Source organism: Carcharhinus amblyrhynchos, chromosome 24, assembly GCF_965287045.1.
Source record: "Carcharhinus amblyrhynchos chromosome 24, sCarAmb.v2.hapA, whole genome shotgun sequence".
NCBI lineage: Eukaryota > Metazoa > Chordata > Chondrichthyes > Carcharhiniformes > Carcharhinidae > Carcharhinus > Carcharhinus amblyrhynchos.
This window is the reverse complement of record NC_137347.1, coordinates 45,297,519-45,441,697: the sequence shown is the minus strand read 5'-3', so window position 1 is coordinate 45,441,697 and position 144,179 is coordinate 45,297,519. Positions and strand designations below refer to the sequence as shown.

At 43.2% G+C, this 144,179-nt stretch overlaps 2 protein-coding genes and 1 long non-coding RNA gene across 4 annotated transcripts; 2 read left to right on the top strand and 1 right to left on the bottom strand.

Annotated features, from left to right (window-relative positions):
• The first annotated feature begins 47,100 nt into the window (after positions 1–47,100).
• Positions 47,101–98,902, top strand: bsdc1 (BSD domain containing 1). Its single transcript, XM_080211382.1, has 11 exons — positions 47,101–47,326; positions 56,326–56,389; positions 59,510–59,626; positions 60,925–61,092; positions 64,737–64,791; positions 67,899–68,014; positions 68,618–68,686; positions 70,378–70,459; positions 83,103–83,642; positions 88,723–88,826; positions 97,027–98,902. The coding sequence occupies exons 1-11, from the start codon at positions 47,316–47,318 to the stop codon at positions 97,057–97,059; spliced, it is 1,359 nt and encodes a 452-aa protein (XP_080067508.1). The 5' UTR covers positions 47,101–47,315; the 3' UTR covers positions 97,060–98,902.
• An 11,052-nt stretch (positions 98,903–109,954) lies between these two features.
• Positions 109,955–112,870, bottom strand: LOC145357867 (testis-specific serine/threonine-protein kinase 3-like). The gene is made up of 2 exons (XM_080211423.1): positions 112,543–112,870; positions 109,955–110,622 (listed from the first exon to the last, which is right to left on the bottom strand). The coding sequence occupies exons 1-2, from the start codon at positions 112,685–112,687 to the stop codon at positions 109,955–109,957; spliced, it is 813 nt and encodes a 270-aa protein (XP_080067549.1). The 5' UTR covers positions 112,688–112,870.
• On the top strand, positions 110,061–124,133 carry LOC145357868 (uncharacterized). 2 transcript variants are annotated; one of them, XR_013889379.1, is made up of 4 exons: positions 110,061–110,139; positions 119,408–119,482; positions 119,590–119,710; positions 123,916–124,133. It is a non-coding gene; the product is annotated as an uncharacterized LOC145357868 (long non-coding RNA). The 2 variants fall into 2 exon arrangements; XR_013889378.1 differs by lacking the exon at positions 110,061–110,139 and having other exon boundaries at positions 119,168–119,482.
• The last annotated feature ends 20,046 nt before the right edge of the window (positions 124,134–144,179 follow it).

Below are 144,179 nucleotides of genomic sequence, written 5' to 3'. Positions count from 1 at the left end.
ATTGGTTTCTGCCAACAGCTTCTTTTGGATGGTTAGGTCATTTATGCCGCAAACCAATCTATCCCGCAGCATTTCATTAAGAGGTGATCCAAATTCACAATGCTCAGTAAGTTTGCACAGTGTAACTCAGTGATGGGTTTCCCAGAGGTTCTCCCAGCCTTGTTGGAGTGATCTCATAAGAACATAAGAAATAGGAGCAGGAGTAGGCCATCTAGCCCTTCGAGCCTGCCCCGCCATTCAATAAGATCATGGCTGATCTGTCGTGGCTCAGTTCCACATTCCTGCCCTCTTCCCATAACCCTTAATCCCCTCGCTTATCAAAAACCCATCAACCCGCGTCTTAAAAATATTTAGCGAGGCAGCCTCCACCACTTCAACGGGCAGAGAATTCCAGAGATTCACCACCCTTTGAGTGAAGAAGTTCCTCCTCAACTCCGTTCTAAACCGCCCCCCCTTTATCTTGAGGCTGTGTCCTACTAGTCCTACTGTCCTTTCTGAGCGGGAAGAGTCTCTCCACCTCTACCCTATCCATCCCATTCATCATCTTATACGTCTCAATGAGATCTCCCCTCATTCTTCTAAACTCTAACGAGTACAAGCCTAGTTTATTCAGCCTCTCCTCATAGCTCAACCCCCTCAACTCCGGTATCAGCCTAGTAAACCTCCTCTGCACTCCCTCCAAGGCCAAAATATCCTTGCGTAAGTGCGGCGACCAAAACTGCACACAGTACTCCAGCTGCGGCCTCACCAATGCCCTATACAGCTGCAGCAAGACCTCCCTACTTTTATATTCAATCCCCTTCGCTATGAAGGCCAGCATCCCATTCGCCTTCCTGACCACCTGCTGCACCTGCAAGCTGCACTGGAGAATTACTGGGAGCTACAGGTCATAGTGATTTTTCACCAGGTCTCCCAGTTCATTAAAGGTTTTTGAGTCAGGGGTATCCGGATAGGTCAGAGTTATTACACTGAAAGTCGGGTCCGGCATTCTATCAACAATATCACTTTTACTTTTTGTCTCCTTCAGTGTTGTTAGGATGGAAGAAGTGATGCTCAGTGTACTGGGCCCAGCCTGCCCACTGATGTCAAAGGGCTTAGCTTTCCCAAGAAGAGTTATCATGGTTTTTTTCTTACTGGAGAAGACCCCTGACATTCAGAGGTTTTCCAGAGGGAAAGGTGGAGGAAAAGAGAATTGTTTTCAACTTGTTGCCAATGTAGTGATTACGCCAAACTCCAACTTCCTGTCAGCAACACTGTCTATTGTGCACCAAAGGAAAAGGCTGTTTCCACGGCTTAGACAGACAGTCTTCACCTCAGAACCTACAACCACAGTGGGTGGGGGGCGTGGGTGGGGGGGGCGTGGGTGGGGGGCGTGGGTGGGGGGTGTGGGTGGGGGGTGTGGGTGGGGGGGCGTGGGTGGGGGGGGTGGGGTTGTGTGGAATAAGTTTGAAATTAATTCAGTAATTTTCGCAGAAGTGATTTGAGATTACTGATTTTATTTTGATGTGTTTTTAAAGTTATGACCTTAATTATATTTGTGAAGGAACTCTGTTCTGGCCTTCTCTTAGGCCAGTGAGTGTAGGAAATACCAGTCAGGGAAGCGATGGATGATTCACACACTAACACAGTCTGAATGTTTGTCTAACATTGATCCAAACCCAAGTTTCCTTTAGGATTGATGAGGCTGGAATGAATTTGTGTTAGTGTGAGGAATAGTGTGTGAACAGTTAATATGCTGTTTTCCTCTCTCAAAGCTTAAAGACAAGGAAGTTAACCCTTTCAGTCCCATTTTCTGATTCACAAATATAATCAGGTCATAACTTTAAAAACACGTCACAAAACTAGGTTCAGATCAGAGTCAACTTATCGTGTGTGCAACCCAAATATTAACAGCAAATTCCTTACAGCTCTGATGTTCTGACAATGATCAATCTCTATAAACAGATAATTTATTTATCTATTAGAGAATAGCACAGAGACAACATTTTAATGACTGTTCATTAACTGATAATCTGATATTACTGCCAGTCACTGCCGTTACAATCTGAAACATCAAGTGAATTTGATGCAATTTAACGTCACTCATGGACTTTCCCACACTCCCATCATTAGGAGAAGGGAACTGGCACTGCAGCCTGTTCATGAAAATCTTCTGCTTCCAACAATTAGTCCAATGTGGTTATATTACTGACTCGATCACCATGCAAACACAGCTCCGAGGCTGCAGACTGTCTTACTCTCAGATACAGGTCAATAAGCTGTATTCAAGCTGTAACACTGTCTGAATGCAAAGCAAGTGACCTCTGACAAAATTTTGCTTTTTGAAGGTGCAATCTCAAAGTGGAAGATTGGAAGCAAAGAAATGTTTATTAATCCTCCAAGAAGGAAGGGGCAACAAGACCAAATTACAGCTAACAGTTTTGTGAAGGAAATCACTAACAGGCCTGAGTCTCCATATTAACAGTTCTCTCGATTGGTGGATTAGAAAATATCGAATTCCAATTCAGTTATTGGCCATTTGTATTCGGGATGAGACAATATATAAAGAAAAACAATCATTTCAAGGAATTTGGTGATTTGGAAAGGAGAGGCTGCCGTGTTGGACTTTGTGTAAATGTGACAGAGATTAGATAAGAGGTGTCTCAGTTAGAAAACATTCAGAATGTGAATTAATTAAGACAATATTACATTTGGATTTAAATTAGTCACTTAAAACAATGACTAGAACAGAAATTGTATAAATTCTAAGTTGACATAAGATAAATTATTACTCAATATTGAAAATCAAATACTTCCTTCACAAAGCTGCGATCCGCTTTACTCAGTAAGTGACACTCACAGCCTTGTCTGAATGGCTGATTGAGACACTGTTCTGTTCCTGGCTGACCTGTCGCCAATACCCTTTTCCTATAAATACAGCAGATTGCCCTGTCCACCCTCCCCACCACACCTCCTCTCCCCCATCCCTCCCCCCTCTCCCCTCCTCCCCCACCCCATTTTTCACTTTGGAACATGAAACCATAATGAGCCACAATCCATGGTTTGAAAGAGGGGAGGTGAGAAGGTGGAGAACACATCACCATCCCATAACCATCTGCTTCAAACTCTGTCCTGTCAGGATTTGACATGGGATTCTCCCTCCAGGATTGCTCTCCTTATTAGAGACATGTCATTCGCTCTTTTGTTCTGCAAAAGGGAACTGCTGTCATAAAATTCCAAACTGCTTAATTACTGCACCATAAAATTAGCATTTGTGTGATGTGGAATTTCATTCCTGAATAGCAGCTGTTTGTGTGAACTGAAGGAGACACAAAGCAGAATCATTACATCCAAAACTGAATTCAGCCTTAAGTAATTAGTTGCTATAATTGTGACTGGTTAATACGGTTACTGAACTAGTGACACCTGAGCTTAACTAATGCTTTGTCCATTCGGAAGTTTCATTAGAGTTAGGACTCTCATTAGTACCATGGCAACAGTATGAAGCATGTTTTATATTACTAGGGATAAAATAATTAGCACAGCTCTAAGAAACTCTAAACACTTTTGTCAATTTTACTTTAACAATAAAAATTAAGAAAATTGCTGCAATTGGTGATCGGGAAGATCATTCTAAATAAGGACAAATAATGTAATTACCAACTGAATATCGATCAGTATAATTAATACTATTTATTCAATGGAATCATATGGACCATTCAAGCTGATAAAAACCTTTCCCTTATCATTGGGTCTATTCAGTATAGAACATAGAACATAGAACATTACAGCGCAGAACAGGCCCTTCGGCCCACGATGTTGCGCCGACCAGCTTTTTTGAAAAAAAACAACAACAACACTAACCCACTAATCTAAACCAATCCCATTTCGTCCATAAACCTATCCACAGATCTCTTAAACGCCCCCAAACTAGGCGCATTTACAACTGCAGCTGGCAGGGCATTCCAGTCCCTCACCACCCTCTGGGTAAAGAACCTACCCCTGACATCAGTCCTATAACTACCCCCCCTTAATTTAAAGTCATGCCCCCTCGTGCTAGCTTTCTCCATCCTAGGAAAAAGGCTATCACTATCTACCCTGTCTAAACCTCTAATCATCTTATATGTTTCAATAAGGTCCCCTCTTAGCCGCCTTCTTTCCAGCGAAAACAACCCCAAATCTCTCAGTCTCTCCTCATAGGACCTCCCCTCCATACCAGGCAACATCCTGGTAAACCTCCTCTGCACCCTCTCCAAAGCCTCTACATCCTTCCTGTAATGTGGGGACCAGAACTGCACACAATACTCCAAGTGCGGCCGCACCAGAGTTGTGTACAGTTGCAACATGACGCTGCGACTCCTAAATTCAATCCCCCTACCAATAAACGCCAAGACACCGTATCCCACTTTGTTCTTGAAATTAATGGGATTCAGCATCAACTATTTTAATGTTTAATGTCACATACAGCATCCAAATCACACACACACACACACACACACACACACACACACACATTCCTGTGTTCTAACCAATCACACACACACATTCTTGTATTCTGACCAATCACACACACACTTTCCTGTGTTCTAACCAATCACACACACACTTTCCTGTATTCTAACCAATCACACACACACTTTCCTGTATTCTAACCAATCACACACACACTTTCCTGTATTCTAACCAATCACACACACACTTTCCTGTATTCTAACCAATCACACATATTGGAAGAGTAGTTGATTTAAACTGATGACATCTGCTTAATTGAGAAGGCCAAGTTTTTGAATCTATCTCAGTTGCAGGATTTTATATCTCTATTTTGTCTTATGTTTAATGATTTTGTAGAGCATTGTGTTTGATGGTTTGTTCCGTCTATAATAGGAGCGATATCCTTCTGGAAGAAGAGGCTGGTCTGATGTGGGCAATGATCTATTAAAGCTCCTCTTGTTGCTGGATTGATATTGACAGACTGGAGTTGCTCTTCATTCTCATTTCTCGCTGTTGTTGCAGTGTCACCATTATTGTAAAGTTACTATCAGTTTTGTGGTTATTTTAAAAATGTGCACATCTTCCCTTACAATCTGTAAATTTTGAGAGTATTTTTGCAAAATGGATTTATTGGGATGCACGGAATAATGTAACATGAATTTACAGAAATCTATAAAAGTACTCAAATATGGTTTCATGATCAATTAGTTAATTAGTCATAAAGTAATGACAGATTTCTAGAAATAGTCAAAGCCACATTTCTGATGTTTCAGCCACTGGTTTATATTTGTTCTCTGAATCTCAGAAGCAGTGAGATTTCAGAAATCAGTCAGTCACTGCTGTGATCTCCAGGGAAGGATGCTCAGACACTGGGGGGACATCTTGCCCCAGTCCTCTCACTAAGTTCACTTGGTGCAAGTCGTTACACCCATGAGGTCTGAATCTTTAACCGAGAAAGGATGAAAGTGATTGGCAAATTAATTACAAAGTCAGGCCCTTTACTTTGCGGTTATTTGTTGGGTTGCTTCATGCAGGAATAAACAAATCAATTCTAATTATTAAACCTGCAGCTGAAAACCGGGAGTTTCTATGGAAAGTAATTAATTAATAAAATAATTCATATTCAAATTCATAGAATAAATAAGACACCTCAAAACTGCCGATGTTTGAGCAGAGCCAGACACATACCATCTTTCACACAGAGTCACTCCTTCCAAACACTACTCTGTGCAAATAATATCCAAAATTCCAACAGTATCTGGTTCTCCAGAAGGAGTCAATTTTGTAGATTAATCAAGCTGTGTTTTAAGATGCAGATTCCTCCAGTGAGTTTAAGGAGGGTGTCGATGTATAATCAAACATTGAAACTTTGGAAAATCCCCCCAAAAATGAGGTTGACTCTGTATCGAGTATAAACATGAACCATGAATGTGGGTGGTCCCACCTTTGTTATTCACTGCACAGCACACACATTAATATTTAATCATAGAGTCAGAGAGGTTTACAGCATGGAAACAGGTTCTTTGGCCCAACTTGTCCATGGCGCCCTTATTTTTTTTTAAAAACTCCTAAGCTAATCCCAATTGCCCACATTTGGCCCATATCTCTCTATATTCTTCGTACCCATGTAGCCATCTAAATGCTTTTTAAAAGATAAAATTGTACCCGCCTCTACTACTACCTCTGGCAGTTTGTTCCAGACACTCACCACCCTCTGTGAAAAAATTGCCCCACTGGACACTTTTGTATCTCTCCCCTCTCACCTTAAACCTATGCTCTCTAGTTTAGACACCCCTACCTTTGGGAAAAGATATTGACTATCTACCTTGTCTGTGCTCCTCATTATTTTATAGATCTCTATAAGGTCACCTCTCAGCCTCCTATGCTCCAGAGACAAAAAGGTCCCTGTCTATTGGCCGTTATAAATCGGAGTATCGAGTATAAAAGTTGGAGTGTTATGGTAAGGTTGTATAAGGCATTGGTGAGACCGAATTTAGATACTGTGTACACTTTTGGTCACCTAGTTACAGGAAGGATGTAAATAAGGTTGAAAGAGTGCAGAGAAGGTTCACAAGGATGTTGCTGGGACTTGAGAAGCTGAGTTACAGAGAGGGATTGAATAGATTAGACTTTATTCCCTGGAGTGTAGAAGAATGAGGGGAGATTTGATAGAAGTGTATAAGATTTTGATGGGTATAGATAGAGTGAATGCAAGCAGGCTTTTTCCACTGAGGCTAGGGGAGAAAAAACCCAGAGGGCATGGGTTAAGGGTGAAAGGGGAAAAGTTTAAACGGAATATTAGGAGGGCTTCTTCATACAGAGAGTGATGGGAGTGTGGAATGAGCTGCCGGATAAAGTGGTAAATGCGGGGTCACTTTTAACATTTAAGAAAAACTTGGACAGGTGCATGGATGGGAGGGGTGGGAGGGATATGGTTCAAGTGCAGGTCAGTGGGACAAGGCAAAAAATGGTTCACCACAGACAAGAAGGGCCAAAAGGCCTGTTTCTGAGCTGTAATTTTCTATGGTTTTTTCTATGGTTCTATTCAATCTCTCCTTATAACTCAATCCATCAAGTCCCGGTAGCATCCTAGCAAATCTTTTCAGCACTCTCTCTAGTTTAATAATATCCTTTCCACAATAGGGTGACCAGAATTGCACACAGTATTCCAAATGTGGCCTTACCAATGTCTTGTACAACTTCAACAAGACGTCCCAACTCCTGTATTCAGTGTTCTGACCGATGAAACCAAGCATGCTGAATGCCTTCTTCACCACTCTGTCCACCTGTGACTCCAGTTTCAAGAAGCTATGAACATGTACCCCTAGATCTCTTTGTTCTGTAACTCTCCCCAACACCCTACCATTAACTGAGTAAGTCCTGCCCTGGTTCAATCGACCAAAATGCATCACCTCACATTTGTCTAAATTTAACTCCATCTGCCATTCGTCAGCCCACTGGCCCAATTGATCAAGATCCCGTTGCAATTGGAGATAACTTTCTTCACTGTCCACTATGCCACCACTCTTGGTGTCATCTGCAAACTTACTAACCATGCCTCCGATATTCTCATCCAAATCATTAATATAAATGACAAATAACAGTGGACCCAGCACTGATCCCTGAGGCACACCGCTGGTCACAGGCCTCCAGTTTGAAAAACAACTCTCCACAACCACCCTATGGCTTCTGTCAAGAAGCCAATTCTGTATCCATTTAGACACTTCACCCTGGATCCCGTGAGATTTAACCTTATGCAACAACCTACTATGCGGAACCTTGTCAAAGGCCTTGCTAAAGTCCATGTAGACAACATCAGCTGCACTGCTCTCATCTACCTTCTTGGTTACCCCTTCAAAAAACTCAATCAAATTTGTGAGACATGATTTTTCACTCACAAAGCCATGCTGACTGTCCCTAATCAGTCCTTGTGTCTCTAAATGTCTGTAGATCCTGTCTCTCAAAGTACCTTCCAACAATTTACCCACCGCAGATGTGAGGCTCACTGGCCTGTAGTTCCCAGGCTTTTCCCTGCAGCCCTTTTTAAACAAAGGCACAACATTTGCCACTCTCCAATCTTCAGGTACCTCACCCATGACTATCGATGATTCAAATATCTTGGCTAGGGGACCCGCAATTTCCTCCCTAGCCTCCCACAACATTCTGGGATATACCTCATCAGGTTCCGCAGATTCATCTACCTTGATGAGCTTTAGGACTTCCAGCACTTCCTTCTCTGTAACACATACACTCCTCAGGACATCACTATTTAATTCCCCAAGTTCCCTAACATACATGTTTTTCTCAATGCCGATCAGTAAATACTGATGAGAAATATCCATGCAGGATCTCATCCATCTCTTATTGTGGTTCTGCGATAATCAACATGTCTAATTAATTGGATGTGAATCTATGAGAAACCTGACTGATTGGTGACTGTTTGTGACTTGGCAGAGATGTGAATCCTGGTCGAACAGCACCAGCTATAAGGGAGTCCTCGAATCCATTTCTCCTCACAGATTCTTTCACAACTTCAGGTGAGCAGAAAAATAACAATAATTTTAAAAGTAGTCACAGTTTTGATTTTGGTATTTTTGATCTTTTTAAAATTCCTTTCTTCCCTGTTGGTACCTCTGTTATTCTCCCCACTTCGAGAAATAGAATGTGCTCCAAAGAACAAAGAAAATTACAGCACAGGAACAGGCCCTTCAGCCCTCCAATCCTGCACCGACCATGCTGCCCGACTGAACTAAAACCTCCTACCCATCCGGGAACCATATCCCTCTATTCCCATTCTATTCATATCCTTATCAAGATGCCCCTTAAAAGTCACTATCGTATCCGCTTCCACTCCCTCCCCCAGCAACAAGTTCCAGGCACCCAGCACTCTCTGTGTAAAAAATCTGCTTCATACATCTCCTTTAAACCTTGCCCCTCGCACCTTAAACCTGTGCCCCCCTAGTAATTGACTCTTCCGCCTGGGAAAAGCTTCTGACTATCCAGTCTGTCCATGCCTGTCGTAATCTTGTAGACTTCTATCAGGTCTCCCCTCAACCTCCATCGTTCCAGTGAGAACAAACCAAGTTTCTCCAATCTCTCCTCATAGCTAATGCCGTCCATACCAGGCAACATCCTGGTAAATCTTTTCTGTACCCTCTCCAAAGCCTCCACATCCTTCTGGTAGTGTGATGGCCAGAATTGAACACTATATTCTAACTATTCCAGCCTGTGTCAATGCAGCTTTTGAAATTGCTCATGTATCTGGTTGTCTAAATGATCGAGGGATCAATACGCCACAATCTTCCTTGTAGAAGATGCTGAAGGAACGCTCAAAGATAATCAGCCTAGGAGCAGGGATGAGAGCTAACTGAGGGTTAGGTAATCACGAGGCTGAGTGAAGAATACAGAAACTCAAAGTACCAAGCTGTGTTATATTAGCCATTATTTCATCTGCTTCTTTAAGTGGTCAACTATGGATCTTGTTCAGTGCAGATTCCTATCTTCCTGAATTTCTACATTTTACTGATGCAATTAATCAAAAGAGTCACTGTTTGTACCAATATCAGCGCAACCTGTGGGCCGAACAGCCTGTTTGTGCTGTAGTTTTTCTATGTTCTAATGTGACACAGACTGGGTGCTGGAGTGGCAGTCTGTGTGACACTATCTGCTATTTTCTGCAAGGGAGGAATGGAAACCAGACTCCCCAAACAGAATTTCACACACGGACATATAGCTCCATCAAGCTGGGCCTGTCCAGAACTTTTCCCAAAGGCGATTGGCCATCACAGCCACCAGATTGTGATCTCCCCAAGTCTGACTGATCATTAGAAGAAGCAGTTGAAATCTGAACTCTGTCTGATTTTACTCTTTCACTGTGAAGTTATACGAATGAAGTATGGCATGATGGGAAAATTGGTCAAGTATTTGGCTCTCTGAACTCAAGTTTTTGCCAATACTGCATGCAGCGTTTTGTAAATAAAGACAAGTTATTTTGTTGGAACGAACTTTGTCGAGTCTTTCTACCACAGTCAAGAAGCAGGAAAATTTCCACTTCAACATCCACCACATTTAAAGTTACAAAGTCAGTCAAAGCTGATTCATCTCCACAATCCCATTGTGCAACAGCTTTTAGAGAACTGAGAATTGTTCTGAGCCATGGGAAAGATCTCACCGTTGCTGCTTCCTCCTATTCAGTGTCTGCCAGCTCCATTTGCCCCTTCTCCCCTCCCCTCCTCCCACCTCACAGAGTGGGATCTTATAAAGACCCCCATTCAGGAACAAAAGCAATGGAAGGAAATCCTAAACAGTTTAAAACCTCAACATTTTCAAATCATTTAAGGTCAAAAGCCCACAAACTTGGCAGGAAAATGTCTCCAAAAACAGAATTCAATTTGACTCAAGAAGAGCCAGGGGTTGTTTTCATCGTGGTTGGAATATCTGCATTAGGAATTGGAGCACCCGGAATCAGTGCGTGAGATTGAGGCCAATGACCAGCCGAGATTTGGGTTGAAGCAACTTGATGTTTTTAAGGTGAGGCTGGGGCTGAGCATTAATATTGGGCTTAATCTCTGGGTTAGGGTTGAATCCATGATATTGTAGGCTCTTTCAGTGAGAATACTCCATTGAAGTAGATTTTTCCACTGGGACAAAATGGGATGAAACTGCTGCAGTGAGTGAGGATTGATCATTGATTATCACTGGCTGCTCCCTCAGTTCAAAGGGCAGACTCAAGAGTTCTGAATGTAACTATTGGAGGAATCAAATAGTCATGGGGAGGTAATCAGCTGGAAACTAACTTGTTGTAAGTAGGAAGCAATTTATTAATTACCCACAAAAAAATCCTTTCACTCGCCTGATCTATAAAATACAGTGAATACAAACTACTCATTTTAGATTATTTCTTGCTGTTCTAGTGGTGTGTGTGGATAACTCTAGGTATGTCCCATGCTAGTAATTTACAGTAAGACATACTGTCAAGTTGCGTATATTTGATTTGATTTATTATTATCACATGTATTAATATACAATGAAAAGTATTGTTTCTTGCACAAACAAAACACACCATTCATAGAGAAGGAAACGAGAGAGTGCAAAATGTAATGTTACAGTAATAGTGAGGGTGGAGAGAAAGATCAACTTAATGCAAGGCAAGTCCATTCAGAAGTCTGACAGAAGCTGGTTTGTGTGATGGAATGGGCTACATTCACGACCCTTTTGCAGTTCCTTGCGGACCTAGGCAGAGCAGGAGCCCAGACCAAGCTGTGTTACAACCAGAAAGAATGCTTTCTATGGGGCATCTGTAAAAGTTGGTGAGAGTTGTCGCTGACATGCCAAATTTCCTTAGTCTTCTGAGAAAGTAGAGGCATTGGTGGACTTTCTTAACTATAGTGTCGGCATGGGGAGGGACCAGGACAGGTTGTTGGTGATCTGGACACCTAAATACTTGAAGCTCTCAACCCTTTCTATTTCATCCCTGTTGTTGTAAACAGGGGCATGTTCTCCTTTACGCTTCCTGAAGTCGGTGACAATCTCCTTTATTTTGTTGACATTGAGGAAGTGATTATTGTTGCCGTACCAGTTCATCAGATTCTGTATTTCATTCCTGTACTCTGTCTCATCATTGTTTGAGATCCGACCTACTACAGTGGTGTTGTCAGCAAGCTTGAAAGTTGAATTGGAGGGGAATTTCAATGGTTAATTCTGCATTAACAATTGGGCTTCTGAAGGTTGGATAATACATTTCCCGCAGTAATGAACAGTTCATTACAAAGGTGACGATTGGCAGTGATATTTTGAAGGTAAACATATACAAGAACACAATGTGACTGAGATATATGGACCATACCAGATCATATTTTGATAATGAAATGTACAAAATAGCATGCAGCTATTCTCTGAGAAATCCAAAGCCAAAACAGTGGTAGAAAATTTCAATCGGTCAGGCAGAATCAGGCTTTCATTTCAGGAAAAGTGAATCAGACAACAGTGACTCCCGGTCCTGACAGAAGGTTAAAAAGCAGGTTGACCCCAAGAGTGCAGATCACCCAGGAGTACAATATTCCCATTGAGAAGGATTTCCTGTCCCAGACACCAGCTCCTCTATCCATAGAAACTCCTTCTCTAGAAATGGTGATAAGTTTGGCCGATTCTTTCGTTTAGAGATAAGTTCTTTGAAAAGTTATGACCAATCTCCCATTTCAGCTCACAGTTGGGTTGGGAGATTTCACACTGAATGAAACAATGACCAAAACCTAATGTCGTTGAAAGTAGTTGAGTTCATTGGTTAACAATATACCAGAAGACAGAAGTGGCCACCAATATTAGACGTTTGTTCTCTGTGACCTTAGGGCAAGGATGAGTTGTTGAAAACAGTTGGAAGAGTTGGTCCAAACAATGGACAAATGCCTGGCCTGAAGAGTGAACAATCCACTCTGCTCCCAGATTGGCGTCTGGTTACTGTGGAGGGTGAAAGGATGTGGAAATAAACTCAAAACAATGAGAGTTGAATGAATGAGGCTGTGAGGAGGGAACAGAGTTCTTTCATAGTTAACATTGTAATGTGTTTTTCTGGTAGTGATTGTTCAAACAATAGGAGTGTGTGGATTGAGAGATCACACTTGAGTCAATGTCCAGATGCTCTTGTCAACATTTTATTTATAAAGATGAATGTTGAATGGCTGGAAATGATAAACACCACAAGAATAATGTTGATATTGGCATTATAAAAGAATTCTCTATCCTTGACAAATCAAACTTGATAGATTTTGGAATAAAATAATAGTTATTTTGTAATTTAAAAATGAATTACTATTGTTTCTGAGGAGTTGGAAGAATATTATTATAATTTACAAATCATTTTCTGTTAACACTGCATTTCATCAAAAACTTGTTGTGTTTTGGAACTTGGAGTACGCAGTTCTGGTCGCCTCAATACAAGAAGGATGTGGAAGCTATTGAAAGGGTGCAGAGGAGATTTACAAGGATGTTGTGTGGATTGGGAGGAATGCCTTATGAAGATAGGTTGAGGGAGCTAGGTCTCTTCTCCCTGGAGAGACGAAGGTTGAGAGGCGACCTGATAGAAGTTTATAAAATATTGAGAGGTATAGATAGGATGGATTCTCGGAGGCTATTTCCCAGGGCTGAAATGGTCGCTATGAGAGGACACAGGTTTAAGGTGCTGGGGAGTAGGTGCAGAGGAGATGTCAGGGATAAGTTTTTCACTCAGAGGGTGGTGAGTGAGTGGAATCGGCTGCCGTCAGTGGTGGTGGTGGTGAACTCGTTGGGGTCTTTTAAGAGACTTCTGGATGAGTGCATGGGATTTAATGGGATTGAGGGTTATAGATAGGCCTGGTAGGTATGGATATGATCGGCGCAACTTGTGGGCTGAAGGGCCTGTTTGTGCGGTAGTGTTCTATGTTCTATGGAAACTATAAAGTAACAGCCAATCATTGCCGGTATCTATTCTGAGTATTTTTTTAACGTAAACAATGCCTCAGGGATAGAGACACGGAACAATTTATCTCTCTTCAAGTCGCAGTATGCCAGAACGTCCAAACATTTCAGAATATTATGTTTATCACATAATCCAAAAAGATGCTTCCAATAAATAACAGAAATTCTTGAAATAAAATTGTTCAAATTTTGTAGAGTTCCGCATAACAGTCCAAAGCTTGTAGCTAATGTTCTATCCAATTAAACCTCTTTGTAACATTAATAACTGAGATAGGAAAATTGAAAGATACTAATTAGAATTTTTTTTATTCTTTCATATATTTATTAAACTTTTCTGTAAAAACACATTCGAACCAAGTTATAAAAATGACAAGAACAGAAGATGCTGAAAAACTCAGTGTGTTAGGCAGCATCGATCAGGAGAGAAACATAATTAATAATGTGAGTCCATAGGCTATTTGTCAGAACTCTGTTCTATATTCATATGTGAAATGGTTTCCTAACACACTCAGATTCAGTATGTGACGTCCCGCTTTTCTTTCAAATATCTAACAATTCCAGTTTAGGTCATGCTGACGGGATTCACCCCCATTTTCATGTCAAGAATGACACTTTTTGGAGAGATTCCGCCCCCTATATTTCATCCATGCCGCCCTATGCCAACCCATGACTCCCAACACCGCCTTTGCTCCCTTCTCTCTCCATGCCAACTCATTTTGTATCCCTGGGCACTTCCTGAACAGTCCTGACAGCCTTCATTATCCTGAAGAGGTGAACAGTTCCAATAACTTTGTGTGTAAAGAATGCAGAATCAGGTTTCACAATCTCAAAGGGGACACTATCCAAAAGAAATCCCCAACTTCTCCAACCAGGTACTCTGGATATCCACAAATCTCACCAAGTTCAGACCTCCTCCCACTTGGTCTGTGTACTGTGGGGTTAAAGCTGGGAGTCAGTGGGTACAACCAGCTGCCTCTCTATTAGTGTCTGTGTGCAGCCCTGATCTGGCTGCAGACCTGTCCCTAAATCCAGGTTCAGGAGTGTTTATGGAATTTTCACTGCAATGAAGAGCAAGTGAAGGCTGGGCCTGTGATTCAGCGAGGTGGGGATTTAGCAAAGGGAGTGAGGCGGACTCACTGCTCAGGTTGGAATGGTCAGGCAGTCGGAAGTTAGTGGGCCTTGCACTCATGGATGTCCCACCCACACAATAACCTCCCCCACCCCTCCCGTCACCGCCTCAATGCCAAGTTAAAACTTGACCCCGTTTTTCTAAATTACAAGTGGTGTAAGCCTGCTTATTCTTCTTAAATTGTTAATGATTAGATAAAATTCACTGTGAGGTAATAATTCAATCGATTTAGTCAAAGGGTTAACCACCCTTTAAAAGGCTGAAAAGTGGATGTTGTGAAATCAGATTGGATATATCCGACTTTGTTATATTTCTGTGTCACAACCAGGCCAAGGCTATAATCCAAATTTAACATTGTCAGTAAATCATTTTCTGCTGTGAAATTTACTGTATCTTCAAAGGCGCCCCTGACAAAGGTCACTGGACTGCCTTAAACCAGGTTTAATGATTACAACAGAAATAACACAAGAATAAAGAAGCCTTCAGAGTCTGTTGTAAACTTCATTGGTTTTTCCCAAAGGATTAAGAAGACCGTGTGTCCAGAAATAAACTGGAAAAGCACTGTTACTGTTTTACTTTTTAGCTCTACCCCCTACTTTCCTGACGTAGTGCGAAAATTCTTTAATCAAATGAACAATGCAGCAACTAAGATGAATGCTCAGCTCGCAGTCTCTGCATTCACTTTGACTCTATAATAGGATGAATTCTTGGTTTAGAACATAGAACATAGAAAAACTACAGCACAAACAGGCCCTTTGGCCCACAAGTTGTGCTGATGATATCCCTACCTACTGGGCTTACCTATAACCGTCAATCCCATTAAGTCCCATGTACTCATCCAGAAGTCTCTTAAAAGACCCTATCGAATTTGCCTCCACCGCCACCGACAGCAGCCGATTCCATTCACCCACCACCCTCTGAGTGAAAAACTTACCGCTGACATCTCCTCTGTACCTACTCCCCAGCACCTTAAACCTGTGTCCTCTCACAGCGACCATTTCAGCCCTGGGAAATAGCCTCTGAAAATCCACCCTATCAATACCTCTCAACATCTTATACACCTTTATCAGGTCACTTCTCATCCTTCGTCTCTCCAAGGAGAAAAGAACAAGCTCCCTCAACCTATCCTCATAAGGCATGCCACCCAATCCAGGCAACATCCTAGTAAATCTCCTCTGCACCCTTTCAATGGCTTCCACATCCTTCCTGTAGTGAGGTGACCTGAACTGCGCACAGTACTCCAAGTGAGGTCTGACTAGGGTCTTATAAAGCTGCAGCATTATCTCCTGACTCCTAAACTCAATCCCTCAATTGATGAAGGCCAGTACACCATACGCCTTCTTAACCACATCCTCTACCTGTGAGGCCGATTTGAGAGTCCTATGGACCGGACCCCAAGGTTCTTCTGATCCTCTCCACTGCTAAGAGTCCTACCCTTGATATTGTATTCCTTCATCCCATTGGTCCTGCCAAAATGGACCACTACACATCTATCCGCTTTGAAGTCCATCTACCACTTCTCCGCCCAGTCTTGCATCCTATCTATGTCTCCCTGCAACTTCTGACATCCCTCCAAACTATCCACAACACCACCAACCTTCGTGTCGTCGGCAAACTTACCAACCCATCCCTCCACTTCCTCATCCAGGTCATTTATGAAAACAACAAACAGCAAGGGTCCTAGAACAGATCCCTGGGGCACTCCCCTGGTGACCGACCCCCATGGGGATCCCTGGGGATCTGTTATGCAGACAGTTTACATCTTGGTCTATTCTGTCTTTCTGTGAGGTTGTCCTGAATTAAAGACTTTATTACCTGTTTACATGAACGCTGTTGAATGAATTGCACTAAACAAAGAGAGCATTTCAGAAAGAAAAGCCATTTAAAGGATACAGCAAGTGAAGACAGCATTGTAATGAAGGAGCTTAAACCACAGACAGAAGCGATTCAGTGATAAATCCATTTGCTTCAGCCACTAACTGGAACTAACTGGAACTAATTGGGAACTAACTGGATTTTCCCACTTTAATGTTTTTGTTGCATGAATTAACTCACATTTAAACATTATGTTACATTTCAGTCAAAGTTGTAATAAAGATTCTCTGAAACTGCATCAAGCCACCTTTTTCCATACTTTGTGCAGCCAATATTATTTGACACGCGGTGTATTTTTAAACACAAACCCACGCGCTTTGGATGATAATGAACATTGGGGCCGATCTTTAGCCCGCACTCTCCGTGTGTGAGAATACCAGCGGGGGCTCAAGATCCAGCCAAATCCTCAGGTGGAATTTTACCAGCACGTCTGCCCAAGGTTCATATGATCCTACCCGGGGCCAACGGAGAATGCTGATCTCTGAGCCGCGCCCATCCCCAGAATCGGAGCGGGTGTGCTGGTAAAATTCCAGCTTCATCTTACCAGTGAGATGGAGATCTCCAATTTCACAGCCTCTCGCCAGCCACGTAATCAGGTTTATGCCCATAACAAGCATGGAGCTGATTTTAACACATTTTAATATCATTAAAAACCCTTGGGATACACACAGCTGGAAATTCCACCCATTGATTCAGTCCCTTTTTAAAGTTCACTATGTTTTATCTTATATTAACTATAGTAACATTCTGATCTACACAAAAAATGATTAAAATGAGGAAGATTGAAGGTTTACAAATCCATAATAGCTACTCTATATAAACTCTGGATGACGTTCCACATCTATTAAAATATGAAATGTGTCCCTGAATGAAGCAGCCTCAGTGTGACACTATATTGTCTGGGAAACCCACTGCAGATTTAACACTAACCAACTGTTCTGACAGATCATTGGAACAATCGCAAGAATGTTTTCTCCTTTCCAATTAAAACTTTCAAAGCAGAAGAAGCAATTTCAGCACAACTCAGTTCATAGACTGCTTACCAAGATGAACCCAAGAGTTTTTGATTTCTGCAAGAACAGCAAACCACTTGAGATAGAAAGGAAACCTTCATTTCTTTGGATCAGTTGGGAATAAGTAAATGCACCAGGCAACTCAAATCAGAATGCGGATAGTTTTAAACTTTCAAATAACAATGGCTGGCCGAAATCAATAACTTTATTTGAAGGTTTAAAACAGGAGATGATGTTGGATAATTTAACAGCAGAGACACTTCACCACCTCATTAACTTATCTGATTATAAAGAGTTAAATTATTGCTCACACACCCAATCGATTTTACAGATCTTTCAGGGCTTTCAGTAACTTTCCCTCTTTCTCTGTTGCTGACAATGTAAAAAGAGGCAGAATTCCACAGAAAATCGAATTAAAACTGTCACCGTTAGCACGATAGAAGATGTCAAAGTTATTTTGCTTTTCCAAAAGGTTACAGATTGATTTGTTCTTATCCACATGATCTAAAGGAATCAGTGCTGAGAACAAGAATTGAAGTACAAGTAAAGTTTATTTATTTGTCACAAATAAAGCTTACATTAACACTGCAATGAAGTTACTGTGAAATTCCCCTAGTCGCCACAGTCCAGCGCCTGTTTGGGTCAACGCACCCTAACCAGCACATCTTTCAGAACGTGGGAGGAAACTGGAGCACCCGGAAGGAACCCACACAGACGGTGACCCAAGCCAGGAATTGAATCCAGGTCCCTGGCACCATGAGGCAGCAGTGCTAACCACTGTGCCACCCCACTGACAGGAATCGGATGCACTTGCAACAGAACCAGAAGATCCCGCTGGTGTGAACAGCCAGAAAATTCCATTTATAGGGGTAAATTTTCCACTCCACATTTTTTTTGGGGGGGAGGAAATGGTGAAGGGGGTGGAGATGGCGCAGAAGTTCCATGGGGGAGTAGTGGGGGGGGGCTTCCATTTTTGTTTTTTGCAATTGGAACGTCCTTTATAAACAGCACCCTGATCTGCCGTAGTTGCTGGCAATAAGCTTACCTGCCAATGTGACATTATGGGACCCATCCCATCACTTTTCTTTGTCAGTGAGTTGAAAAAAACATGAAAACCCATCAATGTCGTTGGCGGGCGACTCTCCACCTTTGACCCTACATTTTTGACCCTACACCTTTCCTGCCCAAAACAACACTTAGACAAAACGTGGGACAATTCCATCCTCAGTCTGGTGACAGAATGAGAGGGAGTGACAGCTGATCCCAGCCTTGGAAGCTCATTATTGATGCACAGGTGAGCATTTGGCTGATCATCTGGCAGGGTGGGGGCTGAATCTCTGCCTATTGGAAGAGCAAAGATCCCAGTGCCATATTTAAACACCAATCCAATATGTAGATCTGGCAATCAGAAGAACAAGGCTGGCAGCCTGCAGAAGGTAGTGCCCACTTTACCCACCTGCCTCTTGCAGCCTCAGAGGACAGAGAACATGGATCTGAATGGCCCTTAAAGAGGCATCCAAAGTTAAAATGTTAGCACTAATATTTCCCACATCACTTTAGCTAGCACCTCTTTCAGGCCCTCATAATGCTCTTATTTACATTTAAAATACCAGTCTGTGGGGAGTTTGCACATTCTTCCCATGTCTGTGTGGGTTTTCTCTGGATGTTCTGGGTTCCTTCCATAGTCCAAAGATGTGTAGGCTTGGTAGATTAGCCATGGTAAATGCCAGGGGTTACAGGGATAGAGCAGAAAGGAGGCCCTGAGTGGGATTGTGATAACAGTGGTGAAATTGATTTTTTTTTAATGTTTAAAGGGAACGTTTAAAAATTCAGCTTTATTCTACAGGTAGTTGGTATGTCTGGAAGAAATACAGCTCAAATGCTGGGAAGCAGGATAATTACTCATTTTAGTCACATACGTTTACTAAAATAGACTAAAATACTATAATGGATTTCTGTTTATAAAAAATATCCCCTGGAGTTTTTGATTAAAAGAATGGAATGTAGGTTTAGAAAGGCAGGGTCATGTGATAATGTGTTGATAGGAGGAGCTATGTGTAGCAGAAAAAAGTTTTTCAATTCTGGCTGGGTTTGTTTGAAGACAGAGGTCTGCAAATTGCTCTGACACTCATTTTCTCTCTGAAAGCTTTAAGGCTGTTTACACTCTTTATAGCAAGTATATTTATGGTTGCTAACTGTATTTAAAATGACATTTAAATCTGTAAGGGGAATGTTGCTTATTTAGAACTGGAACAGTGAAAGTTAAAAAGTAAAGTTGTTTCCTTTACTTTTTAAAATATTGTTCAATTGTTAGTAGTTCATTTGTTAAAGTTATATTTAAACTGTGTTATTAAATAAAGTTTGTTTCACAATAAGAAACCCTACTTTGTCAGTGGAATAATTTCTGAAAGAAACATCCTTTGCTCACATCTATGCCAAAATAGACTATTTGTTGGGGTCTGGTCTGGTTTTATAATTATACCAAAGGGTTCAGGTCCAGAACCCTAACAGGGTCTTTTAGATTGTTGTTGCAGACTTCATGGGCTGAATGGTTCCTTCTACATTGTACAATCACAGCATCATACAGTGCAGAAGGAGGTCATTTGGCCAATTGAGTCTGCACTGACCACAATCTCACCCAAGCCCTATCCGTATAGCCCCATGCATTTACCCTAGCCAGTCCCCCGACACTAAGGGGCAATTAAGCATGGCCCGCACATCTTTGGACTGTGGGAGACACGGAGAGAACATGCAAATTCCACAGAGTGACCTAAATCGGGAATCAAACCCAGGTCCCCAGCGCTGTGAAGCAGCAGTGCTAACCACTGTGCCACCCTGTCGCCCCCTAGGGATTCTATGGTCTTGGACACACTCACTCTCCCTCAAACAGAATATAAAATTCAATCATATTCTGATCACTATAATCCAGTTAACATTATCCAGTAAATATAACCAAGCAAAATAATCCAAATATAAATATAGTACAACCCAGTAAAAATTATCTGTTTAATATAATCCGGTAAATATAATCCAGTTAATATAATTCAATTAATCTAATGCTGGAAAATGGAATTAGGATATCTGCTTAATGGCTGGTGTGGACACAATGGGCCGAAGGGCCTCCTTCTGTACTGTGTTGACTTTATGACTCTAATATAACAAGTAAATATAATCCAGTAAATATAACGCTATATATAAAACCCAGATTACATAATCCAGTTAATATAATGCAATATAACTCAGCGGGGTGTCTTTCCTCTGCTGATTTGTTGATTGGATGTGTGGTTTCGTTTTGTGATTGGGGCAGTTATTTTGGGGAAAAAGATTCACCGTCCCCCTCGGTTTTCTATCAAACAAATAAATTAACTCAAATTAATTTCGGGACAAACTAAAAGGGGCAGCTCCCCAAAAGGAGGGGGAACGGCTCAAACTGAACCAAAGTACAAAGGAAAGTTAAAACATTAGATTATAATGTGGTTATTGGGGTTTATGATGTACTCCAGTCCCTGCGGCGCCCAGTGGGTTCGGAACTGTACCCGTGGACACCTCATTCTCCCTCCCCAGTGATTGGGGCAGTTCAGGGTTAAAGGGGCCAGTGAAAGTGCTGAGTTAGTGATTGGATGTCAGAATAACAAACTGAGTATAGATTAGCCCCTGGGTGAGTGTATAAATGAGTGCAGAGTGAGGAGGAGTCACTGAGATCCAGTCCTGAGTGTAGAGTAAGGCAGACACTTGCTGGGGAAGGTTAAGGACACACACACACACACACACACACATTCCCTCCCTCCCTCCCTCTCCCTCTGATGGATTCTGACACTGGATCATTTTGTAGCCGGGGTTCCTCTCCTTCCCCCAAACAGCAGCCACGTTTGCCGAGGAGTGAACAGGGGGATCCCAACAGGGACAGAGATCTCCAGGAAGGTTCCAGTAAGGAGTTAATCCAGGCGGGTTTTATTTGAGGGTGAGAGGCAGTAGCTGCGGTTGAGGATCTGGATGGGGCTCCGGGAGGTGATGTCCCCGTGAACACGGAGCATCCGTCAGAAAACTCTCCAAAATCACCACCTTGCTGTTCGCCAGGGATTACACCCTGACCCCTGCCCGCCGTAGCCACTCTGCCCATCGGGTTCCTGGGTATCCACAGAGCCCCCGCCGCTCCCCCCGCTTTATCCAAGGGCTCAGCGCTGAGCGGGGTTCACTGTCCCTACACTGCCGAACTGCCCCCCCAATATCCTCTGGACAATCACCCACAGCACAACCCCCCCAAATAACCTCCTCCTAAAGCACCGAAAGAAATCTCCAGGAGGGGGTTGGAGGAATTTACCGGCGGGTTTATGCAAGAAAACTTCAATTTTAAACTAAACTAATTGTCCATTATCTAATTTGAGAATCTCTGGATATAAATGCTTAATATTTCAAGAGAGACGAAATTAAGATGCTTCCTCTAAAAACATAAAATAATGCAAAAACCTGGGGAATAATATTGGAAAACTGGTGAGTTTTGTCAGGTCCAGTAACAATCTGGATTTATTCCCGGAAGCTGAACCATCTTGTTTAAAAATACAACTCGTAAACTTTCCGCCGCAATTTGGAATGTAATTGGAGTTTGCGAGAGGATAATTAAAGGTCTTTGTTACTGTGTAAATGTTGCTGTTTGTTGTTTAATGATGTAAAAGAAAACAAAGATTGTAGAATGTGAACGTGTAGAAAAGTTCAGCATTTAATTCTTACCGCGCCCGCCAGCAATGTCCACGTCTCATGAATGAGTAAAATATTCAGCCGCTTGTAACCGGTCTGTAAATCTCTCACTCGGCAGAATGAGCTGTTCACAAGGGGGTCGCTGGATGGGGACCGGGAACCAAGGAAAGCAGCGAGCTGATTCCAGTCACTGATTTCTAATTCATTTCCCAATGGCAGTCAGTGATTGGTGGGATATCACAGGGATCAGCCTGGGAACCCAGCTATTACAGGAAGAAGTCTCACAACACCAGGTTTATTTGGTAGCAAAAGCCGCTGGCTTTCCCAGCACTGCCCCTTTGTCAGGTCACTCACCTGATGAAGGAGCAGTGCTCTGAAAGCTAGTGGCTTTTGCTACCAGATAAACCTGTTAGACTTTAACCTGGTGTTGTGAGACTTCTTACTGTGTTTACTCCAGTCCAACGCTGGCATCTCCACATCATAACCCAGCTATTAGGCATATATAAATGATTTAGATGAGGGAACTAAATGTAATATCTTCAGATTTGCCGATGATACAAAGTGGGGTGAGAGGGTGTGATTTGGACAGACTGAGTGAGTGGGCAAATGCTTGGCAGATGCAGTATGATGTGGATAAATATGAGGTTATCCACTTTGGTAGCAATGAGAGGAAGGCAGATTATTATCCAAATGGCTGTAGATTATGTGCAATGAGAGCTGGGTGTCCTTGTGCACCAGTCGCTGGAGGTAAGCATACAGATGCAGTAGGCAGTTAAAAAAAGGCAAATGATATGTTGGCATTCATTGCGAGAGGATTTGAGTACAGGATCGAAGACTTACTGCCATTAAACAGGTTATTGGTGAGGCCACACCTGGAATATCGTATGCAGTTTTATGTCTCCTTATCTGAGGAACATGTTCTTGCTCCAGAAGGAGTGCAGAGATGGTTTATCAGACGGATTCCTGGGTGGCAGGACTGACATGAGAGATTGAGCAGTTAGGATTATATTTGGAGTTTAGGAGGACAAAAAACAAAACAAAGAACACAGGAACAGGCCCTTCGGCCCTCCAAGCCTGCACTGACCATGCTGCCTGACTGAACTAAAGCCCCCTACCCTTCCATGGACCATATCCCTCTATTCCCATCCTATTCATGTACTTGTCAAGATGCCCCTTAAAAGTCATTATTGTATCCACTTCCACTAATTTCCCCGGCAATGAGTTCCAGGCACCCACTGCTCTCTGTGTAAAAAATCTGCCTCGTACATCTCCTTTAAACCTTACCCTTCGCATCTTAAACCTGTGCCCCCTAGTAATTGACTCATCCACCCTGGGAAAAAGCTTCTGACTATCCACTCGGTCCATACCTCTCATATTCTTGTAAACTTCTATCAGGTCTCCCCTCAACCTCCGTCGCTCCCGTGAGAACAAGCTAAGTTCCTCCAACTTCTCCTCACAGCTAATGCCCTCCATTCCCGGCAACATCCTGGTAAATCTTTTCTGTACCCTCTCCAAAGCCTCTACATCCTTCTGGTAGTGTGGCGACCAGAATTGAACACTATATTCCAAGTGTGGCCTAACTAAAGTTTATAAAGCTGCAACATGACTTGCCAATTTTTAAACTCAATACCCTAGCCGATGAAGGCAAGCATGCCGTATGCCTCCTGACTGCCTTCTCCACCTGCATTGCCACTTTCAGTGACCTGTGTACCTGTACACCCAGATCCCTCTGCCTATCAATACTCTTAAGGGTTCTGCCATTTACCGTATATTTCCTATCTGTATTAGACCTTCCGAAATGCATTACCTCACATTTGTCCAGATTAAACTCCATCTGCCATCTCTCCGCCCAAGTCCTCTGATGGTCCTCATCGCTATCTGCAAATCCGACAATCTTTGTGTCATCTGCAAACTTACTAATCAATCCAGTTACATTTTCCTCCAAATCATTTATATATATTACAAACAGCAAAGGTCCCAGCACTGATCCCTGAGGAACACCACTTGTCACAGCCCTCCATTCAGAAACACACCCTTCCACTGCTACCCTCTGTCTTCTTGTTTTGTGTCCACCTTGCCAGCTCACCTCTGATCCCATGCGACTTCACCTTCTGTGTCAGTCTGCCATGAGGGACCTTATCAAAGGCCTTACTGAAGTCCATGTAGACAACATCCACTGCCCTACCCTCATCAATCATCTTCGTCACTTTCTCAAAAAACTCGATCAAGTTCGTGAGACATGATCTCCCCTTCACAAAACCACGTTGCCTCTCACTTATACGTCCACTTATTTCCAAGTGGGAATAAAGAATCCTCGAAGGATCCTCTCCAATAATTTCCTTACCACTGATGTAATTACCTGGATTATTCTTGCTTTCCTTTTTAAACAAAGGAACAACATTGACTATTCAATGTTGTTGAATGAGAGGGGGAATCCGAGAAATCGATAAAATTCTGACAGGGTACGTGCAGGAAGGATGTTCCTGATGGTGGGAGTGTCCAAAACCAGGGATCGTAGTATAAGGATACTGGGTAAACATTTTCGAAGTGAGATCAGGAAAAATGTCTTCACCTAGGGTGGTAGACCTGTGGAATTTGCTACCATGGATAGCAATGGTTTTTAAGAAGCAGTTAGATAAAGCTCTTGGGGTGAAGGGGGTCAAAGATATGGGGTCAAGACAGGATCAGGCTATTGAGTTGGATGATCATCTTTGAGCATGATGAATGAGGCGGACAGGACCCACTGCCACTCTGCAAGGAAAAAAAACTAGAGGGCATGGGTTAAGGGTGAAGGGGGAAAAGTTTAATGAGAATATTGTTGGGGGGGGGGCTTCTTCACACAGAGAGTGGTGGGAGTGTGGAATGAGCTGCCAGATGAAGTGGTGAGCGCGGGCTCACTTTTAACATTTAAGAAAAACTTGGAAAGGTACATGGATGAGAGGGGTGTGGAGGGATATGGTCCAGGTGCAGGTCAGTGGGGCTAGGCAGAAAAATGGTTCGGCACAGACAAGAAGGGCCAAAGGGCCTGTTTCTGTGCTGTAATTTTCTATGGTTCTATGATGGCAAAACAGGCTGGAAGGTCTGAACGGCTCCAATTTTCCATGTTCCAGTCACTGATATCTGACTCCATTTGGTGGTGTCTAACTCCAGTGCTGAATAGTGGAGCTCTGTGTGGGTCAGTGTTGGGACCACAACTTTTCATTTGATATATCAATGATCTAGATGAAAGGACTGTTTAAGAGGACTTGAATATAAAAGCAGGGAGATACTTCAGAGTCTTTATAAGGCTCTGGTCAGACCCCATCTGGAACATTGTCAGCAACTTTGGGCACTTTGGAATTGCCAACCAGACACTGGGCAATGCCAAGGGGGCAGGGCATGCTGGCAGACAGGGCATGTTGGGGGGATAATTAGGGAGGTGACTGGGGGGGACGGGACCCGCTGCCACTCTGCAAGTAGGATCGGTTGGGGAGGAAGTAAGGAGGTGGTCGAGGCTGGCCATGGGGTCGGAGATGGGAGGCTTGGTCAGGGCTGGCTATTGGGGGGCTAGGTCAGGATTGGTCATGAAGAGGGAAGGAGATTCCAGTAGGCTAGCAGTTGGGATGGGGGGAGGTTTGGGAACATTCGGGACTCTGGCAATAGGTGGGTCAGTGTGCATTCAGTGATCTCCCCATTGATTGATTGGCACATGCGCAGTGGCCCGCTTGGCACTATGCTGCCAGCCCCTCACATGGGATAAGCCACCACCACCCCCACCACCACATACACACGCGCACACACACAAACACACACATTTCAGCGTGAATCGCTCTGAAGCACTCTGCATTGCACAGAGTATCAGAGATTTGTTCAGGTAGAAACACCCAGAAAGCGGGTGGGAAATTTTCCTATTTTCCTGGGCATTTAATATTGTTTTTGGAGAATTCCAGCCCTGATTTCAGTTGCAGATATCTGAATCCCATTGTGGATATCAGATTAGTGTGGCTGCATCAAGCTGTGCATCGACTCTTGCTACACAAACACCAATATTAGGAGGTGTTGAAATTCTCTCTGTCCCCAGTGTTGTAGAGGATAGGTTTTGCCACAAACACTTCATTCAGCTGAACTGTACCAGACCCACTCTCAAACAGTTTATGCAGAAAAACAGCTTTGATCTCAGGGCAGTGGTTGGTGCATAATATGCTCAAGACTCACCAGGGAAAGGGGATGGTGAATCCTGCTGGGTGGTTTACTGATCAGATTGTTAAAGTCATTCCACACAATACCTGACCTTTGCAGCAAAGGAAGCCTCGGTTAAGAGCTAGCCACAGCTAGAGGATTAAAGCAGGAAAGACTGGCTTCATAATGAGGTGAGAAAGATGAAAGAGGAGAAGGTAGAATGTTTCATCCCCACAACTTTCAAACAAGCATCAGGATGGATCTTGGTCAGTGGTGAGAAAGGCCCACCCCCTGTCAAATCCTCCTCATGCCCACAGTCTCACTCCTCTGCCCATTGGCATCGCGGTGACTGCGGTGGAAAAGAATCAATTGTCCACCAAGCGAATGTTTTTTAACTGCTTGTTCATTGGTGAATGGTCAGCTGGGATATAAATCATAAAAACAAAGAATCCCTACAATACAGAAGGAGGCCATTCAGCCCATCGAGTCTGTACCAACCACAATCCCACCCAGACTCTATTCCTGTAATTTCACACATTTGCCCTGCTAATCCCCCTGACACGAGGGTCGTTTTAGCTTAGCCAATCAACCTAACCCACATATCTTAGGACTGGAGCCTGCTGATTTCATTGAACTCGACTCTGTCATGTCGTACTTTTTAAGAAGTTGACCCATCTCAGCTCAGGTGTCAATGTCTCAATCACATGTTTCTGTTGTGTGATGTTGAAGTTGTCTGGGCTGTACACATCTGAAATTGTTTGCTATGAACTCCAGTATTGATTAGCCTCTGTTTTGTCAACCATATCCAAAGTGAACATTGCACCAGCACGGTGGCACAGTGGTTAGCACTGCTGCCTCACAGCGCCAGGGACCTGGGGTCTCTAGCCTTGAATGACTGTGTGGAGTTTGCACATTCTCTCCATGTCTATGTGGGTTTCCTCTGGGTGCTCTGGTTTCCTCCCACAGTCTGGAAGACGCCCTGGTTAGGTGCATTAGCCATGCTAAATTCTCCCTCAGTGTACCCGAACAGATACCGGAGTGTGGCAACTGGGGGAATTTTACAGTAGCTCCACTGCAGTGTGAATGTAAGTCCACTTGTGACTAATATATAAACTTTAAACTAACTAAGTCCCTTTTAATCATTGCTTTGAAAACTGATATTGCGTTAATCACAGGAAACATTTTTTAAAAGGGTGTTACTGATAACTTCACACAGTTATTTAAACTCAGATTTCTAACCCTTGCCTACAGAGGTCAGAGGTTACTGATGTTCAGTCTGATGAACTCTGGACGCAGAATTTGTGTTTTGATGTTAGTCTTTGGTCAGGGGTTCACACCTAAGGTGATTGGAGGAGAAATGAGGAGATGTGTTTGGGTATGAGCTTGATTCAGATCAATCCTTTTTATCTGAAATAAATTAATATTTTGGTGTAATCTTTGTAAATAACCAGTGGTTGAAATGAGGATATTAGATTGAGGAAAAACAGCCCTCAGTTCAAAGCAGTTGGAATAAATCTTAATGCCTGATTCCCCCACCTAAATATTCTGATTGCTGGGTGTTGTAACCAGTGAATACAAGCCATCTGTTACACACACAATGCAGGGACCCGCTGGAACAAATACCGCTAATTAAAAAATAAATCACAAACCATTCATAACCTGCACTGTCTCTTTACCACATGGAGCCTTTAAATCATCGACTGGGACCAGGTGACGGGAGCACTTACAACCAACAAACGGATAGTTGGACTGTCTGAGCACCTGACACCCCCAGAAATCTTTCTTTAAACGTGTCACATTTAATAAGGTCCAGAAGAATACAAAGGGCTGCCCTCAAACTGACAATAAAGCTCAATAAGTTATCCTTAACTATTTTTGTAAAGTCCTGTAATCAGACAGGGGCTGTTACCAAGATAAAATGTATTTCCAATAGTATCCCTGATATTCCAGCAACGAGTCTCACATTGGAAAATCTCTGTTATTGTCAAAGGCCGGCGCAATTGTCTGAACCTTTTGTGTTTTCTGAAGCTTTGTGAACTCTCAGTAGTTCTGATAAAATCTGTGGCTTTAGACTGTTTAATTTCAACCAGTTTAACATTCCATTAAAAACAGTCCAAGCGACAAATGTTATTCCAGAGTTGATGTTGCAGCAACGTTCTATTACTCCATGAATATACCATTATTTTGAGGAAAGCAACATAAATATTTAAATTACACTCAGTTTATCCCTAAATTCCAAACTTCTCTGGAGTTTCAAAGGCAATTAGGAATCAGAACATTGGAAATGGGTAAGAAATGGCCAGTGCAGGGAAATGTGCAACATTTTACAAGATTTTAACAGTTTATGTTTCTTGCCTGTGGAGAGGTTGCTGTGTATGAGGAAGCTGTGTTTACAATCTTTATTGCTAAATCTGATTGCCAAATTACTTATTAACTCTCTCCTGTCTTTGCAAGAAACAATTCTCCCACCCTTTTTCCCAGAGTTCGTACCGATACAGAACTCACTTCTCCACCCGTTTACAGCGCTTTGCGTCCACCTGTGGGTTGATGCTGTTCAACGTGAGTCCTCTTCCTTCTTTCTCATCTTGTTAGGGCAATCTTTCCTGCCTTAGCCTTCTTGCTGCACTGAGGCTTCTTTTGCTGCCCTGGTCATTTGCAGATATCCTAAATAAAAAAAAGGTAAAGTTTATTTATTAGTCACCAATAAGGCTTACTCGAGGGCAATGAAGTTACAGTGAAATTTCCCGAGTCGCCACACTCCAGCGCCCGTTCAGGTCAATGCACCCTAACCAGCGCGTCTTTTAGACTGTGGGAGGAAACCGGAGCACCCAGAGGAAACCCACGCAGACACGGGGTGAACATGCAAACTCCACGCAGACATTGACCCAAGGTCAGAATATGAACCTAGATCCCTGGTGCTGTGAGGCAGTAGTGCAAACCACTGTGCCACTGAGCCAAACTATCGTGAGATCTGGAAGTTGTGTCTAAAGTGCACTCAGTCCCTTTCACTATTCTCGGGTACAAAGTCAACATAATTAATCCTTTTCATTTCAGATTTCCAGCATCCATGGTATTTTATTTTTCATTAAATTTATTTTCCTGCCTTTTTTTGCAAGTTGATCTGTGAAACACTGAACTATTTTGTGGTGATTGGCGAAAAATGGCTGCTTTGAATAGTTTGCCTCTGCTCATTTTGGAGAGGGATGTGAATGTGTGACCTTGTCTGTAAAATATTTCAGTTCTAACACATGCAGAACATTTTTGTTAATAATGGCTGAGAGTTGGAAAAAAATCATTCTGCAACTTTTTGCTCAGAGTTATCGCCCAGTGAATGAACAATATTCACCCGTCAAGCACTTACTTATCACAAGCTGCTTACAAATGGAAAGTCCGTCTTAGGCTATTTTTAATAACAAAAACTACCAAAAAGTATGCTGCCACTTATATTTCAAATTTGTCCAAATACCCGGCAACAATTATTCAAATTACTTACTCTCTTTGGAAGATAACACATGCTGGAGTTCATTATTGAAGATTTTACAGCAAATCCTTGGAAAACAGTGGGAGGATTGGACAGAGTCAGCATGGATTTACAAAAAGGAACCTCGCTTGACAAATCTACTGGAATTCTTTGAGGATGTAACTAGTAGAGTTCATGAGTGGATGTGATTGATTTGGACTTTCAGAAGTTTTTCGACAAAGTCCCACATTAGCATGTAAAATTAAAGCACTTGGGATTGAGGGTGGTGCATTGAGATGGATTGAAAACTGGTTGGCAGACAGCAAGCAAAGAGTAGGGATTAACAGGTCTTCCAAGTGGCAGGCAGTGACTGTTGGATACCACAGGGATCAGTGCTGGGACCCCAGCCATTCACTCTATGTATTAATGATTTAGATAAGGGAACTAAATGTAAAATCTTCAAATTTGCAAATGACACAAAGCTGGGTGGGAGGGTGAGCTGTGAGGAGGATGCAGAGATCCTTCAGTGTGATTTGGACAGGCTGAGTGTAGGGGAAAATGCATGGCAGATGCGGTATGATGTGGATAAATGTGAGGTTATCCACTTTGGCAGCAATGATAGGAAGGCAGATTACTATCTGAATGGATATAAATTGAGAGGGAAATGTGCAGCGGGACCTGGGTGTCCTTGTGCACCAGTCACTGAAGGTAAGTATGCAGGTACAGCAGGCGGTAAAGAAGGGAAATGGTATGTTGGCCTTCATTGCGAGAGGTTTTGAGTACAGGAGCAGGGATGTCTTACTGCAGTTATACAGGGCCTTTGTGAGGCCATATCTGGAATATTGTCTGTAGTTTGGTCTCCTTATCTGAGGAAGGATATTCTTGCTAAAGAGGGAGTGCAGCGAAGGCTTGCAAGGATCAAGATGAGAAGAAATCTTTTCAGCCAGAGAGTGGTAAACCTGTGGAATTTGTTACCACGAAGTAATCGAGGACAAAACATTGTATGTTTTCAATAAGTCAGATGAAGTTCTTGGGGCTAAAGGGTTTAAAGGTTATTGAATTGGGTGATCATAACGAATGTGGAGCAGACTCAAAGGGCTGAATGGCCTCCTCCAGCTCCTATTTTCAATGCTTCTCATTATTATTTTCCTGGAGTAGCTGAACGGAGTGTTATTCACATGTGGTATGAATAAAAATCATACAGCTGGGGAGAAATATTTTGGGCAAGTCCCAGATGTGACAAAATGATTCCTTTTCCTAAAACAGACAGAATCAGTGTCACAGTTAATTCCAGATGTAATGGCTGTCACTGTGGCCCAAACCTGAAGCCAAATTTTTCAGCTAACATCATTGGTAGCTATGTTTAGAAAATGATATAAATCATTGTTATTTATGTGTTCTCAGCATTGTGCCTTTGATTCACCCTCTCGCCTCTTATCCAACTCAAATTATTCTTCCCTCACTGAAAGAGTTTGAGCCCAGTTGTCTCCGATATTGGCAGACTGGGATACTGGGCTGGAAAAGTCACAATAGGCCCACCCATGGTAACGGCGGGTCTTTCTGCTTCATTCAGCAGCACCTAGAATTGGGAGGCACGGGTTCCAGGCGGCATCTGCTTCTCCCATCCTGCCATCACCTCAGCACTTTGAGGATCTGGGTGCTATATTTGAAGACTCTCACCGTGCACACAGTGGAGAACGGCGGGAATCGTTGGCAGCCAGACCCAGGAAATGTTCTGTGCCTGGTTCACCCAATCTCCTTTCCCTCGTGAAACAATCCCTGTCCCACCCTCCTGAAGGTGTTTCACAAACACTGCACTCACATCCGAGCTCCCCACCAGGCGCACACCTTTTGAAACTAATCATACGTCAAGCTGCCGTGGGGTGCATTTATCGAGGTTTTGTGCCCGCTGTATCGCTCCCAATATTAAGAGTTCCTCCCTCCAGCGCTGGTGTGGCATCATGTCAGCAAGGCTTGCAATTGATTTTTAGAAACAGGAACCAGGTAAAGGGAAGATGCTGGAGCGCACAGGTAAATATAACTCCTGGGGGAAAAGAGACAGCCCATCACAACCCCCTGACACTCCCCCTGGCACCCTGGTACTCTTCCCAGCATTTCCCCCAGAACTCTGTTGGGAAGGGGGTGGTATAAGATGATAAACATATAAGATAAACATATAAGATGATTAGAGGTTTAGATAGGGTGGATAGTGATAGCCTTTTTCCTCTGATGGAAAAATGTAGCACGAGGGGGCATGGCTTTAAACTAAGGGGGGGTAGTTATAGGACAGATGTCAGGGGTAGGTTCTTTACCCAGAGGGTGGTGAGGGATTGGAATGCCCTGCCTGCTGCAGTTGTAAATGCGCCTAGTTTGGGGGCGTTTAAGGGATCTGTGGATAGGTTTATGGACGAAAAGGGATTGGTTTAGATTAGTGGGTCATTGTTTTTTTTTAACTGGTCGGCGCAACATCGTGGGCCAAAGGGCCTGTTCTGCGCTGTAATGTTCTATGTTCTATGTTCTATGTTCTATGTATGTTCTCCTTATCGGTTGCAGTGGGTTCCGCTTGTGCATTGTGAGTGGCTGGTTCCCTGTGTCCATGAGGGGTGTCTGTACTTGCATGGGGACTTCCTGTCTTTTCTATTGGAGATAAGGGCACCATTTACAAATGGCACCCTTACCTGGGGATTCCCAGCTGCTGGTTTATCCCATTCCCCCTCCACCTCCTGCCAGTGCGCCATGTGGGCCACACCACCAGGTTTGTTCTGTAAACGTGCTGGATTATCTGGAGAGAAAGGTCAGTTGTGAAGTGGGAAACTTTAGGCAGCACTCTGTGCAGAGAATGGAAAATTCTGCACATTAGTTGACGTGAGATTATGACTCTGGCACTTGGGCCTAATAATGATATGCTAATATATTACTGGGCCTGATCATGATATGCTAATATATTATAATGAAGTTTCTGGTGTTGAACAGCAGCAAATGGTGCCCACCACCGATGGGGGAGCGGACAATCACTTCCTGCCCTCTCGTCAATGTGAAACACCACAAAGGTCGCCTCGTGATAGTTTCCACTCTCGCCTCCAAACCTGCCCAACACAAATGGGAGAAGTTTAAAGTTTATTTATTAGTGTCACAAAAAGGCTAACATTAACACCTCAATGAAGTTACTGTGAATGTAGGAAATCCCAGGCTCTTTCCAAAGTTCCTCACATCCCTGATTCCTTGCACATCTTTAATGGCTTTTAGCCAATCCCGTCCCAATTCCACACTCCAGCTGTGTATTTGTATTGTGCAATGAAGAGTCTGACAAATCAGCATTCTCTTCCAAACATTCTTCTCTCATCAGGAAAATGCTCCGATTCGGAAAGTTGCTTTTGGGAGTTTGGACACAAATGTCGAGCTTGGCAAACAATCTTCATTTTCTCTAATCAGACAGACTCCCTCCTCCTCATCATGCTGGCGAAAAATTGGACAAGAGTGCCATCTGCTGGTGGAACTATAGTGAGAGCCAATTTCCAAAAATACCTCTCTCCAACTCTACCTCACTCCAACTGTACCTCATTCTGAGAGTACCTCACTCCAACTGTAGCTCACTCCTACTGTACCTCACTCCAACTGTACCTCATTCTGAGAGTACCTCACTCCTACTGTACCTCACTCCTACTGTACCTCATTCCAGGAGTACCTCACTCCTACTGTACCTCACTCCAACTGTAGCTCACTCCAACTGTACCTCATTCCGAGAGTACCTCATTCCAACTGTACCTCACTCCAACTGTACCTCATTCCAGGAGTACCTCACTCCAACTGTACCTCACTCCAACTGTACCTCATTCCAGGAGTACCTCACTCCAACTGTACCTCATTCCAACTGTACCTCACTCCAACTGTAGCTCACTCCAATTGTACCTCACTCTAAAAACATCTCACTCGAACTGTACCTCACTCCAACTGTACTTCACTCCAAAAATATTTTACTCTAAGAGTACCTCAATCTTGTTCTGACTTATTCTCAGGTGAAGGTCAGTCAGATTAATCATTATCAGAAGGTAGTTTTTCACAAATCTCAGTGGGGTTATCTTAAGGAAGGATATTCTGAGGATCACAATATTCCAGCTTCCTGACATGTTGGTGGGGAAGGGCCTCGAAACCTTTGTTTTGGGAGAAAAGGGCCAGAGGAATAGAGAATGCAAACAATTCCTGACGGGATCAGTCTTAAAGGGATAATTTGGGAGACAGTTTTACCAGAATTTGGCACAGTGTTGGTTCTGGTGGGAGAAATGGAGTGAACTGCGCTGACAGCTGGGGTGTAGTTCCTGACTGAATCTTGAGCCTCATTGACAAACATTTTTATACCACAAGAATCACAGCACCATCCGCGACAGCCTCTTCCAACTCTCCCACTGCGGCTCCACTGAATTCAAAGAAAAACAAAGAACAAAAACAACCCGGGAAACAGGCCCTTTGGCCCAATGAGCCCACACCACCATCCTAACACCGCCAGTCCCCCCCTCCACCCATGACCCTCATCCAATGTTTTATGGCCATCCACATTGAATTACACCAATCACTGTGAAGATCTATATAAACATCTCCCAGCCGGTGATCAACAGCGACTGCTGGGGCGACAGCCAGGAAACCCACTCCGTGATTCCCAGAGCGAGCCCTGACCAGACTGGAGCAGGAGCAGGAAGCACTCTATCCCCACTCCAGGAGAAGGCTTCGCACCGAGGTCTCCACCACCCCCCCCCCCCCGGGATGCAGCAGCAGTCCCGGTGAGTGCCAACTCCCCGCAGAAGAGGACGTGGGGTAGGGGAGGGCAGTGTCACAGGAAGATGAATGATCTTCTTCGCTCAGCCAGGGTAAGTCAGCCTCACGCAGTCTTTTTCTGGACATCCTCACACACACCCTCCCACCTCCACCTTCATCTCTCACCCAGCCTCTTTGGACTTTGCCGTCACCTGTGAGGAGGCCTTCCTTCTCCTACCCCAATCACCATGTTCCCACAATAGCTGCCATGTTCCTCACACTCCAGCTCTCATGGAAGACCCATGCCTGCCACATCTCATCACCATCTTCAATCTCCTTCCTATACTCTCCCGATCTGTGTCATTGCAGCTCAAACTCAACCACAACAAGTGTGAGGACACAGATGTTTCAGGCAGGATAGAGGGAGATGTAAAAGGAATGGAAGAGTTGCACTACTGGTTTAGGAGAATATCAGAGCTAGACTGCGGGAGGACACCTCGGAGGATTCATACAGAAAGGCAATTTGGGTAGAGCTTGGGACCAGGAAAGGTGAGGTCACAGTGTTTGGGGGTTTACTATAGGCCGTTCAACAACCAGCAGCAGATAGAGGAACAGATGTGTAGGCAGATTTTGGCACGATATAAATGTAACAGAGTTATTGTAGTGGGAGATTTTAACTTCCCCTACATTTACTGGGACTCACTTAGTGCTAGGGGCGCTGATGGGGCAGAGTTTGTAAGGAGCATCCAGGAGGCTTCTTGAAGCAGTATGTAGATAGTCCAACTAGAGAAGGAGCTGTACTGGACCTGGTATTGGGGAATGAGCCCAGCCAGGTGGTTGATGTTTCAGTAGAGGAGCAGTCCAGGAACAGTGACCACAATTCAGTAACTTTTAAGGTCCTGATAGGAAGAAAGGACAAAGAAAATTACAGCACAGGAACAGGCCCTTCGGCCCTCCAAGCCTGCACCGACCATGCTGACCGACTGAACTAAAACACCCTACCCTTCTGGGGACCGTATCCCTCTATTCCCATCCTATTCATGTATTTGTCAAGACACCCCTTAAAACTCACTATTGAATTCGCTTCCACTATCTCTCCTGGCAGTGAGTTCCAGGTACCCACCACCCTCTGTGTAAAAAAACTTGCCACGTACATATCCTTTAAACCTTGCCTGTCCCACCTTAAACCTGTGCCCCCTAGTAATTGACTCTTCCAACCTGGGAAAAAGCTCCTGACTATCCACTCTGCCCGTGCCCCTCATAATCTTGTAGACATCCATCAAGTCACCCCTCAACCTCCGTGGAGGGATAAAAATAAGTGTAGTCCTCAAGTGAAAGTGCTAAATTGGGGGAAAGCTGATTACAACAATATTAGGCAGGAACTGAAGAATATAGATTTGGGGCAGATGTTTGAGGGCAAATCAACATCTGGCATGTGGGAGGCTTTCAAGTGTAAGTTGATTGGGATTCAGGACCAGCACATTCCTGTAAGGATGAAGGATAAGGATGGCAAGTTTTGGGAACCTTGGATAATGAGAGATATTGTGAACCTAGTCAAAGAGAAAAAGGAAGCATTTGTCAAAGCTAGGAGGCTGGGAACACACGAAGCAAGTGTGGAATATAAGGGAAAGTAGAAAGAAACTTGTGTAAGGAGGGCTAGAAGGACTAATGAAAAGTCATTGGCCAGTGGGATTAAGGAAAATCCCAAACCTTTTTACACATATATAAAGAGCAAGAGGGTAGCCAGGGGGAGGGTTGGCCCACTTAAGGACAAGGGAGGAAATCTATGTGTGGAGCCAGAGGAAATGGGCGAGGTATTAAATGAGTACTTTGTGTCAGTATTCACCAAAGAGAAGGCCTTGGTGGATGCTAAGTCTGAGAAAGGATGTGTAGATGGTTTCAGCCACGTTGAGATCAAAAAGGAGGTGGTATTGGGGTTCTTGAGAAACATCAAGGCAGACAAGTCTCCAGGGTCTGCTGGGATATACCCCAGAATACTGAGAGAGGCAAGGGAGGAAATTGCTGGGGCCTTGAGAGAAATCATTGTTTCCTCACTGGCTACAGGAGAGTTAAAAACAGAAAGAAATCTCACAACATCAGCTTAAAGACCAACAGGTTTATTTATAGCAAATGCCACAAGCTTTCGAAATAGACTGTCCCTTTGTCAGGTGGGTGGGAGTTTTGATCACAAACAGGGCACAAAGACACACGCTCAATTTACATGAATAGTGATTGGAATGTGAGTCTTTACAGCTAATCAAGTCTTAAAGGTACAGACAATGTGAGTGGAGAGAGCATTAAGCACAGGTTAAAGAGATGTGTATTGTCTCCAGACAGGAAAGTTAGTGAGATTTTGCAAGTCAGGCAAGTCATGGGGGTTACAGATAGTGCGACATGAACCCAAGATCCCGGTTGAGGCCGTCTTTATGTGCGCAGAACTTGGCTATCAGTTTCTGCTCAGCGATTCTGCGCTGTCGTATGTCGTGAAGGCTGCCTTGGAGAACGTTTACCCGAAGGTTACATAAGAACATAAGAAATAGGAGCAGGAGTAGGCCATCTAGCCCTTCGAGCCTGCCCCGCCATTCAATAAGATCATGGCTGATCTGTTGTGGCTCAGTTCCACTTTCCCGCCCTCTCCCCATAACCCTTAATCCGCTCTCTTATCAAGAACCCATCAACCCGCTTCTTAAAAATATTTAGCGAGGTAGCCTCCACCACTTCAACGGGCAGAGAATTCCAGAGATTCATCACCCTTTGAGTGAAGAAGTTCCTCCTCAACTCCGTTCTAAACCGCACCCCCCTTTATCTTGAGGCTGTGCCCCCTAGTCCTACTGTCTTTTTTGAGTGGGAAGAGCCTCTCCACCTCTATCCTATCCATCCCATTCATCATCTTATACGTCTCAATGAGATCTCCCCTCATTCTTCTAAACTCTAACGAGTACAAGCCTAGTTTATTCAGCCTCTCCTCATAGCTCAACCCCCTCAACTCCGGTATCAGCCTAGTAAACCTCCTCTGCACTCCGTCCAAGGCCAAAATATCCTTGCGCAGGTGCGGCGCCCAAAACTGCACACAGTACTCCAGCTGCGGCCTCACCAATGCCCTATACAGCTGCAGCAAGACCTCCCTACTTTTATATTCAATCCCCCTCGCTATGAAGGCCAGCATCCCATTCGCCTTCCTGACCACCTGCTGCACCTGCAAGCTGGGTTTTTGCGACTCATGCACAAGGACCCCGAGGTCCCTCTGCACCGTCGCCTGCTGCAGTTTTTCGCCACGTAAGTAATAGTCCTTCCTACCATTCTTCCTACCAAAGTGGACCACCTCGCACTTGCCAACATTAAATTCCATTTGCCATTTCCTGGCCCATTCGCCCAGCCTATCTAGATCCTTCTGCAGACTCTCCACACCCTCCGCACAATTTGCCTTTCCCCCAATCTTGGTGTCATCAGCAAATTTCGACACCCTACACTCGGTTCCCTCCTCCAGATCATCTATATAAATGGTAAATAGCTGAGGCCCCAGCACCGACCCCTGGGGCACCCCACTAGTCACCAACCGCCAATCCGAATAGCACCCATTGACCCCCACTCTCTGTCTCCTATTTGACAACCAATCCTCTATCCACGCTAACACCCTACCCCCAACTCCCAAATGCCCGTAACCGCTGAAGTGTTTGCCAACAGGAAGAGAACAGTCTTGCCTGGTGATTCTCCAGTGGTGTCTTCAAGATTATGAGAGGCACGGACAGAATGGATAGTCAGAAGCTTTTTTCCAGGGTGGAAGAGTCAATTATTCGGGGGCATAAGTTTAAGGTGCGAGGGATAAGGTTTAAAGGAGATATACGAGGCAAGTATTTTACACAGAGGGTGAAGGGTGACTGGAACTCACTGTTGAGGAAGGTAGTGGAAGCAGATACAATAGTGAGTTTTAAGGGGTGTCTTGACAAACACGTTAATAGGATGGGAATAGAGGGATATTATCCCTGGAATGGTAGGAAGTTTTAGTTCAGTCAGGTAGCATGATTGGTGCAGGTTTGGAGGACTGAAGGGTCTGTTCCTGTGCTAAATGTTCTTTGTTCTTTGTGAGCAAGCATGCGCAGCCACAGTGATGCCAGGGCTCAGAGCCCTCACACCATTTGAAGAATGAGCCCTTGTGCTGGCCAGGGAGGAGGAAAACAGTGTATACGCTGTTGGGTAAATGGGAGCAGCAGACAACCATGAAACTCCTCAAGAAATGCTGTAATTCTTCAAGTATCGATGAGTAACCAATGTTCCCTCCTTTATTCCCTGTAATGGATTCATGCCATCTCCGTTCTCTTGCAGGCAAAGCAGCCAAACAGGCTGGATCTCACTGGGGAGGACCTTACAACTGAAGGTCCACAACAGCTGGAGGCAGGGATGTTCCAGTGAACTGGCACTCAGAGGGATCCTTGCCAGGTGTTCGCCATTTATATAGAGTGTCAGGAAATAGATCATTTTAATCAGCTGGTGGTGGACACTGAATTTGGAGGGTGAGTGTTATTCTGGTGAGTTAGCCTCAGGTGAAGATGAATATAAATGAGATTGCAGACATTAATCAGTGGGGAATTCCAGTGGCCTTTATCCCACCATCACTGATCGATTCATTCATTTATTATTGTCACCGATTGGGATACAGTGAAAAGTAATGTTTCTTGCATGCTATACAAACAAAACATACTGTTCATGGAGTACACAGGGGAGAAGGAAAGGAGAGAGTGCAGAATATTGTGTTACAGTTACAGATAGGGGAAGAGAAAGATCAGCTTAATATATGATGGATCCAATCAGAGTTTGATGGCGGCAGGGAAGAAACTGTTCTTGAATCGACTGGTACATGTTCTCAGACATTTGTATCTGTCTTCCAAGAAAGTGGAAGAGAGAATGTCCTGGATGCATGGGGTCCTTCATCATGCCAGCTGCTTTTCTGAGGCAGTGGGAAGTGTAGACGGAGTCAATGGATGGGAGGCTGGTTTGTGTGATAGACTGAGTTTCATTCACGATCTTTTGTAATTTCTTGCAGTCTTGGACCGCATCAAGTCTTGGAGCGATACCATGTTGTGATATATCTAGAAAGAATGTTTGCTATAATGCATCTGTAAAAGTTGGGTGAGAGTCATAGTGGACATGCTGAATTTCCTTAGCCTCCTGAGAAAGAGGCTTTGGTGGGTTTTTTTAACTGTAGCGTCAGCATGGGGGGAATAGGACAGGTTGTTTGGTGATCTGGACACCTAAGAACTTGAAGCTCTCAATCATCTCCACTTCATCAAAATCAGAAGAATAAAATTCCAATGAATTTCCCACCTTTATAGGCTTAATTCTCTAAAGTTGGTAGAGATTCTAAAGGAGATTGAAAATGACATAATTGCAATGATTTGCAGTGAGTGAGCTCATGCATAGTGCTAGTACTAAAACCAGACTGTAGCCAGTGACGGTGTGTGGTGTCCTTTATTGCTACTGAGGTGGTATAATTGACATCATGTTTATTTTTAATGTGAACTAATGCAGTGTTCTGTGGTTTTAATAGTCCTTTGGGGATTGCTGAATGGATCTTGACTGAGGATAATTGAAAGAGTTAAAAATCACATAAGCTGCGAGCTGAACATTGGTCACACAGAGAAAGCTATGTGCAAATGATTAAAGTAACTTTATAGGACCCTTGTCAGACCCCACTTGGAGTACTGTGCGCAGTTCTGGTTCCCTCACTATAGGAAGGACATGGAAGCTATTGAAAGGGTGCAGAGGAGATTTACAAGGATGTTGCCTGGATTGGGAGGCATGCCTTATGAAGATAGGTTGAGGGAGCTGGGACTCTTCTCCCTGGAGAGACGAAGGTTGAGAGGCGACCTGATAGAGGTTTATAAGATGTTGAGAGGTATAGATAGGGTGGATTCTCAGAGGCTATTTCCCAGGGCTGAAATGGTCACTACGAGAGGATACAGGTTTAAGGTGCAGGGAAGCAAGTACAGAGGAGATGTTAGGGGTAAGTTTTTCACTCAGAGGGTGGTGAGTGAATGGAATCGGCTGCCGTCGGTGGTGGTGGAGGCGAACTCGCTGGGATCTTTTAAAAGACTTCTGGATGAGTATATGGGATGTAATGGAATTGGGGGTTATAGATAGGTCTATGGCTCAGTAGGTATAGAAGTGATTGGTGCAACTAGTGGGCTGAAGGGCCTGTTTGTGCTGTAGTGTTCTATGTTCTATGTTCTAAGCTCGAATAAGGCTTTGCAGCTGCAAATTTCTATTAGAATAAGGAACAGTGGAAAGAGAGATTAAGATACCATTGGTCAGAGATATAGCTACCATTTCTTGACGATATAACATGCACAAGTTTTAATTGGCCGTTACACCCTTACGTATGCATGATGTAACCATAACTATGATTGGATAGAGATAACTCCTATATATCTTTTGGTTTATGCTAATTACTTGTAATCGATGCTGAGAGTTTAATTCTCTTTGTATTTCTGAATTTTTCACTCTGAATGGTATGAATGGCAATTCAGGGTCCTGTAGCTATAGCAAAGTTCACCTTGAAACCACTCTGTTACTTTGTTTGGCTACTTGAGGGGAACAATAGTTTTTTAAATACAACAAGAAAACCATCAGAACAGCCCCATCAATAATTGACAGGTCAGATGAGGTGTCTGGGCAGCTGTTTTTTTGATGTGGAGTTGCCAACGTTGGACTGGGGTAAACACAATAAGAAGTCTGACAACACCAGGTTTAAGTCCAACTGATTTATTTGATAGTGTAGGTTTAAGTCCAACCGATTTATTTGATAGTTTATTTGATGCCAAATAAATCGGTTGGACTTAAACCTCGTGTTGTCGGACAGCTATTTTTTTCACAGAGCATTCCAAGGTTTTAGTTTTGTTTCTCAGCGTGCACCCGTAAGCTGGTGGCATTGGTGAGGCCGCAGCTGGAGTACTGTGTGCAGTTTTGGGCGCCGCACCTGTGCAAGGATATTTTGGCCCTGGAGGGAGTGCAGAGGAGGTTTACTAGGCTGATACCGGAGTTGAGGGGGTTGAGCTATGAGGAGAGGCTGAATAAACTAGGCTTGTACTCGCTAGAGTTTAGAAGAATGAGGGGAGATCTCATTGAGACGTATAAGATGATGAATGAGATGGATAGGATAGAGGTGGAGAGACTCTTCCCGCTCAAAAAAGACAGTAGGACTAGGGGGCACAGCCTCAAGATAAAGGGGAGGCGGTTTAGAACGGAGTTGAGGAGGAACTTCTTCACTCAAAGGGTGGTGAATCTCTGGAATTCTCTGCCCGTTGAAGTGGTGGAGGCTGCCTCGCTAAATATTTTTAAGAAGCGGGTTGATGGGTTTTTGATAAGAGAGGGGATTAAGGGTTATGGGGAGAGGGCGGGAAAGTGGAACTGAGCCACAACAGATCAGCCATGATCTTATTGAATGGCGGGGCAGGCTCGAAGGGCTAGATGGCCTTCTCCTGCTCCTATTTCTTATGTTCTTATGTTCCCCTGTATTAACTGGGACTCATTTAGTGCAAGGGGCATGGATGGGGCAGAGTTAGTAAGGAGCATCCAGGAGGGCTTCTTGAAGCAGTATGTACATAGTCCAACGAGGAAGGGGCCGTTCTGGACCTGGTATTGGGGAATGAACCCAACCAGGCGGTCAACATTTCAGAAGGGAAGCAGTTGGGGAACAGTGACCATGATTCAATAAGCTTTAAGGTACTGATGGATAAAGATAAGTGTATTCCTCAAGTGAAGGAGCTAAATTGGGGGAAGGCCCATTACAAAAATATTCGGCAGGAACTGAAGAATGTAGATTGGGGACAGATGTTTGAGGGCAAATCAACATCTGGCATGTGAGAAGATTTCAAGTGTAAGTTGATAGGGATTCAGGACCAGCACATTCCTGTAAGGATGAAGGATAAGGATGGCAAGTTTGGGAACCTTGGATAACGAGAGATATTGTGAAGCTAGTCAAAGAGAAAAAGGAAGCATTTGTCAAAGCTAGGAGGCTGGGGACACACGAAGCAAGTGTGGAATATAAGGGAAGTAGAAAGAAACTTAAGCAAGGAGTAAGGAGGGCTAAAAGGGGCTCACAAAAAAGCATTACCAATCAGGATTAAGGAAAATCCCAAGGCTTTTTATACATATAAAAAGATCAAAAAGGTAGCCAGGGAGAGGGTTGGGACACTCAAGGACAGGGGAGGTAATCTATGCAAGGAGCTAGAGGAAATGGGTGAGGTATTAAATGAGTACTTGGCGTCATTATTCACCAGAGAGAAGGACTTGGTGGATGATGATTCCGGGACAGGGTGTGTAGATAGTTTGAGTCATGTTGAGATCAAAAATGAGGACATACTGGGGTTCTTGACAAACATTAAGGTAGACAAGTCCCCAGGGCCTGATGGAATATAGGCCAGAATACTGAGAGAGGCAAGGGGGGGAAATTGCTGGGGCCTTGAGAGAAATCTTTGTATCCTCATTGGCTACATGAAAGTTTCCAGAGGATTGGAGAATAGCCAATGTTGTTCCTTTGTTTAAGAAGGGTAGCAAGAATAATCCAGGTAATTACAGGCCAGTGAACCTTACATCAGTGGTAGGGAAATTATTGGAGAGGATTCTTCGCGACATAATTTATTCCCACCTGAAAATAAATGGACGTATTAGTGAGAGGCAACATGGTTTTTCAAAGGGGAGGTTGTGTCTCACTAACTTAATCGAGTTTTTTGAGGAAATGGCGAAGATGATGGGTGAGGGTAGGGCAGTGGATGTTGTTTACATGGACTTCAGTAAGGATTTTGACAAAATCCCTCATGGCAGACTAGTGCAGAAGGTGAAGTTGCATGGGATCAGAGGTTAACTGGCAAGATGCGTACAAAATTGACTCAGTCATAGAAAGAAGTCTCACAACACCAGGTTAAAGTCCAACAGGTTTATGTGGTAGCAAATGCCACTCGCTTTCGAAGCGCTGCTCCTTTGTCAGGTGAGTAGCGATCCAAAAACTAGTGGCCTTTGCTACCAAATAAACCTGTTGGACTTCAACCTGGTGTTGTGAGACTTCTTACTGTGTTTACCCCAGTCCAACGCCGGCATCTCCGCATCATGTCGGTCATAGAAGACAGAGGGTAGCAGTGGAAGGGTGTGTTTCTGCATGGAGGGCTGTGACAAGCGGTGTTCCTCAGGGATCAGTGCTGGGACCTTTACTGCTCATAACATATATAAATGATTTGGAGGAAAATATCACTGGTTTGATTAGTAAGTTTGTGGATGACACGAAGGTTTGGTGGATTTGCAGATGGTGATGAGGACCGTCAGAGGATACAGTAGGATATAGATCGGTTGGAGAATTGGGCGGAGGGATGGCAGATGGAGTTCAATCAGACAAATGTGAGGTAATGCATTTTGGAAGGTCTAATACAGATAGGAAATATACAGTAAATGGCAGAACTCTTAAGAGTATTGATAGGCAGAGGGATCTGGGTGTACAGGTACACAGGTCACTGAAAGTGGCAATGCAGGTGGAGAAGGTAGTCAAGAAGGCTTACGGCATGCTTTACTTCATCGGCCGGGGTATTGAGTTTAAAAATTGGCAAGTCATGTTGCAGCTTTATAGAACCTTAGTTAGGCCACACTTGGAATATAGTGTTCAATTCCAGTCGCCACACTACCAGAAGGATGTGGAAGCTTTGGAGAGGGCACAGAAAAGATTTACCAGGATGTTGCCTGGTATGGAGGGCATTAGCTATGAGGAGAGTTTGAAGAAACTTGGTTTGTTCTCACTGGAATGACAGATGTTGAGAGGCAAGCCGATAGAAGGGCATGGACAGAGTGAACATTCAGAAGCTTTTTCCCAGGGTGGAAGAGGCTTAAGGTGCAAGATTTAAAGGAGATGTACGAGGGAAATCTTTCACACAGGGGGTGATAGGTGCCTGGAACTTGCTGCCAGGGGAGGTAGTGGAAGCAGATACAATAGTGACTTGTAAGAGGCGTCTTGAAGAATACATGAAGTGGATGGGAATAGAGGGATATGGTCCCCAGGAGGGTAGGGGGTTTTAGTTAAGTTGGGCAGCATGGTCGGTGCAGGTTTGGAGGGCCGAAGGGCCTGTTCCTGTGCTGTGATTTTCTTTGTTCTTTGAATAAGGCAGTGTCTCTCTGTCTCTCTTTCTTGCTCTGCATAGGCTTTTGCAAGTTCTAAGACTGGGAAGTCTTGGAGATTTGATCCAACATTCAAAGGGCCAATTCACAGCAGCTGTTAAAAAGCTGCCAATCCAGCATCACACTGTGAGCATTCTTGTTTCTGTGCCAAGTCTGGAGAAAAGTGTGTGTCTGTCAGATGGAGCTTAACTTAGTAGCTGTCAGATTTATATTATGACAAGTTTAAATCCTGTAACTGGTAAAAATTATGCCATGTTTTTGTTATATTCCAGCTGTGCTCTTAAATAAACTTTTTTGATAAAAGCTTCCAAGTGGGTCACTGGAATCATACCGGGAGTGAAACATCTTATACTCACCCTAATCCAAAATCAATTGTAAAAACTTGGGGTCCAGGCTGTCTTCACAAAATACATTGGAGTTTCTGGTCTGTGTCTTAAAAAAACACAATAATAATATTCCAATTGACACAGTAATAATATTCCCATTGACACAGTAATAATATTCCCACTGACACAATAATAATATTTCCACTGAAACAGTAATAATATTCCCTATTATAACCTAGGTCTGAAACTCCAAGGTATTTTATTAAATCAACCTAGACCATAAGTTTTGCAATTTGAATTTGGCACAGGTAAGTATGAGACATTTCACTTCAGGTATGGTTCAAGCTCCCAGTAGGGAGCTTTTATCAAACAAAGCTTATGAAAGAGAACAGTTAACACTTAGAAAGAGAATTAGCTATAGCTTGTAGCAATTACAAACAAGAAGAAAAACATGATATTGTGTAAACCTTAATAACCCAATATACTGTTCCAACCAAACAAACCTACTTACAAACATACACCCGTCCCAGGTTTAGCACAATAAATATGAATGCTCATGTGATGCTAGATTTTCTAGATCTGCAACACCTACTGTGAATTAGTCCTTTGAATAGAGAATTGAAACTCTGACCTTCTAGTAGTTCCCAGCACCTTGAGGTTGAGGAAGAGTCACTGCTGACCTCTAGGTAACAAACTACCAACAACAAAACTTTCATTCCAGAAAAGTAAAAAAAGACAAAACACCACATCCAGCCTGGAGCCCAAACACCTTCTAACTAGCCAACAAATAAAACTGAAAGTAGACGAACTTTTGGGAGGAAAAACCTGGCCCATCTGAGCTGTCAATCATCCTCCCAGCTTCCCCAACAATTCCAAAAAAGTCATAAAATTCGAGAGAGTGCATTATTGCCAGATTAAAAATAAAAACCTCAGTTAAATCATTTAAGCAGCAATAAAAGGACATCTAGTCAGACAGGTTGGAAACAAGCATATACAGTAATGATATTCCCACAAACACAGTATTAATATTTGGGTGCTCCGGTTTCCTCCCACAATCCAAAAGATATGTTGCTTAGATCCATTGGCCGTGCTAAATTCTCCCTCAGTGTACCCAAACAGGGGCAAGGGTGTGGCGACTAGGGGATTTTCACAGAACTTCATTCCAGTGTTAATGTGACACTACATATTAACACATCTCATAATTTGTGACACTAATAAATAAACTTAAACTTAATATTCCACACCTAGTAATAATATTCCCACACACACTCAAAAACAATATTCACACACAATATTTTCACATACGCACACACTATTAATATTCCCCAAATGCAGTAATAATAGTCCCACACACTCAGTTACAATATTACCAGATTACTGTGTGGGGGAATACCAAAAACAATGAGTGGCACGGACAAGTTGGGCTGAAGGGCCTGTTTCCAGGAGCGGCACGGTGGCGCAGTGGTTAGTGCTGCTGCCTCTCATTGCCAGGGACCCCGGTTTGATTCCCAGCTTGGGTCACTGTCTGTGTGGAATTTGCGTGTTTTCCCATGTCTGTGTGGGTTTCTTCCGGGTGCTCCGGTTTCCTCCCACAGTCCGAAATGTGTGGATTAGGTGGACTGGCCATGCCAAATTGACCCCGGTGTCAGGGGAACTCCAGTAAAAAGTCTCACAACACCAGGTTCGAGTCCAACCAGTTTATTTGATAGTAATCCCACAGCTTTTGGAAATGGTGTCCCTTTGTCAGGTGTGTGGAAAGTTCTGTGTGGAAGGGTGGATGAACCTTCCACACACCTGATGAAGGGACACCATTTCTGAAAGCTTTACTACCAAATAAACCTGTTGGACTTTAACCTGGTGTTGTGAGACTTCTTACTGTGTTTACCGCAGTCCAACGCCGGCAGATCTACATCAGGGGAACTAACAGAGTGAATGCATGAGGACACGGGGATAGGGTCTGGGTGGTATTATGGTTGCTGCAGACTCGATGGGCTGAATGGCCTCTTCCTGCAGGGATGCTGTGTTCCAATCTGATTGTGACTGGCTCTCAGCCTCATTTACATATTCAGCCTGATTTGCATACATTGGCATGACGCAAGACGCACGCACGACAAACGCGGTGACGTCAGCGCGCAGCCTCCCACAGCCACAGCGGCCGCAGGAACAGAGCGGGTGGAAAATAAACAGAATCCTGAATAAACAAAGCAAATAAACAAACTCGCGGAGACCGGGAATACCGAGCGGGAAAACCGGGAATTCCCAGCGGAGGCATCCCGGAGCACCGAGCGGAGCCCCAGCGCCCCGGGAGCCGTCAACCTCCATGACCCGGGGAAATGGCGGCCGGGTGAGTGCGGGGGGGGAGGGGGCACCACAGGGCCAGCCCGGGGGGAGAGGGGTGGGGGAGGGGGATAGTGGGGAGGGTTAATGGGTAATGGGGGGGCTTGGGGGGAATGGGGCTCTGGGGAGGCAGGGGTGGGGGAGGGGAGGGGGAGGGGGTGGGGGAGGCGGGGGGGGAAGGGGGAGGGGGAGGAGGCGGGGGGAGGCGGGGGGGGAAGGGGGAGGGGGAGGGGGTGGGGGAGGCGGGGGGAGGGGGTGGGGTAGTGGGGCTCTCGGGGGAGGGGTAGTGGGGCTCCGGGGGGAGGGGTAATGGGTGGGCAACTCCTGGTGGGAGGGCAAGATCTGAGTGGCAGTGGGGAAAGAGCCAGTAGTAGGAGGGGTAGTTGTGAGGGGACAGTAAAGGGATATTTGGGGTGCTAGAGCCAGGGGCATTGGCACGGAGCCAGGGGAGGGGACAGCTGTCCAGCCTGTGTAACAAGGTGGAGATGGCGCTATACTGGATATCTGAAATTACAGAAATGCTCAATAGGCTAGGACTGTTTAGAAAATACTGTTTGTGTTCTTTGTTTATATTCACAATAAAATCTTCTGTTGGAGAAAATATAAAGGTACAAGAATACCGCCTCTTACCCACCTGGCAGTCGTGTGGTGAGCTGGGAAAATAATATGCTATTTGGTTTATTATCTTCCCAGCCCCTTTTTAATGGTGCAGACCACTTTACACCCAGAAAGAGCCCAAATCATCTTAGCATCAATTTGACTGGGTCTTGTATCGCGAGCAAGTCCTGCACACATGTCGGGTGTCATGATGAGGGAGTATATTGGGGGTCAGCCAGAGACCCATTGGGAAGGTCCAAATACTCTAGTGCGGGCTTCCCCTGGTTGGGATGGACGGGGGAGTAAATGCCACCGACGAAGAGTGGGGAGTGTGTCCCAAAAAAAGAGTGGCTGAGTGTTAAAGGTTGCGACACAGAGTACACCTGAAAGACTGGCATGGCTTAGCCCCTGTTTCACACTGTTATGACAGTAAATTTCTTAGGAAGATTCCACTCTATATTTTCTTGCCTTTTGCTATTTATGTTGCTGGGCATTTGCATGAAAATATTTTTGATTTAAGTCCTGATTGTTCAGGCAGGAAGATTTCTGGATTTGTACAAATTCTAAAAAAATACATTGAAGTAAATAATTGCTCCTGCGCAAGTGAACAAATGATGTCATAACAAACTGAATACTGCCCTGTCTGTTAAAATCTGTTTCCTGATCTCCATTAAATCTCCACTTCACTTCTCTTTATGGAGGACAATCCCAGGTTTTTCTCTAATCCAGCCACATAACTCATTCCTGGTATCATGCTCACTTCTGTAAATTCCAGACCCTCTTCTGCATCCTAGTTAAAATTCAACATCTGGCTGGTGGGCTGTGACTAGTGGTGTTCCACAGGGATCTGTATTGGGATGTCTGCAGTTTGAGATCTATATAATTGAGTTGGGTGAAAACGTAGATGAGCGGATTAGTAAGCTTGCAGACAACACAAAGATGGGGTTGTGGATAGTGTAGAAGGTTGTCAAATGATACAGAAGTTCACCAGGATGCTGCCTGGATTAGAGGGTTTGAGCTATAAGAAGAGGCTGGACAAATTAGGGTTGTTTTCTTTGGTGTGGTGGAGGCTAGGGGGAGACCTGAATAAGTTTATAAAATTAAGAGAAGCATAAATAGGGTGGATTGGATATAGGTAGCACAGTGGTTAGCACTGCTGCCTCACAGCATCAGGGACTGTGTTTCAATTCTGGCCTCGGGTTACTGTCTGTGTGGAGTTTGCACACTGTCCCTGTGTCTGCATGATTTTCCACTTGGCTCTTGCCACACTTCAAAGATGTGTGGGTTAGATTGATTGTTCGTGCTAAAATTGATCCTTGGTGTCAGGGGGATTAGCAGGGTAAATATATGGGGTTACGGGCATGGGTCCTGGGTCAGATTGTTGTTGGTGCAGGCTTGATGGGCTGAATGGCCTCTTTCTGCACTGTAGGAATTCTTTTCTAATTCTATATAGATCAGCTGCAGATATGGATGGGAAAATGGCAGATGGAGTTTAATTGGGCAAGTGTAAGATGCTGCACTTTGGGAGAGCAAATGTTAAGGATACGTATAGAGTTAATGGCAGGACCCTGAACATCAATGATGTACAGAGGGATCTTGGCGTTGAAGTCCATAGCTCCCTTGAAGTGGCCACACAAGTTGATAGGATGGTAAAGATGGCGCATGGCATGCTTGCCTTTATTGGTTGGGACATTGAGAACATGAGTCAGGATGTCAGCTTTGGTGCGGCCTAACTTTGGTTAGGCCGCACTTAGAGTATTACATTCAATTCTGGTTTACACATTACAGGAAGGATGTAGAGATTTTGGAGAGGATGCGGAAGAGGTTTACCAGGATGCTGCCTGGATTAGAGGGTATGAGCTATAAGGAGAGGCTGGACAAACTAGGGCTGTTTTCTCTGGAGTGGTTGGAGGTTGAGGGGAGACCTGAAAGAAGGTTATAAAATTATGAGAGGCACAGAAAGGGATGACAGTCAGTCTTTTTCCCAGCGTTGAAATGTTTAATATTATGGATTTTTTTTACACATTGGAAGGTATCTGGAATGCGCTGCGTGGGGGCGTTTAAGGGTCTTTTAGATAAGTACGTGAATATGCCAGGAATAGAGGGATATAGACCAAGGGCAGACAGAAGGGATTAGTTTAGTTTGGCGTCATGTTTGGCACAACATCGTGGACCGAAGAGCCTGTTCCCGTGCTGTACTGTTGGATGTTCTGTCGTTGTGAATTGTATCACTTCACAGCATGAAATTTCACCCACTGTGTGTCTGCCCATTTCACTAACCCGACTGTTCTGAAGTTTGCTGCTATCGCCGCCCTGTGATGTGTTTTTGTAAAATTCATTCTAGTTTCCATGGAACCATAGAAAAATTCTAGTGCCAAAGAGGCCATTCAGCCCATCGTGCCCGCTCTGGCCATTGGTGTGTATGGATCATTTCAGGAAGTAGCTTTGTTCAATCTCAAAATGCAATGCTTAAACTTGAGTCCATGAGACATAGAAACAGAAGTAGGCCATTCAGCCCATCGAGTACGCTCCACCATTCAACGGGATCACAACTGATCTGATATTATAATCCTCAACTCTACTTTCCCGCCTTATTCTCATAAACATTGATTCCCTTACTGATGAGAAATTAGTATATTTCAGCTTTCTCATTTTTTAAAAAATTTCAAAAATGATTCCATAATTCTTGGTTGGGTGTAATCATAAACTAAACTGAGGACCCTGTTTCAGCAAATGTAAAATATTTTATGACACTATTTTGTATTTGAGCAGAGAATTATGCTAGTGCCTCCGTCAGCATTCCTGCTTCACCAACTGCATCAGAAATGCAGTTTCTGGTTAGTTATTCACTGGCTATTTAAGACATTGTGTAGCTTGGCTGCCATATTGTAGCTGCCTCATGAATGATGCCAACACTTCTAAAGTACATTTATTGGTGGCAAACAATTTGGGACATTGTGAGAATGTGACAGTGTTGCTTTTAAATGAGCATATTATTGCTAGGGTTGAATTGCTGTTGTATAACGGGCAGTGTTAGTACGTTGGACTTCCGTTGGGGAAAAGAGCTGTGTCAGGTTAACAAGTGAAAGTTTTTAGCCTTTGACAGGAGTGAATGGGTCTTTTTAAATTTTGATAAATGAAATAATACAATATCTGTTTTGTGTCTCTACTGGCTTCGTGATCCTGATTTTCTTTTTCTGCTCCTGTGCACTTTACATGTGAACTTGTTTGTCTCCTGTTTTCTTCTGTGTTTTTATTTGCCTATTATTGGGCTTGCTCCGTGGGGTGAAAGTATGGGTGGGGGTTGAAGGGGTCTATTCAGAGGCACAGACTGACTTTGGGATGAATGTTTGGAGGCTGATAATGAACAAAACGGGAAGATTCCAACGCATGATTCCAGTTGCTCCTCTATCTTTCTCCTTCTCACAAATCTGTCTTTTCCTCTCTCCATCTGTTGAAGTTTAATGATTTTGTATCTGCCCAACTGCAATCTGCATTCACCCCCAAATTTCCTGTCCCCTCATTCACCTTTAATTTGTACTTCAGCAGCCTTTACCTTCTGTTTTCCCATACGCTCTGTAACTCTTCTCCATTTCTTACTCTGTAAAAACAAATCCTTCTTTCATCTCCACTGCCAATACCTTGTCTTCAGTTCTTATTCTGTTCTCTTTTGTCTGTCCCAGTTTTACTTTGCTGCATTTGGCTTGGCACCACATTCTCAGTAGCCTTAGGCCACTTACCATTTTCCTGTGCCCACTTCTACTGGTCCAGACCTGATTCAGTAAGAAGCCTCACAACACCAGGTTAAAGTCCAACAGGTTTATTTGGTAAGAAATGTCACTAGCTTTTGGAGCACTGCTCCTTTGTCAGGTGAGTGAGGAGGTTCTGATCACAAACAGGGCATATAAAGGCACATACTCAGTTTACAGAATACTGATTAGAATGCACATCTTTACAGCTAATTAAAGGTGCAGGCAATGTGAGTGGAGATAGCATAGGTTAAAGAGATGTTTATTGTCTCCAGACAGGACAGTAAGTGAGATGTTGCAAGCCCAGGCAAGTCATGACTTAAAAGTCTTGCCCAGCATCTTAAAGTCTCACTCATGTCTGCACCTTTAAGACTTGATTAGCTGTAAAGACTCACATTCTAATCAGTATTCTGTAAACTGAGCGTGTGCCTTTATATGCCCCGTTTGTGATCAAAACTCCCTACTCATCTGACGAAAGGACAGAGCTCTGAAAGCTAGTGGTGTTTCCTACCAAATAAACCTGTTGGACTTTAACCTGGCATTGTGAGACTTCTTACTGTGTTTGGCCCAGTCCAATGCTGGCATCTCCACATCATGATGTGGATGTGCCAGCGTTGGACTGGGGTAAACACAGTAAAAAGTCTGACAGCACCAGGTTTTAGTCCAACCGATTTATTTGATAGTAAACTCACAAGCTTTCGAGGGGACTCCCTCTTTGTCAGGTGAATGGAGAGTTCTGGCCTCGGACAGAGCATATAAAGCACAGACAGTTTAGAGATTACTGATTAGAATGCGAATCTTTACAGTGCTCCTTCCACACACATTGTCGGCCACTTTAAGACTGGAACAGCAGGTTAGGTGTAAAGATTCGCATTCTAATCAGTAATCTCTAAACTGTCTGTGCTTTATATGCTCTGTCCGAGGCCAGAACTCTCCATTCACCTGACGAAGAGGCAGTCCCCTTGAAAACTTGTGAGTTTACTATCAAATAAATCAGTTGGACTAAAACCTGGTGTTGTCAGACTTTTTACTGTATCTCCACATGCCAGACCTGATTGCCAGTAAACTAGTCAACTAAGACTTAAAGTGCTTTACACTTGAAAAATAATTCAATATTTGAGAATTGCTGTGGGATGTTTCTCTCTGATAAGATGCTGTTGACTGCTATGGGATTATCTCTGTTTAACCTTGTGGTTTACAGTGGTGTTTTGAAGTTGTGTGCTTCTTTAGATAAGCAACATGTCAACTGATTTGAGACAGCTGAGGAAAATTTTGGTCCAAAATACCATCAGTTAATTCAGCTAATAACTGTTGCATAATTGGTGATTGTGAATTGAAATTCCTATGTAACCAATTACGTATTATTGTATATTGTCACAAAGTGTAACATTTCTCATGACAACAGGAGTTGTGGGTTGCAGACAGACAAGGCACATGTTTTGTGTGGAATATTTCTGTTGTGGATATTGATTAACTGGATTCATAAGCCTTTATTAGGATATAGAATCTGAACTGGACTTGTCATATAAAGACTGTGGCTACAAGAGCAGGTTAGAGGCTGGGAATTCTGTGGCGAATAACTCACCCACCTGACTCCCCCAAAGCGCAGAACTACAAAGCACTAGTCAAGAACGTGGTGGACTAGAGCTGTAGAGCGCTACAACACAGAAACAGACCTTTTGGCCCTTCTTGGCTGTGCTGAACCATTTTTCTGCCTCGTCCCACTGACCTGCACCTGGACTATATCCTTCCACACCCCTCTCATCCATATACTTGTCCAAGTTTTTCTTAAATGTTGAAAGTGACCCCGCATTTACCACTTCATCTGACAGCTCATTCCACACTCCCACCACTCTTGGTGTGAAGAAGCATCCCCCCCAATATTCCCTTTAAACTTTTCCCCCTTCACTCTTAATCCATGTCCCCTAGTCGTTTTCTCCCCTAACCTCAGTGTCAAAAGCCTGCTTGCATTCGCTCTATCTATACCCATCATAATTTTATACGCTTCTATCAAATCTCCCCTCATTCTTCTACGCCCCAGGGAATAAAGTCCTAACCTATTCAACCATTCTCTGTAACTCGGTTTCTCAAGTCCCAGCAACATCCTTGTTAACTTTCTCTGCACTCTTTCAATCTTATTAATATCTTTCCTGTAATTAGGAGACCAAAACTGCACACAATATTCCAAATTTGGCCTCACCAATGTCTTATACAACCTCACCATAACATTCCAACGCTTATGCTTAATACTTTGATTTATAAAGGCCAGTGTGTCAAAAGCACTCTTTACAACCCTAATACTTTCCACTTGCCTGGATGAGTGTAGCTCCAACAACACTCAAGTTCAGCACCACCCCGGACAAAGCAGCCTGTAGATTGTTACCCCTTCTACAAACGTTCAATCCTGCTATCATTGACGTACAGTGACAGCCTTGTATATCATCTGCACTGCAGGAGCTCAGTAAGAAGTCTCATAACACCAGGTTGAAGTCCAACAGGTTTATTTGGTAGCAAAATTTATTTTCCAGGCTACATCCTGGTAAATCTTCTCTGCACCCTTTCCAATGCTTCCACATCCTTCCTATAATGTGACAAGCAGAACTGTACGCAATACTCTTAAGTGCAGCTGCACCAGAGTTTTGTGCAGATACAACATGACCTCATGACTCCTACACTCAATCCCTCTACCAGTAATAGCTAACACACTGTATGCCCTCTTAACAACCCTATCAACCTGGGTGCCAACTTTCAGGGATCTATGCACATGGACACCGAGATCTCTCTGCTCAACCACACTACCAAGTAACTTACTATTAGCCCATTACTATGTATTCCTGTTATTTCTTTCAAAGTGAATCACTTCACACTTTTCCACATTAAACTCCATTTGCCATCTCTCAGCCCAGCTCTGCAGCTTATCTATGTCCCTCTGTAACCTGCAACATCCTTCCGCACTGTCCACAACTCCACCGACTTTTGTGTCATCTGCAAATTTACTAATCCATCCTTCTACGCCGTCATCCAGGTCATTTATAAAAATGACAAACAGCAGTGGCCCCAAAACGGATTCCTGCGGTACACCACTAGTAACTGAACTCCAGGATGAACATTTCCCATCAACTGCCACGCTCTGAAAGTGGCAATGCAGTTGGCGAAGATAGTCAAGAAGGCCTGTGGCATGCTTGCCTTCATCAGCTGGGGCATTGAATTTAAAAATTGGCAAGTCATGTTGCTGCTTTATAGAATCTTAGTTAATCCGCATTTGGAATATCGTGTTCTATTCTGGTTGCCACACTACCAGAAGGATGTGGAGGCTTTGGAGAGGGCACAGAAAAGATTTACCAGGATGTTGCATGGTATGGAGGGCATTAGTGATGAGGAGAGGGTGGCAAAACTTGTTTTCTCACTGAAACAATGGAGATTGAGGGGTAACCTGATTGAAGTCTACGAGATTATGAGGAGCATGGGCAGAATGGATAATCAGAAGTTTTTTCCCAGGCTGAGGTACTCCCGAATGGAGTACCTCACTCATAGAGCAGACAGTTTCTCAGATCCAATCAGTCCCTGTGCTAAGAGACCAGTGGTACTCTGTTCGTTATCATCTTAACACTGAAAACTCCATTGATGGCATAGACGCTTCTACATCCAACTTTTGCTTGGCCCATTATGTGCTTTAAATCAAGGCAAGCTGAAACTTCTTATCGGGAAGTTAGGATATTTGTGAGGCTTCACCAATAGGAGCTTTTTTAATAAAGGAAAGCAAATGTGACTCCAGTTCTGTTGTGCTACTGGCAATTTTAACCAATTGGGATAATTTCTTAAAAATCAAATGAATATTTTATTGTAAATGTGTATCATATTTTTCAGTTCTCAATTATGTTTGAGCTAAACCTCTAAAACCATGCAAATTTTTAGGTAGATATTTTTGTACTGAGTCTGGCATCCATTTGACCATGACTTTTGTAAGGTTCTCAAAGGAAGCTTTTTGTCATTGCTGCCTCTGGATTGATGAGTTTCTAAATGTGATATTCTTCTTGCAGTGGACTTTAATAACCTTGTGGCCTAATTCCATGTCAACTCTTGGACGCAAGGATAGTTGATTTGTATTTAGATTTCTTTTGTTACCTGAATGTTTTTGGAATGCCTGAGTGATTTGTGCCCTTGTTAACTTGAACATTTTGTTGTGAATGGGCATTCTAGTTGTAAGTCGCTGTGCTTATAAGCTGGCACATTTTGTAAGTATCATAGAACTCTTACAGCGTAGAAGGAGACTGTTTGGCCTACCAAGTCTGCACCGACTCCGACAAAGCCCTATTCTTGTAACCCCATGTGTATTACCCCACTGATCCTCCTTACCTACACATCCTGGGACACTAAGGGGTCAATCCACCTAACCTGCACAACTTTGAACTGTGGCAGAGACGGGGGAAAATGGGTAAACTCCAAACAGACAGCCACCCAGGGCTGGAATTGAACCAGGGTCCCTGACGCTGTGAGGCAGCAATGCTGGGCATTGTGCTGCCCACCCTGAGCTTGCTAACAATCAACTGTACATCAAAACAGAAAATGAATGGGATGCAAATTAAAAACTGTAGATCAGTGAAAATATGTTTTAGTAAATCTGTTTGAATTCAGATTAATAGAATATTTTGCCCTGCAGGGAATCTGGTGGGAGTTGGTGGGGGAGCTGGATACAAGAAGGTTTCCAATCAGTGAAAGAAAAGGTAAGAACGGAGCTTGCCTTTGAAAAATTCATATACTTTGGTCTCGAATCTAACAATTTACAAACATTATTTTGCTCAATAACATTGCATGATTGGGAATTCTACTAAAATTTACTAGCGTGTGCTGCTCTACTTTATAATATCACAACATTAACTTCAAGCCTTGATCTGAAACTGCTGACTTATGGAATGTTAGAACAATAGAAAAGTATAGCTCAGAAACAGGCCTTTTGGCCCTTCTTGTCTGTGCCGAACCATTTTTTGCCTCGACCCACTGACCTGCACTTGGACCATATCCCTCCACACCCCTCTCATCCATGAACCTGTCCAAGTTTTTCTTAAATGTTAAAAGTGACCCCGCATTTACCACTTTATCCGGCAGCTCATTCCACACTCCCACCACTCTGTGTGAAGAAGCCCCCCCCTAACATTCCTTTTAAACTTTTCTCCTTTCACCCTTATCCCATGCCCTCTGGTTTTTTTCTCCCCTAGCCTCAGTGGAAAAAGCCTGCTTGCGTTCACTCTATCTATACCCATCAAAATCTTATACATCTCTATCAAATCTCCCCTCATTCTTCTACGCTCCAGGGAATAAAGTCCTAACCTATTCAATCTCTGTCTGTAACTCAGCATTTGAAATTGGTGTACTACCACATTGTGTCCTAAATCATTGCAGTGGAATCTAACTAAAACATCCCTGGGAATGATTGTTAGATTGTTTAAAGATGGAGCAAATGGAGCAGATTGCTGCTTTACTGCAAATAAAGTCACATTCAACAGCCAGTTGACTTAGATTGCATTTTTATTTTTTTCTAACATTCAGCGTGCCATTATCAGATAATAAATAGATGCATGCCAACTGCTTGTCTAGAAATAAGTTCATAAGATATAGGAGCAGAATTAACGCCAATCAGCCTATTGAGTCCGCTCCGTCATTCGATCATGGCTGATATGCTTCTCATTCCCATTATCCTGCCTTCAACCCATTACCAATTAAAAATCTGTCTAGCTCCTCAAATTTACTCACTGTCCCAGCATCCACCGCATTTTGGGGTAGCGAATTCCAGATTCACAAACCCTTAGGAGAAGTAGTTTCTCTTCAACTCCGTTTTACCCCTTATCCTAAGGCTATGACCTCTCGTCCTAGAATGCCCCACAAGAGGAAATATCTGCTCCACGTCTACTTTATCCATACCTTTTATTATCCTGAACACCTCAATTTGATCTCCCCTCATTCATCTAAATTCCGGAGAGTATAGGCCTAAACTGTTTAATTTCTCTTCATACGACAAACCCCTCTGGAATCTCTGGAATCAATCTAGTGAACCTCCTCTGAACTGCCTCCAGTGCCACTATGCCTTTCCTCAAATTAGAGGATCAAAACTGTGCACAATACTCCAGGTGCAGTCTTATCAATACCTTGTATAGTTGCAACAATACTTCCTTACCTTTATATTCTATTCCTTTAGCTATAAATACCAACATTTCAGTCGCATTATTATGTGCTGTACCTGCATACTAGTTTTCTGTGATTCATGAACGAGAACATGCAGATCCCTCTGGTGATTAGTTTAACGTCTGTTGTTGGAAAAATGCTAGAATCTGTCATCAAAGAAGAAATAGCGAGGCACCTAGAAAAGAATGGTTTGATAGAGCAGACGCAGCACGGATTCGTTAAGGGGAAGTCGTGTTTGACGAATTTATTGGATTTCTATGAGGATGTGACTAGTGCGGTAGACAGAAGAGAACTGGTGGATGTGGTGTTTTTAGATTTCCAAAAGGCGTTTGATAAGGTGTCTCATAAAAGGTTGCTACAGAAGGTTAGGGTGCATGGAGTTGGGGGTAAGGTGTTAGCGTGGATAGAGGATTGGCTGTCTAATAGGAAGTAGAGAGTTGGTATCAATGGGTGCTATTCTGATTGGCGGTTGGTGACTAGTGGAGTGCTGCAGGGATCGGTGCTGGGGCCTCAACTATTTACCATTTACATAGATGATCTGGAGGAGGGGGCTGAGTGTAGGGTGACGAAATTTGCTGATGATACAAAGATGAGTGGAAAAGCAAATTGCGTGGAGGGTGTGGAAAGTCCGCAGAGGAATCTGGATAGGCTGAGCGAGTGGGCGAGGACCTGGCAGATGGAGTATAATGTTAGCAAGTGCGAGGTTATCCACTTTGGCAGAAATAATAGAAGGAGGGATTATTATTTAAAAGGCGAAAAGCTGCAGCATGCTACAGTGCAGAGGGACCTGGGGGTCCTTGTGCATGAGTCGCAAAAACCCAGTCTGCAGGTGCAGCAGGTGATAAAGAAGGCGAATGGAATGTTGGCCTTTATATCGAGGGGGATAGAATATAAAAGTAGGGAGGTCTCGCTGCAACTGTATAGGGCACTGGTGAGGCCGCAGCTGGAGTACTGTGTGTGGTTTTGGTCACTGCACTTGCAGAAAGATATATTGGCCTTGGAGGTAGTGCAGAGGAGGTTCACGAAGCTGATACTGGAGATGAGGGGGTTGGACTATGAAGAGAGATGAAATAGACTGGGCCTGTACTTGTTGGAGTTTAGAAGGATGAGGGGGGATTTTATAGAGATGTACAAGATAACGAAGGGGATGGATATGTTAGAGGTAGAGAGATTCTTCCCTCTTAGAAAAGATAGCAGGACTAGAGGGCACAGCCGCAAGATAAGGGGGGGGGGTGCAGTTTAGATCGGAGTTGAGGAGGAACTTCTTCACTCAAAGAGTGGTGAATCTCTGGAATTCTCTGCCCATTGAAGTGGTGGAGGCTACCTCGCTAAATATATTTAAGTCACAGATAGATAGGTTTTGGATAGACAAGGGAATTAAGGGTTATGGGGAGAAAGCGGGAAAGTGGAACTGATCCACTTCAGATCAGCCATGATCTTATTGAACGGCAGAGCAGGCTCGAAGGGCTAGATGGCCTACTCCTGCTCCTATTTCTTATGTTCTTATCTGAGCACCCTGAGGTCTCTCCCCATTTAGGTAATAAGTTGCCTCCCTGTTTTTCTGACTAAAATGTATGAATGCAGAGGCGTTTGAAAGAGGGATAAACTTCTTTCCCCAAACTTCACAATATAATACTTTGACATCTTCCTGTCCCCATCAACAGTCTACTGAAGCATTGGAGTTTATGAAACGGGATCTTGCAGAGTTTTCACATGTGGTGCAACATGATACAGCGTGTACAATTGCTGCCACTGCGAATGCAGTGAAAGACAAACTGAGTGTGAGTATATATCTGCGTTACTTCATCATATAGGTGAGTCCAGTTAAAAACATACATAACATAATGTGAACGCTGACGCAGCATTCCAACATACAAAATCTCCTCTCACCCTGATTTAACAGAGTTCCTGATGAGGACTTCCTTGGGCTCGCATTGCTGATGCTTGGCAATTTGAGATATATTGTCCACGGGTTACAGGTTGAGGGTTACAGCGCATAACTCACTGAATAGCCTGGTTTATTTCACCTGATGATGATAGCAGACCAAATATGAGTGTAACCAGCCTTCCTTTGTTTCAGTCATGCAGCGTAGTTGAAGATTGTTACAGTGTGAAGAGAATGTACAGACGTGGAGGGGGGAAGTGGGTAAACTTGTTTTCTTTGCTTCCTGTATTAACCCTTGTATTTAACATGCTCTTGTTTGGGATGGGTCAACCTGAGGCATCTCCACAAATACTGTTAACCTGGCTTCATCAGGAGGTAGTCCTCCTCACCGTGATGCAATGCTTCCTTTAGAGATGCCACCAAGAAAGGCAAGCTGAACCCTAAAGGCAGTCATGATTTTGGATGCTAGTTAATTGAGCTTCAGATCCCACTTAAATGGCAAATGTTCCTGCCGCCTGTTGGGATTTCTTCCTGCATCATTCACAAGTGTGTCTTCAGTTTTAAGGTTTAGTTTCTTTATTGCCTTTTCTGTTGATGGTTATGCATTTTTCATAACTTTGTCACAGAGCCCTGTACTCAAAACAGTTGCAGTGGTTGGTTTCAGGCAAGACTTTATTCATAGTATTTGTGGGCATTTGTATAACTTTCAATTAAACAGTATTTGAATTGCTTGTACATTTGAAAGATAATTGTGACTAATAGAAAAATCCACGGCTAACTTAAGTCTTTTAATTTGTTTTGCAATATACAAGTCAGAATATAATTCCTTTATTTATTTGAATAATATTTTTCATTCCTCCAATATTATCTCTGTGTTCAATAAGTGCTTCTCCAGCGCCACTTTGAACTGCCATTGGCATTGTATTCACACTAATGCTAAGAGTATATATTACCCAATAAGTGAACACCAAACAGCAATCATCTCTCATAATCTGAGAATAAAGTTTAGGAAGTTTTGCAATAATCAGTAAAGACGTGACTGTCAATATGAAACAAAAGCAGTAAATTAAACAAAGTGTAAAATCCTGCTGCAGAAGTTGCCATGTGCAGAGATGGAGTATGCATTATTAAATTATATTAATTGAAAAAAAACAATAAAATCTAAATGCACTTGTTCTGATATTTTGTTTGTAGGCAGAAACTTCTACAGGTGCAGGACAGCAAGTCAAAAAAGGATTATCAAACATTCTTGGAGTTCTCTCGGACACGTTTGCTCCCCCTCCAGACAAAACTATTGATTGTGATGTTATAACACTGGTTGCAACACCATCTGGTACTACAGAACTCTATGACAGTACTAAGGTATTCGGAGTAATTTGCAACTCACTTCTAGTCTTTAAGAAACTACTTATTTAAACAGTTTGAGTCCCTTTGGGTGTTACTGTGGAGGTGGTGGGGTGGCTAGCCACATGATGAATGTTTATAATTGATTATTTCTAAAGCCATTTTGGTACGGGCTGTGTTTAAATCTCTCCTGATCTCATTGAGACGTATAAGATGATGAATGGGATGGATAGGATAGAGGTGGAAAGACTCTTCCCGCTCAGAAAGGACAGTAGGACTAGGGGGCACAGCCTCATGATAAAGGGGGGGTGGTTTAGAACGGAGTTGAGGAAGAACTTCTTCACTCAAAGGGTGGTGAATCTCTGGAATTCTCTGCCCGTTGAAGTGGTGGAGGCTACTTCGCTAAATATTTTTAAGATGCGGGTTGATGGGTTTCTGATAAGAGAGGGGATTAAGGGTTATGGGGAGAGGGCAGGAATGTGGAACTGTGCCACGACAGATCAGCCATGATCTTATTGAATGGCGGGGCAGGCTCGAAGGGCCAGATGGCCTACTCCTGCTCCTATTTCTTATGTTCTTATGTACATTGCTCCAACACTCTGAATTTCATGTTAAGAACATAAGAACATAAGAAATAGGAGCAGGTGTAGGCCATCTAGCCCTTTGAGCCTGCCCCGCCATTCAATAAGATTGTGGCTGATCGGAAGTGGATCCGTTCCATTTTCCGTCTCTCTCCCCATAACCCTTAATTCCCTTGCCTGTCAAAAGCCTATCTACCCGTGACTTAAATATATTTAGCGAGGTAGCCTCCACCACTTCAACGGGCAGAGAATTCCAGAGATTCACCACCCTTTGAGTGAAGAAGTTCCTCCTCAACTCCGATCTAAACTGCACCCCCCCCACCCCATCTTGAAGCTGTGCCCTTTAGCCCTGCTATCCTTTCTAAGCAGGAAGAATCTCTCTACCTCCCTTTCATTACCTTATACGTCTCTGTAAGATTCCCCCCTCATCCTTCTAAACTCCAGTGAGTACAGACCCAGTCCATTTAGTCTCTCTTCATAGTCCAATCCCCTCATCTCCGGTCCAATCCCCTCATCTCAGAATGCAATTCTGTTGCATTGTGAATTTTGGTTTACTCCATTTCCATCATTTATGGCGATGTATTTGATTTTGGGTGGAATGGGAGGTAGAGAGTGGAAACATGTTTATATTATGCAACTGTAATAACTGGATTGCTTGAAAGTTAGTGGAATAAATTTGTGACAAAGATGTGCAAGACATTTACAAAATAATAGTTAATTAGCTGAAAAGACTGAATACTTTGTCCTTTACCTTGGGCTAAATGCTTTGTCTTGTATTGTCATGTTATTTCTATCCTGGTTCCTGGTCCCAAGAAAATTCTAGCACAGCAGTGCAGAGGATCCAGATATAAATGGCATATTTCTGTTTGAAAGCAGAGAATGTTATTAATAATGCAAGTTATAAAATATCACTTTCTGATTTAATTGTGTTCACAGCATGGATTAATACTACTACATCACATTTCCATATATACGCATGCAGCAACCACATTTTTAAGCTGTGTTATTCTATCCAATTTTTCAAATTTATAACATTTGTGTAAAGTGACTATTGCAACCTTTATTTCTGAGCTAATAAGTTAATTGTAAATAGTGCCACTGTGCTGACATGTCTGTATTTCCTGCATTACACAATGATTACATTTGAAAAAGTACTTCATTGACTATAAATGTTTTAAGATTTCCGGTAGTCATGAAAAACACCGTTTGATCGCAAGTCCTTGTTTCAGGAGTTGCTCAAAATAGCTTCTGTCGGACTCGTTAAGTTTAGCAATTTCAGAACAATGACAATTTATGTCAGGGTAAAACTTGAATCAAAACAGAAAGTAGGAGCAGGAGTAGGTCATTTGGCCTTTCAATCTTCCCTGCTGTTCAGTATGATCATGGCTGATCCTCTATCTCAACACTGTACTCATGCGCCCTCTCATTGTGCCTTTCAAGTCCAGTAAACTTTGTTTCTTCCTTAATATATTCAGTGACTTGACTTCCACAGCCTTCTAAGGTAGAGAAGTCTCCAGGTTCGCCACCTACTGAGTGAAGATGTTTCTCTTTATCTTGGTCCTAACTAGCTAACCAGTATCCTGAGACTATGACGCCCCTTGTTCTAGACTAGAAGTGGACAACCTGTGGCCTGGGGGCTTCATGAGGCTCGTCTGGGTTCTGAGTGCAGCCCATGAGATATTTTGTTGACTGTTCCCCTTGTGCAGGGTTGCTACATTCCACTGATTTTGATTTGTGTAATTTTTTTTCCTACCAGTATGACTGAAGTGATTTGCATGTAAAACAAGGGCGGGTGAAGCGAGGTATTTGCTGATTGCTCACAACATTGACTATGAGAGTCATGTGCTCCTTCTGTGTCCAAAATGTCAATATTTCTTTTATTTTTACCATTTGAAGTTGAGAGTTCAAAACTCGTTATGAAATACTCAGTGTGTATTAAATGTATTTAATCTTATTTGTGGGGTCGCGGTTAGTGAACAAGCCCAATTTCAATCTTAAAATCACTGAAGGAGGACCACTCATATGGCCCAATCATTGACCTAGATTGCCCATTACTGTTCTGGACCCTGCAGCCAGAGGAAGCATCATCCCTGCACCCAGTCTGTGTACAGCCCTCTCAGAATTCTATGTGTTTCAATGTGATCCTGCTTCATTCTTCTAAATGCCAGTGAATTTTTTTTATTCATTTGTGGGACATGGGTGTCCTTGGCTGGCCAGCATTTATTGCCTGTCCCTAGTTGCCCTTGAGAAAGTTGTGGTGAGCTGCCTTTTTGAATTGCTACATCTGGGCTTAGTTGTACGACAATCCTGCCATCCCAGCTTTCGGCCTGGTGAATCTTCAGTAAGGTGACCCAACATCCTGGGGGTTACCATTGACCAGAAACTGAGCTGGACTAGCCATATAAATACAGTGGCTATCAGAGTGGGTCAGAGGCTGGGAATCCTGTAGAGAATAACTCATGTCCTGACTCCCCAGAGCCTGTCTACCATCTACAAGACACAAGTCAGGAGTGTGATGGAATACTGCTCACTTGACACTATCCAGGACAAAGCTGCCTGCTTGATTGCCACCCCTTCTACGAACATTCAATCCTTCTAGTACTGACAAATAGTGGCAGCCGTGTGTACCATCTGCAAGATATACTGCTGGAACTCACCCAGGATTCTTCGGCAGCACCTTCCAAATCCCGACCACTGTCATCTAGAAGGACAAGAGCAGCAGATACGTGGGAACGCCTGGAGATTCCCCAGCATTCTGACTTGGAAAAATATCACCATTCTCTCACTATCGCTGGGACACAATTCTGGAAATCCCTCCCTAACAGCAGTGTGGGTGCACCTGCATCTCATGAACTGCAGCGATTCAAGAAGGCAGCCCACCAGCACTTATTCGAGGGCAATTAGGAATGGGCAATAAATGTTGATTAGGTGCATTGGCTGTGCTAAATTCTCCCTCTATGTACCCAAACAGGCACCAGAGTATGGCAATTAAGGAATTTTCACAGTAACTTCATTGCATTGTTAATGTAAGCCTACTTGTGACACTAATAAATAAACTTTAAACTTTGTTCTGTTTTTCAGGCTCGTCTTTACAGCCTACAGGCTGATCCAGCAACGTACTGCAATGAGCCAGATGGTAAGAAACTTCAGGGAATCTAGCCTTTTTGACAAATGTTCATCATTTACAAACTATATGGTGGTGAATTTTGGTCTACTGCTTGAACCTTCTGGATTGATGTCTGTTGAGTTTGCTCTAGTAGTTAGTAGGTTTGAAAGAGACTTTAAATTGGGAGGATTAAATGAGGTACGTAGGACTGTATAGGAGAAGAAAATACTGTGCAGTTGGCCAATCCCAAAGGTTGATGCCAATAAATTCCCCTCTTTAAAAGCCCACTTAGATATCGGATTTTTCACACCATCCGCTTCCAAAGGCACACTCTGTTCCACCTATTCACCATGCTCTTTGTAAAGTAATGAAGTCTAGGTAACTTAAGTTCATTTTATCAGGGAACAATTCATCATCTATTCTGTTAGCAATGTCAATTTATTACCCTAATTTTTTGACATTGTTAATCTATTTGTATGTAAGCAATATATCTCAAACTAATGCATGGATTTGAAGAAAATGTGGTATATAAATAGGATACGAATTAATCATTGAATCATACAACACAGAAGAGGCCCATCGAGTCCGCACTGACACATAAGGAACACCTGAACTCCCACTTATTCCCATCTGCCAGCAGTTGAATGTTATGATGTGCCAAGTGCTCATCCAGATAGTTTTTTGATTTTGATTTGATTTTTTATTGTCACATGTATAACTTTTTTTAAAGGATGTGAGGCAACCCACCTCTGCCACCCTCCCCAGGCAGAGCATTCCATACTGTTGCCCATGCCCAGGGGGGCCTCTGATTACCCCCTCCCCCTTTCACTCCAGCGGGGTCAAAAGAGACCATTGTGCAGGGTTGCTACATTCCACTGATTTTGATTTGTGTAACTTTTTTTCCTACCAGTATGACTGAAGTGATTTGCATGTAAAGCAAGGGCAGGCGAAGCGAGGTGTTTGCTGATTGCTCACAGCATTGACTATGAGAGTCGTGTGCTCCTTCTGTGTCCAAAATGTCAATATTTCTTTTATTTTTACCATTTGAAGTTGAGAGTTCAAAACTTGTTATGAAATACTCTGTGTGTATTAAATGTATTTAATCTTATTTGTGGGGTCGCGGTTAGTGAACAAGCCCAATTTCAATCTTAAAATCACTGAAGGAGGACCACTTGTATGGCCCAATCATTGACCTAAGTTCATTTTATCAGGGTCTTTTTGACTACGGTCAAAGACCACGGTCTTTTTGATTTGATTTATTGTCATATGTACTAATAGACAGTGAAAAGTATGGCTTCTTGTGCATTACACAGACAAAGCATACCATTTATAGAGAAGGAGACGAGAGAGTGCGGAATGTAGTGTTACAGTAATAACTAGGGTGTAGAGAAAGATCAACTTGATGCAAGGTAGGTCCATTCAAAAGTCTGACAGCAGCAGGGAAGAAGCTGTTCTTGAGTTGGTTTGGTACATAACTACAGACTTTTGCATCTTTCTCCTGATGGAAGAAGGTAGAAGAGAGAATGTCCGGGATGCGTGAGGTCCTTAATTATGCTGGCTGCTTTTCTGGGGCAACGTGAAGTGTAGACAGCGTCAGTGGATGGGAAACTGGTTTGTGAAATGGATTGGGCTACAGTCATGACCTTTTGTGGTTCCTTGCGGTCTCGGGCAGAGCAGGACCCATACCAAGCTGTGATATATCCAGAAAGAATGCTTTCTATGGTGCATCTGTAAAGGTTTGTGAGAGTCGTAGCTGACATGCCAGATTTCCTCAGTCTTCTGAGAAAGCAGAGGTGTTGGTGGGCTTTCTTAACTGTAGTGTCAGCATAGGGGGACCAGGACAGATTGTTGGTGATCTGGACACCTAAAAACTTGAAGCTCTCAACCCTTTCTACATCATCTCTGTTGATGTAGACAGGGACATATTCTCCTCTATGCTTCCTGAAGTCGATAGGTTGTCCCAGTAGTTCCCTAAAAATGGGGACCTACTGTAAATCCCACTAGAGTGAAACACACTGGTGGGGTGGGAGAGGCTAGTGGATCCAGAGAATTCAGTCCCAGGCCCAATAATGACATTTAAATTATATTAAAAACAGATTAACATCACTTACATGGTCTTCCTGCCGGTTTTCAGTGCAGGTCTGATGGTGCCAGAAATCTGGCAGTGCGCGAATCCCACGTGTGCCGGCTATGAGATTCTCCCACTCCTCTGTGCTGGAAAATAATTTTTTTAAAGGATCCATTTACACTGGGGGACAGATTGCACTGAGTTTTCTGATCAGGCTGTTTTATTTGAATCGACTGAAGTCTCCTCAGTGAATTGGAAACCCTTAATAAATCAAAATTTTTTTTCAGCTTTCCATTTGCAAAGCATCAACCATCAGGGAAAAACTGCGAATAAGAGCAGCATAATTGTAATCATGTTGGGCTAAGCACTGTACTAAATGCCCCTGTTGTCTTGTTGAACAGTGTTTCCCTGAGCCATTTTATCGTAATTGTAACTGTAGGTTATTACACTCTCCTCATAGCTATGTGTCAATTCTGTTCTTTTTTGTACTGCCTGCATGCTGGATACCTTTGCTGTCATGCGGTGAATAAAGGAGTGTGTGTTCCCTGGTGTAGCGGATTCACTTGTACTTCTGGTTTTGTGCTGCCTGGCTATGTGTTCTAGGCCTAAGTTATGGAAATGTTTTCTGTATGAAAATGAAAACCTGTAGTTATCCTGCAGCTGCCATTCAATGATGTCTGGTATTCTGATTATTTTAAGCAAAATTTAAAAATAGAGACCTTCACAGAATTTATGGTTAAAAGAGAGGACAAATTTCTTTCATCATATCTCTCCAGGCAAGCCAGGCATTGATGCTAATCCATTAATTATTTGGCAAAATCCCTGTGTTGGCGTTTTTCCAAGTGAAATTAATTTGGAAACATCAAACCAATTTAATTTAAATATTAGTTTACAGCAGAAAACCCTTCCATCACAGTAATTGAAGTTAATTTCTCAGACCAATTAGGAAAAACAGTAAGTATAACCAATGTATAAAATGTAAAGGTTATGTTATAATATTTAATCGCTGGAATTTATTATTCAGATTTTGGCAGTCTTTTTGTAATGGACTCTCTTTGTTTGTCTTCAGGTCCTTTGGAGCTGTATGAAGAGTGGGTTGCAGCTTTTAATCTTGAAGACCAAAAAGGGGAAATCTCAGGCCTATTGGTTAACAGTCCTTCAGTACGTGCACTATACACGAAAATGGTATGTACTGTGTAAACCATTTTGTTCATTCTTGCTGATTCTCTGTCTAAATGGAATTGCTAGATCAATCCCAACTCTGTGAAGTAAGGGGCCAATTTTGCTTTGTGGGGTAATATCAGTATTTGATGTTTCCAAACTCCATTTGAACAGTCATAAATGGGGATTAAAGTGTCTCCCATTACAAACTTCTTTATTGTTAGCCTATTAATAAGGATATACCACTATAATGTGACATGGAATAATATTGTTTGGTAGATTTTCCCTGAACTCTTGCACAGTAAATTCCCGGTTGTCAGTTTGATAGATGGGAGTGCCAAACACTTTATCATGGTTTTAAAAAATTGAAGACTTGATGTACTTGGCATTAATCCCAGCAGGTAGCTTAAAGAACCTTGATTGAGTTCCGGGAGTGCGTTTATGGGCTGGCTAGCAGTAAAGGATTTGAATGGGGCTCTTACCAAAATGTTTGCTGGTTTATTAATTTACTTCATCAATTTAAAGTTTACATATGAGTTGACAACTAGAACTTGTGTTCTGTGAGGCGAAGCACGTGTTTATATATGAGTTGTGAAGTAGATCTGATGTTTTATTCCCTTTGAACAGGTGCCGGCAGCAGTTTCACATTCAGAATTTTGGCATCGATATTTTTATAAACTTTATCAATTGGAACAGGTGGGTCATTCCTGAGAATGGAATAATGATGGCAGTGCACTCACTGCTGATATTTAGTGCTTGAATCTTTGGCCATTTATTAGATCTGTTGACTAGGTGTAGATATTTACATAGGAGCGGGAATTTTTGCTGTACTCTTTCCCCTGCCCATTCCTCTAACTCCCAGATTTTTATGCTATTGCCCTTGCTTCACTGCACTGTTGGTGGTTGTGCTTTTGATTATCTGAGTTTAAGGCCCTAGAATTCCCCCTTTAAACTCCTATGCTGTTCCCCCTCCATCAACTTAAATGCATCTCTTTCACCACAGTTTTAGTCTGTCTTCATCCCCACCTTCAACTTCACTTTCTTGGTCTTGGTTTCTGTTTTCTGATTAAGCCTCTGTGATATAGGTTGGGACATTCTTCTTCAGTAAATCGCACCTGTAAGTGCAAGTTGCTGGTTCTGTTGGTATTTACAGGGAAAGGGTTGAAGTTCCCAATGGCTAGAGTCGGAAGCATAGTGTTTGGGAGAGGATGTAGACTAGGTGAAAGTGACAGAGCTGAGCGAAGCAAGGCCTGAATGGATTTAAAGGTATCAAGGACTTTGAAATAAAAATGTTGAAGGCTAGGGAACCAGGGTTATCTTGTTCAATGAAAACTAATAGTTACTTGATAAGGATGCAGTAGTGGGTGCCCAGGAGTTAATGTGGAACAGGATATTGTGGTAGTTAGCCCAAAAACAAGAGTATTACAAAACCTAGGGGATAACACCAACTCTAAGGGAGCAGAATTTATGGTGTTGGTTAAGAAACATTTCAACCTGTACCATCTAGAAGGACAAGGGCAGCAAATGCATAGGAACATCACCACCTGCAAATCCCCCTCCAAGCTACTCACCATCCTAACTTTTTAAAGTTTAATGTTTTAAAAGTTTTTTAAAAGTTTATTTATTAATGTCACAAGTAGGCTTACATTAACACTGCAATGAAGTTACTGTGAAAACTTGAGAATATTTTGGAAATAGGAAATATATAACTTCCCTCACTGTCGTAGGGTCAAAATCCTGAAGCTCTCTTCAGAACAGCAGTGTGTGTGCTTACACCACACAGGCTTTAAGAATACAGTTCATTGTCACCTTCACTAGAGAACTAGGGATGAGTGATAAATACTGGCCTGACCATCGACACCCACATTCTGTGAAAGTTAGAAACAAACCGCAATTTGGAATGTGAGAGCAACAGGGTAGAGACTCTAATTCATTGGGAGAAGGTCAGAAGATTCAGGCGAGAAGGTGCTTTTATTGGTTAACAATGGCTAACACATTGTGATAGCTGAAAGTGAAAATTGAGGAATTTGGAATTTGCAATGAGAGGACACACTGTTAATTATTTTGGACATGAATTCTTATTTTTCTATATCTGTACTTGCATCAGCTTGCAGTTAGTTGGAAATGCTGTACACCTGAACTGGGCACAATATTATTTCATCATGAATATAAGGCTCGTTGCTAAAATATATTTATTCATTTAAACTTTATAAATTTTTTTTAAAATTTTGCATCTTACTGTAGTTTCTGATCTAAAAACAATTAAATAAACTCATCAAATTATTATTAACCATCTGGTTTAGCAACGTGCCCTGTTACTTTTTCTATATTGTGTGATTTCTAGTAGTTTCTTTTAGCATGTGCTAACTCTCAATGTGTTCCTACAGGAAGAAAGCAGGAGAATAGCATTGAAACAGAGAGCGGAACAGACTACCCATTCAGAAGAGCTTCAGTGGGAAGAGGAAGAAGGCAAGAACATTTTAATAAATTACAGTGTGTAACGAGACAAGTGAAACTATTGCTGAAACCTTTGTAGCAGTGCCTTGAATTGCAGGAAATGTTTTGAAGATATTTGGACTGTTCATTGAAGTATCTGAGTTTTGGAGTTGTTACTCTCTCAATTGTATTTTGGTCTTTTCTCAAAATGGCAATCATTGCAGGAATCTTTTCCAAGATTCCCTTTGCTGTCAAATGTGTACAGGTGTATTTTGATAGCTTATATAAAATGTAAGAGATTAAATGTTAAGATGTTGAATGGATTGACAATACTGAGTTGGAAAAAGTGACTTTGTATAATGTAAATTGAACTTGAAATATTCATTTAAAATGAGCACAGGAAGAACCAGCAATGCATCTGTTGAGTACTTGATTCCATGTACGATACTTTATAAATGTAGCTTGAGTTATTTTGAAGCTGTAATATACACTGGAATTCTACCACCCCGCCCGCCACGGAATCGGAGTGCGCGAGGGGCGGGCAGTAGAAATGTCTAGTATTGGGGTAGGTGGGACCTGTTCAGGTGGGATGGGGTTGGTCTGAACTGTGCTGGGACCAGAGTCCTGGCGAATCGTGTAGATAGGACTGTACATAGGGCTTTAAATTAATTAAGGGAGGGGGGGGAGGGTGAGAGGGTAGGTGAAATTACAGGGTCGAAAGTAAAGGAGAGGGTACAGGTACGGGAAGAGGCCATGGATGTCCCAATAATAAAGGGAGTAGGGGGCGTGAGTAAGGTTGGTGGCGTTCCGGCAAATAGGGTACAGGTGAAGACTGGGATGAAGGCACTTTATCTGAATGCACGAAGCATTCGGAATAAAGTGAATGAGCTGGTGGCGCAGATCAGCACAAATGGATATGATCTGGTGGCCATTACAGAGACGTGGCTGCAGGGTGACAGGGACTGGGAGCTGAATGTACAGGGGTATCAAGTGTTTGGGAAGGATAGGCGGAAGGAAAAAGGGGGGGGGCGTAGCTCTGCTGATTAAGGATAGCACCAGGGTGGTAGTAAGGCATGATATAGGAGCCAAAGAGCAGAAAGTGGAATCGTTGTGGGTGGAGGTTAGGAACAGCAAAGGGAGGAAGACGCTGGTGGGTGTCGTCTATAGGCCCCCAAATAATGACCTGGAGGTGGGGCGGGCTGTTAGTGCGCAAATAAATGCGGCGTGCAGGAATGGGACGGCGATAATTATGGGGGATTTCAATCTACATATTGATTGGTCGACCCATGCTGGACGCGGTGGGCTTGAGTAAGAGTTCTTGGCATGCTGCCGGGATAGTTTCCTTGAACAGTGTGTGTTGGAGCCGACGAGGGAGCGAGCTATCTTGGATCTGGTGTTATGTAATGAGGCAGGTAGAATTAGGGACCTTGTGGTGAAGGATCCTCTTGGGAGGAGTGATCATTGTACGGTGGAGTTGCTGATGCAGATGGAGGAGGAGAAAGTGGGTTCCCGGACCTGTGTCCTTTGTTTGAACAGAGGGGAGTACGATAGGATGAGAGAGGAATTGGCGAATGTTGATTGGAGGAGCGCATTGGAAGGTAGGTCTGCTGAGGAACAGTGGAGGATCTTTAAGGAGATCTTTCTTGGTGCTCAGCAGAAATTTGTTCCGATGGTTAAAAAGGATCGTAGAAGGAGAGATAATCAGCCGTGGATAACGAAGGAGGTAAAGGAGAGTATTAAGTTAAAAGTGGATGCGTTTAGAGTAGCTAAGAGTAGTGGGCGAGAAGAGGATTGGGAGAGGTTTAAATATCAACAAAGAATGACGAAGAAGTTGATAAAGAAGGGTAGGATAAACTACGAAGCTGGGCTAGTGCTAAATATAAAAAAGGATAGTAAGAGTTTTTATAAATATATAAAAGGGAAGAGGCTGACTAGGGTGAACGTTGGACCCTTAGAGGATGAGAGGGGGGACTTAGTGGTAGGGGATGGGGAAATGGCTGAGGCCTTGAATAACTTTTTTGTTTCGGTCTTCACGGAGGAGGACGTGAATAGTTTGCCGGGTGTTAGCAATGGAAAGATGGTAGGAGTGGAGCGCCTGAATGACATTATTGTTACGAGAGAGGCAGTGCTCGACAGACTGGAGGGACTGGACAAGTCCCCAGGACTGGATGGAATGCATCCAAGGGTTCTGAAAGAAATGGCGAAGGTGGTAGTGGATGCCTTGATGATTATTTTCCAAACGTTGCTGGATTCCGGGGAAGTGCCGGAAGATTGGAAAACGGCTAATGTTACGCCGTTGTTTAAGAAGGGTGGCAGGCAAAAGGCAGGGAATAATAGGCTGGTTAGTTTAACGTCTGTTGTAGGTAAAATGTTAGAATCCGTGATCAAGGAGAAAATAGCGAGGCATCTTGAGAATTGTTTGATAGAGCAGACGCAGCACGGTTTCGTTAAGCGGAAGTCGTGTCTGACAAATTTATTGGAGTTCTATGAGGATGTGTCTAGGGCGGTGGACAGAGAAGAACAGGTAGATGTGGTCTTTCTTGATTTTCAGAAGGCGTTTGATAAGGTGCCGCACAAGAGGTTATTACAGAAGGTCAGGGGGCATGGAGTTGGGGGTAGGGTGTTAGCGTGGATAGGGGATTGGCTGTCAAATAGGATGCAGAGAGTGGGGGTTAATGGGTGCTATTCGGATTGGTGGTTGGTGACTAGTGGAGTGCCCCAGGGATCGGTGCTGGGGCCTCAGCTATTTACCATTTATATAGATGATCTGGAGGAGGGAACCGAGTGTATGGTGTCGAAATTTGCTGATGACACCAAGATTGGTGGAACGGCAAATTGTGCGGAGGGTGTGGAAAGTCTGCAGAAGGATTTAGATAGGTTGGGCGAATGGGCCAGGAACTGGCAAATGGAATTTAATGCTGGCAAGTGTGAAGTTGTCAACTTTGGTAGGAATAATCTTAGGAAGGATTATTACTTATGTGGCGAAAAACTGCAGCAGGCGACGGTGCAGAGGGACCTCGGGGTCCTTGTGCATGAGTCGCAAAAACCCAGCTTGCAGGTGCAGTGGGTGGTCAGGAAGGTGAATGGGATGCTGGCCTTTATAGCGAGGGGGATTGAATATAAAAGTAGGGAGGTCTTGCTGCAACTGTACAGGGCACCGGTGAGGCCGCAGCTGGAGAACTGTGTGCAGTTTTGGTCGCCGTACTTATGCAAGGATATTTTGGCCTTGGAGGGAGTGCAGAGGAGGTTTACTAGGCTGATACCGGAGGTTGAACTATGAGGAGAGGCTGAATAAACTAGGCTTGTACTCGTTAGAGTTTAGAAGAATGAGGGGAGATCTCATTGAGACGTATAAGATGATGAATGGGATGGATAGGATTGAGGTGGAGAAGTTCTTCCCGCTCAGGAAGGACAGTAGGACTAGAGGGCACAGCCTCAAGATAAGGGGGGGGGGGGCAGTTTAGAACGGAGTTGAGGAGGAACTTCTTCACTCAAAGGGTGGCGAATCTCTGGAATTCTCTGCCCGTTGAAGTGGTGGAGGCTGCCTCGCTAAATATATTTAAGATGTGGGTAGATAGGTTTTTAATAGGCAAGGGGATTAAGGGTTATGGGGAGAGGGCGGGAAAGTGGAACTGAGCCATGACAGATCAGCCATGATCTTATTGAATGGCGGGGCAGGCTCGAAGGGCCAGATGGCCTACTCCTGCTCCTATTTCTTATGTTCTTATGTCTGTTGACCTTGGGTGGGAATTTCTGGTCTCGCTTGAGTGAGGCCGTAAAATCCTGCCCATAGAGTTAAAAGCAAAGTGCACTGAATTAATAGGGGGCAGTATTGATTTCATTGTTCTACTTTCTAGGCCTATTTAACTATCAGTCTAGAAACCCACAAAGCGTGAAATGAGAAGGGATTATTTAATCTATTAACCCTGTTTCCTGCTTGTGAACACTGCCCTCTTGTGGACACTGTTTAAACTCCAGGGCGGGTGAAATATCCACATAAATAAATACTCAGTCTCAGATTATCAGTCTATTCCTTACATCAGCACTGTTCGCCCTGGCTTGATCTAGGGGTACAGTAGCGTTGTAGCAAAATTATTACACAGTAATTCAGAGGCCTGGAATAATGATACAGAACAACAAGTTCAGATTCCACCACTGCAGCTGGGGAATTTGAATCCCATTGATTAACCAAAAGCTAGTTTCCTTAATGGTGATCACGAAACTACTGGGTTGTCATAACCCAGTGGCTCACCAGCCTCCTTTAGGGGAGGAGATCTGCCATTCTTATTCAATCTGGCCTGTGTGTTATTCCAGACTCTCAGCAATGTGTTCATTTTTAACTGACTATTGTGTTCATTTGCGCGGTATGGATGTCACTAGCAAGGCCAGCATTTATTATCCATCCCTAAATGCCATTGAGAAGGGGGTGGTGGGCTTTCTCTTGAACTGCTGCAGTTTAACTGGTGTAGGTACACCTGCAATGCTGTCAGGAAGGGCGTTTCAGGAGTTTGACCGAGCGACAGTAAAGGAACAGTGAACTTGGGGTATTTACAGGTGATGATGCTCCTATCTGTAGGCTGCCTGTGTTTTTCCAGTTTGTAGAAGTTGTGGGTTGGGAAACTGGTTTCAAAGGAGCCTTGGTGAGTTGTTGCAGTAGATGATGTCAATTCTGCAATCTCAACACTCCAGGAGTGAGGGAGTGAATATTTAAAGTGATGCATGGACTGACTGTTGCTGGAGATGTGCTCATCCAAGCAAGTGGAGACTATTTCATCACATTCCGAACTTGTAAATGATGGGCAGGCTTTGGAAAGTCAGGTGGTGAGCCTCCAACCTGTCCTTGTAACTGGAGTATTTATATGGTTGGCCCAGTTCCATTTCCAGTCAATGGTGACCCCCAGGATGTCGATGTGAGAGATTTAGCAATGATAATGCTGTTAGTTGTCAAAGGGAGATGGTAGTTGGCTGGCAATTGTGTGGTGTAAATATTAGGAGATTTTCACAGTAACTTCATTGCACTGTTAATGTAAGCCTAATAAATAAACAAACTTTACTTGTTACTTATCTACCTAAGCCTGAATGTTATCCAGGCCTTGCTGCATGCGGGTACTAAGTGCTTCATATCTGAGGAGTATGAATGGTGCTGAACACTGCAATCATCAATGAACACTTTTAACCTTTTGAAGCAGCTAAAGATGGTTGAACTGAGGACACAACCCTGAGTAACTCCTTCAGTAATGTTCTGGGGCTGAGATGATTGGCTACAGCTTGTTTCTTTGTACTAGGTATGACTCCAACCAATGGAATGTTTTCCCCCAATTCCGGGTGACTCAATTTAGTTCCGGCTCCATGATGCTGCTGCCTTGGTATCAAGAGCACATGAGCTCCAGCTCTGATATTCTGCTCATTTAGAAATATAGAAACTAGGAACAGGAATAGGTCATTTGGCCCTTTGAGCCTACTCCATTCATTATGATTGTGGCTGGTCATCAGTTGATTTGTTGCTGAGCAAAGGCTACCATCGGATCTGGACTTAAGTGGTTATGGAGGAAGCCAGATTGAGGATCGGTGACCAGCTTGTCAAGTGCTGTTTGATAGCACTGTCGCTGACATGTTTTTTGACTTTGCTGAAGATGAAGAACAGATTGATGGGGTGGTATTGGTGATTGGATTTGTCCTGCTCTTTGTGGACAGGATGTAACTGGGCAATTTTCCACATTATCGGGTAGAAACCAGTGTAACGGTACTGGAACTGTTTGGCTAGGGGTTTAGGCAATTCTGGTGTACGAGTCTTTATTGTAGAATAGAAACCCTACAGTACAGAGAGAGGCCATTTGGCCCATTGAGTCTGCACCAACCACAATCCCACCCAGGCCCTACCCCTATATCCCTACATATTTACCCACTAATCCCTCTAACCTATGCATCTCAGGACATTAACGGGCGATTTTTGTTTTAGCATGGCCAATCAACCTAACCCGCACATCTTTGGACTGTAGAAGGAAACCGGAGCACCCAGAGGAAACAAACGCAGACATGAGGAGAATGTACAAACTCCTCACGGACAGTGTCCCAAGCTGGGAATCGAACCCAGGTCCCTGGAGCTGTGAAGCAGCAGCGCTAAACACTGTGCTACCATACCACCCCTTTAGTGTCACAACTACAATGTTGTCAGGGCTCATAGCCTGAGCTGTGTATATTAACTCTAATGTCACCTTCTGAAGGGTAATTGGGGATGGGCACCACCCACATCTTTCTCAACCCCAGCAACGTAGACATTGTAATTGTAAATTCAGACCCATTCCTATATTTTTTTAGTTAATAATTCCTTCAGAAATAAACTGATCAGATTGAAAACCAGTTTAGCATTACAAACACAGTGTTAATTAAAAAGCCTTGGCTTGGAGACAGTGACAATGAAATTTCACCCAGTTCTATTAAAAGTTCCTGATGATGGGGAGATAATTCAGAAATCGGAAGTGCAAAGGGACTCGGGAGCCCTAGTTTATAAAGTTTGTTTGTTTATTAGCACAAGTAGGCTGGCATTAACACTGCAATGAAGTTACTGTGAAAATCCCCTAGTTGCCACACTCCAGCCCTGTAGTGCAGGATTCTCATAAGGCTGACTTGGTAGTTAGGAAAGCAAATACAATTCACTTCAATAGAACTAGAATACAAAAGCAGGAATGTGCTGCTGAGGCTATATAAGGCCTTGTTCAGACCACATTTGGAATATTGAGAGTAATTTTGGGCTCTTTATGTAAGGAAGGATGTGCTGGCCTTGGAGAGGGTTTAGAGGAGGTTCACGAGAATGAAAGTTAGACATATGAGGAGCATTTGAGGACTCTGGGTCTGTATTTGATGGAGTTTAGAAGGATGAAGGAGATTCTCAATGAAACTTCTACAGAATGCTAAAAGGGCTGGATAGAGTGGATTTGGAGAAGGTGTCTCCATTAGTAGGAGAGAGAAGTCTTTAGAACTGAGATGAGGAAGAATTTCTCCAGCCAGAGGGTGATGGTATGCTCTCACTGTGCACGAATAATTTGTAAGATATTATTTCATGTAATATTACACATCATTATAATATAATTATTTTCCTCAGTCTTTTTATTCTTTCATGGAGTGTGAGCATCACTGGCATGGCCAGCATTTGTTGTCCGTTACTAATTGCCCTTAAACTGAGTGGTTTGCTAGACCATTTCAGAGGACAATTAAGAGTCAACCACATTGCTGTAGGTCTGGAGTCACATGTAGACCAGACAAGGTAATGAGTGAAGATTTCCTTCCCTAAAGGATAATGATGAATGATAATGATAGGTTTTGATAACAACCAATAGTATTTTCATGGCATCGTTAATTGAGGCGAGGTATATATTCCAGATTTATTAATTGAAGTTAAATTCTACTAGCTGCCATGGTGAGATTTGAAACCGTGCCCCCCAGAACAGTAGCCCAGTAACATGGGTGCAAAACACAAAAGCTAAACAACATTTTAAAAAGAAGCAAACCAACTGAATCAAGAAACCATGGCGGTACGAAGGAATTGTACTATTGATCAAGCTTAATAAAATCCATAGTGAAACATAGAAACTAGAAGCAGGATTAGGCCATTCGGCCCTTCGAGTCTGCTCTACCATTCATTTTGATCATGGCTGATCAGACAATTCAATATCCTGATCCCCCCACTTCTCCTCGTATCCCTCGATCTCTTTAGTCCCAAGAGTGATATTTAATTCCTTGAAATCACACAACTTTTTGGCCTCAACTACTTTCTGTGGTAGTGAATTCCATGCAATCACCACCCTCTGGGCGAAGAAATTTCTCTTCACCTCAGTTTTAAAAGGTTTACCCCTTATCCTCAAACTATAACCCCTAGTTCTGGACTCCCCCATCATTAGGAATATTTTTTCTAAATCTATCCTGTCTAACCCTGTTAGAATTTTATAAGTTTCTATGAGATCCCCTTTCACTTTTCTAAACTCTAGTGAGTATAATCTTAACTGATTTAGTTTCTCCTCATATGACAGACCTGCTATCCCAGGAATCAGTCTGGTAAACCTTCACTGTATTCATAAGAAATAGGAGCAGTCCAGCCCTATTTCTTATGAATACAGTGAAGGTTTACCAGACTGATTCCTGGGATAGCAGGTCTGTCATATGAGGAGAAACTAAATCAGTTAAGATTATACTCACTAGAGTTTAGAAAAGTGAAAGGGGATCTCATATTCCCTCTATAGCAAGGACATCTTTCCTCAGTTAAGATCATAACTGTACACAATACTCCTTATGTGGCCTTATCAACACCCTATACAATTTCAGCAAAATATCTCTATCCCTATACTCAAATTCTCTCTCTATGAAGGCCAACATTGCTTTCTTTACTGCTTGCTGTACCTGCGCACGCACTTTCAGAGACTGATGCACAAGGACTCCAAGGTCTCGTTGAGTATCCGCCTCTCTCAATTAATAAGGAATGTGAAAGATGTGCACTGGGAAGCAGTGTCACATTGACTCAGATTTTCCAGCAAGTGACCAATAATTCCATCGATCTCCTGTTCCAGCTTTGCTGACATCCAATTTGAAAGTTGGCAAAACCAGAACATTAGAATATGTCTCTGGTATTTAATGATCAAAAATTATTCAGCATTTCTGAAATGCTCTGGAACAGACTAATCAAACATGAAATTACAAGAAAATGCTGGAGATGCTGAACAGATCAGGCAGTATCTGTTGAGAGAAACAGTTCACACTTAATGAAAGATCATTGACCTGTAATGCTGACTCTGTTTCTCTCTCCACAGTAAAAAGTCTGACAAGACCGGGTTTAAGTCCAACCGATTTATTTGATAGTAAATTCACTAGCTTTCGAGGTTACCCTCTTCGTCAGGTGAATGGAGAGTTCTGGCCTCACACAGAACATATAAAGCACAGACAGTTTACAGATTATTACAGATACAGGCCTTCATAGCGAGGGGGATTGAATATAAAAGTAGGGAGGTCTTGCTGCAGCTGTATAGGGCATTGGTGAGGCCGCAGCTGGAGTACTGTGTGCAGTTTTGGGCGCCGTACTTACGCAAGGATATTTTGGCCTTGGACGGAGTGCAGAGGAGGTTTACTAGGCTGATACCGGAGTTGAGGGGGTTGAGCTATGAGGAGAGGCTGAATAAACTAGGCTTGTACTCGTTAGAGTTTAGAAGAATGAGGGGAGATCTCATTGAGACGTATAAGATGATGAATGGGATGGATAGGATAGAGGTGGAGAGACTCTTCCCGCTCAAAAAAGACAGTAGGACTAGGGGGCACAGCCTCAAGATAAAGGGGAGCCGGTTTAGAACGGAGTTGAGGAGGAACTTCTTCACTCAAAGGGTGGTGAATCTCTGGAATTCTCTGCCCGTTGAAGTGGTGGAGGCTGCATCGCTAAATATTTTTAAGACGCGGGTTGATGGGTTCTTGATAAGAGAGGGGATTAAGGGTTATGGGGAGAGGGCGGGAAAGTGGAACTGAGCCACGACAGATCAGCCATGATCTTATTGAATGGCGGGGCAGGCTCGAAGGGCTGGATGGCCTACTCCTGCTCCTATTTCTTCTGTTCTTATGTTCTTATTACTGATTAGAATGCAAATCTTTACACCTAACCTGCTGTTCAAGTCTTAAAGTGGCTGACAATGTGAGTGGAAGGAGCACTGATCACAGGTTAAAGAGATGTGTATTGTCTCCAGACAGTACAGAAAGTGAGGTTTTGCAAACCCAGGCAAGTCACGGGGGTTACAGATAGTGTGACATGAACCCAAGATCCCTGTTGAGACCTTCCTCATGTGTGCGGAGCTTGGCTATCAGTCTCTGCTCAGCGACTCTGCGCTGTCGTGTGTCGTGAAGGCCGCCTTGGAGAATGCTTACCCGAAGGTCAGAGGCTGAATGCCCATGACCACTGAAGTGTTCGCCAACAGGAAGGGAACAGTCTTGCCTGGTGATTGTCGAGCGATGTTCATTCATCCGTTGTTGTAGCATCTGCATGGTCTCCCCAATGTACCACGCTTCGGGACATCCTTTCTTGCAATGTATCAGGTAGACAACGTTGGCCGAGTTGCAAGAGTATGTGCCGTGTACCTGGTGGATGGTATTCTCACGTGTGATGATGGTATCCATGTCGATGATCCGGCATGTCTTGCAGAGATTGCTGTGGCAAGGTTATGTGGTATTGTGGTCACTGTTCTCCTGAAGGCTGGGTAGTTTGCTGCGAACAATGGTCTGTTTGAGGTTGCGTGGTTGCCTGAAGGCAAGAAGTGGGGGTGTGGGGATGGCCCTGGCGAGATGTTCGTCTTCAACAATGATGTGTTGAAGACTCCGGAGAAGATGATGTAGCTTCTCCGCTCCGGGGAAGTGCTGGATGACGAAGGGTGCTCTGTCCACTGTGTCCCGTGTTTGTCTTCTGAGGAGATCGGTGCAGTTTTTCGCTGTGGCGCATCGGAACTGTCGATCTATGAGTTGAGCGCCATATCCTGTTCTTATGAGGGCATCTTTCAGCGTCTGGAGCTGTCTGTTGTGATCCTGCTCATCTGAGCAAATCCTGTGTATACGCAGGGCTTGTCCGTAGGGGATGGCTTCTTTAACATGTTTAGGATGGAAGCTGGAGAAGTGGAGCATTGTGAGGTTGTCTGTGGGCTTGCGGTACAGTGAGGTGCTGAGGTGACCGTCCTTGATGGAGGTGCGTGTGTCCAAGAATGCAACCGATTCCGGAGAGTAGTCCATGGTGAGTCTGATGGTGAGGTGGAACTTGTTGATATCATCATATAGTTGTTTCAGTGATTGTTCACCATGAGGTCAAAGGAAGAAAATGTCATCGATGTATCTAGTGTATAGATTCGGTTGAAGATTCTGTGCGGTGAAGAAGTCTTGTTCAAACCTGTGCATGAAGATGTTGGCATATTGAGGTACAAATCTGGTCCCCATGGCTGTTCTGTGTGTCTGGATGAAAAACTGGTTGTTGAAGGTGAAGACATTGTGGTCCAGGATAAAGCGGATGAGTTGTAAAATTGCATCTGGAAACTGGCAGTTGTCAGCATTGAGTAATGAGGCAGTTGCAGCAATGCCATCGTTGTGGGGGATGTTGGTGTAGAGCGCCGAGACATCCATTGTGACAAGGAGTGTCCCTGGTTCAACTGCTCCATGTGTGCTGAGTTTCAGTAGGAAGTCCGTAGTGTCGCGACAAAAGCTGGGGGTTCTTTGTACAATGGGTTTCAGGATGCCCTCGACGTAGCCGGAGAGGTTCTCACACAGAGTCCCATTGCCCGATACGATGGGACGGCCAGGTGTGTTTGCCTTGTGTATCTTTGGGAGGCAGTAGAGATCTCCAATGCGGGGAGTACGTGGAATGAGAGCACGGAGGGTGCTCTGAAGGTCCGGATCAAAGGTCTTGATCAGATTGTTGAGTTGACGAGTGTGTTCTTTGGTCGGATCTGTGGCTAACTGTCTGTAGTGTTCCTCATTGTTTAGAAGACTAAACAATTTTTCACGTCACACTATCTGTAACCCCCGTGACTTGCCTGGGTTTGCAAAACCTCACTTACTGTACTGTCTGGAGACAATATACATCTCTTTAACCTGTGATCAGTGCTCCTTCTACTCACATTGTCGGCCACTTTAAGACTTGAACAGCAGGTTAGGTGTAAAGATTTGCATTCTAATCAGTAATCTGTAAACTGTCTGTGCTTTATATGCTCTGTCTGAGGCCAGAACTCTCCATTCACTTGACGAAGAGGGTAACCTCGAAAGCTAGTGAATTTACTATCAAATGAATCGGTTGGACTTAAACCTGGTGTTGTCAGACTTTTTACTGTTTACCCCAGTCCAACGCCGGCATATCCACATCATCTGTCTCCACAGACATTGCTGCCTCTGCTGAATGTTCCCATCGTTTTCTGTTTTCAGATTTCCAGCATCCATAGTATTTTGCTTTTGTATCAGTCAATATTTCAAATTTAAGGCAAATTATTTGCAAAAGTGTGTAAATAAGAAATTCCTTAAACAGCAAAACAAAGAACAAAGAACAACCCAGCACGGGAAACAGGCCCTTCGGCCCAACGAGCCCGCGCCGCCGCATCGCCCTACACCTATTCTACCCTGCATGTCTACGAATGGGACCCTACTCAGTCAGATTCAGGGAAGAAATAGTGTCAATTTGGTGGAAACCAATTAGCCTAAGAGCACATCTTTGGGGTGTGGGAGGAAACCGGAGCGCCCGGAGGAAACCCACGCAACCACAGGGAGAATGCGCAAACTCCCACAGACACAGGCCCAAATCCATGTATCTGCACAGCTAGCAGTGCTAGTCACTGAGCTGTTGTGGAGCCCGTCTATCGGTCCAGGATCAAGCACACACACCGACATGAAGTACTAGGCCACTCCCGGACTTCCAAGAGCAGCCCACGCACGACCCACCGTGTGCATGCCCCTCGCTTGACACGAGGTGGACCTCCACCTGTGGAAGCTTTATAATAATTTTAAATGTTTTTCAAAACACAAAATGGCATTTTCTTGGTTACCCTTGATTTCTTCGTCTGATCACAGCAGTGTAGCTATATGACTCTAGAGTATTGAGATCGTTAGAATTTATAACATGAAGAATTAACTGCATACAGTGCAAAAAAAAATCGATGCGATGTTTGTCCTCTTGCAGATGAATTCGTCGGGGCTTCACCTGTCAACCCGGACTTCCGCCATTTGTCACAAAGTCCATCGTCACCAGTGCAATCTCCAGTCGCATGCTCCAGGCTGGAGCATTCAATTGAACTTCAGAACCAGAATATTGATGACATTAGGCAAATGCCAATGGAATGCCAACCTATAAACACTGTCAGCACCCCCACAGAACTCCAATTGAGAAATCAGATCTCCACTTCCAGTGAGACATCTAGATCTGAGGAGACGGTGAAAGAAATTGCAGGGAATGTGGTAGAAACCAGTCTGGAGCTGGTGGTAGAACAGGAATTGAAGCCCAAGTCTAAGGACAGGCTTTCAACCCCAGACAAAGAAGCAAATGGATCACCAAAAGATCAAAAAACGAAGGAGTTTACTGCAGTACCCACCGGCATAATGACTGAGGCAAGGAACACGGGCAAACTGGAGACTGCAAAAGACGATGGACCAGTTGATTTGAGAGTTTATGAACTCAACTCGGACAGTGGGAAATCTACACCCTCCAATAACGGAAAGAAAGGTGATTATTGCTACAATGGAGAATATGTTTAAAGGGGGAATAATGGAAACTAACCCATGCTAGTCTTAAAATGGTAACCTAAAGAACGTATAGGCATGTTTAAAAACTGAAATTTGTCAATGTGACTTTTAACTAAAGCATCTGAGAGATTATCAAAAGTGATTAGGGACATTTGGAATGGGAAGTAATCAACAGGAGGCTTTAAACAATCGTAACACAGGTGACCAAGAGCAGGGTGATTTTTGGATAGTTTATTAATGGATTCCTGTCTCACTGAAACTGAGGAAAGATTCAGTGCAACAAAAGCAGCCCCTTTCTAATTTTGTTAAATTGTGTTAACTTGTTTCCAACGACAGTAAATGTCTCCGACTCTCTGGATCAGCAATTCACTTAATGCCACCTTACCCCTGTCACCCCAGACATTGTTCTTTTCAGATAATTGTCTATATTCCTTTGGAATGCTTTGTGTCAACCTGCCTCCATCACACTGTCAGGCATTGAATTCCAGGCCTTAATCACTCGCTGCATGAAAAAGTTGTTGTCCATGTTGCTTTTGCTTCTTTTGTCAGTTACTTTAAATTTGTGCCGCCTTGTTCTCGATCCTTTCACGAGTGGGGATAGTTTCTCCCTGACTACCCTGTCCAGAATCCTCATGATTTTGAATAATTCTATCAAATCATAAGAACATAAGAGCAGGAGTAGACCATTAAGCGCAATGAGCCTGCTCCACCATTCACTTGGATCATGGCTGATCTTCTACTGCAAAGCTATTTTCACACGCTATCTCCATATCCCTTGATGTTAATAGTAACTGTCGATCTCTATCTTGAACATGCTGAATGATTGAGTTTGCACACCCCTCTGGGGCAGGGAATTCCAAAGATTTACCACACTGAGTGAAGAAATTCCTCCCCATATCACTCTTAAATGGCTGACCTCTTATTCTGAGAATGTGTCCCCTTTGTTCAAGACTCAACAACCAAGGGGAACATTCTATCTACATCGACAATGTCACACCATGTAAAAAGATTTTTAATTTCAATGAGCGGGGCTGGATGGTTTGAGTTATAAGGAGAGGCTGGATAGACTGGCATTTTTTTCTCTGGAGCGTAGGACGCTTAGGGGTGACCTTATAGAGGTCTACAAAATAATGAGGGTCTTGGATCAGCTAGATACAAAAGTCTGAGGTCATGTACCAACCATCTCAAGTATGGTTTCTTCCCTGCTTCTGTCAGACTTCTGAATGGACTTGCCTAGCACTAAGTTGATCTTTCTCTACATCCTAGCTATGACTGTAACAAACATTCTGCACCCTCTCCTTCCCTTCTCCGTAAAGTACGCTTCGTCTATAGTGCGCAAGAAACAATAATTTTCACATACGTTAATACATGTGACAATAATAAATCAAATCGAAGATAGTCAATACCTTTTCCCAAAGGTAGAGGAGTCTAAAACTAGAGGGCAGAGGATTAATGTGAGAGGGGAGAGATACAAAAGGATCCAGAGGGGCAATTTTTTCAGAAACAGGAACAAGCTGCCAAAGGTAGTAATAGAGGGGGGTACAATTTTGTCCTTTAAAAACGTTTAGACAGTTACATGGGTAAGATGGGCATAGCGGGATATGGACCAAATGTAGGGCCTGTTTCCATGCTGTAAACCTCTGTGACTCCATGAATCACCTCTCATTCAATACAAATCTAGAAAATACAGGCCCAGGTTTCTGAATCTGTCCTCACAATCCCAGCATCCCAGGGATGAGTCTGGTGAACCTCTGCTGCACTCCCTCTCTGGCAAGGATATCTTTCCTCAGTTAAGGAGACTGTGCAGCAGTACTCCAGGTGAGGCCTTACTAAGGCTCTGTGCAATTGCAACAAGACATATTTATCCCTGTACTCAGATTCTCTTGTAATGAAGGGGAACATACCATTTGCCTTTCTAATTGCTTGCTGCATCTCCATGTTTGCTTTCAGTGACTCAGGTCCTTTTATCACTTCTAACCACTCATCATTTAAGAAATTCTCTACATCTCTGCTTTTTCTATCAAAGTGAATAACTTCACACTTATTCACGTTATATGCCATCTGCCATGCTGTTGCCAATTTACATAATCTGTTCAAGTTGTCATGAAGCCTCCTTTCATCCCCCTCAAATTTACTTTCTCACCTAGTTCTGTGCCGTCAAATATTTAAATATTTTATTTGCTTCCCACATTCCGATCATTTGTATCAATTGTGAGCTGATGTGGCCCCCAGCACCTTCAATCCACTTTTTTCTGAGCACTAAGTTTTTATTAATACAAATTTGTTTCAATCCTTCATTTTCTTAAGTCCTTGCCTAGCCTACGAGTATCATAGTATTTTCTGTACCTTCCTCCCTGAAGACAGGTACAAAGTAATTTTTTCAGTTTCTCCACCATTTCCTTATTGTCCATTATAAATTCTCCTATTTCTGTCTGTAATGGACCCACATTTGTCTTTACATTTTTTTTATTTTCACATACCTAAAGAAGATTTTACAGTCTACCTTTATGTTTCTCACTAGCTTGCATTCATAATCTCTCTTCCCTTTCTTAAGAACATAAGAACATAAGAAATAGGAGCAGGAGTAGGCCATCTAGCCCTTCGAGCCTGCCCCGCCATTCAATAAGATCATGGCTGATCTGTCGTGGCTCAGTTCCACATTCCCGCCCTCTCCCCATAACCCTTAACCCCCTCTCTTATCAAAAACCCATCAACCCGCATCTTAAAAATATTTAGCGAGGTAGCCTCCACCATTTCAACGGGCAGAGAATTCCAGAGATTCACCACCCTTTGAGTGAAGAAGTTCCTCCTCAACTCCGTTCTAAACCGCCCCCCCTTTGTCTTGAGGCTGTGCCCCCTAGTCCTACTATCCTTTCTGAGTGGGAAGAGTCTCTCCACCTCTTTCCTATCCATCCCATTCATCATCTTATACGTCTCAATGAGATCTCCCCTCATTCTTCTAAACTCTAACGAGTACAAGCCTAGTTTATTCAGCCTCTCCTCATAGCTCAACCCCCTCAACTCCGGCATCAGCCTAGTAAACCTCCTCTGCACCCCCTCCAAGGCCAAAATATCCTTGCGTAAGTACGGCGCCCAAAACTGCACACAGTACTCCAGCTGCGGCCTCACCAATGCCCTATACAGCCTCAGCAAGACCTCCCTACTTTTATATTCAATCCCCCTCGCAGTGAAGGCCAGCATCCCATTCACCTTCTGACCACCTGCTGCACCTGCAAGCTGGGTTTTTGCGACTCATGCACAAGGACCCCGAGGTCCCTCTGCACCGTCGCCTTCTTCATCACTTCTTGGTCTTCCTTTGCAGGATTCTAAATTGTTCCTAATTTTCGGACCATGTGATACTTATTTAAGTACCAGCCATTGCCTATTCACTGTTAAGTTCTTTTGTGTATTTTTCCCAATCCACTTCAGCCAGCTGCTCCTCGTATCTTGCTCTATTTAAGATACTAGTTTCAGAGTGAGCTATTATCACTTTCCAATTTAATGTATGGTCACTATTTCCAAAAGGCTCCTTTACAGCAAGGTCATTAATTAGTCCTTTCTCAAACTAAATCTAAAGTAGGCTGATCTCCAGTTGGTTCTTCAACATACTGTTCCAGAGACCCATTTCGTATGCATGAGATGAATTCATCCTCAGCAGTCTATATTTAAATTGAAGGCGTCCGTTATTGCTGAATTATCCATGTTACACGAAGCTCTAATTTCCTAATTTGCGTTGTACCCAACATTACCAGTAGTGTGGTGGCTTATAAACAACTCCCAGCAATGTTTCCTGTCCCCTGCTAATTCTACGCTCCCCTGATAATGTCTCAATCTTGACCGCCCTGTAACCATGTCTCTGTAATGGCAATTAAATCATCGCCGTCTACTTCTATTTGTCCCTTCAAGTCATCTACCTTGTTGCAAATACTACATGCAGCCATGTAGGGTGCCCTTAGCTTTATCTTTTTAACGTCATTCCTCATTCTGACCCTATTGCTTTCCTTCAGTTTGTCTTCCAATTTTGCCTAATCTCCCCTCAACTTCTATTTTCTGCATCGTTTCCAGCATCATTACATCTTTCCTAAAATGTGATGCTTAGAACTCGATGCCAAGCTCCAACTGAGGCCACACCTGGGTGTGCTTGTACCAGAAACACAAAGTTAGTTTGCAGATGCAGCAGGCAATTAGCAAGGCCTTTATTGCAAGTGGATTGGAATACAAGAACAAAGAAGTCTTGCTATAATTTTAGAGTTTTGATGAGCCCACATCTGGAATACGGTGTGAAGTTTAGATCTCCACATTTCAGGCTATTCTTGCATTAGAGGTGGTACAGCGAAGGTTCATTAAATTAGCCCTGGAATAAGGGGATTGACTTATAGTAAGAAGCTGAGTAAATTGGGCTCAGATTCCCAGCAGTTTAGAAGAAGGAAAAGGTTATTTCATTGAAACCTACAAAATTCTTAAGTTTGGTAGCATGGACATTGAGAGATTGTTTCCTCTGGTTAAGGAAGATAAAACAAGGGGACACCGGCTCAGGATAAGGGGCTGATTGTTTAGGATTGATTTGAGGACAAATTACTTCATCTGGTTGTGAATCTTTAGAATTCTGTACCTAGGCTTCTCATTAGTCAGTTTTCACTGCCATAGGGAAATTGGCCTGTGTTCCCAATATAGATAATTGCTTTTCCCCTTTGGGGGGTGTGTATATTTGAGGAGAACTGGTCAGACTCAAGTCCCAAGCTGTCCTGTGTCAGAGTGCGTGTTGCACTCCCTGTCCAAGTGGTACCAGGTGAGATATTGAAATGTTGCTGATGACTGTGGAGAAACAACCCAGTCAGGAATCTGCACACTCAGGAGGAAAGGGGTGCAGTTTGGTACAGAGAATAGCAATTCCAAGCATCAGGATTGTTCAACTGATTACTAAATGCTAATGTGTCACTCAGCTCTTGGAACTTCCCCAGTTGTCTGTCACCTGACCATTTAAAAGCAATTTGAGTTTCATGTTTTTCACCACTTTCATTCTAATTAGTTTCATTTTAATAAGTTGTCACTTATTTCAGGGTCTAGCACGGACATCAGTGAGGACTGGGAAAAAGATTTTGATCTGGATATGACCGAAGAAGAGGTCCGGTTAGCTTTGTCTCAGGTGGACATATCGGAACAGGTACGGTACTCTGGTTACTGGCTTGAACATGCTGGGAGTTGTTTAATGTTACTGGCAACTGCTGTTTGTCTACTTTCCACAAGTCTAAGTTCCACAATTGACGAGTAAATCGGAAGGAGGTGTTCTTGGGGAAAAGTACTGAAGGAAAGTGGCAGATTTTCAAGGAATGTTTGTCTGGAGCTCTGCACGACAACGTTCCGATGAGACAAGGAAGTTTTGGTAGGTCATAGGAACCGTGGTGCACGAAGGTTGTGATGAACCTAGTCAGAAAGAAGGGTGTACAAAAGGTTCAGAGAGCTAGGAGATGTTAAGGTTCTAGAGGAGTATACAGGTTGTAGGAAGGAGCTTAAAAAGGAAATTAGGAGAGCCAGAAGGGGTCATGAAGGCCTTGGTGGGTACATAAGAACATAAGAAATAGGAGCAGGAGTAGGCCATCCAGCCCTTCGAGCCTGCCCCGCCATTCGATAAGATCATGGCTGATCTGTCGTGGCTCAGTTCCACTTTCCTGCTTTCTCCCCATAATCCTTAATCCCCTTGCCTATCAAAAACCTATCTACCCGCATCTTAAATATATTTAGCGAGGCAGCCTCCACCACTTCAACGGGCAGAGAATTCCAGAGACTCACCACCCTTTGAATGAAGAAGTTCCTCCTCAGCTCCGTTCTAAACTGCACCCCCCCCCCTTATCTTGAGGCTGTGCCCTCTAGTCCTACTGTCCTTCCTGAGCGGGAAGAGCCTCTCCACCTCAATCCTATCCATCCCATTCATCATCTTATATGTTTCAATGAGATCTCCCCTCATTCTTCTAAACTCTAACGAGTACAAGCCTAGTTTATTCAGCCTCTCCTCATAGCTCAACCCCCTCAACTCCGGCATCAGCCTAGTAAACCTCCTCTGCACTCCCTCCAAGGCCAAAATATCCTTGCGTAAGTGCGGCGACCAAAACTGCACACAGTACTCCAGCTGCGGCCTCACCAGTGCCCTGTACAGCTGCAGCAAGACCTCCCTACTTTTATATTCAATCCCCCTCACTATAAAGGCCAGCATCCCATTCGCCTTCCTGACCACCTGCTGCACCTGCAGGCTGGGTTTTTGCGACTCATGCACAAGGACCCGAGGTCCCTCTGCACTGTTGCATGTTGCAGTTTTTCGCCATGTAAGTAATCGTCCTTCCTGCCGTTATTCCTACCAAAGTGGACAACTTCACACTTGCCAACATTAAATTCCATTTGCCAGTTCCTGGCCCATTCGCCCAGCCTATCCAGATCCTTCCGCAGACTTTCCACACCCTCCGCACAATTTGCCATTCCACCAATCTTGGTGTCATCAGCAAATTTCGACACCATACGCTCGGTTCCCTCCTCCAGATCATCTATATAAATGGTAAATAGCTGAGACCCCAGCACCGATCCCTGGTGCACTCCACTAGTCACCAACCGCCAATCCGAATAGCACCCATTGACCCCCACTCTCTGCCTCCTATTTGACAGCCAATCCCCTATCCACGCTAACACCCTACCCCCAACTCCATGCCCCCTAACCTTCTGTAATAACCTCTAGTGCGGCACCTTATCAAACGCCTTCTGAAAATCAAGAAACATTAAGATTAAGGAGAACCCCAAGATGTTCTACAAGTATGTGAAGAGTAAAAAGATGAGATGTGAAGGAATAGGACCTATAAAAGGTGAAGGGGGAAATATCTGTGTAGAACCAGAAGAAATGGCAGAGGTGCTTAATGAATACTTTGCCTCGGTATTCACGGTGGAAGATGATCTGGGTGGTTGTATGGCAGGTTTGTGGCAGACTGAAAAGATTGAGTATGTGGACGATAAGAAAGAGGATGTGTTGGAACTTTTAAATTCTATCAAGATAGATAAGCCGCAGGGACCGGATGGGATGTACCCCAGGTTACTGTGGGAGGTGAGGGAAGAGATTGCAGAGCCCCGGCGATTATCTTTGCGTCATCGATGGAGATGGGAGAGGTTCCGGATGATTGGAGCATTGCGGATGTTGTTCCTATTTTCAAGAAAGGGAACAGGGAACCCCCGGGAAATTACCGACCGGTGACTCTGACCTCAGTGGTTGGTAAGTTGATGGAGAGGATTCTGAGGGACAGGATTTATGAGCATTTAGAGAAGTTTACTATGATCAGAAATAGTCAGCATGGCTTTGTCAAGGGCAGGTCGTGCCTTACGAGCCTAGTTGGGTTCTTTGAAGATGTGACTAAATACATTGACGAAGAGCGGTGGATGTGGTTTATATGGACTTCAAGGCATTTGATAAGGTTCCCCATGCAAGACTTGTTGAAAAGGTGAGAGGGCATGGGATCCAAGGGGCTTTGGCCTTGTGGATCCAGAACTGGCTTGCCTGCAGAAGGCAGAGGGTGGTTGTGGATGGGTCTTTTTCTGCATGGAGGTCAGTCACCAGTGGAGTGCCCCAGGGATCTGTTCTGGGACCCTTGCTGTTTGTCATTTTCATAAATGACCTGGATGAGGAAGTGGAGGGATGGGTTAGTAAGTTTGCTGACGACACGAAGGTTGGTGGTATTGTGGATAGTTTGGAGGGATGTCAGAAGTTGCAGCGAGACATAGATAGGATGCAAGACTGGGCAGAGAAGTGGCAGATGGACTTCAACGCGGATAAATGTGTAGTGGTCCATTTTGGCAGGTCCAGTGGGATGAAGGAGTATAATATCAAGGGTAGGACTCTTAGTGTAGAGGATCAGAAGGACCTTGGGGTCCGGGTCCATAGGACTCTTAAATTGGCCTCACAGGTGGAGGATGTGGTCAAGAAGACGTATGGTTTACTAGCCTTCGTTAAAAGAGGGATTGAGTTTAGGAGTCGGGAGATAATGCTGCAACTTTATAAGATCCTTGTCAGACCCACTTGGAGTACTGTGCGCAGTTCTGGTCACCTCACTACAAGAAGGATGTGGAAGCTGTTGAGAGGGTGCAGAGGAGATTTACAAGGATGTTGCCTGGATTGGGTGGCATGCCTTATGAGGATAGGCTGAGGGAGTTTGGTCTTTTCTCCCTGGAGAGATGAAGGATGAGAGGCGACCTGATAGAGGTATATAAAATGTTGAGAGGTATAGATAAGGTGGATTCTCAGAGGCTGTTTCCCAGGGCTGAAATGGTCGCTACAAGAGGACACAGGTTTAAGGTGCTGGGGAGCAGGTACAGAGGAGATGTCGGGAGTAAGTTTTTCACTCAGGGTGGTGAGTGAGTGGAATTGGCTGCCGTCAGTGGTGGAGGCGAACTCTTTGGGGTCTTTTAAGAGACTTCTGGCTGAGTATATGGGATTTAATGGGGTTGAGAGTAGGTACGGATATGATCGGTGCAACTCGTGGGCCGATGGTCCTGTTTGTGCTGTAGTGTTCTATGTTCTATGCTCAAAGGAATTGGGTCCGTATTGGCATTGTCAGTGTCATAATGTGGAAGCTGTAATTTAATTTCAGAGAAATTTTCTCTCTCTGCTGTTGAAGAAAGACTGAAGGATAGCCATTTAAAACTGATCACTTTCATATATTTTGGGCTTTTTCCTGATTCTTGAGTTCCTGGCTAAATTAATTTCCTGAACAGGTTAATCATATTGGCCCAAAATGAATAACTTCATTCATTATTTGGTTGTGTTTCTACAGCTCCTTGTTTAATGAGTTACCTCATCAGTTGGGATATCTGCCATGTTCCCTCATGATATAAGGGAATAATAACATGATGCAGTGAATACAGACTAAGCTACTCTGTTTATAGATCTTAATAATAGAGAAATGAAAAGGCAAATGTCATCAATACTTAACCCTTTGGGGGCTGATTAGAATCATAGCAACATTCTTTTTTCTTGCCATCACCAAATAACAACTTTGTTGGATTGAACAGTTGTCTTTTGTCCTTTTGCAACCTTTTGGGATAAAAGATTGCAGGTGGATGAAATAAGTTATACTGCTGAAACTAAAGATTACAAGAGAATTTCTCAGTCTTGTATATTTTAATGGCCTTTGAATGTAGTGTCGTCAAATCGCATGATCAAAAATGCGCCATTAAGGATGATACTGTCTAATAGTAATGAATGATTAACATCACAATATCAGGGTGTCTAATTTATGCTTGAATTATGAACATTGTTATGATCCTTGGCCACATCCCGGGTCTTTTTTTTTCCAATTCAGTCAAATCAAGTCCAATTCAGAGTCTCAACAAGTTCCCGATCCAAGCTGACAAGACAGGGCTCTCACCTCCTGTTTTGGGCTTGATCTACGGGATCCAAGCTGATTGGAATAGGCATAGCTCCTCCTCCAAGGCTTGATCTCTTTTGCATCTTAGCAAAAGGCCGAGATGCTGCTTTTAAAAATTGTTTCAAATGAAGCTAAAATGTAACCTAATGACTTCAACCAAGCGCAGCATGTCAATACTACACTTGATCTTAGCTATAAGGCTGAGAGCATCCCGGGTTATAGAGATGAGTGAGATCCGGTTAGAAATAATATTTTCTTTAAAGTAGATAAAGTTTTTGATTCAAGACTAAGTGAATGAAGCCACAAGATTTCATGGGTTTGAAACAAACAAAAATAACCTTTACTGTACAAGCTCAGGAAGTTGAAACAGTTTACAATATTTATCATATATAAGTGTGAGGTACATGTGAATCAATAGGCAAGGTGTGGTCAAACTCATCACACTGCACAATAAATGACAGATGTGACCAAACCAAATTCCATGGATTTCTCAACAGCCCATTCAGGCATTTGTCACATTGTGAGCCTATCAATCTCACTAAAATTTCCTCTCTTTCACGAGGGTTTCCAATCTCCACCTTTGAAGGATTTCTTCTTGGAATTCACTCCAAATGTTGCTCCCACTTGAATGACTTCACAAATCTTGTCTTCCAAGATTCATTTCCCCTGGATCTCTGAATACATTCAAGCACCATTTCAGATCTCTGGCTGTGTCAAACAGAACACTGCTGATCTGAAGGGGCACCTTTGCTCCAACAGCCCACCGCATGAAGTCACCAACCTTTGGCTGCTGCCTTGGATCTTCAAGGCTTCTCTTGTGCTTGAAGTTTGTTCCCTGCAGTCCTTTCTTTAATTTGCAACCTATGTCTCTGCTCCTTTCTTTTAACTAAATGGAAATTATTTCTGTTCCCAATCTTTATCCTTTGCTGTTTATTCCTTAGCTGGGAATTTCCTTTAGGGACCTCTCCCTGTCTCCCTCCCGTGTCCTGCTCCCTGGGGCACTCACTGTACAATGGTGTTCCCTTTCAGGTCCCCATACCTGCGTTTTCCCATTATTTCCTCTTTCTTCCATGCAGAGCCAGTCCTCGGCCTGCAGAACATTAAAAGATAATCTGAGCTACACGTGTGGCCAATTCTTGGCTGCACGTGCATGGGAGACCCAAGGTTCGCCAGGAACTGGAGTTTCCGAATTTAAGACGAAGATAATTTTAGGTTACGTTCCAATGTGTACAATTAAACTTTCAGTGAAAGTAAAGTCTCCTCCTTTTAATTTCCTGATCAATCAGCTTGGGCCAATCAGCAAATGGAATGTCTCTTGTCCTTGACAGTGAAAGGAAAATTGCCTCTAAATTAAATAGCACATTAAAATCTTTTGAGTGGTTAACGTTGCCCCATCTTCTGTAGATTGAAATCGGTGAGTATCTTTTTTATTGATGCTTGGTGTTGATCTGACCTCTGTCAGCTACAACAAATGTTACTGAACTTTCATTTTTGCCTGCGTGGCTTGACTAACTGTGATCCAACCTGATTAATTCTTGCTCCATTTGTTTCCTTCTGACTAACAGTGAATAAGGTCACAAGAAAATTCACTAATTTTAAAAAACACAGGGATTTCCCTGTTGGGCAACACAGTGGCACAATGGTTCGCACTGCTGCCTCCCAGCGCCAAGGACACGGGTTCAGTTCCCAGCTTGGGCCACTGTGTGTGTGGAGTCTGCACATTCTCCCTGTGTCTGTGTGGGTTTTCTCCAAGTGCTCTGGTTTTCTTCCACAGTCCGAAAGATGTCTGGTTAGGGTGCACTGGCCATGTTAAATTCTCCCTTGGTGTACCTGAACAGGTGCCGGAGTGTGGCAACTCTGGGATTTTTACAGTAACTTCATTGCAGTGTTAATGTAAGTCTACTTGTGATACTAATAAATAAAAACTTTTATTTGTGACACATTACATGAGGGAAAGTTTTTCTTGTGTTTTTATTGGACACTCTAATGTGCTCTGTTTAAATATGCAGATTTGCGATCTGCTTTCCCCTCCTTTGATAAATTGCCATTGTTTTTCTTGCCAATGATCTTGGTGCTACATAATGAATATTGATAGCTAATAGCATATTATTTAGCCAACATTAGTCAGAACAAAATGAATAGAAATTCAAATTTTATGAAATTGATTATTGAGTTAACATTATGTTTTTATGAGAGAACATTTTAGAAATGATCTTAGATTGGTCTATTGAATTACAGTCAAAACAAAGTAGGATTGAAAGTGAAAGCTTTGAGGGAAACATGGCCATTCTTAATTTGAATACAAGCCTTGACCTTGGCTAATATTCCTTTTGCTAATTAGTTGTGTGTGCTCCCTTTAAATTACTTTGCACAGCTGTGTACACCTGTGCAGCTTAGCAGGATCTTCATTTGTGACTGTGTTTAAGTTATTGTAGAGAGAGAGGTTTTCTTACTGTGACATGGAAAGTTGTCCTACACTCTGCTCCACTGTGCTGCTCCCTCTCGAGTCTTTGAATATTTTTAAGGTAGAGGTCAATAGATTTTTGATATGCAAGGAGGTAAAGGATTATTGGGGTAGGTGAGAATAAGGAGTTGAGTTACATTTGGATCAGCTGTCATACTGAATGGTGGAGCAGGTCGAAGGGTCCCGTCAAGTGGCCTACTCCTGTTCCTCATTGGTATGTTCAGTGAGGGACTGCATTGTGGTATCATTTGACCTGTCCGCCAGACTGATAACCATGCAGACTGTGGAAGGAATTGGTAAATGTCTTGTGATGGGGCTGGAAAGAGAGATAACAGTAAAGTATTTTGTATTTGAGATGCCATTCTGGCAATATCTTCATTATATCAAGTAGTCTATTATATTCACACAAAGCCATGCCATGTTAAAAAGTGTTGACATTAAAGATGGACATTTAGAAAGCAAATTGTCTGTAGTTGTATCCATTTTTAGAAGCTTTACTTTTGGTTCCACTGAAGGCGGTGCCTATTCCTAACTGTTCACTCGGGATGAAGCCCAAACAACTCAAAACTCCTGTTCAGCTGGGAGTTAAACTTCAAACCCCAACAGCTTATTTGTTGCCATGCCAACATATTCTCTTTGAAACATCACCAGCCTTTGCAACTGTTTAATTCCTTTCTGCATCTTTCCATTGCCTCAAGGTGACTTCTCCAACTCTTGAACTTATACAACTTAAATTTGTCTGAAATGCTCCTTCCCATGTTTATCTCACCCAACATCCCTTTTTTTGCTGAGCTGCACTGTGTCTGTACTTCCACTATCCTGTGCTCATGATTCTGGGCTCTTGTGTGTCTCCTCAATGCATTCCTTACCACTTGGCAAGAGTTCTCAACCATCTTCAAACTTCCTCCATCATCCCATTCATCGTGTTGTATCTATTCTCTCGTCTCAAAACATTACTGAAAACCTACCTCTACGACTGTGCCTTCAGCCAATTCTCCTAAATTGTCTATCTGATAGGAAGAGCTTTGAGATGTTTTAATTTATTATTTATTGCATGCTGATTGGGAGGGGGAGAAGAGGACAAATATAATGTATGTAATTTAAAATGCTTTGTTTTCTGACTCAAACGATAAGGCCCATTTCATTCGAGCATTCTATCCTGAAGTGTTAACTATTAGTCACTTTTTTATTATGATGTTTTTGGATTAGATCTTCATGATATGAGTTTTAAGCTTCAATTGAATAAATTTTTTCTGGCCAATTCTGCTGATGTTTCTGTATATTGTGAAAATACTGAACATTTAAAGTGACCAGAAGAGGGGGAAAGAACGTCACTTTACCTGGCAGCCAAGGTGTGGGTGCAGGTTATTAACATTTCAGTATGACTGGTGCTTTTGAATATCTTAGCATTTTGGAGATTTGTGGAGTATATCCTTGCTGCTTAATTATATAATCTGTTAAATATTATTGCCTGACTAATTTAAAACCCTGCTTTGTTTCAGCTGGAAGAAGAAGACTGGGAAGATTGGGAATAAAATGGAATTGGACGTTGCTGCTTCAGTTGATTTCTTGAATTATTTCATCCTAATGTAATGAGCGTTGTGTTTATATTCCTAGCCTGTAGTGTATATACAGGTTTCCTGTGCCATTGCTTCAATAAGCTAGGGTAACATGTTTTATACTGCATGCTATTGTATCATATAGCAGGCTTTTTAGCATGTAATTACAAAGGACTAAGAAGCATGGGTTATATTTCATTGTTTAGACTAAAGTTATATTCAGTGGGAGACATTGCTATTACTGTTTCTAATGGTGTTTTGGTTTTGCGTATTAACAGCTGATTGGTTGTGCAATATATATTTTAAATATGCATTTTCTAGCTTTCAGATATGGGAAACCATTAGTTTTGTAATTCAAATTCCCTTAGATCTTTTACAGATTTGCACTTACATCTATTAAACTTAAATTATACAAAGTTAATTGACTAATGCTTTCAGTGTTTAAGCACTTTTTAAAGAAAACAAAATGTCAGCTAAACATGCTAATTGGAAATTGAATTCCACCATTTTACTGAGTAGTGATGAAGGAAATACTCTTTTAAAACTGGAGGGTTCCCAAAAAGAGGGATATAATTTTGATGCCTGAGCTATCTGGCATTTAAATCTTTGGAGTACTGGATTTATTTTAAACTTTCAAATTGCTTGTAACCAATCATACATTTCTACAGATTTGTTTCTCTGTAAATTGTGAATGGTGATTATTGAAGCCCTAATGCAACCTGTAAAGGGGACCATTGACTTTGTCATATTTTGGTGAAAAGGGTAGCAGAAGCATCAGAAACCTATCAACCCAGTTAAAGTTTATAGTTTTTCCAGCTAAAGTGTTCGCTACTTAATGTTTAGGGGAGGAGGCATTGACAAGAAATTGGGTTGTTGAATTGAGCCCATGAATGGATTAGGAAGCAAGTGTGACAGTAGTTCAGAAATCTGTTGATTCATTGACCAAACCTTCCTGTTAAACAGTAAGGATTTGTTCTGTAAAGCAAGCCGGAAAATGAAGCAGTCCACAATGCTTTGGGGAAGCTGTAATATTTGAGTGAATTGAAAGCACCAATAACACTAACGATCATCTATGCTGTATACAGCTTTCTGCCTTCAGTACTGAAGTGAATCAGTAGCGTTGTTTCTGTACGTATGATTAAATTGTCCATTGGCTACCAATGTGCTTCCAACCTGAAAAGGTAAATGTAAAACAGAACAACATATTCTAAAATCAAAATATGCATCCTGGAAATTTAAAATAAAAACTGAAAACACTGGAGATGCTTAATAGGTCAGGCAGCATCTGTCACAAGAAGCTGGCTGTTATTTCAGGTACAGGATACTTCCTCAACATTTAACCAAAATGTCAACTGACTTACGCTATTTTGACAAGTTGCCTAACCTACTGAGTATTTGCTGTTTGTTTTTATTTCTTTAATAAACTTTTAGTTGTATTAATACTGCAGATGCAGATATTTCAGTGGAAGGTATGTGAGAAACCACAATATATGGGTTGAAACTCAGTGCTTCTCAGATTATGTAACAATGGGTTGAAGCACTAAAGCGTGATCTCTCTTTTCTGACCACAACTGGAAGTGACAAATTGAATATTGCTTAACTCTAAAGATGACTTATTGGGGTGTGATCTCTCCTCACCTCCCCGCCCCCCCGCACCCCTTTCTATCATGTATTGAATCTAATATCCTAAATAAACCCAGACTAAACTGATGCAGTTGGAAATGATGGTACCTGCACTTTCTGTTGAAGAGGCTTGCCTGTAAACAAGATTTAATTTTTTCTTTGTTTTAAATGAAATAAAAATCTATCATTCACTGTTTTCACGTTGGTGCAGAGTATTGAAAACCTACGGTAAGTAATTTTCTGTGGACGGATCCTTTGATTCTTTTAAAATGCCTGAGAGAACAGTTTAGGTACCGTCGATATTAGCATATAAGTGGGCCTTAAAAGCCATGAGAAATCGCTCCAAAAATGGAGATCACCTCATCAACTGAGTAATTAAATGAGCCGCCGGCGTGGGTGTGGGTGATCACCATTTTGAAATGTCATTGGTGTCTGATACAAAGCGTGGGCATGCCTTAAACCCGCATATGTATTTGCAGCAGAGACTTGCCGTTGCCTGCTTCATCCCTTGTGCCTAGTTATAAATTATCACTCAATAAAACATGCGTTTGTGGAGTGAAAAGATCGAGGCTGAATGGAACTATGATTATAGTGGGAGGTTGACATATATACATAGTGTATACAAAAATATGATAATTGGGCCTGGAAAAATGGGGTCAGCCTATACGCTGTGAGTATTCACAATACAATTCTTGCTTTACCTTTACAGACTCAAAGAAAAAATTCAAACTAAAAATGTCATTTGAAATTCAGTGATTGGCAGTAAATATTTGGTGACCTGGAAAGAAAGTTGTTGTCATTGTCTGAGAGATTATGACTGACACGTACATTAACCAAATCCCTTGTAGCACTGTGGCCTTGCAGTGTTCCAAAGGGGATCTCATAGAAACATCTAAAATCCAGATGAGACTGGACAGGCTCGATACGGGAAAGATATTCCCGATATTGGGGAAGTCCAGAACGAAGGGTCACAGTCTAAGAATAAGGGGTAAGCCAATCAGGACTGAGATGAGGAAGAACTTCTTCACTCAGGGTTGTGAACCTGTGGAATTCTCTCCCACAGAAAGCTGTTGGGGCCAGTTTGTTAGATATGTTCACGAGGGAGCTGGACTTGGCCCTTGTGGCTAAAGGGATCAAGGAGTATGGAGAGAAAGTGGGAGTGGAATACTGAAAGTGCATGATCAATCATTGTCATATTGAATGGTGTCACAGGCTCGAAGGGCTGAATGGCCTGTGCCTGCATCTGTTTTCTGTTTCAAAATCCTAGTACAGAGTGAAGCATGTTATTCATGTGCTACGTTCTCTTAGTTGTGTCTTTCAAATATTGCTTTAAATTATGTTCCTTTATCCCAACACTTCCTATATGCAATCATATATTTTAAGTATAAAGCAACAATTTATACTTGTACTATTTTCAATTTTTGCCTTCTAAGAAGGAAAGCATTTTCATCAGACTTGTAATACAAAGAACAGTACAACACAGGAACAGGCCCTTCGGCCCTCCAAGCCTGTATCTTGGATTTATATTGAAAGTGAAAGCTTTGTGTCTAAAGTCACTCATTTTTCTTGTCGAGCTAATTTAAGAGCTCTCCAGGGTGGTGCTCTAAACCCAAACTGTTCAGTTGCTTCATCAATCATCTTCCCTCCATCATAATGTTAGAAATGTAGATGTTCATTGATTATTGCACAATGTTCCATACCATTCGAGACTCCTCAGATACTGAAATAGTCTATGTCCATGTGCAGAAAGACTCTGTCAACGTTTAGGCTTGTGCCAAGTGGCAAGTAACGTTTGCACTGTACAAGTTCTAGGCATTGATTCTTTCCAAAAGGTTTAATCTAACCATCACCCCATGACATTCAGTGGCATTACCATCACTGAATCCCCCATTATCAACATCCTGAGGGTTACCATTGACCAAAAACTTAATGGGAGCAACCAAATAAATATGGCTACTAGAGAAAGTCATATGCTGGCAATTCTGTGATGAGTATCTCACCTGGTGACTCCCTAAAGCCTGCCCCCCCTTCTAACCCGGATTAGGAAGGAGTTGGAGGCAACTGTTTGGGGCTAAATCCACATCTGGCATGTTAGACTCTTATAAAGAGCAGTTGATTGGAGTGCAGGACAAGCTTGTGCCTGTGAAAAGGAAGGGCAAGACAGGGAGGATTCAGGAACTGTGGATGACCAGGGAAATTGAGAGTCTTACCAAGAAGAAAAAAGATGCGTACACAAGGTCCAGGCAACTAAAAACAGATGAAGCACTTGAGAAATACAGGGAAAGTAGAAAAGAACTCAAAAAGGAGTTAGGAGGGCAAAAAGGAGTCACAAAATGTCCTTGGCAGACAGGATTAACAATCCCAAAGCATTTTATACATGTGTTAGGAACCAGAGGGTAGCTAGAGATAAAATTGGTCCGCTTAAGGACAAAGGAGGAAAATTATGTGTAGAACCAGTGGAAGTGGGTGAAATCCTGAATGCATACTTTGCATCGGTATTTACAAAGGAGATGGACATGTTGATTAGTAGTTTCTCAGAGGGGTGTGTAAACCCTTTAAAACAAGATATTACGAGGGATAAAGTGTTAGGTGTATTAAAAAGCATTAAGGTAGACAAATCCCCAAAGCCAGATGGAGACGAAGGGAAGTTGCTGGGCCTCCTTGTTTCAACATTGGTCACTGGTGAGATCCCAGAGGATTGGATGATAGCCAATGTTGTCCTGTTATTTAAGAAGGGTAGCAAGGATAACCAGGGTAATTATAGGCTGGTGAGCTTGATTAGTGAAACTGTTGGAGAAGATTCTTAGGGATAGGATCTCTACAGATTTGGAACTGAATGGTCTTATTAGTGACAGACAGCATGGTTTTGTACGAGGGAGGTCATGTCTCTCAGTTTTTTGAGGTGACAAAATGATGAGGGAAGGGGTGTGGATGTCTACATGGACTTCAGTAAAGCATTTGATGAAGTGCCTCATGGTAAGTTGGTACAAAAGGTTGAATCACATGGGATCGGGTGAACCAGCTGGGTGAATTCAGACTGGCTTGGCCATAAAAAGAAGTCTCAACACCAGGTTAAAGTCCAACAAGTTGATTTGATAGTAAACCCTACAAGCGTTTGGAACGCTGTTCCTTTGTCAGGTGAGTGGAAAGTTCTAATCAGAAACAGAAAATTTCCACTCACCTGACGAAAGGGCAAACCCCGAAAGCTAGTGGGTTTATTATCAAATAAACTTGTTGGACTTTAACCTGGTGTTGCAAGACTTCTTTCTGTGTTTACCCCACTCCAATGCCAGCACCTCCACATCTTGGCCACAGAAGACAGGGTAGCAGTGAAGGGTATTTTTCTGAGTGGAGGTCTGTAACTAGTGTTCCACAGGGATTAGTGCTGGGACCTCTGCTGTTTGTAATATATATGTGTATTTGATTTGATTAACAAGTTTGCAGATGATAACTTGTGGATAGTGATGAAGATGGAATTTAATCCAATTAAATGCGAAGTGATACATTTTGGTAAATCCAATTCAGGTGGGAGCTATAAAATAAATGGCGGAATCATCAGGAGCACAGACACAGAGAGATCTGGGCATGCAGGTCCGCAGATCCTTAAAAGTGGCAGCACAGGTGAAAAAGATGGTGAAGAAAGCATACGGCATGCTTGTCCTCATCGGATGGGGCATCGAGTATAGAAGTTGACAAATTGTTAGTTATATAAAATATTGGTTAGGCTACATTGGAATATTATGTCCAATTCTGGTCACCGCACTACCAGAAGGACATGGGGACTTTGGAGAGAGTACAGAAAAGGTCTACCAGGATGTTGCCTGGTATCAGAGAGATTGAATAAACTGGGATTGTTCTCCCTGGAAAGGTGGAGGCTGAAGGATGACCTCATAGAAGTTTATAGAATTATGAAGGGCATAGATAAGATGAACAGTTGGAAGCTTTTTCCCAGGACAGTTATGACAAATACAAGGGACAACACGTTCAAAGTAAAGGGGGAAAGGTTTTTATACAGAGGCTGATGGGGGCCTGGAATGCATTGCCAAGCAATACGGTTGAGGCAGACACGTTAGCGACATATTAAGACTTCCTGTTTAGACACGTGAACAGCTGGGAAATAGAGGGACACACGTGGTTAGTCTAGATAGGGCAACATGATCGGCGTAGGTTTTGAGGGCCGAAGGGCCTGTTCCTGTGCTGCATGTTCTTTGTTCTTTACAAGGCACTTGTCAGGATTATGATGGAATAGTTTTCACTTGCCTGGATGGGTGCAGCTCCAACAACACTCGGAGCTTGACACTATCCTGGATAAAACAGCCTGCTTGATTGCCACCTCATCCACCAGCTTGAATGTTTACTCACCTCACCATTGACACATGATGGTAGCAAGATCTAGCAGCTACAAGATGCACTACAGCAACTTACCTTCAGCAGCATCTTCCAAGTTGGTGACTTCTCTCACCTAGAAGAACAAGGACAGCAGAGACACGGAAATGACTCACCGAGTACTCATCAGCCTGACTTGGAAACAGATCGCCATTCCTTCATTGTCATTGGATCAAAATCTAACAACTTCCTTTCTAGCATGCGTGTGCATCTACGTCACAAGGACTGCAGCACTTTGTCAAGGGCAATTATGGATGGGCAATAAATGCTTGTGGCCATTTCAGAGAAATGGATAGAGCAGGGACAGGAATGGTTGTTGCAGGTTCCGGGGTTTAGATGTTTCAGTAAGATCAGGGAAGATGGTAAAAGGGAGAGGTGAAGCATTGTTAGTCAGGGACAGTATTACAGTGACAGAAAGGATGTTTGATGAGGACTCGTCTACTGAGGTAGTTTGGGCTGAGGTTAGAATCAGGAAAGGAGAGGTCACCCTGCTGGGAGTTTTCTTTAGGGCTCTGAAAAGTTCCAGAGATTTAGAGGAAAGGATTGCAAAGATGATTCTGGATAGAAGCAAAAGTAACAGGGTAGTTGTTATGGGAGATTTTAACTTTACAAATATTGACCGGAAAAGCTATAGTTCGAGTACTTTAGATGGGTCAGTTTTTGTCCAATGTATGCAGGAGGGTTTCCTGACACAACATGTCAATAGGCCAACACGAGGCGAGGCCACGTTGGATTTGATACTGGGTAATGAACCAGGCCAGGTGTTAGATTTGAAGGTGGGTGAACACTTTGGTGATAGTGACCACAGTCTGGTTACATTTACATTAGTGATGGAAAGGGATAGGTATATACAGCAGGGCAAGAGTTATAGCTGGGAGAAAGGAAATTATGATACGATTGGGTGAAATTTAGGGTACATAGGATGTGGAAGGAAACTGCAGGGGATGGGCACAATTGAAATATGGAGCTTATTCAAGGAACAGCTACTGCATGTCCTTTATAAGTATGTACCTATCAGGCAGGGAGGAAGTGGTCGAGTGAAGGAACCATGGCATACTGAAGAAGTTGAATTGCTTGTGAAGAGGAAGAAGGAGACTAATGTCAAGATGAAACATGAAGGCTCAGTTAGGGCACTTGAGAGTTACAAGTTAGCTAGGAAGGACCTAAAGAGAGAACTAAGAAGAGCCAGGTGGGAATATGAGAAGTCTTTGGCAGGTAGGATCAAGGAAAACCCTAAAGCTTTCTATAGGTATGTCAGGAATAAAAGAATGACTAGGGTAAGATTAGGGCCAGTCAAGGACTGTAGTGGGAAGTTGTGCGTGGAGTCCGAAGAGATAGAAAAGGCGCTAAATGAATATTTTGTGTAAGTATTCACACAGGAAAAAGGCAATGTTGTTGAGGATAATACTCAGATACAGACTATTAGACTAGACGGGATTGAAGTTCATAAGGAGAAGATGTTAGCAATTCTGGGAAGTATGAAAATAGATAAGTCCCCTGGGTCGGGCGGGATTTATCCTAAGTTTCTCTGGGAGGCTAGGGAGGAGATTTTAGAGCCTTCAGCTTTGATCTTCATGTCGTCATTGTCTACAGGTATAGTGCCAGAAGACTGGAGGATAGCAAATGTTGTCCCCTTGTTCAAGAAGGGGAGTAGAGACCATCCTGGAAATTATAGACTGGTGAGCCTTACTTCTGTTGTGGGCAAAGTTTTGGAAAGGATTATAAGAGATGGGATTTATAATCATCTAGAGAGAAATAAATTGATTAGGGATAGTCAACATGGTTTTGTGAAAGGTAGGTCGTGCCTCACAAACCTTATTGAGTTCTTGGAGAAGGTGACCAAGAGGTGGATGAGGGTAAAGCAGTTGATGTGATGTATATGGATTTCAGTAAAGAGTTTGATAAGGTTCCCCATGGTAGGCTACTGCAGAAAATACGGAGTCATGGGATTGAGGGTGATTTAGCAGTTTGGATCAGGAATTGGCTAGCTGAAAGAAGACAGAGGGTGGTGATTGATGGGAAATATTCAACCTGGAGTTCAGTTACAAGTGATGTACCGCAGGGATCTGTTTTGGGGCCATTGCTGTTGGTCATTTTTATAAATGACCTAGATGAGGGTGTAGAAGGATGGGTTATTAAATTTGCAGATGACACTAAAGTCAGAGGAGTTGTAGACAGTGAGGATGGATGTTACAGTTTGCAGAGGGACATAGATAAGCTGCAGAGCTGGGCTGAGAGGTGGCAAATGGAGTTTAATGCGGAAAAGTGTGAGGTGATTCACTTTGGAAGGAGTAGCAGGAACACGGAGTACTGGGCTAATGGAAGGACTCTTGGTAGTGTGGATGAGCAGAGTGATCTCGGGGTACATGTGCATAGATCCCTGAAAGTTTGCACCCAGGTTGATAGGGTTGTTAAGAAGGCATATGGTGTGTTAGTTTTTATTGGTAGAGGGATTGAGTTTCGGAGCCATGAGATCATGTTGCAGCTGTACAAAACTCATTGCGGCCACACTTGGAGTATTGTGTACAGTTCTGGTTGCCGCAATTATAAGAAAGATGTGGAGACATTGGAAAGGGTGCAGAGGAGGTTTACCAGGATGTTGCCTGATATGGTGGGAAGGTCTTGTGAGGAAAGGCTGAGGGACTTGAGGTTGTTTTCATTAGAGAGAAGAAGGTTAAGAGATGACTTAATTGAGGCATACAAGATGATCAAAGGATTGGATAGGGTGGACAGTGAGAGCCTTTTTCCTCGGATGGTGATGGCTAACACGAGGGGACATAGCTTTAAATTGAGGGGTGATAAATATAGGAAAGATGTCAGAGGTAGGTTCTTTACTCAGAGGGTAGTAAGGGTGTGGAATGCCCTGTCTGCAGCAGTTGTGGATTCGCCAACTTTAAGGGCGTTCGAATGGTCAGTGGATAGGCACATGGATAACATTGGAATAGTTTAGGTTAGAGGGTCATTAGATTGGTTCCAATGGTCGGCGCAACATTGAGGGCCGAAGGGCCTGTACTGCGCTGTAATGTTCTATGTTCTATGTTCTATCGTTGGGAATCATTGTTCAAGATTTTCTGAAGGCTAACCTGCAGGTTCAGTTGGCAGTTAGGAAGGCAAATGCAATGTTAGCATTCATGCTGAATACAAGAGCAGGGATGTACTTCTAAGGTTGTTTATTTAGGCTCTGGTCAAAGCCCATTTAAAGTATTGTGAGCAGTTTTGGGCCCTAAGAAAGGATGTGCTGATCTTGGAAAGGGTCCAGAGGAAGTTCACAAGAGTGATTCCTGGAGTAAAGAGCTTGTCGTATGAGGAATATAGATGATCTGGAGGAGGGAACCGAGTGTATGGTGTCGAAATTTGCTGATGACACCAAGATTGGTGGAACGGCAAATTGCGTGGAGGGTGTGGAAAGTCCGCAGAAGGATCTAGATAGGCTGGGCGAATGGGCCAGGAAATGGCAAATGGAATTTAATGTTGGCAAGTGCGGGGTGGTTCACTTTGGTAGGAATAATGGTAGGAAGGACTATTACTTACATCGCGAAAAACTGCAGCATGCGGTGGTGCAGAGGGACCTCGGGGTCCTTGTGCATGAGTCACAAAAACCCAGCCTGCAGGTGCAGCAGGTGGTCAGGAAGGCGAATGGGATGCTGGCCTTCATAGTGAGGTGGATTGAATATAAAAGTAGGGAGGTCTTGCTGCAGCTGTATAGGGCACTGGTGAGGCCGCAGCTGGAGTACTGTGTGCAGTTTTGGTCGCCGCACTTACGCAAGGATATTTTGGCCTTGGAGGGAGTGCAGAGGAGGTTTACTAGGCTGATACTGGAGATGAGAGGGTTGAACTATGAGGAGAGGCTGAATAAGCTAGGCTTGTACTCGTTAGAGTTTAGAAGAATGAGGGGAGATCTCATTGAGACATATAAGATGATGAATGGGATGGATAGGATAGAGGTGGAGAGACTCTTCCCGCTCAGAAAGGACAGCAGGACTAGAGGGCACAGCCTCAAGATAAAGTCGGGGGGCGGGGGGAGGTTTAGAACGGAGTTGAGGAGGAACTTCTTCACTCAAAGGGTGGTGAGTCTCTGGAATTCTCTGCCCATTGAAGTGGTGGAGGCTGCCTCGCTAAATATTTTTAAGACGCGGGTTGATGGGTTTTTGATAAGAGAGGGGATTAAGTGTTATGGGGAGAGGGCGGGGATGTGGAACTGAGACACGACAGATCAGCCATGATCTTATTGAATGGCGGGGCAGGCTCGAGGGGCTAGATGGCTGACTCCTGCTCCTATTTATGTTCTTATAGTTGAGGACTCTGGATTTATACTTGGAGTTTAGAAGGATGAGGGGGGATCTTATTAAAACTTACAGGAAACTGAGGGGCCTGGATAGAATGGACAATAGAGGATGTTTCCATTAATAGGAAAAACTAGAAGCAGAGGGCACAACCTCAGGCTAAAGGGACGATCCTTTCAAACAGAGATGAGGAGGAATTTCTTCAGCCAGCGAGTGGTGAATCTGTGGAACTCTTTGCCGCAGAAGGCTGTGGAGGCCGGGTCATTGAGTGTGTTTAAGATAGAGATAGATAGGTTCTTGATTAATAAGGGGATCAGGGGTTAAGGGGGATGAGAAAAATATCAGCCATGATTGAATGGTGGAGCAGACTTGATGGATTGAATGGCCTACTTTTGTCCCTATGTCTTATGGTCTTATCATGGTGTCCTGGGAAATGATGGTTTGCTCCCTCCAGTTATTTGATGGAGAATAGCTGATCTCTCAACTGGCATCTCAGCTGGGATTTTTATAAAAATTAAAGCATTTTTCTCGGTTGACCATATTTCACTCCCTTTTTATTTTGATTATGCGTAAACTATATTCTCCTTTTCTGTTTGCTTAAGGGAGAACCTCTACATCCCAGACAAAATTATCCTACTTGCATCGTATATCAACACATCCTGGGAGGGGTTACCATTCACTAGAAACTGAACCAGCCATAGAAATACTGTGGCTACAAAAGCAGGTCAGAGGCAGAGAATCCCTCAGTGAGTAACTCGCCCTTACTGGAGAAAGGAAAGGGAAAGTCCAATAGATGGTATTCTATAACCTAAATAAAATTACAGCAGCAAAACGGGCCATTTGAGTTGGTGTTGGTTATCCACCTGAGATGTGGTGCTAATACTGTTCACCTGATCTGTATTCTTTTGACCATCTATCTAACCATTCCTAAATCTTTCAATCATTATCTCCAGTAATCTCATAACCCTCAGCTTGTGTTAAGTTTCTCCTGTCTCTCCTAAATCGCTTGCAGTTAATGTCTTATCTGTTTTGTCAGAGTAGATCTTTAGTTTACTGGAAGCAAGTCTGAGCCACTCTGTCTTAAGTTAAAGTGTAATCTGTATTGTTCAAATGAAAACAAACACATGAAAATGTGTGTCTTGCTTATATTTCATACCAGGCAACATTCTGTTGAGACGATATTGGCGCAACTTGTTTATAGCGCAGAGCTGAAAACTGCAAAGTTCTCTAACTGTGGTCTTACTCTGGTTTTAAATAGTTTTGCCTGTGCGTTTCAGATTTTATATTCTAAGCAGCTTGCTATTTTAGTTTTATTTAAAATGAACTTTTCCACCCGACTTCCCGCTTTGTAATGTCTTTGAACCTGGTCCCTGAATTAAAAACAGGAAATGTTGGATAAACTCAGCAGCTCTGAAACGAAACAGAGTTAACATTACAGAACTGAAGAGTGGTAGAAATGTAACGAATTATATTGTGGGGTGGGGTGGGGGGGAGGGGGGTGGTGGCGGGAGGGATAGGAGCAGAGCAGAAGGATTGGGATAGGTCAGAGCAAAGGCGAGATTGACAATGATGTCATGGAGACAAGACAAAGGGAGCTGTTAATGGTGTCATTAAAGAGTTAAGAGAGGCATAAAGACAAGATAGCAGAATATATTAACAGGACAACAAAAGTTAGAATTCGGTAGGAGCAGAATTGAACAACAAGGAACGTGTGGACATGTGGGAGGAGTGGGGAAGTGTTGGGGTAAGCTAGGGGAACCAAAAATCCAAAACGGGGTGGGGATCAAGTTGAGGGGAAAAGCCACAGTCTAAAGTTATTGAGCTCAATGTTGAGTCCGGAGAGTCTTCAATTCAATCCGTGCATTCTCCCCGTGTCTGCGTGGGTTTCCTCCGGGTGCTCTGGTTTCCCCCCACACTCCAAAGATGTGCAGGTTAGGTGGATTAGTGGGGTTACGGGGGATGGGGGTTAGTGAGCCTGGGTAAGATGCTCTGTTGGTGAGTCGGTGCAGATTTGATGGGCTGAATGGCCTTCTGCATTGTGGGGATGCTATGATGACCCAGTATGGAACAGAAATGTGACCACACCCGACATCCTACCCTGAGAATCCAACAGGGATTCTGGAAGCTTAATTTAATCACTAGTTTGTAAATACATGAGTGGATATCTGACACCTCCTCCCTCTTAACTCCTCCCCATTACAGTTGAAGGATTATTGTGAATGTTTAGAAGCTAAGTGATCTGTGGGTTATAGGCATTCCCCTGCGCTGAACTTTGATGAAGCATTTTTTTAAAATAAAGAAGCGAGGGTTTTTAACTAAAGAAGTTTCCTTGCTGCTTTTCCCGGGTTTATCTCCCTGTCCGGAATCTGTAACTTGTATAAATGATCAGCCAATGGGTGATACCCTTTAATGGTAAACAAAATCTAATAGAAAATATTCACTGAAGCTGATTGGTGTTAGGGTGTTTAGCTGGATAATGGTGACTGGTTTAGCATCAGAAAGCTGCTTTATTGAAGCCCCTGAACACACTCAACACAAACTGTCTCAAAAATGTCAAACCAGCAAGTTGATTCTCACGTTTATTGGCTGTCTGTTAACCATGGATGGAAGCTAACCTCCTGGATGGGAGGTCTCAGACCACAATCGGGTTCCAGCAGTTTCCCGACAAGATCTCGACATTGTCGGCTCAGTTCCAAGTTCTGGGGGAAGACCACCCCATTCTGCTGTAGCCAAAGCATCTTTGGGATGTTCGAGTCATCGAAAGGTAAGTGTCCGCAGAGCATTGTATACAGCACGATACCCATGCTCCAAATGTCACTCTTGATGCTTTGGTGGGGCACTCCCTGGAGAACCTCGGGTGCAGCATAAGCGGTACTGCCGCAAAACGTCTTGCTCAACTCGGCGGTGCCGCTCCGAAAGTCCTTGGCGAAGCCAAAATCTGCTAACTTGACGTTGAAGCTTTTATCCAGCAGTGTGTTCTCACACTTGAGGTCCCTGTGGGCGATGCCGCAGTCATGACAGTATCTGATTGCTGCTACCAGCTGGCGGAATAAACTCTTTGCCAGTTGTTCAGGTAAAGCTCCTTCCTTCTTGATGTGTTCCAGAACATCCCCACCCTCCGCCAGCTCCATAATGATACAGATCTTCCCATCGTCACTCTCCCAGATCTCGTGAACCTTGATGATGTTTTTGTGATCCAAGTTCTGTACAATTTGCAGCTCTCGTGGGAGAAACTTGTGGATGAAATCTAGAATTGGAAAGTGAATATTTACAGGTTGAAGCTCTTTTCCTCCGCGGTTAATATTGTTAAAGGGCTGGTTTTATTTGGAACAGAACAAAGCGTAATTCAGAGAGAGACTCTGCCCAATTCCTGGACAAGAGTCACCGAGTTTAATGGTAAATACTGATCGTGCCCATGTCCCGAGTTTGTGTGTGTGTCTGTCTCTTTGTGTCTGTTTCTGAATGTCTGTGTGTGTATGTGTGTCTCTGTGTCTATGTGTGTGTGTGTGTCTGTGGCTGTGTGTGTGTCTGTGTGCAAAGACAGCATCACCATAAAATGGAAATGCTTCAGTTATTGATACCGCTTCATCAATTAAAACTTAAATGCCATTTTCATCTTCAAGGTTTAGAAATAACTGGAGCTTCCATTACATTTCCTGTCCCTGTCCCTGGCTGCCGGACTGAGAAGCAACAGGAATACCGCAGCTGCCATTCCACATCCCCATAGTATCAAGATGTACAGGTTAGAGACACTGGGCAGGACCACAGGGATAGGGGGTGGGGGGTGGGGGGGGGGGGGTGAACCTGGGGCAGATACTGTCAGGGAGTCAGTGCAGACTCGATGGGCCGAATGGCCTTTCCAGGACTGCCGAGAATTTATGATCTCACTTTTTGAATGGAGTTTGGAGGTTTAAATATTGAAAATTGAGGTAGCTTCAGTTTGTCTGCAGTGGGGGGAGGGGGTCAGGTATCAACCCTCTCCACACTGCTCTCAACTGAATATTTTCTCTCCCCCTCCGCCCCGGGTTGTTCTCAGTTTTCCTGTTTCCCCCTGATTCTAATTCCGAACTCTCCAGCTATTCACACTTTCACTTCAGACCGATCAAGTTCCTTAAATAGTTTCCTGTTATTATCATTGGTTCTTTCACTATCTGATTTTTGTCTCTATAATCACTTGGCTATTGTTACTCTCTCTCTCTAATCTGCTCCGATCAATGTTTCCAATCCTCTTCCTCTGTTTTTCCATTTTTAAGGATTTTCAGCAGGAACTGGTCTTTGCAGCATTTCTGGTTTGGGGGCAGGTTTTTTACCCCTTAACCCTCCTGACCTTTACAACTCAAGCTGCAATTCAATTGAAATGTATTTGTTTACTGTGACCTATCCGATTATGGAGTAAATAGTGATGCTGATATTAGGGGAAGTATTAGATCTCTTTTATTCAATAATTCTCACGTAAATCTATAGACTGGGTAAAGATCAATTTTTTCTGTAAAATTCCCCAATCAGCTGTTTTCTGCATTGAAAAATAAACCCGGTTTTGTGACCTGTGCATTTGACACCCAATCAGCCCCCGGTCAGTCAAACACAAGCGCATGTTTGTAATGAAGCGAATGCAATGTTTTTACAGAGTGAATGTGGGAACAACTCACCTAAACACAATGAATTCGAGAAACCTACGGAGAGAGGTATTAAAAATTGACTCTAGCTAAAACCAGGAGGTCCTTTTAGAACCGGATTCGGAATAAATAAAGGCACCTTACTCTGCCGAAATATAAATCCTTCATTTAGCTTTTCTTTCCCGGAGGTTTCTAAGTATTGGAGGAAACGATTTAGAATTTATCTGGTGCTTTTGGAGGATGAGTATATTCCAGGTAAAATGTGACAGATCTTTCACTTCCAATTCACCCAATTCTGCATTCAATCTGTAAATCCTGCTAACTATTTTCAACTTCTGAAACAAACACTCCAACCAGTAAAACCTTCAGCCGTGTCAGACTCAGCTGTGGATGAAATGTGGAATCTGCTTCTCCGGATAATGGCTACACATCATCAGCTGGGAAACTGATTCTCTAAATCCTGGATACAATAATCTGTTAAAGGTTGTATTGAGTCGGAATTGGCTTCTTGCCCCTGGCCGTGTGGGGGGAGTGTGTTAATGAAATCTTACCCTTTGGCGCTGTCTGTCGGTTGATGATTTTAATGGCTACTTTCCTCTGCTGGGTTCGGCTGTAAGCTTCCTTCACTTTGGAATAAGTCCCCTCCCCGATCGTGTTTCCAAGTTGATATCCTTTAGACAGCAGCAGTTTTTCCATCGCTTCTCATCCACTTTCTTTACCAGTTTCAGCGATCACATTCCTCAATTTATCCAGTTCCACGCAATCTAAACAGTGTTTCTCTGCTTCCTAGCTTATTTCTAAAATCGGACATTATATAAAAAAATAGCAATCCTGGGTGTGTTGCACCCAGGCAAAATAAACTCAGCGGGGATAAATGTGACTCCTTTATGATGCCATAATTTCCCTGTTACTAAGGAGACTTTGTGCTGTTTGCTGAAACAGATATTGCCAATATTTATAATTTGAAAAGTCTTAATAACAAAAATCCTTTACTTTTGTAGATCAGTTATTTTGATTGCAATAATTCCATTCCTGTTTGATGCAGTTAGTTTGGAACTTTCTCTCTCGTTATCCCCTCAGCTTTCTCCTTGAACTGAAGTAAAAGCAGCTTCCAAACGGCCTGAGTCACTGCTCAAACAATCCCAAATGTTACTCTGAAAATCCAAAACCCAACAGGATGTGTCTACTCACAATTTGATTCTTTTTGCTCGTTAACGGGATGTGGGTATTGCTGGCCCAGTATTTACCGCCCATCTCTGATTGTCCTTCAGAGAGTGGTGGTCAGCTGCCTGCTTGAAACACTGCAGTCCATGAGATGTGGGAGTAAAAAAATAGCGAGGGAGTCCCGAGATTTTCAAGTCAGGATGGCGAGTGGCTTGGAGGGGAGCCTCCAGGTGGGGGTGTTCCCAGCTATCCTTTTAGATGGTAGTTATCACAGGTTTGGAAGGTGCTGTCTAAGGAACTTTGGTGAGTTGCTGCAGTGCATCTTGTAGATGGTACACACAGCTGCTGTGTATCGGTGGTGGAGGGAGTGAATCTTATTTGGATGGGGTGTCAATCAAGCAATCTTTGTCCTGGATGGTGTCAAGCTTCTCGAGTGTTGTAGGAGCTGCACCCATCCAGGCAAGTGAGGAGTACTCCATCACATGCCTGACTCGTGCCTTATAGGCTTTGGGGCGGGGGTGAGGGAGGGAGTGCGGTGGGGTTTGGAGGTGAGTTACTTGCTGCAGGATTCCCAGCCCCTGACCTGCTCTGGTAGCCACAATATTTATATGGCTGGGTCCAGTTCAGTTTACAGTCAATGGTAACCCCCATTATGTTCTGGGGATTCAGCGATGGTAATGCCATTGACTGCCAAAGCGCAATGGTTCAATTCTCTCTTGTTGGAGATTCATTGCCTGGCACTTGTGTGGCACGGGTGTTACTTGTCACCTGTCCACCCAAGCCTGGATATTGTCCAGGTCTTGCTGCATTTGGACAAAAACTGCTTCAGTATTTGAAGAGTCACGAATGGTGTGGAACATTGTTCAAACATCCCCATTTCTGACATTATGATGGGGGGAAAGTTATGAATGAAGCAGCTGAAGATGGTTGGGCCCAGGACACTGACCTGAGGAACTCAGTAGAACAAAAATATTCTGCTTGAAGAACAAGCTCAGGAATGGCCCTGGCTTCGTCTCAACTGACAGCCAAGGGCAAAGGTGGCATTTGTCTGTTATACTCACTCAGAGACTTACTCAGGAGAATTGTCAGTTTCTGGTAACCCTTACACCTCGACAAGACAAATCTCTGCAAATGTGAACATACATTTTAATTCTGAAAACAAAATGTTATTTCTTCTAACCTCAGTCTAGTCCAGGAAACTGCATTTTCTGCTAAATTTGACCTCAATTTTAGTTTTTAGCCTTGATTAAACTTAACATCCACACCAATACTCATTTCTTTCACAGAATTACGATCATCAATGTTTATCTAAGTATTTCTCCATTCATAAAAATAATTTTATTTGAAATGAGATTTGTAATTGATGCTGTTTTTCTTAAGGTTTGTACTATTCCATTCCATTCAGTAGGTTCCCTTTATATTGGAGCATCTACAGCTGAAGATGCACCTTTATAAACAGTAGCAGAAAGTAAATGCTGCAATAATTTAACACAAATTGTTGTATTGTGTGTAACAACCTTGCCATCCAAAATATTTCCAACAATCCAATATAGATTAAACACTTTCTATTATGATCTAGGAATTCTAAAGAAATTGAACTAAAGTTAACATTTTTAATAAAAAAAACTCAACAGTTTTAATAGTTTACAAAAATTTAATGAAAACAATTTACATATTTCAATGTAAATGTGATGGGAACAATTGTTACTGAACTAATCATTCAGAAATGAGTTTAAATTCAGTTAATTAATTAAATTAGGAATAAAACATAAACTAGTCTCCGTAATGATGACCATGAAATTACTGACTGGTTTATTAATGTTCTTTAAGGGAAGGAAATCTGCTTTCCTTACCCTGTCTGGTTTATAGGTAACAATTTGATTGCCCTCTCATTGCCTTCTGAACTGACCTGGCAAACCACTCAGTTATATCAAACTGGAAAAGTTGAATAAGAAGAGAATGGATAGACCACTCAGTTTCGTATTGAGGTATGATAAAGGAATACCCACCCAGCTGAACCTGTATCTGGAAAACGGTGCCAAAGTTGGGAGAGTTGTCTTACAGACTAGTCAAGTAATAGTCTGCTGTAATTGTACCCACAGAATTGTATCTTACAGCCAACGTGCCAGACTCCATCATGGCCATTCTCTGGGTGTGTCCTGTCACACCCCGCATGACAGATGAAGCAGAGGTGGGAGCACAATCATTGACAGAGTTGTCAAGGGAGTCCTCAACATTGACTCTGGACCTCATGAAGTCTCATGGCATCAGATTGAACTGGGGCGTGGAAATCACCTGCTTGTTACAATCTAGTACCCTCCCTCAGCTGATGGAACAATACTCCTCCAGATGTAACACCACTTACACAAAATATTGAGGTCATCTAGAACACAGAATGTTCTATGGTTGGGGGATTTCAGTGGTGGCACCAGTACTAAGTGAGCTGACCGTGTTGAAGGATATGATTGCCCGATTGGGTTTGTGACAATTTGTGAAAGAACCAACAAGAGGGGGAGCCTCATCCTCATCAACATACCTTCCACAGCAACGTCCAACCATGGCTGTATTTGTAGGCGTGACCATCACAAACCCTGGTGCAGACAAAGTCCCATCTTCACATTGAGGACATGATCCTTTCCAGAAGGAACTGCACTAAATGGGATAGATTCAGAACAGATCTAGTAGCTCAAAACTGGGCATTCATGAGACCTTGTAGACATCAGCAGCAGCAGAATTGGTTTCAATTACGATCTGTAACTTACAGCTCCCCATATCACTCATTCTACCAATACCATCAGGCTAGACATTTCTTCAATCGGAAGTGTGTATTCCATACTGGCAGCAACACCAGGTATATTTTAAGATGAAATACCAACCACCTGTTAATGACAGGCTAGGATACAAGCAACAGAAAAAGCTACACAATCCTGTGATCAAAGGATCAGATCAAAGCTACAGTTGGTCATAAATGACAATTAAACAACTTCACTGGAGGAGAAGGATCTACACAATCCCTGCCTGTGTTGATGGTGAAGATCTCAGTCCAAAAGAAAAGGCTGAAATATTTGTACAACATCATCAGCCAGAAATGTCAACATCTTAAACTCCTCCTGAGGTCCTTCTCATCACAGAATCCAGACTGCAGCCAATGTGATTCACTCTGATGTTTGGAGGTGACAATACATTGGATGCAGTAAAGGCTATGGACCTCAGTACTGCCCTGGCTGCAGTGCTGAAGCTGAGCTAAAGCGCTGGTATCAACATAACATTGTGAACATTGCCCAGGTATGGCCTGTCCACAAAGAGTAAGAAGTCTTACAAAACCAGGTTAAAGTCCAACAGGTTTATTTGGTGGTAAACGCCTGTTGGATTTTAACCTGGTGTTGTCAGACTTCTCACTGTGCTTGCCCCAGTCCAATGCCAGCATCTCCACATCCTTTCCATAAAACCCAGGACAAACACATTTAATCTGGACAAATATCGCATCATTAGTCTACTTTCAATCAAAAGCAAAATGATGAAAGATGTTTTATTGACAGTGCGATAAAGCAACATTTACTCACCCACGACCAGCTCACTGATACTTGGTTTGGATTCCATCAGGGTCATCAATTCCAGACCTCATCACAACTTTGGTCCAAACGTGAGAAAAACCTGCTCGATTCCATAAGAGAGGCAGAATGGTGACAGAATGATAGTAAGATTGAAATGAACGTGGCATCGAGGAACTCTGGCAAAATTGAAGTCAGTGTGATTTGGAAAATCTCTCCACTCACTGGCATGTTTTCTATTACGAAGGAAGATGATGTGACCATTGAAGGTCCAATCACCTTCACCCCAAGGCATTCTGACAGAAGTTCATCAGAGCAGAACATTTCCAGCAATGACCTCTCCACCATAAAACCAGAAGTTATAGAAGGGTGTTTGCTGGTGATTGCACAGTGGTCAGTTCCAATCACAACCCTCGAATAATGGTCTCTGCCCACATGCAGCAAGACCTGTCTGATATTCTGCTTTGGGCTGATAAGCGACAAATAACAAAAATCTATCAATCTCAGTTTTATAGTCAGTAATTGTTCTGACATTAATTGCCATTTGCTATAGAGAGTCCTAGACTTCTATAACCCTTTACATGAAAAAATGTTTCCTAATTGCAGCCCTGAAAGATGGGGCAATAAATTTTAGACTTTGCTCTTTGTCTTAGTCCACAAATAACAGAAATAATTTCTCTCTATCCACCTTATCTGTTTTTATTATCTTGAAAACTTTGTTCATATCATCCCACAACCCCAGAAATTCCAGGAAATATAACCATAGTTTGTCTAATTGCTCCTTGTATTTAACTCTTGGAGGCCAGGAATGCACTCTCTCCAAGACCAATATATTCTTCCCAAGATATGGTGCACAAACTGCTCAAATATTCCAGGTTGGTGTAACCAGGGCTTTGTATCACTGAGATTTGATTGCTACCTTCCTGTACTCCAGTACCTGTGACATAAAAGCCAGCATTCCACTAACATAAAGGCAAAATACTGCGGATGCTGGAATCTGAAACAAAAACGGAAAATGCTGGAGAAACCCAGCAGGTCCGATAGCACCTGTGGTGAACTCTGACAAAGGGTTATCCAGACTTGAACCATTGGGTCTATTCTCTCTCCATGGATGCTGCCAGACCTGCTGAGATTTTCCAGCATTTTCTGTTTCTGTCCCAGAATTCCATTAGCTTTTTGGATTATTTCTGCACTTATCTTTGATATTTTTATAACCTGTGTACCTGGACCCCAGTTTTTTGGATCTCCACTGTTTTCACCATTTAGAAAGTCCTCAGTTCCATCTTTAATAAGTCAAATTGCATGAATCACATTTGCCTACATTGAAATCCACAGTTTTGCCCATTCACATACTCTACCAATACTGTTTTACAATTGTAAACTTTGACTGACAGTGCTTACAACGCTGCCTATATTTGTACCATTGGTAGGTAACATTGGTCATGTGGATCTCTATCTCATCACCTTAGCTGTTGGTGAAACCCCAACACAGATTACACTACAGTCACATTCTGCTGGCGTACTTACCCATTGTCTCACTCTCTGTCTCCTACCTGTCCCAGCTAATTTGCTAACCAGGACAATAATTTATCTTCAATTTGATAAACTTTAAATCCAGACAAGACACTCTCACAGGGAATTTAATTAAATGAATCTTCTATCATCTATTTCCTACGGGATCAGCAATGATCAGAAGTTGGATCTGACCAGCTCTATAAACACTATGGCTGAAACAGAGGCATTCTCCAAGGCGGCCTTTACAACACACGACAGCACAGAGTCGCTGAGCAGAGACTGATAGCCAAGTTCTGCACACATGAGGACGGCCTCAACCGGGATCTTGGGTTCATGTCGCACTATCTGTAACCCCCACAACTTGCTTGGGCTTGCAAAATCTCACTACCTCACTCTGCAAAGTCTCCTGTCTGGAGACAATATACATTTCTTTAACCTGTACTTAACCCTCTCTCCACTCACATTGTCTGTGCCTTTAAGATTTGATTACCTGTAAAGACTCACGTTCCAACCATTATTTTGTAAAGTGAGTTTGTGTCTTTATATGCCCTGTTTGTGAACAGAACTCCCACTTACCTTTCAAAGGAGCAGCGCTCTGAAAGCTAGCGGCTTTTGCTACCAAATAAATCTGTTAGACTCTAACCTGATGTTGTGAGACTTCTCACTGTGGAACAGAGGGTCAGAGGCTGTGGTGAACAACTTACTTCCTGAGTCCCCCAAAGCCTGTCCACCATCTACAAGTAAGTTTGTGATGGAATTCTCTCCTCTTGCTTGGATGAGTGTCATTCCAACAATGATCAAAAACTCGATACCGTCTGGACAAAGCAGCCTTACTAGAATAACATCCCACCCTGAACACTCTCTCCCTTCACTCCCCACACTGCAGCAGTGTGTCCCATCCAATTCGTAAAGCTCCTTTCACAGCCCCTAACACTGAGCCAGCCAGAGACGCTCACATCCCCTGAATAAACAAGGGGCACCGTTACAACCACATCACCAGTTTGTTCCATTAATAATCAACCAAATCCGGCCAAACAGCTTCAGAATCCTTGCAATGAGAGTGGTGTAGGAGCAGTTCTGCAGAGAGAGGTACCGTTTGTATTGTATGTTGAATTTCTGTCCATGTTGCCAGGGGGGTAACATTGCCTCGTTATTGTGACGTTTCCATTGCTGTATCTGTAATCAGCTCCAGGCTGTACAACATTCCGACCAATCTGAAACCCTCGCGGGAGTTATTCTTTACCCTCCATCTCCTTTACCAGTAAGTAGAAGTTCTGCTTTTTCAGCCGCTTTGTTTTGCAAACCTTGTTGTAACATCAGCCTCACGTGGCTGTCCATTAATCCTTGTCTCTTTCTCTTTCCAATGAGAAATGAGCTCCCCCACAGACCCACAAACCCGGAGGTTCCCCATCGAGGCAGGTGATTCCAAAGGTTCGGTGACGAGGCCAATAAACCCGGACCCCGAGGTCCCAAACCAGCGATCTACAAGGTAAGCTCCTTCCTCAGAGAGTGGGACTGAGTCACCCCTCCATCGCCACAGCATCCAGCAACCTCCAACACTAGAACTCTGTGAGGAGCTCCTGGGTACAGATGGGGAAACGGCACCCAGTATAGTTTAACCCCAATGGAGTGTGAGTTACTTTGAAGTTCTGACCCAGAGAATCGACATTTATTCAGTCAAGTTAGACAATTTGTAGCCAAATTACAAAGTTTTTAAACTCCTCAATAGCAAACATTCACCTACTGTGCAATTTAGAAATACTAAAAGCATTTGAACTTCTGCATCACCTCATAAGGGAGCTTTTAGCAAATTAATGAAGACTTTATGACATCAGTGCCTATCTCACTGGAGTATTTAAGTGGAAGCAGGAATATGTCAGTGTTTTCAGGAGAAAGTAGTTTCGTTTATATAACATTAAACACATTTAAAGATTGTTTATAGATTACAATATCGTGGACTCTCTCAGACCAACCTTAAACAAAGTCAAAGCTTCAGGAACAGTTGACTGTGTCTGCCCATTGAAACTGCTTTGCAGATTGAGTAATAATTAATGAAAAGCAAAGGATGGTGGAAAATACAGTGAAATTCACAAAGCTCCTTTCCTCCAGCCCTGGTTGTTATTTCCAGTATTTATTTGTAAATGAGATGGACCTGTTGTGTATTATCTTCTAATCTGTTCTTCCCACTGCCCTTCCTCGATTGATGAAGATGTATACCTTCATGTTGAAGATTACATGGAGGAAGCATTGACAATCTCAATGACACACAATATACTGTGAGTGGAGAACTTCAACTAAGTGGAGGAGGAGTGCTGACTATCCAAGACATAACTGAATGCCCTGGCTGAAGATAGAGCTCTGGGCTCTGACAACATCCAAGCTGTAGTACTGAAGACTGATGCTCCCGAACTAACTGTGTTACTAACCAGACTGTCTAAAACAGCCACACAACCGCCATCTACTCTTTCTTACTTGTGTCCAATTCACCAACAAAAACAGCAGAATTCTGACCAATTACTGCTCTATCAGCTGACTCATTAACAAACTGATAGGATGTTGTAAATGCTTCTATCAAGTGCTTACGAATGCTGAGTTTGGGTTTCTCTAAGATCATTTTGTTACCGTAATGAAAACAATAAATGCTAGAAAAACTCAACAGGTCCGACAGCATCTGTGAAGAGAGACTCAAAGTTAACATTTCCAGTCTGTATGACTCCTCTTTGGAACTTTGGTTCTGGATCTCATTCCAGGGCACAGCTGAACTCTGAGCTGATATCAGGATGGTGTTTAACCTTGTGTGGGACCAAACAGTCTTAGTATAAAACCAAAACCAAATTCAATGGAGATTGATGGCTGCGGCTGTGGGGGAATCTCTTCAGGTGTGGGAGTCATACTTGATAAAAAGGAAGATCTTTGTGGAGAATTGTGAAAGTTGGCAAAACTGAAGATAATGGGGGTAATTTTCAACATTGCCAGCTGCAAACAATGGGATAAAAAGTGAGTGTTTTGACAATGGATGGATGATTTGTCCAGTTACTGTCACGGCAAATGTTGTTGTTCGTCCATTGTCATCGATGAGGACCTCAACACCATTAGTCATTTTGAGGCTGGTTTTGGTGAGTCTGAAGATGACTGATCGGGGCCAATTCGGGCATGGAATGTCCTGGCACATACTGGACAGACTTGTGTAGACACTGTAGTTGTTGCGCTGGTGGCTCTGGACTTGCGCAGCTCGCGCTTAAGTTGTGCTTCAGCAATACACCTTGCTTTGTGAGCTTGACAGCCTTTGTGGATGAGGCAGTGCCAGGTAGGGCGGTTTTGTGCCAGCATTTCCCAGGTGGTCATGTCAATGTCAAACGACTTCAGAGACACCTTGAGTGTGTCTTTGAAATGTTTCTTCTGCCCTCCATGTGAGTGTCTTCCAGCAGAGAGTTCCCCAAAAAGGAGCTGCTTGGGTTTGCGCTCGTCTGACATACGGATGACATGACCTGCCCACCGGGTCTGTGCTCTCATCGGCAGTGTGTGGACTGATGGTAGACTTGCTCTAGAGAGAACTTCAGTGTCTGGTACTTTGTCTTGCCGTCTGATGTGTAATATTCTGCGAAGACAAGTTATGTGGAAATGATTGAGCTGTCTTGCATGCCTTCGATACACAGTCCATGTTTCACAGGCATACAGGAGGGTAGTGAGTACTGCGGTGCTGTAGGCCTTCAGTTTTGTCATTCAAATGTAATTGGAATTTTAAGGGAAAATGCTGCAAAATCTCAGTGGGTCTGGCAGCATCTGGAAGGAGAGAAAAGAGCTGACGTTTCGAGTCCAGATGACGCTTTGTCAAAGCTGAAAGACACAGAAAGTGGGAGATATTTATACTGCAGGGTGAGGGAATGAAAGATGAGTCATAGCCACAGAAACCAGGGGAAAGGCTGCTAATGGCAGCCCATAGAGAGAATAAAGGGTTTGAATGGCCAAACGGCAGAGAAGCTGTAACAGATGGCCATGTTGGGGGGTGGGGGGGGAGGAAAGGGGAATGGAACAGAGATAGAATGTAGAAAAGGAGAAGTGGGGGGGAGAAAAGGAAAGGGAAGGGAGATGAGGTAGGGGGAAAGTGTGGGGGGGGGAAAGAAAAATGAAAAAAGACAATAAAGAAATAAAAGGTAGAGGACAGTAAAAAATTAAAATAAAATGAAAACAAAGGGGCAGGGGTGGGATAGAGCAAATCATCTAAAGTTGTTGAATTTGATGTTGAGACGGAAAGGCTGTAAAGTGCCGAGCCGGAAGATGAGATGCTGTTCCTCCAGTTTGTGCTGAGCTTCACTGGAACATTGCAACAGGCCAAGGACTTGTAATTAAAATTTCTCTTCAAAATCTCAGAATATGCAGAAACGTATTGGCAACAGGTAAAAAGTGGGTTTATAGTGATTTTTATTTACTTAAAAAATATCGGTGCATTTAGTTCACTGTCATCCAAAAGAATATTTATCTTCTGTGTGGGGAATGGTAGAACACAAGACCAAAGTTAAACAACAACAACTGTTTTATGATGAAATATTCAATCCAAGATTTTCAAATTAAAAACAGAAAATGCAGGAAATTGATGACTCAACGTGAAATGTTAATTTGCCAAATCTGGCAGAGTCTGCAGAGTAAGACGTCTCACAACACCAGGTTAAAGTCCAACAGGTTTATTTGGTAGCAAAAGCCACTAGCTTTCTGAGTGCTGCTCCTTCATCAGGTGAGTGGGAGTTCTGTCATAGAAAAAACAAACCATCTGCAGAGACAGAAAGTCAGTATTTCCAACACTTTCTCCTTTTGTTGCATTTTGAACATCCGCAGTTTTGTTTCTGTGATGAGTTTTGAAGTTGAGGGGTGGTATTTAAAGCTTTCTTACAGAACAGCGTGAGCCAATTGTGGTTGAGTTTCCACAATATCAGTGAGTGGAATGGACTGAACTGGGATAAAGGCTGAGGGAATTTATTGCAAGTGAATTACCTTTAACACCACTTTGCTTTGTGTTTTCTACAAATCTTTTACCCTGGTTTAGGATTCACTTTGGCAGATCAGAGTCACAAACTGGCTCTGAGCAAAGGTCGACACCTCTGGTTCAAGAAGGATTTGACAAAGAGTCATCTAGACTCGAAATATTGGCTCAATTCTCTCTCCACAGAAGCTGTCAGACCCACTGAGATTTTCCAGCATTTCCAGTTTTTGTGAAGGGTTTTACTGCTTTTGTTTGTATAGATGATTTTCACTGGAAACTTGAACTTAGCCTGCTTGATCAGTGCAATTTCACTGGCACTTTGGGTACAATTTCCTGATTCAGAATGGAGTCCCCCCCATTATTTTCATTATAATTTATATTTTATTCCAGTGTGGTTGGATCTCCAAGATTAATATGAATAGAATGCTTCCATTGGATGAGGTGAATTCAGGATACGTTATACGGGAGAAAAAGGCTTAACTTCCTCCTGAAATAACTCTTGCATTTTATAGTTTTCCATTGGATCACCTGTTTATAAACAATCATGACATTGAGTTTTGAATCTGAAGCAAGGTCGTGACCTTATTGTTACAGGGAGTTTTAATAGCCGTACAAAGATTATGTTCAGGGATTATTGTGGCTGGGAGGTCACTAACTATATCTCCAATTTCTTTTGTACTTATTCCTTTAACCAGGTTTTATTTTTCATTATGTAGGCAGCTGAGAAGATGTCCAGGTAGTCACTGCTTGACTATTCCTCACGTTTCCATCGATGTTTATATTGCAATGGACAGGAATCCTCCAACACGTGCAACATAATCAGCCACTAAAGTATTAGTATAAATGTGAGAATATGGGAGCAGGTAGTGGAAGACTAGGGGATTGTGGTGGCTGCCTAAGAAAATGTCTCTGTACAATGCAATAAAAATAGTCTTCAAATACCACTCACGCACTGAGACCATCTCTTAAATTTCATCAACTTCATTTTGCTTTATTCCACTGTCCCAAATATTTCTCACATTTGCATCTTAAAATCAGGGCTTATCTCTGATTTTGACTTTGATTCACCTGATGTATAAATAAAATTTCTCAAAGAATGACTCTTTTAAAATATTCATGAGAAAGGTTTTCTGGAAATAATGCATTTCAGTTTTTTATTGGAAACGTAATGATTGGGATAAATCAGAGCTCTCCATCTACACAGCAGACAGTAATATCCTTCGACACATGACCAGACAAACTTTGAGCAGGAATAGGCCATTCAGCCTCAAACCACTCAATAAGATCCTGGCTGATCTGATAGTAAATACTTTCCTCTTTATCTATCCCCTATAACTTTTGACTCCCTTGTTAGTAAAAATCTATCTAACTCAGCAGTAAAAATATTCAACAACCCAGCCCCTATCAGTCTCTGGAGAAGACAATTCCACACGCTAACAAACCTCTGATTGAAAATATTCCTCCTTATTGCTGTCTGAAATGGGAACCCCATATTTTTAAACTGTGTCAAGAACATAAGAAAAAACATAAGAAATAGGAGCAGGAGTAGGCCATCTAGCCCTTTGAGCCTGCCCCGCCATTCAATAAGATCATGGCTGATCTGTCATGTCTCAGTTCCACATTCCCGCCCTCTCCCCATCACCCTTAATCCCCTTGTCTATCAAAAACCTATCAACCTGCATCTTAAATATATTTAGCAAGGCAGCCTCCACCACTTCAACGGGCAGAGAATTCCAGAGATATCTGTCCCTGGTTCTCATCTCTTCCACAGAGGAAACTTCCTCCCAACATCCACCCTGACAAGTTGCCTTAATGTTTCACCATCTGGTTATTAGTTCTGTAGATTGACTGTTTACTTTCATTAACTTCAGCCTTTCCATTTGTTCAGTGTCCATTAAAAACTCCTCTAAGCTCTAACTATTTTTCTCTCCCAGACACTCATCTCGAGAAGTTCTGTTAGCTAAAGTCACGGCGATCCTGTCTCTTTTGGAGTTGAAATAGTTCTTGACCCCTGACACCCAAGACATCATCTTTCCCTCACATTTTATCAGCAAGAAGGTTGTTGACTCGCAATCTAAACATCCTTGACTGTTCCTTGTGTCAGTGATATTCAGGAATATCATCTTCACATCCTGATGTGCTCAGTGTTATTCAATGCTCGTGTTGTGACGATGCAGATTATCCTGGGGAAATGTGTAAATGGAATGGGGAGGTTTGCGGCATGCTTTACACCCCATTCCTCTGCCTGAGATTTTTCTGTATGTTATTTGCTCAGCTAAATGTTTGGACAAATTTTGTGGCAGATGTTAGCTTGGGTTAGGGTTATGGTTAGATTTTTATAAGAATGCACGTACAACTATTTAAATAAGTAGCTGGTAGTTTCCTGCTTTGGATTACAATCACCTTGATGCACATTTGCTCTTAAATTCTTTCATGGGATGGGGCAAGGCTATCATCTGTTGTCCATTCCTAATTGCCCTTGTACTGAGTGGATTGCTAGGCCATTTCAGGGGGCAATTAAGAGTCGATCACATTGCTGTGACTCTGGAGTCACATGTAGGCCGGACCAGGTAAGGATGGCAGATTTCCTTCCCTAAGTGGACATTAGTGAGCCACTTTATTCAATGACACAGTTTAACTATAACAAATGAATTAGCTTAACATTTAACAGTTGAACAGTTTAAACATGGCAAGAAACAAATAAAGAAGAATGAGAACAAAAAAAATCAACAGAGGAACAGGCCCTTCAGCCCTCCAAGCCGAATCATGATGACCTAACTAAACCAAAGGAAAAGCCTTCTGCCCTTACTCAGTCCGTATCCCTCTATTCCCTCCCTATCCATGTACCCATCCAGATGTCTCTTAAATGTTGCCAATGTGCCTGTTTTCACCACCTTCTCTGGCAGCGCGTTCCCCCACACATCTCCCTTAAACTTTTCCCCTCTCACCTGTGTCCCCTTGTAATTCACACTTCCACCCTTGGAAAAGCCTCTGATTGTCGAACCTGTCCATGCCTCTCATCATTTTGTAGACCTCTATCAGGTCTCCCCTCAGCCTCGGTCTTTCCAGTGAAAACAATCCCAGTTTATCCAACCTCTCCTCATAGCCAACACCCTCGAGACCAGGCAACATCCTGGTGAACCTTCTTTCCACTCTCCATAGGGATAATTTTTTCACACAGAGGGTGGTGAGTGTCTGGAATGAGTGCCAGAGGCAGTAGTAGAGGCAGGTACAATTTTGTCTTTTAAAAAGCATTTAGACAGTTACACGGGGAAAATTGGTATAGAGGGATATGGGCCAAATGCGGGCAATTGGGATTAGCTTAATGGTAAAAACTGGATGGCATGGACAAGTTGGGTTGAAGGGCCTGTTTCCTTGCTGTAAACCTCTATGACTTTCCAAAGCTTTCACATCCTCTGGTAGTTTGGTGAGCAGAACTGCACGTAATCCTCCAAATGTGTCCTAACCAAGGTAACATAAGAACATAAGAACATAAGAAATAGGAGCAGGAGTAGGCCATCTAGCCCTTCGAGCCTGCCCCGCCATTCAATAAGATCATGGCTGATCTGTCGTGGCTCAGTTCCACATTCCCGCGCTCTCCTCATAACCCTTAATCCCCTTGCCTACCAAAAACCTATCAACCCGCGTCTTAAATATATTTAGCGAGGTAGCCTCCACCACTTCAACGGGCAGAGAATTCCAGAGATTCACCACCCTTTGAGTGAAGAAGTTCCTCCTTAACTCCGTTCTAAATAATTTGCCAACTTTTATACTGGATGCTCCATCTGATGAAGGCAAGTATGTCATATTGCGTTCTTCACCACCTTTTCCACTTTTAAGGATCTGTGGACCTGTGCTCCCAGATCTCTCTGTGTCAATGCTCCTGATGGTTCTGCCATTTATTTTATACCCTCCACCTGAATTGGATCGACCAAAATGCATCACCTTGCATTTATCTGGATTAAGTTCCATCTGCCATTTCTCCACCCAATTTTCCAGCCTATCTACATCCTGCTGTATTCTCTGATAATGTTCATCACTATCCACAGCTCCTCCAATCTTATCATTGCAAACTTGTTAATCAGACCAGCTACGTTTTTTTCCAAGGCATTTATATATATTACAAACAGCAGAGGTCCCAGCATGGATCCCTGCGGAACATCACTAGCTACAGACCTCCATTCAGAAAAATACCCTTCCACTATTCTGTCTTCTATGGCCAAGCCAGTTCTGAATCCATCTAGCTAGTTCACCCCTGATCCCGAGATTTAATCTTTTGCACCAACCTGCCATAAGGGACCTTGTCAAATGCTTTACTAAAGTCCATGTAGACAACATCAAAGCCTTTCCCTCATCATTCATTTTTGCCACCTCCTCAAAAAACTCTATCAAATTAGTGAGACAAGGCCTCCCACATACAAAACCACGCTGTCTGTCGCTAACAAGACCATCCAGTTGAAAATGTGTATAGATCCTGTCTCTAAGAATCTTCTCCAACAATTTCACTATCACTGATGTCAAGTTCACTGCTCCCTTCTTAAATAACAGGACAACACTGGCTCCAGTTCTCTGGGACTCACCAGTGGCCAACGGGAAAATAAAGATTTCTGTTAGAGGTCCAACAATTTCGTTCCTTGTCTCCCTCAATAATCTGGGATAGATGTCACCTGACCCCGGGGATTTGTCTAAATGCTTTTTAATACACCTAACACTTCCTCCCTCGTAATGATGACTTGCTGTAAAAGGTTTACACACCCCTCCGAGACACCATCAATCAACGTGTCCCTCTCCTTTGTGAAATCCCATGACCCACTATTCAGGGAAGAGTTGGACAGCTTTTAGTTCAGCATTTATTCCCTGATCACAATTATAAACACGTTATCCAATCATGTAGCGATTTGCTATATGTGGGATCTTGCTGTGCGGGAATTGGTTGCCGTCCTTCTGCAAGACGATGACATTCTTGAGTTGTGAAGAGCGGTAAATAATTACAAACTGTTTTCTGAAGAATGAGATCTGGGGAGGATTACCGGCTAGGATGTGAATCATGATGTGGAGATGTGGTGTTGGACTGGGATAAACACAGTAAGAAGTCTCACAACACCAGGTTAAAGTCCAACAAGTTTATTTGGTAGCACAAGCCACTAGTTCTCAGAGAGCTGTTCCTTCATCAAGTGAGTGGGAGTTCTGTTCACAAACAGGGTATATAAAGACACAAACACAGTTTACAAAATAATGGTTGGAATGTGAGTCTTTACAGGTAATCAAGTCTTAAGGGTACAGACAATGGAGTGGCGAGAGGGTTAAACACAGGTTGAAGAGATGTGTATTGTCTCCAGACAGGACAGTTAGTGAGATTTTGCAAGCCCAGGCAAGTTGTAGGAGCAACAGATAGTGCGACATGAACACAAGATCCCTATTGAGGCCGTCCTCATGTGTGTGGAACTTGGCTATCAGTCTCTGCTCAGCGACTCTGAGCTGTCGTGTGTCATGAAGGCCGCCTTGGAGAATGCTTACCCGAAGGTCAGAGACTGAATGCCCGTGACTGCTGAAGTGTTCGCCAACAGGAAGGGAACAGTCTTGCCTGGTGATTGTCGAGCGATGTTCTTTCATCTGTTGTCGTAGCGTCGGCATGGTCTCCCCAATGTACCATGCTTCAGGACATCCTTTCTTGCAGTGTATCAGGTAGACAACATTGGTCGAGTTGCAAGAGTATTTACCGTGTACCTGGTGGATGGTGTTCTCACGTGAGATGATGGCATCCGTGTCGATGATCCGGCATGTCTTGCAGAGATTGCTGTGACAGGGTTGTGTGGTGTTGCGGTCACTGTTCTCCTGAAGGCTGGGTAGTTTGCTGCGAACAGTGGTCTGTTTGAGGTTGTGCGGTTGTTTGAAGGCAAGAAGTGGGGGTGTGGGGATGGCCTTGCTGAGTTGGATGGCCACCTCAGCACTTCACTGTACCGCGGGCCCAGAGATAACCCTACGATGCTCCACTCCTCCAGTTTCCATTCTAAACACGTTAAAGAAGCCATCCCCTATGGACAAGCCCTGCATATACATATGAGCCGCTCAGATGAGGTGGATTATAACAGACACTCCAGATGCTGTAAGATGCCCTCGTAAGAACAGAATAGGGTGCTCGACTCATCGATCAACAGTTCCGATACGCCACAATGAAAATCCTCCTCAGAAGACAAACACGGGACATGGTGGACAGAGTACCCTTCGTCAATCAGTATTTCCCTGGAGCGGAGAAGCTACAACATCTTCTCCGGAGCATTCAACATATCATTGATGAACATGGACATCTTGGCAGGGCCATCCCCACACCCCCACTTCTTGCCTTCAAACAACCGGACAGCCTCAAACTGACCATTGTTCACAGCAAACTACCCAGCCTTCAGGAGAACAGTGACCATGACACCACAGACACCATCCACCAGGTACACGGTACATACTCTCGCAACTCAGCCAATGTTGTCTACCTGATACGTTGCAAGAAAGGATGACCCGAAGCATGGTACATTGGGGAGACCATGCAGATGTTACGACAACGGATGAATGAACATCGCTCAACAATCACCAGGCAAGACTGTTCCCTTCCTGTTGGCGAACACTTCAGCAGTTACGGGCATTCGGCCTCTGATCTTTGGGTAAGCATTCTCCAAGGCAGCCTTCACGACACACGACAGCGCAGAGTCGCTGAGCAGAGACTGATAGCCAAGTTCCACACACATGAGGACGGTCTCAAAAGGGATTTGGGTTCATGTCACACTTTCTGTAACCCCCGTGACTTGCCTGGGTTTGCAAAACCTCACTAATTGTCCCTGCTGGAGACAATACACATCTCTTTAACCTGTGCTTAACCCTCTCTCCACTCACATCATCTGTACCTTTTAATATTTGATTACCTGTAAAGACTCGCATTCCAACCATTATTTTGTAAATTGAGTTTGTGTCTTTATATACCCTGTTTGTGATCAGAACTCCCACCCACCTGATGAAGGGAAACGCTCTGAAAGTTTGTGGCTTGTGCTACCAAATAAACCTGTTGGACTTTAACCTGGTGTTGTGAGACTTCTCACTAGGATGTGAATTGCCGACTGGCTTCAGTAGATGGCAGTCCCGAGTTTGCAGATTGAAGAGATCTTTCCATCGTTTAAACCATAGCAACAACCTTCCTGCAATGTATTTCGTCAGGAATTTTACAAAAAGCCTGAATTGCAGATGAGAGATTTGTGCTGAACAATGTGCTTTGTTTCTCTGTATTTCCAACTTATTTATTTTCTTTGACTCTGAGTTATTCCAATAAACGCCAATACTGTCAGGTTAACTTCTGACACAACTCACTCTGCACTCTGACCTCTGACACAACTCACTCTGCACTCTGACCTCTGACACAACTCACTCTGCACTCTGACCTCTGACACAACTCACTCTGCACTCTGACCTCTGACACAACTCACTCTGCACTCTGACCTCTGACACAACTCACTCTGCACTCTGACCTCTGACACAACTCACTCTGCACTCTGACCTCTGACACAACTCACTCTGCACTCTGACCTCTGACACAACTCAGTCTGTACTCTGACCTCTGACACAACTCACTCTGCACTCTGACCTCTGACACAACTCACTCTGCACTCTGACCTCTGACACAACTCACTCTGCACTCTGACCTCTGACACATCTCACTCTGCACTCTGACCTCTGACACAACTCACTCTGCACTCTGACCTCTGACACAACTCACTCTGCACTCTGACCTCTGACACAACTCACTCTGCACTCTGACCTCTGACACATCTCACTCTGCACTCTGACCTCTGACACATTTCACTCTGCACTCTGACCTCTGACATAACTCACTCTGCACTCTGACCTCTGACACATCTCACTCTGCACTCTGACCTCTGACATAACTCACTCCATACTGTGACCTCTGACACATCTCACTCTAATCTCAGGCAGACCACAGAACTGTTACAGTGTAGAAGGCCCATCATGCCTGTGTAGGTACAATAACCTGCTCATTGACACTCAGTTTGGATTTTGCCAGTTCCATGCTACTCCTGACCTGATTTGAACCTTGATCCAACAGTTGAGGGGCTGGACGCCATCCAAGATAAAGCTTGACTGGCACTCATTTATCACCTTCCAATTTACTGTCTCCACCACCGATTCAATGTGGCTGCTGTGTGTACCACCTATGACATGCATTGTAGCAATTTTCCAAGTATAATTTGACAGCACCTCCAAACTCACGACCTCTATCACCTAAAAGGACAAGGGCAGCAGGTCCATGGGAACATGACCACCTCTAGGTTCCCTTCCAAATCAGTCACCATCCTGACTTGGAAATATATCGCCATTCCTTCATTGTTGCTGGATCAAAATTTTGGAATTTTCTCCCTCACAGCACTGTCGATGTACCCACACCACATGCCGCAATTCAAGAAGGCAGTTCATCACAATCTTCTCATGGGCAATTAGGGACGGGTAATATAAATACTGACCAAGCCACATCCATGAACCAATAAAAAAAGGCAATAGTGATCACTGTGCACTCTGACCTCAGGTGGAGCCCCCCCCCCCTCACTCTGCTGGGAACGATATGCAGCTTGAAATTTAATTTGTATTTCTGTGTTAAAAAAGGTGAAACTGGTTTTAATTTAAATTAGAGGTTTTTATGAACTGGATGCCAGGAATTCTGGGGTCCTGTTTGTGTACAGGCATTTTTAGTGAGATCTTGCAACTCTTGATGTGAAGAGACAGGTTAGCAGTTTAGTGAATTTAAAGGAAAACATAAAATAGAAAAACCTGCGCTGTTCCCTAGTGATGGTGATGCAGAGATGCAAAGACAGACAGAGGAACACAAAAGGAAGGTCAGTTAGTGTGCATATATCAGAAAGTGATTTGATTTGATTTATTATTGTCACATGTATTAAATACAGTGAAAAGTATTGTTTCTTTCACGCTACACAGACAAAGCATACCGTTCATAGAGAAGGAAAGGAGAGACTGCAGAATGTAGTGTTACAGTCACGGTGTAGAGAAAGATCAAGTTAGTGTGAAGTAGGTCCATTCAAAAGTCTGATGGCAGCAGGGGAGAAGATCTAATTTCTCTTATAAGAAATCCTGCAAGGCAGATGGGGAACTGAATTTAGGGAATTCATGTGTTTGTTTCAAAGTTGAAGTAATAGCGTATTTAGATTGCGGGTTTGGGGTGTTGCAGGGAGAGATATCAGCTGAAGAAAAGCTTCTGGTGAGTGCTTGGAAGTCTAGGATGGCACAGTGGTTAAACTTACTGCTTCACAGTGCAAGGGACCCGAGTTCGATTCCTGGCTTGGGTCACTGTCTATGCAGAGTCTGCGCGTTCTCCCTGTGTCTATGCGGGTTCCCTCCAGGTGCTCTAGTTCCCTCCCACAGTCTGAAAGATGTGCTTGTTAGGTACATTGGCCATGTTAAGTTCTCCCTCAGTGTATCGAACAGGTGTTGGGGCGTGGCGACTAGGGGATTTTCACAGTAACTTCATTGCAGTGTTAATGTAAGCCTATTTCTGACACTATTAATAATAATAAACAGGAAGAAACCTGTCTGAGACCGAACTAACCCAAGTAAGAAGTCTTGGTGTTGAGATGGCAGTTTTTTCACTGTGGTTTTTGTGTAAGGATCTAGCTGGGATCAAAGCGATAGTGTGAGGTTGAATCATTTTCTGGTGTCTGTATTTAAATCTTTTCCTTTTCTACAGGGAGGCAGTGGCAGAGTGGGTTTGTTACTGGATTAATCATCCCTGGAGAATCCTGGTTCAAATCCCACCATGTCAGATGGTGAAATTTGCTTTTGGGGAAAAAAAATCAGTATTTTATGTTGGTTCGATGTTCCTTTAAAAGTGCTAAGTTGTTCTTGGGGATGATTTGTGGTAAAGCACTTGATCATTTGACCAAGTTAACATTGAGGCTGCATAGTGGCACAGGTTCGATTTCCAGCTTCCACACAGACAGGGATCCGGGTTCGATTTCCAGCTTGGGTCACTGACTGTGTGGAGCTTGTACATTCTCCCCGTGTCTGTGTGGGTTTCCTCCGGGTGCTCTGGTTTCTTCCCACAGTCCAAAGATGCATGGATCAGGTGGATTGGCCATGTTAAATTGCCTCTTAGTGCCAGGTGGACTTGCTAAGGTAAATGCATGGGGTTATGGGGATAGGGCCTGGGTGGGACTGTGATTAGTGTAGACTCGATGGGCTGAATGGCCTCCTTCTGCACTGCAGGATTCTGTGATTCTATGAAGTTGTGTCAGAGATAAACAGTAGGGAAGCAACAGGTCAATAATAAATTAATTACAGAATTGATTAGATTGTTAGTGTGATCTCAATCAGAATTTTGATTTTTAGTATAGAACAAGCTTTTTGCTAGGAACATTCCTTACAAGTAGAATTCTGTTGATTTTCAGTATACTGATAAAAGATTTTAAAGCTCTTGTTAACTGTTATGGCAGATGGTAAGTGCCAAGTGACCCAAAGAGAAACATGAAACAGCTGCCAGAACAATTTTGAAATTTGTGTATTGTGAGGAGGTTAGAACATAAGAAATAGGAGCAGGAGTAGGCCATCTAGCCCCTCGAGCCTGCCCCGCCATTCAATAAGATCATGGCTGATCCGAAGTGGCTCAGTTCCCACTTTCTCCCCATAACCCTTAATTCCCTTGCCTACCAAAAACCTATCTACCCGTGACTTAAATATATTTAGCGAGGTAGCCTCCACCACTTCAACGGGCAGAGAATTCCAGAGATTCACCATCCTTTGAGTGAAGAAGTTCCTCCTCAACTCTGACCTAAACTGCCCCCCCCCTTATCTTGAGGCTGTGCCCTCTAGTCCTGCTGTCCTTTCTGAGCGGGAAGAATCTCTCTACCTCTACCCTATCCATCCCTTTCATTATCTTATACGTCTCTATAAGATCCCCCCTCATCCTTCTAAACTCCAATGAGTACAGACCCAGTCTATTTAGTCTCTCTTCATAGTCCAACCCCCTCATCTCTGGTATCAGCCTAGTGAACCTCCTCTGCACTCCCTCCAAGGCCAAAATATGCTTGCGCAAGACCAAAACTGCACACAGTACTCCAGTACTCCATTGTTCGCAGGCCAATTGTGGTGATTTTGTATTAAGGTGAAACATTTACTAGAATAAAGAAATTAAAAAAATCAACTTCAAACACAAGAACACCTTGGCACAATTAACAATAATTTTACAGCATTTCTAAAGCAAAACCTTGGCTTAAAATCAGCTCAAAACTAACCTCCCTTCTGATGGCAATGGATTTTCTGATCTGTAAAATTCCAATAACTTTTCCACACGATGCCCTGCTACATTTCAGATCTTCTCTGAGAGCGACAGAAAACTGGTTCTCCAGGTCTGGCCTTGTCCACATCTGTCTTCTTTTGAGATTTTGCCAACCATGGCGTGCGCACAGCCATCGGTGTTTCTGAAATCTATTTTTCCCCTTTGATCTTACTCTCTATTGTTCCGACAATCCTTTAGAAATTCTCTTTTCTAGAATTGATCAATTTCTTTTATTACTTTATAGCTGCTATATTTTAAATGTACGTTATCTTCCTCACCTATTTCCAATCTTCCAATTTGTGTATCTTCCCCTTTTGAAATACAACAGCGAACTTCAAACCACTTTTCTCTTTCCCTTTGTAACAGGCTCCTGGTTTCCTCAGTTCATCCCCGTTTCAAACCTTTAAATCCTCTGCTCTATATTTGATCTTTACCAGCTTCTGCCCCTGTTCCAGTTAAACCAATCACTGTCCATAAGCTGCTTTGCTAGTATGTAAAAATATGACAGCGATATTACAAAAGACAAAATATTAAAACTCTCATTTTACTGACATAACATTGAGTAGAACTTTTAGGGATAACCAAACAGAGGGGAGAAAGAGAGAGAGAGAAAGAGAGAGAGAGTTTTAGATGTCTGATTCCAGACTTAAAGGATTTTAACACTTAGGGAGTTCTAAACTGAGAGCTTTACTTAAGATGCCAATGACAGCTGTATTGAGTCTCACTCTGCGGGGCTGTTGGAGGAGACCTTTTCAGAAATTAGTTAATTGTCAATCACATTGAGTCAGGAGTCACATGTAGGCCAGACTGGGTAAGGATGGCAGATTTCCTTCCCTAAAGGACGTTCATGCATCTGATGGGTCTTTATTACAGTTGAATATTTTCATGGTAATCATGACTGAGACGAGGAAAATGTTTTAATTCCAGATTTATTTAATTAACTGGGTTTAAATTGCCATGCTGTGTTAGTGGAATCTCAGTTGGAGTCTCTGGATCATTAGAGCTGGTGTATAATAGTTGCCTGGATTGGGAGGCATGCCTTATGAAGATAAGTTGAGGGAGCTGGGACTCTTCTCCCTGGAGAGACGAAAGTTGAGAGGTGACCTGATAGAGGTTTATAAAATGTTGAGAGGAATAGATAGGGTGGATTCTCGGAGGCTATTTCCCCGGGTTGAAATGGTCGCTACGAGAGGACACAGATTTAAGGTCCAGGGAAGCAAGTACAGAAGTGATGTTAGGGGTAAGTTTTTCACTCAGAGGGTGGTGAGTGAATGGAATCGGCTGCCGTCAGTGGTGGTGGAGGTGAACTCGCTGGGGTCTTTTAAAAGACTTCTGGATGAGTATATGGGATTTAATGGGATTGGGGGTTATAGATAGGTCTATGGATTGATAGGTATTGATGTGATCGGCGCAACTTGTGGGCCGAAGGGCCTGTTTGTGCTGTAGTGTTCTATGTTCTATGTTTCATAATATAACTACAATGTTAACATGTCCTCAAGTATTGTTATCATTGCTTTCATTGGATGATTAAATGATTGTTGGATAATAAACAAACTTCCAGAATGTTTTTGTGAAAAGATGCTAATACAACTTCATTTCTCCTTTAAAGCAATTTTATCCAGTCCTGTTCACTCCCAGAGTCTGTTCCAGGGGAAGTTGGAATGCAGAATCATGAATAGGACAATAACATGAACAATTCTTGACCTCTAACTGGGAAAAATCTTGCACAAATGATCTTTTTTAACAAATATTTAGAAGAAAAGGAGACATATACAATAATGACCCTTTTCTTTGACAATAAACTGCTAATTGTGGGCTGTTCGCAATTAAAATTCCACTGGAACTAGGAATTTATCCATCTGTTTTACAATCTCTCACTTTTATTGTCTTGTGGCCTTGCTGGTGTTCTGCTTCTCCCAGCTGTCAGTTCAGACTGTAAAAGGTCAGACAGCCTCAGGGGCCAGTGGCAGACGGGACTGAAATCTGTTAACCGCCCCATCTATTTCTCAGTGGAAGTGGGGCAGCAAGGGTCACCCTGAAGTTATTGAGAAAAGTAACAAGTTTCTTCATCTTTCTGAAGTAAATGGATAATTTCCCCGTGTTTGCAGTGTTTCGTTGCGTCTGAGCAAATTTCTACAGCAGAATCTTCTGGAATGTCGCAGCAGATCCTCACAAACCCAATAAAGTTCACCTTTGCTCCATTCCATGAAATCATCAATCCACAGTGGAAATAAAAAGAGTATTTTGAATATTAATATCCGTGTTATTTTTGAATGACTGTGGTTCCCATGGAACCATTATTTTTAAAATTATTTTGTAGAACAGACCAATCAAAAGTGAGAGAGACAGCAAAACTGAAATATAAAGGGAACATGCACCCAATCCTAGGATGAAGTGGAGATCCCGGCCTTGGTCTGGGGTGGGACACAGTGAGAAGTCTCACAACACCAAATTAAAGTCCAACAGCTTTATTCAGAATCACAAACATTTGGAGGGCACGAGGACAGCCCTAACCGGGATCTTGGGTTCATGTCACACGATCTGTAATCCCCACATTACTGCCTTGCTTGGCAAAATCTCACTAACTATCCTGGCTGGAGATAATACACATCTCTTTAACCTGTTCTTAATCCTCTCTCCACTCACATTGTCTGTAGCTGTAAAGACTGGAATACCTGTAAAAACTTGCATTCCAACCTTTTTTCACATTCCAATCTGTAATTACCTTGTAATTGTGTCTCTGTCTATATATGCTGTGTTTGTGAACCTACCTCCACTCACCTGATGAAAGAATAGTGCTCCGAAAGCTCGTGATTCCAAATAAACCTGTTAGACTTTAACCTGGTGTTGTGACACTTCTAACTAATCTCAGGATGATTCTAGACCCACGCTTCACTTCACCCAATTCCAGCTCCTATTTCTTGTGCTCTTGACCTGTTTCTCTGTTTCAGTGTCAGCAGTACCTAATTCTCCCCCAGCGCACCCCACCTTGCTCTCCAGGCTCTCTCGTTTCCTGGCATCTTGCCACGTTCCAGCTGCTCACGGTTCCTTTTGCTTTTTCATGATTAGTTCCTCCCATTATCCGCTCTCCAAGCAATGGTTTGCCTCGACTCTGCAGGTTGGCCTTGGCTCCAGCGAGCACAGAAATGTCTTTGTTTGTTGCAGCCACGTTTCCCCTGTCTGTCCTTCTTTGTAGCTTTGAGAAACTCCAATGGACAGAATCGCTTTGGTGGATTTGTTGACATTTTGGTTTGAGGCCACCCGATAGAGAGCACAAAACAAGTCTGGACTAGACTAAAACAAGGAGAGATCAGAGGAAATCTGGCAGATTTGTGCAATTGTTATTTATTTGAACAGTTTCAAAACTGCTGTGTTGGATGATCCATCAGCAGCTTCTATCTATAAACAGGACTTCCTGTTCTGAGTTGAAATACCTGTTGGTAAACATGCCAAACCCTCACTGACTGATTCTCCTTCCTCATTACCAGCACTTCTAAACAATGCCAGAAATAATTTTAGAAGAAGGATGAATGAGCAACATTCAATCCCTGCAAAAAACCAAAATGAAAATTGTGATTTGGTAATTTATTTAAAATTGTGAATTTCAGGCGGAATTCCACAAAAGAAAGTCCGGAAGTTGAAAAAGGAGATAAATCCATGATTTATTTTATTCTCACTTGTTAACTGTGAGAGTTATTCAAATGTTCCTCTTCCCGGTGCTTCTGGAATCCGGGGATTTTCCTTGGCCTCTGGATGTCTGCCGAAGATTAAGATCCTAGAATCAGCCCCGGAGGTAAATCCGTCCCTTTACTCAAATTGATATCCTGTCCACAGGAATGGAAAGGTTTTATTTCCTTTGTTCATCCATCATTTGGAGCAGAGGAACTGACAAAACATTCTGGATAAATTGGTGAAATCAGTGAGGTCGGAGTCCTGTGGCCTTACTAAAAACTAACGGGCTCAGAAACATCCAGACTAACGGCATGGAAAGGAAGGGGAGAATTGTAACAAAAGAAATGATTTGACTTTTGGGATTTGATATCCATTCCAGGAAAGGGCTCTGATTTTGGAGCAGTTTTGTGGTGGGCAGTTCATCTTGAAAAGCAAAGAGGAATCATAATTCACTAATGTTGTTAGACAAAACAGTAAAATATAAATGTGCAAAGTAATTACTCTCTGAATAATTCAGACACAAGCAAAGCTGGTTCTATTTAACACTGCGGTCATTTCTGCAGACACATTAGCATATTTTCAAAAAGCCAAATATGCCGGATACGTTTCTGGAAGAAAATTGTTTACATCAGGGAAATAAACGGATCACAACAGTCAAATGTAGGCCGGAATTCTCCCAAAACAATTCCAAAGTGGAGGCTGCCTCGCTAAATATATTTAAGTCACGGGTAGATAGATTTCTGTAGACAAGGGAATTAAGGGTTATGGGGAGAAAGCGGGAAAGTGGAACTGATCCACTTCAGATCAGCCATGATCTTATTGAATGGCGGGGCAGGCTCGAGGGGCTAGATGGCCGACTCCTGCTCCTATTTCTTATGTTCTTACGTAGATCCAATCGATGCCTCCAACTGTGCATGTGCAGAAAAAAATTAGAATGCTGCTTCCCTGCCGCATCGTTCCCAGGCCAGATAATGCCTCCCCCGACCCCCAGAGACATTGTCCACCCCCCACAACATTACTGACCCCCTTATCCCCCCACCCCTCCATCACCCAGACAGATTGTGGTCCCCTCCCCCACCTGCCCACTGGTCTAAGGCAGAGTGGCAGCAGACCCCTCCCATTGATCTCCAGCAGGGTGGCAGTGGATCCCCCCCTCAGCCCCCCTCACAATCTCAAGCGGAAAGCCATCGGACGCTCGGCACTTACCCCCTCACTCGCCGGAACACCTGAATCGGATTTATATGGAGCATGTCTGTTTCGCTCCAATTCTGTGTTGGTGAATGTGGTGGTAAAGGGGGAAGTGCCAGTAAGGTTGGGTGTACAGCCCAGTAAGTTAGTTTAAATGTGTGCAAATACATTTAAATGGCTGTCACACTCGTTTCGGGCGCGGTCCCGATCGCGGCTATTTTTGGGCCTTGGTAAAGGGGGAACCAGCTCGAGGGAGGGTGCGGATGGGGTTATTTACCTCACGCGTGACTTTACCAAGTTTTAGTATCTGAGCAACTTGATGGTAAAATTGGGCCCATAGAGTCTAAACCAGGAATTACAAGTTTTAAACTTAGTACACAAAGTGAAAGTACATAAGATAAAACAACATGTGGAAAGAAACAAAGAAGTATTTTTAAAATTATTTTAAGAAACTCCTACAATAATGAAGTCCTAAAGGAAGGAGATTCCACTGAATTAAATTGCATTTTCAAGGCCAGAGAGATTGATTCTCAGTAATCATTACTTACCATGCCATTAAAGAAATCACATGAATAGAGTGGTTATTTTTGGAGTGGGTAGTGTGTAGTTAATGTGTTGCGGTTTGATTCTCTGGCACTGATTTCAATGCCAAGCTTATTGTTGAGGAATTGGCAAAGGTCAGAGTTTGGTGGGTGGGATTTCTGTAGATCACATGACCAGTGATTTGCCATGGAATTCAATTTTTACAGACGTAGGAAAATATTTAGCCTTGTTCGATCAGGGTAACTGAGTTTTTAACTGTCTTCTAATTGATCATCATTATTGAGCAGCAGTATAACTCCATGACTATGACCCTATGGGAATAATCTCCCTGGCCCTGAGTAAACTCTGATTGGAGTCTCATTCCCTCAGAAAATCCTTCAGTGTCACTGGGTCAAAATTCTGAAACTCTCTTTCTAACAGCACTGTGGGTGTACCTACACACACGGACTGCAGACACTCACCACCACCAAGAACAATTACAGCTGGGCAATAAGTGCTGATGTAGCCAGTCATGATGTGGGTATGCCGGCGTTGGACTGGCGTAAACACAGTAAAAAGTCTGACAACACTAGGTTTTAGTTCACCTGACGAAGGGGCTAACCCGAAAGCTTGCGAGTATATTATCAAATAAATAGGTTGGACTAAAACCTGGTGTTGTCAGACTTTTTACGATGTAGCCAGTGACAGCCACATCCCGAGGAGGGGTAAAATTGTCAATTTTCTAAAATAAACCACATTTCAGTTTTTAATTTAATTCCATGCGTATGTTTCAATTTCTTTTGCTTTCAGCGCGATGGATAAAAAAGGAATAAAAATCCCTGATTCTTATTTCCTGTTCTGCGGTCCATTAAAATTCTTGAATCTGATTGGCTGAGTACTTCACTGATGCTCGACACCACAAATGTCACAAAATTCAAACTCACGTCCGAGTGGAAGAAATCGATACTTTCGAGCCTGATGGAACCTTCAGAGCAGCTTTGATGTCAGTTTTCATAGTAATCCATTGACTATCGACTGCCCAATCCAAGCCAATGCACTTTCCAAAATTAGGCAGGTTCATGTTAATTTCTTATCATCCTTTGAGATTTGGATCATACAACAGTTTGCATTTATACAGAACCTTTGACATTGCTAAATGTCCAGAGCCGCTTCACAGGACGAATGAGATTGAACACAAACGATGTGTATTCCACATTTTGGTAACATCAAAAAATACAACCAAAAGCTTGACTAAAAATGTAGGTTTTAAAGAGCATTTCACAAGATGGAGATGGGTGGAGATGGAGAGAGGTTTAGGGAGAATACTTCAGACTGTCAGGTCAGGGAGATGAAGCATGGCTGACAGTACAGTACAGCAAAAGGCCGTTTGGCCCATCTTGTAAGTGCCAGCACAATAAGGATTTAGTTATTTATCTCCACCCCTCTGCTCCTTCCCCTGAGCTCAGGCAATATGGGAGTATCCTATTGAGTTGAACATTGTTAGGAATGGTTTATTGAGGAGCTCTCCAAGGTCCTGACAGAATCTAATCAGCTTCTATTAGTCACAGTGTTGTACATCATTCCACACCAATAATATAAAAACTATAGCCTGTGTTAGTTTTAAAGATTTACTGTTGGTTACTATTGACTCCCAGGGAGTTATTCATCCACTATTCCTCTAACTACATTGAATACTTTAATGATGATTTGGTATCCTTCAAGACTTTCAGTAATTTGAATATGCATCAGATTGTCTGGCATTTAATTGAGAATAGTTACAACTGCTCACAACATATCGTTACCAATTATCCAAGGAATGAAATAAGGACTTGGTAACAATTTGCTCAGATTTGGAGAACACAGAAAATTCTATTTAAATTTAATTATACGTGTGATGTATTTGCTACAATAATTAGTGGGGATGGAATTCTGGCTGATTAACAGGTTTGGAACACAGAGGGACTGCAAAGACATGAGACACGTTAGTGAGGGGAGCAAGATGGCAAATGGAGAATAATGTGGGAAAGCGTGAAGATGTTTACGTTGGTTGTAAGTATAAAAAAAATTTAAATGGTGTGAAACTTGTTAAGTGTTGATGTCCAAAGGAACATGTGTGTGTGGTACAAGGAATGCAGAAAGTTAGCATGCAGGTGCAGCAAGTAATTAGGAAGGTAAATGGGATGCTGACCATTATTGGAGTATGGGAACAAAGATGTTGCAGTTGTCCAGAGTTTTGGTAAGATCACTGTTTGGATTTTCCACCCGTTTTCAGTGAGATCATGAGTACGAGGTCACAAAAATCAGTTTTACATTGTCATAAAATCAAATTATGTCTGTCCGCTCTTCCTGCCAATGGTGACTGCACTTCCTGCTCTGGAATGTCATTTCCATAGATTTGTAATCACTGGAATCATCCTTTCCCTGAACCTGGATCATGTGGCCAAGTACTGACGTGTTTCGCAAAGGTGCGTAAACAAGGTACACCTGAGTGACCTGTACTCCCCTCCTGACACTGAGCCTCATTTGCTGACTTTATTAGGGTTGTGTTTACAGTATTCACTGCCAGGTTCACTGGCAGAACCACCATCAGTTCCAGGGAACTCACTGGCAAGTCTCTACCTACCAGATCAGCAGCAAGGCGGGCATGTCCTATCAATGGCTACAAGATGTGGGATAGCTCGGTGAGGGAGTGGTGGGGGCTTGGGGGGTTGGGGGCAGTCCCGGGGGAGTAGAGGAGGGGGGTAATCCCAGACTGTGTGTGGGGAACATATTTAATTGTGAAGTGACATCAGGAGGGTGAGGGCTGAGGTGGACACGGAGAACCGCTGCCTCCACCGCAGAATATCTGTGGGCTACCAAACAATGGGATCCGGGATAGCAGAGGAGGAGTGGGAGGTCACTTCCTTGATAATGAGGCGGAGTGTGAGGAGTGTTCTGTGCTCGCACAGGGAGGATCCAAACCAATATGTCAGTGAGACCACTACCTTCCTTCTGCCACACGCACGCAGAGATAAACAAACCCTGCTGGTGGGGCCTTGAGGGACTTGGATGCCAGCTATCTGCACGGAGGGATGGGGCACCGGGGAAAAGGAGGGTGGGAGATTGCGATTAAAGGAGACCCAAGTGAATGGGTCATTCCCACACGGGGTCAGACAGCCTCAGCTGTGATGTTACTTATCTGTCAGTGACATTGCAGCAAACAGGCAATGTGAAGCAATGATGTGTATTCTTCATACAAAATGACCATAAGATGTGGAGCAGAAATAGGTCATTCAGCCCATCAAGTCTGCTCTACCATTCAATGAGATCATGACTGATCTGATAATCCTCAAATCCACATTCCTGCCTTATGATGGTTAGCGCTGCTGCCTCATAGTGCCAGGAACCTGGGTCAGCGCTGCACGGTGGCACAATGGTTAGCACTGCTGCCCCACAGTGCCAGGAACCAGGGTTCAATTCCTGGCTTGGGTCACTGTCTGTGCGGAGTTTACATGTTCTCCCCACGTCTGCGTGGTTTTCCTCTGGGTGCTCTGATTTCTTCCCATTGTCTGAAAGATGTGCTGGTTGGGTGCATTGGCCATGCTAAATTCTCCCTCAGTGTACTTGAAAAGGCACCGGAGTGAGGTGACTAGGGGATTTTCACAGTAACTTCATTGCAGTGTTAATGTAAGCCTACTTGTGACTTATAAATAAACTTTAACGGTTTATTCTTATAACCCTTGATTCCTTTACTGATTAAAAATCTGTCTATCTCAGCCTTGAACATACTCAGCGACTCAGCCTCAACAGCCCTTTGGGAAAGAATTCCACTGATTCACTGAGTAGACTGGGGCTATACTCATTGGAATTCAGAAGAATGGGGGGAGATCTTATAGAAACATAGAAGATTATGAAGGGAATCGATAAGATAGAAGCAGGGAAGTTGTTTCCACTGGTGGGTGAAACTAGAACTAGGGGGTATAGGCTCAAAATAAGGGGGAGCAGATTTAGGACTGAGTTGAGGAGGAACTTCTTCACCCAAAGGGTCGTGAATCTGTGGAATTCCCTGTCCAGTGAAGCAGTTGAGGCTCCCTCATTGAATGTTTTTAAGGCAAGGATAGATAGATTTTTGAACAGTAAAGGAATTAAGAGTTATGATGAGCGGGCGGGGAAAGGGAGCAAAGGGAGGAAGACGCTGGTGGGTGTCGTCTATAGGCCCCCGAATAATGATCTGGAGATGGGGCGGGCTGTTAACGCGCAAATAAGTGCAGCGTGCAG

What these genes read in the sequence shown, in the direction of transcription:
- LOC145357867 (XM_080211423.1), bottom strand. Translation starts at nt 112,687, where the DNA reads ATGGAAAAACTGCTGCTGTCTAAAGGATATCAACTTGGAAACACGATC. An exon ending in CCGACAGACAGCGCCAAAGG is followed by an intron (nt 110,623 to 112,542) that starts GTAAGATTTCAT and finishes TTCCAATTCTAG; the next exon opens with ATTTCATCCACAAGTTTCTC.
- bsdc1 (XM_080211382.1), top strand. An exon ending in GTACTGCAATGAGCCAGATG is followed by an intron (nt 64,792 to 67,898) that starts GTAAGAAACTTC and finishes GTTTGTCTTCAG; the next exon opens with GTCCTTTGGAGCTGTATGAA. An exon ending in CTCCAATAACGGAAAGAAAG is followed by an intron (nt 83,643 to 88,722) that starts GTGATTATTGCT and finishes CACTTATTTCAG; the next exon opens with GGTCTAGCACGGACATCAGT.